Raw genomic sequence first — 144,179 nt, 5'->3', positions numbered from 1 at the left:
AGTGACAAATCCTAATCTCGAAATACGCCAACCCAACAAGTACCTTTGGAGACACCTGTAGAGCACCTTTATAATCACCCAGTTACGTTGTGACGTTTGGTAGCACACAAAGTGTTCCTCCGGTAAATGGGAGTTGCATAATCTCATAGTCATAGGAACATGTATAAGTCATGAAGAAAGCAATAGCAACATACTAAACGATCGAGTGCTAAGCTAAAGGAATGGGTCAAGTCAATCACATCATTCTCCTAATGATGTGATCCCGTTAATCAAATGACAACTCATGTCTATGGCTAGGAAACATAACCATCTTTGATCAACGAGCTAGTCAAGTAGAGGCATACTAGTGACACTCTGTTTGTCTATGTATTCACACATGTATTATGTTTCCGGTTAATACAATTCTAGCATGAATAATAAACATTTATCATGATATAAGGAAATAAATAATAACTTTATTATTGCCTCTAGGGCATATTTCCTTCAGTCTCCCACTTGCACTAGAGTCAATAATCTAGTTCACATCGCCATGTGATTTAACATCAATAATTCACATCACCATGTGATTAACACCCATAGTTCACATTGTCATGTGACCAACACCCAAAGGGTTTACTAGAGTCAATAATCTAATTCACATAGCTATGTGATTAACACCCAAAGAGTACTAAGGTGTGATCATGTTTTGATTGTGAGATAATTTTAGTCAACGGGTCTGTCACATTCAGATCCATAAGTATTTTGCAAATTTCTATGTCTACAATGCTCTGCACGGAGCTACTCTAGCTAATTGCTCCCACTTTCAATATGTATCTAGACCGAGACTTAGAGTCATCTAGATTAGTGTCAAAACTTGCATCGACGTAACCCTTTACGACGAACCTTTTGTCACTTCCATAATTAAGAAACATATCCTTATTCCACTAAGGATAATTTTGACCGCTGTCTAGTGATCTACTCCTAGATCACTATTGTACTCCCTTGCCAAAATCAGTGTAGGGTATACAATAGATCTGGTACACAGCATGACATACTTTATAGAACCTATGGCCAAGGCATAGGAAATGAATTTCATTCTCTTTCTATCTTCTGCCATGGTCGGGCTTTGAGTCTTACTCAATTTCACACCTTGTAACACAGGCAAGAACTATTTCTTTGACTGTTCCATTTTGAACTACTTCAAAATCTTATTAAGGTATGTACTCATTGAAAAAACTTATCAAGCGTCTTGATCTATCTCTATAGATCTTGATGCTCAATATGTAAGCAGCTTCACCGAGGTCTTTCTTTGAAAAACTCCTTTCAAACACTCCTTTATGCTTTGCAGAATAATTCTACATTATTTCCGATCAACAATATGTCATTCACATATACTTATCAGAAATGTTGTAGTGCTCCCACTCACTTTCTTGTAAATACTGGCTTCACCGCAAGTCTGTATAAAACTATATGCTTGGATCAACTTATCAAAGCGTATATTCCAACTCCGAGAGGCTTGCACCAGTCCATAAATGGATCGCTGGAGCTTGCATATTTTGTTAGCACCTTTAGGATTGACAAAACCTTCTGGTTGCATCATATACAACTCTTCTTTAATAAATCCATTAAGGAATGCAGTTTTGTTTATCCATTTGCCAGATTTCATAAAATGCGGCAATTGCTAACATGATTCGGACAGACTTAAGCATAGATACGAGTGAGAAACTCTCATTGTAGTCAACATCTTAAACTTGTCGAAAACCTTTTGCGACAATTCTAGCTTTGTAGATAGTAACACTACTATCAGCGTCCGTCTTCCTCTTGACGATCCATTTAATCTCAATGGCTCGCCGATCATTGGGCAAGTCAATCAAAGTCCATACTTTGTTCTCATACATGGATCTCATCTCAGATTTCATGGCCTTAAGCCATTTTGCGGAATCTGGGCTCACCATCGCTTCTTCATAGTTCGTAGGTTCGTCATGGTCTAGTAACATAACCTCTAGAACAGGATTACCGCACCACTCTCGTGCGGATCTTAATCTGGTTGACCTATGAGGTTCAGTAATAACTTGATCTGAAGTTTCATGATCATTATCATTAACTTCCTCACTAATTGGTGTAGGTGTCGCAGAAACTGGTTTCTGTGATGATCTACTTTCCAATAAGGGAGCAGGTACAGTTACCTCATCAAGTTCTACTTTCCTCCCACTCACTTCTTTCGAGAGAAACTCCTTCTCTAGAAAGGATCCATTCTTAGCAACGAATGTCTTGCCTTCGGATATGTGATAGAAGGTGTACCCAACTGTCTCCTTTGGGTACCTATGAAGACACATTTCTCCGATTTGGGTTTGAGCTTATCAGGATGAAACTTTTTCACATAAGCATCGCAATCCCAAACTTTAAGAAATGACAACTTTGGTTTCTTGCCAAACCCCAGTTCATATGGTGTCGTCTCAAACAGATTTAGATGGTGCCCCTTTTTTACGTGAATGCAGCTGTCTCTAATGCATAACCCCAAAACTATAGTGGTAAATCGGTAAGAAACATCATAGATTGCACTATATCCAATAAAGTACGGTTATGACGTTCAGACACACCATTATGCTGTGGTGTTCCAGGTGGCACGAATTTGTGAAACTATTCCACTTTGTTTTAATTGAAGACCAAACTCGTAACTCAAATATTTGTCTCCGCGATCAGATCGTAGAAACCTTATTTTCTTGTCACGATGATTTTCCACTTCACTCTGAAATTATTTGAACTTTTCAAATGTTTCAGACTTATGTTTCATCAAGTAGATATACCCATATCTGCTCAAATCATCTGTGAAGGTCAGAAAATAACGATACTTGCAGTGAGCCTTAACACTCATCGGACCGCATACATCAGTATGTATTATTTCCAATAAGTCTGGTTGCTCGCTCCATTGTTCCGGAGAACGGAGTCTTAGTCATCTTGCCCATGAGGCATGGTTCGCAAGCATCAAGTGATTCATAATCAAGTGATTCCAAAATCCCATCAGTATGGAGTTTCTTCATGCGCTTTACACCAATATGACCTAAACGGCAGTGCCACAAATAAGTTGCACTATCATTATTAACTTTGCATCTTTTGGCTTCATTATTATGAATATGTGTATCACTACGATCGAGATCCAACAAACCATTTTATTTGGTGTATGACCATAGAAGGTTTTATTCATGTAAACATAAAAACAATTATTCTCTAATTTAAATGAATAACCGTATTGCAACAAACATGATCAAATCATATTCATGCTCAACGCAAACACCAAATAACACTTATTTAGTTTCAACACTAATCCCGAAAGTATAGGGAGTGTGCGATGATGATCATATCAATCTTGGAATTACTTCCAACACACATCGTCACCTCGCCTTTTACTAGTCTCTGTTTATTCTGCAACTCCCGTTTCGAGTTACTACTCTTAGCAACTGAACCAGTATCAAATGCCGAGGGGTTGCTATAAACACTAGTAAAGTACACATCAATAACATGTTTATCCAATATACCTTTGTTCACTTTGCTATCCTTCTTATCCACCAAATACTTGGGGTAGTTCCACTTCCAGCAACTAGTCCCTTTGCAGTAGAAGCACTTAGTCTCAGGCTTAGGACCAGACTTAGGCTTCTTCACTTGAGCAGCAACTTGCTTGCCGTTCTTCTTGAAGTTCCCCTTCTTCCCTTTGCCCTTTTCTTGAAACTAGTGGTCTTGTCAACCATCAACACTTGATGTTTTTCCTGATTTCTACCTTCGTCGATTTCAACATCACGAAGAGCTCGGGAATTACTTTCGTCATCCCTTGCATACTATAGTTCATCACGAAGTTCTACTAACTTGGTGATGGTGACTAGAGAATTCTGTCAATCACTATTTTATCTGGGAGATTAACTCCCACTTGATTCAAGCGATTGTAGTACTCAGACAATCTGAGCACATGCTCACTGCTTGAGCTATTCTCCTCCATCTTTTAGCTATAGAACTTGTTTGGAGACTTCATATCTCTCAACTCGGGTATTTGCTTGAAATATTAACTTCAACTCCTGGAACATCTCATATGGTCCATGACGTCCAAAACGTCTTTGAAGTCCCGATTCTAAGCCGTTAAGCATGGTGCACTAAACTATCAAGTAGTCATCATATTAAGCTAGCCAAACGTTCATAACGTCTGCATCTGCTCCTGCAATGGGTCTGTCACCTAGCGGTGCATCAAGGGCATAATTCTTCTGTGCAGCAATGAGGATAATCCTCAGATCACGGATCCAATCCGCATCTTTGCTACTAACATCTTTCAACATAATTTTTCTCTAGGAACATATCAAAAATAAACACAGGGAAGCAACAACGCGAGCTATTGATCTACAACATAATTTGCAAAATACTATCAGGACTAAGTTCATGATAAATTCAAGTTCAATTAATCATATTACTTAAGAACTCCCACTTAGATAGACATCCCTCTAATCCTCTAAGTGATCACGTGATCCATATCAACTAAACCATGTCCGATCATCACGTGAGATGGAGTAGTTTCAATGGTGAACATCACTATGTTGATCATATCTACTATATGATTCACGCTCGACCTTTCGGTCTCCGTGTTCCGAGGCCATATCTGCATATGCTAGGCTCGTCAAGTTTAACCTAAGTATTCCGCGTGTGCAACTGTTTTGCACCCGTTGTATTTGAACGTAGAGCCTATCACACCCGATCATCACGTGGTGTCTCAGCACGAAGAACTTTCGCAACGGTGCATACTCAGGGAGAACACTTTTATCTTGAAATTTTAGTGAGAGATCATCTTATAATGCTACCGTCAATCAAAGCAAGATAAGATGCATAAAAGATAAACATCACATGCAATCAATATAAGTGATATGATATGGCCATCATCATCTTGTGCTTGTGATCTCCATCTCCGAACCACTGTCATGATCACCATTGTCACCGGCGCGACACCTTGATCTCCATCGTAGCATCGTTGTCGTCTTGCCAACTATTGCTTTTACGACTATCGCTACAGCTTAGTGATAAAGTAAAACAATTACATGGCGATTGCATTACATACAATAAAGCGACAACCATATGGCTCCTGCCAGTTGCCGATAACTCGGTTACAAAACATGATCATCTCATACAATAAAATATAGCATCATGTCTTGACCATATCACATCACAACATGCCCTGCAAAAACAAGTTAGACGTCCTCTACTTTGTTGTTGCAAGTTTTACGTGGCTGCTACGGGCTTAGCAAGAACCGTTCTTACCTACGCATCAAAACCACAACGATAGCTTGTCAAGTTGGTGCTGTTTTAACCTTCGCAAGGACCGGGCGTAGACACACTCGATTCAACTAAAGTGAGAGAGACAGACACCCGCTAGTCACCTTTAAGCAACGAGTGCTCGCAACGGTGAAACCGGTCTCGCGTAAGCGTACGCGTAATCTTGGTCCGGGCCGCTTCATCTCACAATACCGCTGAACCAAAGTATGACATGCTGGTAAGCAGTATGACTTATATCGCCCGCAACTCACTTGTGTTCTACTCGTGCGTAACATCAACGCATAAAACTAGGCTCGGATGCCACTGTTGGGGAACGTAGTAATTTCAAAAAAATTCCTACGCACACGCAAGATCATGGTGATGCATAGCAACGAGAGGGGAGAGTGTTGTCTACGTACCCTCATAGACCGAAAGCGGAAGCGTTAACACAACGCGGTTGAAGTAGTCGTACGTCTTCACGATCCGACCGATCAAGTATCGAACGCACGGCACCTCCGAGTTCAGCACACGTTCAGCTCGATGACGTCCCTCGAACTCCGATCCAGCCGAGTGTTGAGGGAGAGTTTCGTCAGCAAGACGGCGTGGTGACGATGATGATGTTCTACCGACGCAGGGCTTCGCCTAAGCACCGCTATGATATTATCGAGGTGTAATATGGTGGAGGGGGCACCGCACACGGCTAAAAGATCGTTGATCAATTATGTGTAGAGAGGTGCCCCCCTGCCCCCGTATATAAAGGAGCAAGGGGGAGGCCGCCGGCCAAGGGAGGAGAGGCGCGCCAGGAGGAGTCCTACTCCTACCGGGAGTAGGACTCCCCCCTTTTCCATGTTGGACTAGGAGAGGAAGGGGGAAGAGGTGGAGGGGAGGAAGGAAGGGGGGCGCCGCCCCCCTATCCTTGTCCTATTCGGACTAGGGGGGGAGGGGCGCGCGGCCCTGCCCTGGCCTCCTCTCCTCTCTTCCACCTAGGCCCAATAAGGCCCATTAAGTTACTGGGGGGTTCCGGTAACCTCCCGGTACTCCGGAAAAATCCCGATTTCACCCGGAACACTTCCGATGTCCAAACATAGGCTTCCAATATATCAATCTTTATGTCTCGACCATTTCGAGACTCCTCGTCATGTCCGTGATCACATCCGGGACTCCGAACAACCTTCGGTACATCAAAACATATAAACTCATAATATAACTGTCATCGTAACGTTACGCGTGCGGACCCTATGGGTTCGAGAACTATGTAGACATGACCGAGACTCCTCTCCGGTCAATAACCAATAGCGGAACCTGGATGCTCATATTGGTTCCCACATATTCTACGAAGATCTTTATCGGTCAGACCGCATAACAACATACGTTGTTCCCTTTGTCATCCGTATGTTACTTGCCCGAGATTCGATCGTCGGTATCTCGATACCTAGTTCAATCTTGTTACCGGCAAGTTTCTTTACTCGTTCCGTAATACATCATCCCCCAACTAACTCATTAGTTACAATGCTTGCAAGACTTATAGTGATGTGAATTACTGAGTGGGCCCAGAGATACCTCTCCGACAATCGGAGTGACAAATCCTAATCTCGAAATACGCCAACCCAACAAGTACCTTTGGAGACACCTGTAGAGCACCTTTATAATCACCCAGTTACGTTGTGAAGTTTGGTAGCACACAAAGTGTTCCTCCGGTAAACGGGAGTTGCATAATCTCATAGTCATAGGAACATGTATAAGTCATGAAGAAAGCAATAGCAACATACTAAACGATCGAGTGCTAAGCTAACGGAATGGGTCAAGTCAATCACATCATTCTCCTAATGATGTGATCCCGTTAATCAAATGACAACTCATGTCTATGGCTAGGAAACATAACCATCTTTGATCAACGAGCTAGTCAAGTAGAGGCATACTAGTGACACTCTGTTTGTCTATGTATTCACACATGTATTATGTTTCCGGTTAATACAATTCTAGCATGAATAATAAACATTTATCATGATATAAGGAAATAAATAATAACTTTATTATTGCCTCTAGGGCATATTTCCTTCAGTCTCCCACTTGCACTAGAGTCAATAATCTAGTTCACATCGCCATGTGATTTAACATCAATAATTCACATCACCATGTGATTAACACCCATAGTTCACATTGTCATGTGACCAACACCCAAAGGGTTTACTAGAGTCAATAATCTAATTCACATAGCTATGTGATTAACACCCAAAGAGTACTAAGGTGTGATCATGTTTTGATTGTGAGATAATTTTAGTCAACGGGTCTGTCACATTCAGATCCATAAGTATTTTGCAAATTTCTATGTCTACAATGCTCTGCACGGAGCTACTCTAGCTAATTGCTCCCACTTTCAATATGTATCTAGACCGAGACTTAGAGTCATCTAGATTAGTGACAAAACTTGCATCGACTTAACCCTTTACGACGAACCTTTTGTCACTTCCATAATTAAGAAACATATCCTTATTCCACTAAGGATAATTTTGACCGCTGTCCAGTGATCTACTCCTAGATCACAATTGTAATCCCTTGCCAAAATCAGTGTAGGGTATACAATAGATCTGGTACACAGCATGACATACTTTATAGAACCTATGGCCAAGGCATAGGAAATGACTTTCATTCTCTTTCTATCTTCTGCCATGGTCGGGCTTTGAGTCTTACTCAATTTCACACCTTGTAACACAGGCAAGAACTCTTTCTTTGATTGTTCCATTTTGAACTACTTCAAAATCTTATTAAGGTATGTACTCATTGAAAAAACTTATCAAGCGTCTTGATCTATCTCTATAGATCTTGATGCTCAATATGTAAGCAGCTTCACCGAGGTCTTTCTTTGAAAAACTCCTTTCAAACACTCCTTCATGCTTTGCAGAATAATTCTACATTATTTCCGATCAACAATATGTCATTCACATATACTTATCAGAAATGTTGTAGTGCTCCCACTCACTTTCTTGTAAATACAGGCTTCACCACAAGTCTGTATAAAACTATATGCTTGGATCAACTTATCAAAGCGTATATTCCAACTCCGAGAGGCTTGCACCAGTCCATAAATGGATCGCTGGAGCTTGCATATTTTGTTAGCACCTTTAGGATTGACAAAACCTTCTGGTTGCATCATATACAACTCTTCTTTAATAAATCCATTAAGGAATGCAGTTTTGTTTATCCATTTGCCAGATTTCATAAAATGCGGCAATTGCTAACATGATTCGGACAGACTTAAGCATAGATATGCGTGCGTGCGAGGCGTTGGCTCTAACTGAACCCGAGCGAGGCGTTGGGCTCTAACTGAACCTGAGCGATTGCACTGCAGGCTATGTGTTCCTGAACCCGAGCGATCGATCGATGGCTGTTAACTGAACCCGATCGAGCGATTCCTTCGCTACTGCTGCTAACTGAAGCCGATCGATGCTGCCTCTGGGATGAACAGTAAGCGTTGCGGGGGGGGGGGGGTTTGGATGAACAGTGAGCGGTGGCGTTGCCTCTGGATGAACAGGACCCCGTGGTGTGGTGGAGGGCTGGATGAACAGTAGACGGTGGAGGGGTGCCCGTGGAGGGGTGGTTGAACAGGACCCCGTGGTGTGGAGGGCTGGATGAACAGTAGACGGTGGAGGGGTACCCATGGAGGGGTGGTTGAACAGTAGCCGGTGGAATAGCGCGTGGTGGAGGCTGGATGAACAGGAGCCCGTGGAGGCTGGAGGAGGTCGACGGTAGCCCGTGGAGGCTGGAGGAGGTCGACAGTGGAGATGAACAGTATCCCGTGGAGTCCCGTTTTGCGGTACGCCACACCCCTCCCGATGAACAGGACCCCCGTTTCGACCGTAGGACGTCCGTTTCGTCGGTTTTGCTGTACGCCACACCCCTCTCGATCAACAGGACCCCCGTTTCGACCGTAGGAGGTCCGTTTCGTCCGTTTTGCGGTACGCCACACCCCTCCCGATCAACAGGACCCCCGTTTCGACCGTAGGAGGTCCGTTTCCTCCGTTATGCGGTACGCCACACCCCTCCCGATCAACAGGACCCCCGTTTCGACCGTAGGAGGTACGTTTGCTCCGTTTTGCGGTACGCCACACTCCTCCCGATCAACAGGACCCCTGTTTCGACCATAGGAGGTCCGTTTCCTCCGTTTTATGGTACGCCACACCCCTCCCCATGAACACGACGCATTCCGTTGCCTCCCCATGAACACGACTCATTCCGTTGCCTCCCCATGAACACGACGACGACGCTGTTTCTCCGTTCCGACCCAGCCATGTACACGAGCCCTGGCCGTACGTATGCGCGAGTAGGCGTTCGAGACCCCGCCCGTATGTACACATACGTGGCCGTATTTTATTTCTTGCACCCTGGCCGCTGTACGTACGTGTACATGCTACGTGCGCGCCTCTACTACGACATGTACGCGCCTCTACTACGACATGTGTGCGCCTCTACATCCACCAGTATATATGTACGTACACGTTCACGACCAGAATGACAACGCTACGTACGCTTCGACCAGGTGGGTCCCGACTGTCAGGCACTTCCTTGCCTGCGAAGATGTAGCTGGTGGGTCCCAGCAGTCAGGGGGAAACGTTTTTTCGCGAAATACAGTGGCCCGTCCGGTGGGTCCCAACTGTTAGGTGGAGGAATCATTATTTTTCGCGTAATAAGGAGGCACTTCCTTGCTGCGGCCGTTGACCCAGCTGTCAGCCTCTCCACGTACAGTCCACGTCCGATGGAAGTCGTTCCTTGACCATGTTGACCACGCCGCGCCGAGAGCACCAGGGCGGTGGACGACGGCGAGGCCTAGGAAGGGGACGACGGGGAGGCGGGGAAGACGCGGCAGTGGAAGCCCGTGCGGAGAGGAGTACGAGGGTTCACTGGTTCGGCTGCGGTGTGAGGCTGCCGTTGCCGCAGGGCCTGGCCAGGAGTGGGAATAGTAGGGGGCGGTGAGGCCTCCGCGGCAGCACAGCCGGCCACTGGAGGCAGGAGCATGTGGCACGACCGGCGCTACTTTGGGTGGCTGGAGCAAGAAGACCAGAGGTTGAAGAAGCACTACGGCCGTTGGATCGACATCGTACGGTCACTTGAGCTAGAATCATTCATATTGACTAAAGTTGACAAAGGCCCCCATCCCAGTCAACTTAGTAGGCCCACAAGTCAGCCTCCCACCATGGTGGGTCCCAGCTAGCAGGGGGAGTATTCATTTTTTTGTGCGTAATAAGGAGGCACTTCCTTGCATGCGAAGATATAGCTGGTGGGTCCGAGCTGTCAGCGGCGGTAATGTTTTTTTCACGAAATACAGAGACCCTTTCGGTGGTTCCCTGATGTCAGGTGGAGGAATCATTATTTTGCGCGTAATAAGGAGGCATTTCCTTGCGTGAGGCCGGGGACCCAGCTGTCGGCCTCTCCACGTACAGTCCACTTCAGATGCATGTCGGTCGTTGACCACGTTGACCAGGCCGCGCCGAGAGCACTAGGGCGGTGGACGACGGCGAGGCCTAGGAAGGGAACGACACGGAGGCAGGGAAGACTCGGCAGTTGTTTCCCATGCGGAGGGGAGTACGACTGTACGAGGGTTTACTGGTTCATCTGCCGTCGCCGGAGAATAACAGCAGGTGTGGGTGAGTAGAGGGATGGCTAGGCCAGCGATGGGAGTATGGTGGGGCGGTGAGGCCTGCGCGGCAGCACAGCCGACCGCGGGGAGGAGGGAGCAGGCAGTCCCGCCGGCGCTTGTTTGAGCGGCTGGAGCAGGAAGAGCAGAGATTAAAGAAGCACGACGGTCGTTGGATGGACATCCAACAGTCAGTGCTTGTGCGTCAACCTTTTTTTTAGGAAAGCCTCAAATCTGTGGAAAACAGTATACAGCCCATCTGCCATTATTTCGAATAATTTACAGCCCATTTGCTAATTCTTAAGGTTTTTTTGGAGCCCATATTCTTTTTGTTAGCATTACAGCCCATATTGTGGCCACGGTTAAAAAATTATATGAAATTTTGCATATTTTCGGTGCGGTCCGAACTGTTTTTAATCCCGAAATTTCGACTCACATTCAAACTGATTTTAAAAATAAATGTATATCAATATATAATCCAACAAATTCTCCACACATAAAAATTAATGTAATTTAAAATCTTGAAATGAAAAAAAAAGATATTTGAAACTAATTGCTGGTTTGATGTGTTTTAAAAATGTACAGCCCATTTCTCATTACTGATGGGCCATTTTCTCGGCCAGCCGAATGAAAGCTCTCCTCGTCTTGAAAGGTTTGCAGCCCAATAGGCCTGACAAAGCGACTTACTTGGCAAATCACAAAAAAACTGGGCTGTGGCCGTGGACCCAGCTGTCAGCCTCTCCACGTAGAGTCCACGTCCGATGGAAGTCGTTCCTTGACCACGTTGACCACGCCGCGCCGAGAGCACCAGGGCGGTGGACGACGGTGAGGCCTAGGAAGGGTACGACGTGGAGCCGGGGAAGACACGGCAGTGGATGCACACGTGGAGAGAAGTATGAGGGTTCACTGGTTCGGCTGCGCTGCCGTCGCCGCAGAATAACAGGGGGTGTGGGTGAGTGGAGGGATGGCCTGGCCAGCGGTGGGATTAGTAGGGGGCGGTGAGGCCTCCGCGGCAGCACAGCCGACCACGGGAGGCAGGAGCAGGCGGCACGACCAGTGCTGCTTTGGGCGGCTAGAGCAAGAAGACCAGAGGTTGAAGAAGCACGACGGTCGTTGGATGGACATTGTACGGTCACTGCGGCTAGAATCATTTATATTGACTAAGTTGACAAAGCCCTTGGTACGTCAACTTAGTAGGCCCACAGGTCAGCTTCCGAAACGATGCGCTCCAGATGTCAGGGGAGGAATCATTTTTTGGGCGGGTGAAGCTAGAATGTCCGAGATTGAAGAAGAAGCACGACATCCGTTGGATGGACATCCAACGGCCACTGCTGCTAGAACCGTGTGTTGACTATAAGTTGACAAAGCCTTGCATACGCGTCAACTCTATTTTTTTAGGGGACGCGTCAACTTAGTAAGGCCAGAAGTGTGTGGCAGAGAACTTATAGCCCATTTGAGATTTGTAAGAATGTGTAGCCCATTTTTGAATTCTAATGGAATTTACTACAGCCCATTTACAGTTTGTTAAAAGTACATCCCATTTCAACCAACCGTTCAAAACAGAATTCAATAAAATTTCCCACATTTTGATGGGATCCGAAATATTTTTATCCCGAAATTTCTAGTCAGATTAAATACAATTTCAATATAAATTTATATTACATAAAAATCCAACGAAACATTGCGCTCGCAACAATTAATGAAATTAAAATTTTCAATATCCAAAAATAATATGTTATAAAGTAATCACGTGTTTGGTGCATTTTTTTATAGTTACTGCCCAGTTTTTATAATTACATCCCATTTATTATTTCTTAAAGCCCATTTTCTTGTTAAGCCTAATGCATCCCTCCTAGGAAAGATTTGCAGCCTAGCGGGGCGGAGAATAACAACTTGACCTTGCCTGGGTGTTTAAAAAAAAGTATAGCTGGGCTAGCCATTTTCAGCTTGAAAAATTTAATATCTGGGCTGGATATCAGGCCTGGGCTAGACGGGCCACAGCCCGCCCAGTTAATACCTGGAGCGATGTTTTCGTTGTTGTTCAGAGGAGAAAAATTAATATCTAGGCTAAACATCGAAAAACTCTGCAGTGCTCACACCTCAAAAACACAAATACTGCTCGAGCTGCTTGGTCCCAGCTGTCGGCCGCTTCTTGTGCAATTCTCTCGTTTATTGACTACTACATAGGTTGACAATGGTGTGGGACCGTGATGTCAGGAAACCAGGAGGAAGCAAAATAAATTATAGTTATATATATATATAGTAAGGAGGCACTTGCGTACGTGAGGCTAAGGACCTGGTGGGTCCGCATTGTCATCCTCTCCAAGTAAAGTCATCTCCTCGCCCGCGCACGCTTTCCGCGCGAAACAATCAGCGCCGCCCGCCCCGCTTCCCGGTGCAGGCGATTGCTGCGCCTTTAAACGACACAAGTGCCGTCCGTCCGTCCATCTGCCGCCCACATTAATGATACGCAGTTGCCGAGGCGGCTACTCCGGTGCCACACGTCCGTCCCTCCGCCCGCCCACCATTGCTATATAAACTGCTGCGCCGGCCATAGCCGCAGTCATCCGCATTCGTTCCCTTTCTCCTGTCCACACCACTACTGCCCACCATGGCTTCCTCACGCTCGAGCGCTCTTCAGGATGGGCGGACGACGGACCACAAGGAGATGGCAGCCATTGTTGCCGACCGGCTGGCCGGCAGGCAGCCGGAGGACGACGACGTCCCAATGGAGAACATGGTAGTCGACAATCCGGCACCAACCCCCTCCTCCGCGCCATCCTTGCCGGTGCATTGCACCATGACCATCGGCGAGGCCCGTGCCCAATATATGGACAGGGTGAGGCAGATGCGTGAGGAGCAGTTCCGGGAGGCGCAGGACGACGCCGCCTACAACCACCATCTCCTCCAGGAGCACCTGCAGGCGGAGGAGCAGATCGCCGCAGAGCGGGCGGAGCAGGAGGCGCTGCTCGACTCGTACCACTCTGCCCGCAAGGGCCGCCTCGAGCGCTGGCGGTACCGCATGTGGATGACGGAGGCTGCGGCCGCCTACAAAGAGGCTAGCAAAGAGGGCGATGAAGCGGGCAAGACGCTGTTTGGCGAGACCGAGGACGAGGCAGAGGACAATTCCGGTTCCGACGAGTCCCCGCTCCGCTGGCGTCGACGAGGCCCTGCTCCGTCGAGGCCCCGCGGCGCCAACAACGAGGCAGAGGATACCGACGGCTCCGCCGAGGCCCCGCCCCGCCAACAATGAGGCAGAGGACATCGCCGGCTCAGCCGAGGCCCCACCCTGCCAGCAACGTGGGGGAGGATTTCCACCGCTCTGCTGAGGCGCCGCCCGCTGGTATCAAGACAGAGGACATTGCCGGCTCCGCCGAGGCCCCGCCCCGCTGCCAACGAGGCCGCGCCACACAGAAAACGAGGAAGAGTAGAACACAGTAGGTCACCACCGCTCGGGTCCAGGTAAGGCCACCGCTTCTACCCTCCGGTTGAAGCCAAGCTAGGCGGGTTGACCATTGATGGCCGGTTAGCTTCTTGGCGGCGACGTGGAGTCGGAGAGCTGCGCTGGAGAAGAACGCTGCTTCTACTTAACTGCTGGTGCAATTGGCTGACTGACACGTGGGCCCAACAGGCCACATGTCAGTTACGCAACTGCACCTGCAGTTAAGTCACTGAAGCTTCTGTTCGGCTCAGCGGGACACAGGTGGGTAGCTTCGGTTAATTAATTATACCTCCAGCGCACCCCTTTTTAGTTGAAGAATGTATGAAATGTAATGAAATCCGGCATGTTTATATGAAATCCGACCGTGTATGAATGAATTTATTTCGATTAGTTCGAATTCCTGTATCACTGGCATTGGATGAACATGCAAAACAATACGTACTAGCATTATTCCCAGGGTGATCACCTCGTTTGCAGCAGTTTCACATGTACTCCCTCCGGTCCTTTCTAGTCTGCATACAAGTTTTGTCTGCAGTCAAAGTATCTCTACTTAGACCAATCTTATACAAAAAAGTATGTACTTTCACAATGTGCGAAGTAAAAAGGAACAGAAGGAGTACAAAGAGTTTGAGCAGTTTTTTTGCATTTCTGTACATTGCAATCAAACACACAGGCCTGGCAATTTATAGAGAACATTCAAAACAATCGATGATTATGCATCTCAGCGACTCACATGTCAGAGGCAATATTTACTTCACAACTAAAGAATAAAGGAAAAATTGATCGATGCTGCTGACAGCAAAGGGCGCCCCATTCAAAAATATCAAACGCATGTCTTGCTAAAATCAATGCGCAAAATTTGACAAGGTTGTCCCATTCCAAAATATCAAATGCCTACGATTGTGGAATGGGCAGGGTTTTCCATCAGTTCGGACATTGATATGGCACCTCGGGGTTGGGGTTAGAAGGGGTGTAGCTAGTTCTCTGTCCAACTGGGTAGGGGTACAATCTGCGAGAGTCTGGGTTATGTGTGGTGGATCTGGTCCTTGGGCAAGTACAACCGTGGTTCTATCTGCATCAACTGGTAGCACTATCTTTTCTAAAGACCGTGTTGTTACTCCCTTAGATACTGCCATCACGCTCTCCAATTCAAATGGCTGATAAACAAGAAAAGTAATTGAAAGTATAGACATTGTATGATAGACAGGTGCAATGGATAGTGGGGAATAAAAGAGGGCATGAAATAATTCAATTTTTGTTGTCTAACCAAACAGGATAGCATGACACAATTTCACATATATGATGGCTAACTAAACAGGATAGCATGACACAATTTCACATTATGATGGCTAACTAAAAAAGATGGAAAGACATAGTTCAAAATATGAGACTATGTAAATAGGATGACATGACATAACTATATAATGTGTTTATTAAATAGGTTGGCATGCCATAATTCACATACATTCACGGATAGAATACATATAATTCAAAATATGATGACTGTAAACACTAAACAGGATGAGATGATATAACTATATGATGTCTTTATTAAATGGGTTGCCATGCCATAATTCAGATAGATGATGTGTATGTACTATGTAAACATGATGGCATGATATAATTCAAATATATGATTTATATAGTAAGCAAGTAAGCAGATGGCAATCCATATATGATGTAAAAACTAAGCAATGCAAGACAACATGCATGACATGGGTAATATAACCCTGCCAAGTTTGAGCATAGACCTCACGGGGGGAAATAGTACTGGTCATCAGTCTCTGAATCCTCCTCTGAGGAGCTCTCTGTAACCAGCAAGATGTCTGCTTCAGCAGGTAGCATTGTCTGCTCTGAATACCTTGTTTTCACTCCAGATACTTCCATCACCGCTTCAAATGGCTGATGCACAGGAATAGTAGTTGAATATACAAACGTTGTCGAGAAATGGAACACATAATACAAAAAATGATAGCATGATATAATTCACATACATGATGATTGGCTAAACAGCATGGCATTGCATAATTCACATATATAATGCCTTTGCAACAAGATAGCATTGTATAATTCACATATATAATGTCTTGCAACAAGATGGAAATGCATAATTCACATATATGGTAATTAGACACTGAACAGGTGGCATTCACACAAAGCATGTCTAAACTAATCAAATGACATAGCAATGCGAGACACCATACGCACGATATGAGCAACATAACCCTACCAAGTTAGAGCATACACCTCGGGGGGAATAGGACTGGTCATCTGTCTCTGAATCCTCCTCTAAGGAGCTATCCGTAACCAGCAAGATATGCGCTTCGTCAGATAGCATAGTCTGCTCTGAAGACCTTGTTTTCACTCCAGAATTTGCCATCACCGTGTCAAATGGCTGATGCACACGAAGAGCAGTTGAATGTACTAACAATGTTGACAAATGTAATATGTAATGAAAAAAAGGATGGCCTGATATAATTTACATATAAGATGTTTGGCTAAGCAGGATGGCATTGCAAAATTCACATATATAATGGCTGGCTAAACAAGATGGCGTTGCATAATTCACATAAACGATGAATAAACTAAACAGATGGCATTCGCACAAAGGATGTCTAAACTAAGCAGATGACATATTTGATGTATAAAGTAAGCAATGCAAGACACCATATGCATGATATAACCAACATCAGCATGCCAAGTTAGAGCGAAGACCTCAGGGGGTAAATAGGAGTTGTCTTCTCCTTCTGAATCCCCCTCAGAACAGATATCTTCCTCTCGATTACAATCCGAAATGCGTGGAGGGGGGCTGCCTTTGCGCCTACCATGGAGCGACGTCTGCATGAAATTTTATTGCCACGCAAGGCACGTCTCTTTTGCTCTACATGTTCAGTTCCATTGTTTACAATAACTGTCATGCATAGGAATAAAACATAGTGAGATTATGTAAGGAGTGCATGCAGAAATCCAGAGTGATTGTAGCAACCTGTGGATAGACCCAAAACCAATAATACCAGGCAGATAATGGCTTCAGTTAAAAAATACAGATAATGGCTTCTTTACTGTTTGTTTCCCACCAAACATGAAACTCATAGTAGACACCGGAGATTAACCAGATAGTAGATAGTTACTATTGATAGCGGCCCCGATATGTACCCCACAACCATTTATAAACTCAAGTTTGACCATTAGTTTGGAGCTGACTCAGAGTCTAATCGGTGAACAGGACGATAAAGTAGCATGTAATATTAAGCGATGCATAACGTAAGAAGACACGAAAGAGTGCGACCTCTCTTGCGGACCCGTGTAGTCCTCGAGGTCATCTGCCCGGTTGATGATGGTAATGCAGTTGTCATGGCTACCAGCGGTGGGGAAGAAGATCTGAGGTGGCGAAAGACAGTCTGGAGGCCGGATCCCTGCTGTGCTGGACCCTTCTGTCGTTGGAGCAGCTGAGCTGGGGTGGACGACGGCGCAGCAGGAACGGGACAAACCACACAAGGTTTTCTTTGTCAACTATCTGTAAGGGAAGTAATTCTCTAAGGGCTCGTTTGAATTGGAGGATTTTAACAATGCAGGGATAGGAAATAGACAGGAATAGGATAGGAATGCACGTGCAAAACAGAGAATTTAAAAACACAGGATTTCTGCCAATCTGGGTGTTTGATTCACAACAATTGGAAGATCACAGGATGCAAAGAAGCATGGTGAGATTAAGTCAAACCACAAGAAAATGTACGGTTATAATGCTATTATGCTACTATCTCTTAGTCTTGTGCTTCATGAATAGGAATTTGAAAAGGAGGACAAGTGAAAATTAAAATTCCTACGTTTTTTCTTTCCAAGAGACACTAAAGGAACAAATCCGTGTGCTCAGTGGACAATATATATAACATGTAGAGTAAAAAAGAGATGCAACAAGTGTACAACCTCTTTGGCGAAGCCATGTCGATCTCAGCGTGATTGGGTTGGCCGGTGAGGATGCTCCGGCTGACTTTGCTGTCGGACGAGGGGAAGAAGATCTTAGGCGTCTGGAGATGGCGCCCGAGGTACTGCTCCGCTGTGATGGAGGGTTTCGTCGTTGGAGCAGCTCCGGTGAGTTGTACGACGCCGAGGCTGAATCAGGACAAGAGAGACAACGAACAACGTTAACCTGAGTGGAATTCTAATAGCATCTCCAATACATGACGTAAAATACATAACCACAAAGTGCTAGATGTCAAATACATCAGCCGCTCATCTCTGAACTTAACTATCGAAACTGAACTTAACTGCCAAAACAGAACTTAACTGTCGAAACTGAACTTAACTGTCGAAACTGAATTTTGTTGTCGAAACATAATTTTGCTGTCGAAACTGAATGCACTAGCAAGGTGAGGCTACACGTCGGTCGACTGACTTTTTCATCTCTGGTCAGTCGATTTTGCAGCCGTTGGATACGAAATCAAGGGCCTGCGGTTCATCTTCAACCTCCACCCCCCTGAGCCGCCAGCCACCACCGGCCAAACAGCAGCCCCCCCGCCGCCCGCGGCCGGCGGTGCGCCGCCCCGCCCGCCCCGAAAACACTCCCCACTGCCGGTCCGCCACCGCCCCAGCCATCCCTCTAGCCCCCCCGTGCTGAGCTTTTTCTCCAGCGATCCCCACGCCACCACCCCGCCAACGCCCCGCCACCGCCGGCGACCATCGCCCCCATCCTGAACCCTAAGATACATAGTGGGGTACCTCTCCGACGAGCCCCCCTGCCCGCACCGGTTGGTTCTTCCTTCACCCTGGCGAGCCCCCCCCCCCACACCCCCTGAAAATCGACTGACCCAAAAGTCGATTCAATCGACTGAAGTGTAGCTAAATTGGAGCAGCATCGCAAGCAAGAGCAAGAGCAAGAGCGAGAGCAGCAGCACGAGCAAGAGCAATGGCAAGAGCAGACCAGGCAGGGGACCGAGAGCAAGAGCAGAGCAGCAGCGTGAGCGAGAGCTAAAGCAGCAGCAGCTCCTACTGATGTGGACGTCACCGCTGAGGGAGCGACGCCGTGGAGGAAGTGGCCGGCGACGCCGCCGTGGATGGAGCCGCGCCGTGTCGGCTCGGGACCGAGCGCCGGCAGCACCGTGAGATTGAATCAAGAAGAAAATGCGGCAATTAGTGTACAACCTCTTTGGTGGCGCCGATTAGGGCGCAGCTTCATCCGAGGAAACGGTGATGATGATGCTCTTCCGGTGGTGCAGGTGAAGACGGCGGTGTGGGAATGGAGGTGGCGCGAAAGACGAGGGGAACGTCGGGGCAGCTCCTTGGAGGTGGAGGACGGGGTGGCTGAACCGGCGGGACGATGAGATCGACGACGGATACTCATTCGGTACGATGGATGAGGGACGTTGAGGTGTTGCTATGGACGACGTCGTCTGGGAAGAGGCTCCGGCTGGGTGGCGGACGGAGCAGGGTGTGGGGTTTCGTCGCGGGTTTTCGCGGCCTCGGTGTACAAATGGGTGGGTGGATGGGATGGCAGTGGGGAACCATGGCTTAGAGACGCACTTGTCCAAAATGTGGGGTAAGTTACGAAAGTACCCCCACCGATTTGAGGCGGTTCTTTCGGTTCAGGGGTACCACAGGCATTTCGCATGTCGGAATTTCACAGGAGGTGGGAGTTTTCACGCGCGTTGTAATTTCGGAATAGCAAGGCGCGGGTTGAGATGGAGGGAGTTGTCGGAGCACAACGAGACAAAGATATATCTTAAATATTTCGGGCTAACAAGACGCGGGTTGAAATTTCCGGACAAGCCTAACGTGTACTGTACCAAATCAATGTGCACTACAAATGTCATTCAAAACTTTGAATTCATGTTATGTTCAACTAAATATTTTACTACGTGTATAATGCATGCAACCTACTGCTCAAATGAACGTTTTAGTGCATTCCAAACGTATATACTACTTCTTCAATATGAACTAAATTTGAATTCGTTTCTCTATTTGAATAAGATCTACAGTAATGATTGTTGTGAAGTCAACGCATTTGAATTCGTTTCTCTGTTTTAATAGGATCTACAATCATCAATATTGTCAAGTTAAACCATCGTTTGTGTATTATCTTCACAGCACACCACATGATTAGTCTCGAGTTACATATGAACTATGTGTACTATATGAACTCGAACTAGATTTTTGGAATCCACTTTATTTTGATTTCAAATCACATTACATTTCTAGCTCTAGCTAGATCTTCATAATCTAAACCATGTCTCATATGTATAATGTGTTTATCACATTATGTATGGTGCCCAGCCCCCTACGCCTACAAGTATTTATATGTGAGTTGCAAACACCACACATTACCACAAATTCAAATAAAATGTGAGAATGTTCGATATATAGTATTGTTTAGATTGTTCGATATTTAGTTGTAAGGTGCAAACGCCACACATTATCACAAATTCAAATAAAATGTGAGATTGTTTGATGTATAGTATGGTTTAGATTGTTCGGCATTTACCTGTGAGTTGCAAACGCCATGCATTCTCACATTATGGTATAACATGTGCACATCACGTGTATCACCGCTATATTCATGCATGCAATGTTTAAAACACTATGATCTCCTATTCAAATATATGAATCCGCTTTCATATCAAATTATGATCTTTGTTAATCTCTTACACCCACACAATCCTCTAACCTTTGTAGCTACCACTAACTTTCTCTCGTGCATGCACACGCCCTCCTCGCCCTCCCTCTCCCTCGGCATTCTATCCACCGGGCACATTCATTTTTTTCTTTAGGTCGTTCTCCCAGAGTGTCCACAACTCCTTTCCGACACACACCGATCGATAAACCTCTCCAGCGATGCCTGCCTACAACATACACACACACCTTCAATCTCCTCCTTTATGTGTCCTTGCCTCATGTCTCTCATACGGTCAGACACACGTGTAAACTCTCGCCCCTCTTTTCATCGATCTCACAACCGCACACTCCTCCCCTATCTAGCTAGTAGTTGGGCCTCTCGCACCACCTCCTAGCTCCATTCTCTCTGTCTATCCGTCTCGCTGGGCCTTATTTGCCTCTAACAAATGGACGTACACCGACCGATCTCTCGCTATACATATAGCTAGCTAGGTCCTTATAACTCGTTTTTACCCACACGTCAATCGATCTACCTCATTAGTTGTGTCTCTCCCTTCCTCCGACAAACAACAATTGATCTACCGATCTAGTTAGGTTTGCTTACCAAACACATGGTTCCCCTTCATCATCCATGGATGCGTCCCGACAGATCTATCACGCACAGGCACACACAGAAACACATCCCCACTCTTATTGATAACATTGTAGTTCCACCCTCAGTCTGTCTAGTAGGCCTCTCCCACCATCTTCGAGAAGCAACTCCATCACCCATCCAGCACTCTACCCCTCTCCCTCCCTCTCCCTCCCTCCCTCTCTCCTCTCTCTCTCTGTCCCATCATATTTCCCGTCCTTCAGTTATGTATGGATGTCGACCAATCTCCCTCAAGACATAGCTGGGTCTCTCCTTCTCAACACATATATGAGTCGTTCTACCTCTATAGTTAGGCCTCTGCCTACCCCTCCCCCCCCACACACCGATACATCGAGCGCTCTAGTCATGTCTCCCTGCCACACACAAACTTGACATGTGCCCTCTAACGTTCCGGTAGGCCAGTCGCCCTATATCTTTGACTTGCACACACACACAATTTCGATGGCTCTCTTCATCGATCTCGCACCCACCCACTTGATCCTCTCTTCGACTCTATCGATAGCTATGACCCCTCCCTCTCTTCTCGTGGATTGTCCGACCCTCTATGTATGATATGGATAGGCCTCCATTTCACACACATTGCATGCAAAAATTTGTTTGAGATGTCATCGACACATATTCCCACAAATAATTCACGAAATCAACCCCCACCCCACCCCCACCCCAAAACAAAAAACACTCACGAATGCGGTTTGTATCTCTCACACACACCCACGTAGGTGGGGGACGTGCACGAATAGAAGAGGTGCATGCACGGCGCACGTACTCCCGTCTCTTTCCCAACCACACCCGTGCGGGTACACGGTGGAGCTCATTTCTGTACGAAAAAGGCAGCCCACGTGGTAATTTGGCACGTGTACTGGTTGTCCACTTGGTGGAGGGAGGATCGTCTAGCACGGGTGAACAAACAAATTGCGACTTGACGTGTTATGTTAAAAAAAGAGGCAAACCATGTGGGGCCTACCTTAGAGGCAAGGCTCTATACACTGGAGTACTTTTGATGTGTCCCGTCAACTCGCAGAATGAGGAGAAGCTTGCTTAGTACACCGTCTCCCCCGCCCACGGGCGCGGTGGCTCGCAGGATGAGGTGAAGCTTGCTCCGCCTTACGCCCGCTCCCTCGCCCATGCGCGCGGTGGCTCGCAGGACGAGGATAAAAATTTACTAGTCCCTCCGTTTACTCCTCGTCCCTACTACCTTGGTTATGGAGATTATATCATATTGTTTGGAATATATATGTCCTTTAGTAGATTTCAATATGAACTACTAGTACATACTCCAAACACTGATGTATATAGACATATTTTAGAGTGTAGATTCACTCATTTTGCTCTGTATGTAGCACTCTCCCTCGCCCCTCGACCCTCGCCCACGTGGTGGACGTGCAGCAATTCATTCGGTCTCATATAGCCAGAACGATATATACTGCACTACCATTATTGCTCAACTTCCCGAAGAGGCAAAGAGCCAATCGCAAGGTTAATATTTTGGAGATGCCAAGCGCCAGGTTATAGGAGAACGAGTAGTAGGTGCCGCGTCATTTATAAATAAAGTTTTTTTTCTTCAATGGCACGTATGCAATATGATAGGTTCATATGGAGAGAAAAGGAAACCGCTCCACTATATACATAGTCAGGACGGGCCAGCCTACATGGTTGATTGCTAGGGTTGCTCTCTTCACACTCTCTCGCACAAGACGACTGTGGCCACATCCCTGACATCCCGACGGATCACGTCCGCTTGGGGAAGGGGTGGATGCTTAGTGTAGATGAGGTGGCCGTCGCCGACGGCGAAAACCCATTGTCGGCATGTCCCGATCAGGGGTCCCAGCCGTTCTCTCTCACAAAGCCGGTGAGGTTGCCTTCGTCCCTTGCTCACTACCGCGACATGGGCAGTTGCCGCCTCCCGCCACCGTCCTCAAGGTTGAGCTACGTCCCTTAGGTACAACTCCCTTTACAGCCGGCTTGCACCACTGCTCCAGCTGCCCACATCACTCCCTGTGGATATTTCTCTACTTCTTTGCCCCGCACATACCTCTACTGGCTTCTACGTACTGTATTTGTGATGAGTTTATGTCTCATCAACTAGTCCCAGTAATCTTATTCTAATCACGCTTCTTCAATTTCTTTGCCACACGGATGCTCATCTCGATTTTGGTGAAACTGCACAAAATGATCCGATGGTCAAAAGGTTGCAAACTTCATTTATTAGGAAGCTCGAACGTTGCCAGCAAATTGAAGCCTGGTCAGGGTTCACGGTTCAAGGGCTAGGGACTGCATGGATCGTTTTTTTCTTTAGCTGCCTCTTTTCCAAAATAAGTGTCAACTTTAGTAGTAGTACAGCTTTGTACTAAAGTTTGCACAAAGTTCACTACTAGGAAAAGGGCTATAGATAATATGGACACTAATGACGCACCACACATGTGGTGCGCCACTACTATATACTAATGGCGCACCATGTGTTGGTACGCCATTAGTGTCCAAATACTAATGGCGCACCACATCCACGGTGCGCCACTACTAACGAATTTTTTTTATTTTTTTTCAAAACTAGTAATGGCGCACCAGGGGATAGTGCGCCATTACTAGTTTAACTAGTAATGTCGCACCACATCCTCGGTGCGCCACTACTAACAATTTTTTTATTTTTTTTTGTCAAAACTAGTAATGGCGCACCAGGGGACAGTGCGCCATTACTAGTTTTAACTAGTAATGGCGCACCACACCCTCGGTGCGCCACTACTAACAATTTTTGGGCAAAGTTAGTAATGGCACACCGTGGGTGTGGTGCGCCATTACTAGTTAAACTAGTAATGGCGCACCACACCCACGGTGCGCCATTACTAACTTTGCCCAAAAATTCCACCGAATGCACCACCCCCCCCCCTGTGGACCGCCTTTTCAGTTTTAGAAAAAATAAAAGAAAATGATGGAAATGTCAAAAAATACAAGAAAATAAGTTCCCCATGTGATATGTGGTCTAGTTGTTGGGAAAATTTACAAATATGAATTTCGACTTTATTTGCAAAATCTCTCTAGAATTTGTAAAATGGGCATAACTTTTGCATACGAACTCGGATTAAAAAGTTTTTTATATGAAAAATCATCTACTCGAAAAGTTACATACAAATTGAACTGGGGGAACCCTGTTGAACATCTTCAAAATTCCCAAAAACCTAACAGAACGAAAGATACGGGGCTTTTAAGATCTAGAGAGGGGAAAAATGAAAAAAAATCAAACTTACTAGTGGCGCACCATTTGCTAGGTGCGCCACTAGTAACAGAAAAAAATTGGTTTCAAAAAACTTTTTTTTCGAATTTTTTTCAAAATTTGTTACGTAATATGACCGGGAAGTTTGAAATATTTTTTCAAAATTTCATCACACTCATGAACATGAACAAAGTCCTAGACATCAACAAGGTTTAATAGGATTGATATGTTAGATATATCAACAAGTGCTTGTTAAGTGAGCTGGTGCTGGGGTTGGATAGAACTCTGAAGTTAATTGTGCTTGGGCTGGAGTAGTGTGAGGATGGGTGACCTTTCGGGAAGTTTGACCACGGAGTGCGATTTGACTTGAGATTAAGCATATTGACCCGAGATTAAGCCATAGTGACCTGAGATTAAGAAAAAAACGAAAAAAATATTTCTGAATTTTTTTTGAAAAAAATGTTAGTAATGGCGCACTTCTATGTGGTGCGCCATTAAGTCAGATAGTAATGGCGCACCGTGTGATGTACTAATGGCGCACTGCCTGGTGCGCCATTAGTATACCAGATACTAATGGCGCACCTGTGGTGCGCCATTAGTAAAAAATTCTAATGGCGTGATGCTAGTGGCGCACCTGTAGTGCGCCATTAGTAGGCAAAACAGGTGCGCCACTAGCAGGACTTTTCCTAGTAGTGGTTGAGACTTATTTTGGAACGGAGGGAGTACATATTTGCTATGATCTGTCAATCATTGAGATGCAATAGCATGCATGTTACTCTCCTTTGTATTTGATGAAATGTTGCAACGGGCAACCTTGGACGCAAGATACATGTAACAGAAGCTGGAAGCTTCATAGCATTGTACAAATTTATCTCGCTGATAAATTACAGTACGTACTATACTAGTACTCCCTCTGTTCCTAAATATGTCTTTGTAGAGATTTCACCATGAACCACATGCGGATGTATATAGATGCATTTTAAGTGTACATTCATTCATTTTGTTCCGTATGTAGTGGAATCTCTACAAAGACTTATCTACTAGTAATAGCTAGCCCCCACTACTAGGAATTCTCTATCCTCTCCTTGAGCCACATCATCAAAATTGATGTAGCCGTTAGATGAAGTAAATCAGTCCATAATAGCGGTCTGATCTAGACGTTGAGAGGCTCCGCACTAAGCCACATGCAAGCATGCAGAAATACCATGGCACATGCATGTGAGTGGCTTTTAAATCACATCAACATGTCTGCATGCAAGCATGCACCGGTAGCATGCATGTAAGTGAGCTTTTAAGTCCCATTAACATGTCAAAAAGAAAAATATAATCCCATTATGCAGTAGGAGTTGGCTGATCTTTTTTCCTTAAGTGGGATGATCTAAATGATGATGGGAGTTTATTTAGTTTGGCTACCACTTTGTCATGCGGTTATAGAGTTTTTTTTAGTTCTATGAAATCGATAATTTTGCGCAGAGAGATATACCGCTGTTCCGCGGAACGCGCGGGGACTCATCTAGTAATATTTAGGAACGGAGGGAGTACTATGTAAAGAGTTAGGCGTCGCACGGTGATAGTGTGAGGTGGGCCACGTAATCACTGAGCCTGTGTGTTTTCACTGCTCTTAGACGCCTCCGCTGTAAGAATGGAGAAAATTGTAATCTAGTAGTAGTACCTCCTTTCGCCGAAAGCGTGGGACATCCAGCAGTCCTACCACCTCAGTAATAAAGACTAATCAGCCGTCAAATCACATAGACCCATCAGTAAGTTGGACGGACGAAGCAACCATCACTCTTGCGCCAGTGAGAGGTCGCGTCCGCTCTGCCCGGGCATGAATGCGGCACCGATTCTTTGGAGCGGCGATGACCGTTTCGGGCGGGAAGCGCGCGCGGGCGATGGAGGGGCTTTGGGCGGGCCAGGCTGGTCAGGAGCGGGCGTGGCAGCTGTCCACATGTCCCTACCGGACATGCCCGGAAATGAGAGGATGCACCGACTCTCGCGGCTAAAATCGTACTACATGCCCAGAAACGAGAGGATGCACCGACTCTCGCGGCTAAAATCGTACTACACTACACAACATCTCTCTGTAGGAGTAGGTCAATCTGTCGCTCTCTCTAACACACACATGTTGTTAAACACACACACACACACGCACCTTGGTCCCGTTGCACCTTCTAACGTGACTTATTACACCTAGACGGAGGGAGTAATAAGTATACGAGATACGGTGGCACACTGACTTAAGTCGAATACAAGTGCCCAAAATTTGTGTGCATGTTATAATAAGGATTCACTTAAAATAGTACGTGAGCGAACAGAGGGATCAATTGGACAGTGTTCCCGAGCAGTAGCGAGATGTGTGAGGTAAGATACACCGCTAGCGCTTTTAATTTTTCTTATTAATTTGTTTGTTTCACCCTCTGACTGGTGGGACCCAACGTACTACGTGGAGAGAGGTAAGGTGACTAAGGCTGCATTATTTCTGCACCACTGTGGATAGTCTTACCACCAAAGCCACATGACACGATTATGATTGAAATCCCAATGACTCCCACACACACAAAAAAACACGGCATGCTTGTCACACGAATGCAGGAATGTATAAAAGGTTATTTCCCTCTCGTTGAACATAACGGGAGGGTTGTGTAGCTGGTTAGCCTGTTCGCACATCAAACTTGAGGTCTTGGGTGGATTCTTTGACTGGTCAAAATGTTTTCTAGGGTTTGCATGCTGCACACTCTCTCTCCAGTATATATATACATGCTGGAGCCTCAGCGCTTGTAGTTGCTCTCTTCACACTCTCTTGCCCTCTCCCGCTGGAGCCTTAGCGCTTGTAGTTGCTCTCTTCACACTCTCTCGCCCTCTCCAGATCTAAACAAGACTTCGTTGGCCTCTCTCTCCCCTCACTGCTGCTCAAAGAGCCGGCAGGATCCGTCCGCCGGGAAGGGAAGGAGGTTTACCGCTGTCGCCGTCGGCGAGGGACTACCGGCGCAGCTGTTCACTTTCCACCCAGCGGTGGCGCGGGAGGGCCTCCGACCCCTTCTTCTTCGCCGCCGTCCCGTCGCCCACCGAACCATGCCCCAAGAACCTTAAGGTATAATTTACTTACTCCACATGCATTGCTCTAGCTGCATGTATACCTTGAATCTAGGACGCGGTTCAAAGAGGACAGGAGTGGGGGAAAGTAGTGGGAATAGTTGTATATTGCATGAATCTAGGACGTAGTTCAAAGAGGAAATGAAGGGGGAAAGTTGTATAGCATGAATCTAGGACTTGGTTCAAAGAGGAAAGGAATGGGGGAAAGTAGTGGGGAAAGTTGTATCGCATAATTCTAGGACGTGGTTCAAAGAGGAAAGGAAGGGGCGAAAGTACTAGTTCAAAAAGGAAAGGAAGGCACAAGGCTGTAGAGTTTGAGCAGGACTAGATTTGCTGCGCTCACATAGGGAAAGGTGTCTAAAGATAACAAAACTGGGACCAACACAAATATGCTCCTTGGTTGTTTGTTCTTTGTTGCAACAGACTATGCATGACCACAGTACATCGGTAGATGCACATGGTGCTGGTGCGTCCACTGTCCCGTGCAACTCATTAGCCGTTGTTAATCTAAGGCCCTTTTTGGTTAAAAACTCCCTAGTCCCTACCTGCTTGGTTCCAGGGACTAAACATGGACTAGAGGTTATTAAATGACATGCTAAAAGACCATGTTACCCCTAGTAATGAACTAATAGAGACAAGGTGCGATGCGTGGCTGGGGCAACTGTTGGAAAAAGTCCCAAAAAGACTCCCTCGGGGTCTTCTTTCTTTAGTCCCAAATGCCCACTTTTAGTCCCTAAAAGTCCCTCCTGTTTGGTTTAGATGGGACTGACACGGAGTTTTTTTAGTCCGTACACCAAAATGTCCCTGTAAACAAACACCCTCTAATAATGGCGCTGGAAAATTGATGCAATGCCACAGTTAAAAGCAAATTACATGTTTAACAAATTTTATTGTTAATATAATCTCTATGTTAATACTAATCAATGCCACCATTTGAGAAATGGTACTGTCTTGCTTTCTTTCCCATTTAGATAAGGTAGATGCTTCTTTTTGTTGGCTTCTGTGTCATCCACCATTATTGACCACTAATTGTTTCCTTTGCACTTCTGTGTAAACAGGGTTATCTACTTCACCTCGTTGCCATTGTGACCTTTTGTTGCACTGCACAAAACACTTTTGTTTTCAGAGTGTTTTGTGCAATTCAACCAAAATGTCACACCGACAATGTTGCTTGATTGCTTGATCTTAGTGGAACTGCACAAGAGGAGATCTTACTTCCTATCCGTTAAGGCGAATTTGGTTCAGATCTTCTTCTTGTGAGTTGTTTGAATTGCGCATCATGAGAGGTCAGTACTAGCCTTCTTTCACATGATTCTGCAGTGTGCTTTCATATGTTGTGCTACTTGTACGTAATGTTGCTTGATTTTAGTGAACTTCAGAAATGGAGACAAGACTTCCAATCTATATGTGCACCGTAATATCCCATTGAGGTAAGATAAGGATATTTCACAACTGCTGGCCTGTATTTTGCCACTTTCATCAGAAAATTAAGTTTAGTACTATACTTGTGCTCCCTAATTGACATGCCAAATCTTACATTGAAGGCGAAGCTTGTCTGTTATTGAACCAAGTGATGAAGGGGAAGAACAAGTGGAAGAAAAACAAAAATCAACTCCCGGTGCTGTAATGAAGCACTGGAACTGTGATGACACAAGTAATAATATAGTTTTGCATCTTAATTTATTGCTATGGCTGGAACGAGCAATTGTTTTGCCACTGATTTGATGCCACTCTTAATGTAATATGTAATTATCTCTACTTGTGCAAACAGGGATCTTCTTTGAAGATACCATATATTTTAGTGCAACTGCACAAGAAGATGTTGGAAACATTAAACTAATCGAGGAGTATATAGTAAGCATGGCCACCACCGTAGATAGCAACAGATGGTTCTGGAGAAGTGCTTCATTTGTATGCTCTACACAATAAGCCTCCTGACAAACGTTGGTACTCGCCCACTGATTTCATCCATATGATTGAGCTTTGTCATCTCTATTGGTGTTGTGCTACTGTTTAGATACTGTCATGAAAAAGTGGTATTGTCCTTGAGAAGTGCTTCATCTGTGTTGTTTTAAATATTTCCTTTCCTTTTTTCGAGCAAACAGGGATGCTAGCATTTAGTAGTCCTCTTGTCTTTGCACAACAGGATCATCTTCCTCTGAAGAAGAATATGGAGTACGTGAGGTGACTAGTTCCGATTATGCCAGGATGAAGAAGCCCTGTCTATCTTCTCATCAGAAGGAGCAGTTGAGGGATGGTTACATTACTCCCCAAAAGACCAAACTAACTTCAGCTCAGAAGGACTGACAAATCTCCATTTTTTTGCTGTGATGCGCGAGTACAATGTTTTTCTAGGATTCTTTCTGGTGTGTTCCATTTTTCTAAAGTGTGCTCTACATGGACCATGTATGTGCCTGTTGAAACTGTCAATTCATAATACAGTTTGCTTTATACTAATCACTTTTTTGTATTTGTGCAAACAGGGGTGCTCAGCTTGATTTCAATGGGAACTGCACAAAATGTTCATGAATACATCGAATCATTCATTTCCACCACAAGAAAGGAGGTGCCGATAAGTTCAAGGCGTTGGAACATATGAGGGCGAAATCATACAAGCTACGCACAAATTTGGTTGAACTGCACAAAAAGAACAGCTGGTTTATTTAGCACGAGGTGCCATGCCAATGTCCGAACTGATGGCAAACCCTGCCCATTCCACAATCGTAGGCATTTGATATTTTCGAATGGGACAACCTTGTCAAATTTTGCTCATTGATTTTAGCAAGACATGCGTTTGATATTTTCGAATGGGACGCCCTTTGCTGTCAGCAGCGTCGATCAATTTTTTCTTTATTCTTTTATTGTGAAGTAAATATTGCCTCTGACATGTGAGTCGCTGAGATGCATAATCATCGATTGTTTTGAATGTTCTCTATGAATTGTCAGGCCTGTGTGTTTGATTGCAATGTACAGAAACGCTAAAAAGCTGCTCAAACTCTTTGTACTCCTTTTGTTCCTTTTTACTTGGCACATTGTGAAAGTAAATACTTTTTTGTATAAGATTGGTCAAAGTAGAGATACTTTGACTGCAGACAAAACATGTATGCAGACTAGAAAGGACTGGAGAGAGTACATGTGAAACTACTGCAAACGAGGTGATCACCCTAGGAATAATGCTAGTACGTATTGTTTTGCATGTTCATCCAATGCCAGTGATACAGGAATTCGAACTAAACAAAATAAGTTCATTCATACATGGTCGGATTTCATATAAACATGCTGGATTTCATTACATTTCATACATTCTTCAACTAAAGAGGGGTGCGCTGGAGGTATAATTAATTAGCCGAAGCTACCCACCTGTGTCCCGCTGAGCCGAACAGAAGCTTCAGTGACTTAACTGCAGGTGCAGTTGCGTAACTGACATGTGGCCTGTTGGGCCCACGTGTCAGTCAGCCAACTGCACCAGCAGTTAAGTAGAAGCAGCGTTCTTCTCCAGCGCAGCTCTCCGACTCCACGTCACCACCAAGAAGCTAACCGGCCGTCAATGGTCAACCCGCCTAGCTTGGCTTCAATCGGAGGGTAGCAGCGGTGGCCTTACTTGGACCCGAGCGGCGGCGACCTACCATGTTCTACTCTTCCTCGTTTTCTGTGTGGCGCGGCCTTGTTGGTAGCGGGGCGGGGCCTCGGCGGAGCCGGCGATGTCCTCTGTCTCGTTGTCGGCGGGCGGCGCCTCAGCGGAGCGGTGGAAATCCTCCCCCACGTTGCCGGCAGGGTGGGGCCTCGGCAGAGCCGGTGATGTCCTCAGCCTCGTTGTTGGCGGGGTGGGGCCTCGGCGGAGCCGGCGGTGTCCTCTCCCTCGTTGTTGGCACTGCGGGGCCTCGGCGGAGCAGGGCCTCGTCGATGCCAGCGGAGCGGGGACTCGTCGGAGCCGGCATTATCCTCTGCCTCGTCCTCGGTTTCACCAAACAGCGCCTCACCCACTTCATCGCCCTCTTTGCTAGCCTCTTTGTAGGCGGCCGCAGCCTCCGTCACCCGCATGCGGTACCGCTAGCGCTCGAGGCGGCTCTTGCGGGCGGAGCGGTACGAGTCGAGCAGCGCCTCCTGCTCCGCCCGCTCCGCGGCGATCTGCTCCTCCGCCTGCAGGTGCTCCTGGAGGAGATGGTGGTTGTAGGCGGCGTCGGCCTGCGCCTCCCAGAACTGCTCCTCACGCATCTGCCTCACCTTGTCCATATATTGGGCACGGGCCTCGCCGATGGTCATGGTGCAATGCACCGGCAAGGATGGCGCGGAGGAGGGGGTTGGCGCCGGATCGTCAACTACCATGTTCTCCATTGGGACGTCGTCGTCCTCCGGCTGCCTGCCGGCCAGCCGGTCGGCAGCAATGGCTGCCATCTCCTTGTGGTCCGTCGTCCGCCCGTCCCGAAGAGCGCTGGAGCGCGAGGAAGCCATGGTGGGCAGTAGTGGTGTGGACAGGAGAAAGGGAACGGATGCGGATGACTGCGGCTATGGCCGGCGCAACAGTTTATATAGCAATGGTGGGCGGGCGGAGGGACGACGTGTGGCGTCGGAGTAGCCGCCTCGGCAACCGCGTATCATTAATGTGGGCGGCAGATGGACGGACGGACGGCACTTGTGTCGTTTGAAGGCGGAGCAATCGCCTGCACCAGGAAGCGGGGCGGGCGGCGCTGACTGTTTCGCGCGGAAAGCGCGCGCGGGCGAGGAGATGGCTTTACTTGGAGAGGATGACAATGGGGACCCACCAGGTCCATAGCCTCACGTACGCAAGTGCCTCCTTATTATATATATAACTATAATTTATTTTGCTTCCTCCTGGTTTCCTGACATCACGGTCCCACACCATTGTCAACCTATGTAGTAGTCAATAAACGAGAGAATTGCACAAGAAGCGGCCGACAGCTGGGACCAAGCAGCTCGAGCAGTATTTGTGTTTTTGAGGTGTGAGCACTGCAGAGTTTTTCGATGTTTAGCCCAGATATTAATTTTTCTCCTCTGAACAACAACGAAAACATCGCTGCAGGTATTAACTGGGCGGGCTGTGGCCCGTCTAGCCCAGCCCAGATATTAATTTTTTCAAGCTGAAAATGGCTAGCCCAGCTATACTTTTTTTTAGAATACCCAGGCAAGGTCAAGTTGTTATTCTCCGCCCCGCTGGGCTGCAAATCTTTCCTAGGAGGGATGCATTAGGCTTAACAAGAAAATGGGCTTTAAGAAATAATAAATGGGATGTAATTATAAAAACTGGGCAGTAACTATAAAAAAATGCACCAAACACGTGATTACTTTATAAAATATTATTTTTGGATATTGAAAATTTTAATTTCATTAATTGTTGCGAGCGCAATGTTTCGTTGGATTTTTACGTAATATAAATTTATATTGAAATTGTATTTAATCTGACTAGAAATTTCGGGATAAAAATATTTCGGATCCCATCAAAATGTGGGAAATTTTATTGAATTCTGTTTTGAACGGTTGGTTGAAATGGGCTGTACTTTTAACAAACTGTAAATGGGCTGTAGTAAATTCCATTAGAATTCAAAAATGGGCTACACATTCTTACAAATCTCAAATGGGCTATAAGTTCTCTGCCACACACTTCTGGCCTTACTAAGTTGACGCGTCCCCTAAAAAACAGAGTTGACGCGTATGCAAGGCTTTGTCAACTTATAGTCAACACACGGTTCTAGCAGCAGTGGCCGTTGGATGTCCATCCAACGGATGTCGTGCTTCTTCTTCAATCTCGGATATTCTAGCTTCACCCGCCCAAAAAATGATTCCTCCCCCTGACATCTGGGGCGTACCGATTCGGAAGCTGACCTGTGGGCCTACTAAGTTGACGTACCAAGGGCTTTGTCAACTTAGTCAATATAAACGATTCTAGCTGCAGTGACCGTACGATGTCCATCCAACGGCCGTCGTGCTTCTTCAACCTCTGGTCTTCTTGCTCCAGCCGCCCAAAGCAGCGCCGGTCGTGCCGCCTGCTCCTGCCTCCCATGGCCGGTTGTGCGGCCGCGGAGGCCTCACCGCCCCCTACTAATCCCACCGCTGGCCAGGCCATCCCTCCACTCACCCACACCCCCTGTTATTCTGCGGCGACGGCAGCGCAGCCGAACCAGTGAACCCTCGTACTCCTCTCCGCGTGTGCATCCACTGCCGCGTCTTCCCCGGCTCCGTGTCGTCCCCTTCCTAGGCCTCGCCGTCGTCCACCGCCGTGGTGCTCTCCGCGCGGCGTGGTCAACGTGGTCAAGGAACGACTTCCATCGGAAGAGTACTGTACGTGGAGAGGCTGACAGCTGGGTCCACGGCCACATCCCAGTTTTTTGTGATTTGCCAAGTAAGTCGCGTTGTCAGGCATGTCGGGCTGCAAATCTTTCAACACGAGGAGAGCTTTCACTCGGCTGGCCGAGAAAATGGCCCATCAGTAATGAGAAATGGGTTGTACATTTTTAAAACAAATCAAACCGGCAATTAGTTTCAAATATCTTTTTTTTTCATTTCAAGATTTTAAATTACATTAATTTTTATGCGTGGAGAATTTGTTGGATTTTATATTGATATACATTTATTTTTTAAATCAGTATGAATGTGAGTCGAAATTTCGGGATTAAAAACAGTTCGGACCACACCGAAATATGCAAAATTTCGTATAATTTTTTAACCGTGGCCACAATATGGGCTGTAATGCTAACAAAAAGAATAAGGGCTCCAAGAAAACCTTAAGAATTAGCAAATGGGCTGTAAATTATTAGAAATAATGGCAGATGGGTTGTATGCTGTTTTCCACAGATTTGAGGCTTTCCTAAAAAAAGGTTGACGCACAAGCACTGACTGTTGGATGTCCATCCAACGGCCGTCGTGCTTCTTCTATCTCTCCTCTTCCTGCTCCAGCCGCTCAAACAAGCACCGGTGGGACTGCTTGCTCCCTCCTCCCCGCGGCCGGCTGTGCTGCCGCGCAGGCCTCACCGCCCCACCGTACTCCCATCGCTGGCCTAGCCATCCCTCTACTCACCCACACCTGCTGTTATTCTCCGGCGACGGCAGACGAGCCAGTAAACCCTCGTACAGTCGTACTCCCCTCCGCATGGGGAACAATTGTCGAGTCTTCCCTGCCTCCGTGTCATTCCCTTCCTAGGCCTCGCTGTCGTCCACCGCCCTGGTGCTCTCGGCGCGGCCTGGTCAACGTGGTCAACGACCGACATGCATCTGAAGTGGACTGTACGTGGAGAGGCCGACAGCTGGGTCCACGGCCGCACGCAAGGAAATGCCTCCTTATTACGCACAAAATAATGATTCCTCCACCTGACATCAGGGACCCACCGAAAGGGCCTCTGTATTTTGCGAAAAAAACGTTACCGCCGCTGACAGCTCGGACCCACCAGCTATATCTTCGCACGCAAGGAAGTGCCTCCTTATTACGCACAAAAAAAATGAATACTCCCCCTGCTAGCTGGGACCCACCATGGTGGGAGGCTGACTTGTGGGCCTACTAAGTTGACTGGGACAGGGGCCTTTGTCAACTTTAGTCAATATGAACGATTCTAGCTCCAGTGACCGTACGATGTCCATCCAACGGCCGTAGTGCTTCTTCAACCTCTGGTCTTCTTGCTCCAGCCGCCCAAAGCAGCGCCGGTCATGCCACATGCTCCTGCCTCCCGTGGCCGCCTGTGCTGCCGTGGAGGCCTCACCGCCCCCTACTATTCCCACCGCTGGCCAGGCCCTGCAGCGACGACAGCCTCACACCGCAGCCAAACCAGTGAACCCTCGTACTCCTCTCCGCGCGGGCTTCCACTGCCGCGTCTTCCCCGGCTCCCCGTCATCCCCTTCCTTGGCCTCGCCGTCGTCCACCGCCCTGGTGCTCTCGGCGCGGCGTGGTCAACGTGGTCAAGGAACGACTTCCATCAGACGTGGACTGTACGTGGAGAGGCTGACAGCTGGGTCCACAGCCGCAACAAGGAAGTGCCTCCTTATTACACAGAAAATAATGATTCCTCCACCTGACAGCTGGGACCCACCGGACGGGCCACTGTATTTCGCGAAAAAAACGTTTCCCCCTGACTACTGGGACCCACCCGCTACATCTTCGCACGCAAGGAAGTGCGTCCGGGCAAAAAAAAATGATTCGCCCCCCTGACTGCTGGGACCCACCAGCTACATCTTCGCAGGCAAGGAAGTTCCTGACAGTCAGGACGCAGCTGGTCGAAGCGTACGTAGCATTGTCATTCTGGTCGCGAATGTGTACGTACATACTGGTCGATGTAGAGGCGTGCACGTGTCGTAGTAGAGGCACGCACGTAGCATGTACACGTACGTACAGCGGCCAGTGTGCAAGAAAGAAAATACGGCCACGTACGTACATATGGGCAGGGTCTCGAACGCCTACTCGTGCATACGTACGGCCAGGGCTCATGTACATGGCTGGGTCGGAATGGAGAAACAACGTCGTCGTCGTGTTCATGGGGAGCCAACCGGCTGGGTCGGAACGGAATGCGTCGTCGTGTTCATCGGGAGGGCTTGGACGGAACAGCCGATGGAAACGAGGCCTGGCGTACCGCAGAACAGAGGAAACGGCCTTGTGTTCGACCGACCACGTTTGAAACGGGATCCTGTTCATCGGGAGGGGTCTGGCGTACCGCAAAACGGAGGAAACGGACCTCCTGCGATCGAAACGGGGGTCCTGTTGATCGGGAGGCGTGTGGCGTACCGCAAATCGGAGGAAACAGACTTGTGTTGGAGCGCTATGGTCGAAACGGGGGTCCTGTTCATCGGGAGGGGTGTGGCGTACCGCAAAACGGGACTCCACAGGACACTGTTCATCTCCACTGTCGACCCCCTCCCTCCTCCACGGGCTACTGTTCATCCACCGTCGACCTCCTCCAGCCTCCACCTGCGACTGTTCATCCACGGGCTCCTGTTCATCCAGCCTCCACCACGCGCAACTCCACCGGCTACTGTTCAACCAGCCCTCTCCACGGGCTCCTGTTCAACCACCCCTCCACGGGCTACTGTTCATCCAGCCCTCCACGGGGTGGTCCTGTTCATCCTGCCCTCCACGGGGTCCTATTCATCCAGCCCCAACCGGCTCGATCGATCGGGGTCCTGTTCATCCAGAGGCAACACCACGGGGTCCTGTTCATCCACCCCCACCAGGAACTGTTCATCCAACCCCCCCCCAAGCAACGCTCACTGTTCATCCAGAGGCAGCATCGACCGGCTTCAGTTAGCGGCAGTAGCGAAGGAATCGCTCGATCGGGTTCAGTTAACAGCCATCGATCGATCGCTCGGGTTCAGTAACGCGTAGCCTGCAGTGCAATCGCTCGGGTTCAGTTAGAGCCCAACGCCTCGCTCGGATTCAGTTAGAGCCAACGCCTCGCACACACGCGCGTACGCGTACGAGAGAAACGCGCATCGCTCGGCCCCCGACCTCCAACCGTAACCGGGAACTCCCCGAAATTTTCCTCGCCCTCGCTTCTACCACGGTTTTTTCCGTCATGGACGGCCCAAAGAATGTCATGCAGCTGCGTCTCCGGCCCGCCCAGGACGAAAAGCCCATTTTCTGTCATGATTTTTTGTCATAGAAGTAGGAGCCCACCACATCTATGATGATACCGGGTTTTGTCACAATTATCGTCATAGAAGTGTCATATGTATGACAGAAAAAAAATTCGTTCGGCCCAAAATGTCACGGATGTGTCTTTTTTTGTAGTGTCAAATTAGAGCACATCCAGGAAGCCAGCCATGCCTCTTCTCCGAAAGAAGCAGTGGCCTCTGCCACGCGATGGAGTAGGCCCTGTGCCATGCATTATTCCGAGCAACACAGGGAAAATCTAACGTTGACTCCTGTAATGGACGTCCTCGATGGACCCGGGCACCAGTGGTGGCGGCAGGACATTGATTGATGGATTGACCACTTCTTTGACATGCACGAACACTCGATACAGGTACATCCCTAACTTGGTCCGCGGCGGCCTTGGTGGCGACGAATAGTACAACCCCGGTTCCTGCACCGGTATCTCAACACCAATCACCTTCGGTATGGTGGACGGCTTCTTCATCCATGCCATAACCGTCAGAGCCCAGCTGTCTGGAGGAACAAACATACCTACAAGCTCACCTCCAAGGTCATTGATAAGCTCATTCATGGACTCGCTGTTCCAAGCACGTCGAGGCATGCCGTATAAGGTAAGCTTTGTTAAAAACTCAAGCTCAGAGGGCACCGAGCCCCATCCTGGGTGCCACCGATCAAAGATCACCAGCGCGCCATCGCAGAACAAACGCCGGGAAGATTTGAACACCCGACTGTAGTCGAAAGTTGTCCGGAACCTGACGAAGAAATCAGCCGGTGGCGGAGAGACTTCGACGAGCAAGTCACTTATTTGGATGTCGTGCGCAATGCCAAGAGCTTTGACAAGGTCGTCCGGCGAGATGGGAGGTCGGTCGCCGTTGATGATTACCATCAGCACTTTGCCGGCAAACTGGTCGTCAAGCGCCGCCATGCCACAGTTGAGCGACAGCATGCACTGCTCGAAGGCAGGATGGACCTCAGGATCTCCGGCTCGGAGATCCGCGTTGACTGGCGACATGATAGTGCGCTTGAGTACAGAGAGTACAGGAGGGGGATTTGGGGGAACTGGAGTAGGAATCAAGATTCCAGAGGTGGGGGAGGGGCGGTTGATTGGGGATGAAAAGGTAGCATGAATTTCGAACACGCGCCAATATGCTCTCGGCACGCAAGAGCACGAAAACACCGGTGGCACCCACATGTCGGCCAAAGAGTCCCTATTCTTTCTTTTTTGAGAACCCAGCCTTTTTTAGGATCTTTTGAGAGCCCGGACTGAGAGTCATAATTGACCTATTTGGCATTGCGTTACTACTCGGCCCATATTCAACGACACCTCACTGGCGCAAACAAGTGTACATCATCGGAAAGACACTGAGCTCAAATTATAACTTGAAAAAAGGAGATATACTCTGAACACTGGAGAATGGTGATGCCCTCGTTTAGCCCACCAGCAGTTCGAGACAATAAACAGTTTGAAACAACGATATATACAACATTCAAACACTGACTAGTGACTACTACAGACATAAACAGCAAGACATGATAGTTCATAAGAAGTCTTGCTACACCACCAAAATGCACCCATCTGCAGCGCTCAGACTCTCGTGATCCAGACGAGAATGACATTCTAAATAGAGGCAACTATTACATAGTAAGAGTGACATAGACGAGGATGACCAAATGACAAGGAATATGCATAACAAAAGAGAGAACTACCCATCCAGAACAAGCAGCAAAGACAACAAGTCATTCGAAGAGGGATGATCCAACACCATCATAATTTGCAACCCCGGTTCAGCCACCAGTGATCCGGAGACACCAGTACTCCACCCTTTCGATGCAACAGCCCAGTTACCTATCAACCTGAAGGCTTGAACCACATCACTGCCTGTCGGACTCGACACATCCAAGGATCAAAGTTAATCCAGATGCCTTTGTCATTCTCACCTTCTTTTGGCTGCAGGCTGTATCGTTGACAATCAGGGGAGTTTGCTCCCGAACTCCTAGGGCTCACCGAGTAGACACAGTTTTCAATAGCAAACAGAGCCTCTCTGCCATCAAGGTCCTTGCCAACGGTGATCTCCTGGTTAATCAGATAATTGAGTCCGAGAAACACAGAGTATGAATCAAGGTTGTTTACCCGCCTCCAACTCAAAAATCCTGTAGGCCACAACAACCTGGTATCCTGCTCATAGACGTAACATCCACTGTCCGGATACTCACGTATTTCACGGTGCTTGCATACAGTGGGCTTTTTGCAATATAACTTTTCTGGCTCATGTGTCCGAATGATCACCAGTCTTTTGCCGTCCTTTGATCGAGTGAGCAACCAGTTGTGCTTCCCTGTTTTTGGCAAAGGTGGTGTGATTACAAAGGGCAGTAACTGTAGGGACACTGCATCATATCAAAAGTTACAGGCATTATTAATGTAAGTTCAGCATTGTTCAGAGTATGAGTAGGATAATGCAAGAAACAACATTGATATGTCCTTGTTGGAACTGGGAGGAAAATACAGGGAAATGTATACTGGATTCGAAAATATAGAAGTGCCATGCATGGTTATATTCATGTTATCTCACAATCGATTCTTCATAGGAAACTACCATGTCATGCATGTTATGTAATCATGTTCTGTCCTCACAAACAAATTTTTCAAGGAAACTAACAGACCATGCATTGTTATATACTCATGTTCTGTGGGCAAAAATTTTGTGAGCATATTATTCTAGCTATTGATTGCTGAAGGGAGAACATAGGTATGTACACATGGTAAGCATTACAGGATTTCACTACTTCAAAATATGGAGTTCTCCATATGCACATTTACTTCCCTAATGTATGGTTAGATGAAATCAATAGTGTGATGCATGTTTCTATATCATGAAAATGAGGAAACTAACATGGCCATTGATACACACTCATATTTAGTAGTATATAGATTACTATAAAATAAGGAGAATATCAATATCTTCCTAACAGTTTGATTATTCAGAGGTACAAATTGGCTGTAATGACATGGTCACAATCGCATGAATTAAGTCATTCCAAATATAGCTGATTTACGGCGTCTCTAATACATTGCCATAGTTCTACTCAAATTCTGCTTAAACAGGGATATGTCAATCATCACAGAAAGTTCAAACAGTGTCATGGCGTCATCATTAACATCAGACGGAAACAACTTACACGCGTCGTCCCAGCAATACGTGGTGCCATCTTCTTTGTCGATCGCGTAGATGATGCCATTGTGTTCAATAGCATCACAGAAGTGTGTATTAGCTTTGACGATGATCCACTGCAAGCTGAGCTATCTCCAGCTAAAGAAGGCACCGGCGGAAAGATAGGCGAGTCCCTTGTCGAACAACGCAATTAGCTTGAAGTCTGCGTAATCCGCATGTCGTGTGGGCACTTGGCAGATTACAATCTTATTCAAAATAAGGTGCCTCCAACTGACGACGTAATCTAGATGACTTGGACCGCGAAGGTAAAACTCTATATCATCCAACGAAGGAAGGATAATCTCATGGGAGGTCTGGAAGTTCACGAGCACCAACTTTTCCCCGTCTTCTCTGACGGGAGCCATCTAGTGGGAGTTCATGCCGACCCAGTACATACCTGCAAGAAGTTTCGGGCGATGGTGATCGGATCGAAGTCGAGGGAAATGATGTACGGCGACCCACTACATACCTGCAAAGAAGTTTCGGCTAATGGAGGTCGGATTGAAGTCGAGGGGCATCATGTACGCCTCCGTATCATGGTGAGCAAATCTCGCAAGACCAGATAGCAGCACGCAGGGTGTCTTGAAAAGCTTAGGCCTCGCTTCAACGATGGTCGTGTGCATGCCCCTTGAGCATGCAGCCAGCCGTAGGGTGCTCAACATACCCATACACGAACAACAAAGGTCGAGGACGTCACTGGGGAGATTGCTCCAATCGCGGCTCATATGGATGCTGCGCGGTTCGCGTTCGGCCATGGTGGGGTTTTGGGGGGCTTGATTTACGGGGGAGAAGGCTCTCGGTGCTGGAGCGGCTAGCGAAAGAATACTGGTACTGGGGGAGGCGAGCGAGGCGAGGATACGCGGGGGCACAGTGAGATGATGAAGAGTGACCTCAGGATCTCCGGCGAGACAGAGATGGAGATGGAGTGGTGCTAGGGGAGAGGGAGACGAGGCGAGGCATGCTATACAACGGCGGTGATAGTGACTGCACAGTGCACAAGGTGAGGCTGACTTTGGTAACCCGGACACGCTGCCTAGACTGGTGTCACCTCGGGCGCAGGGTCTTGTCACTTCACTGTGAGGACCAGATGAATAATAATATTTTGACCATCAAGTGTACCACAGTTGTACTACTACTACTAGTAGGAGTAATAGGAACATGAGTAGTACTCCCATGCTAGCATGCCTCTGGGTTCACTTCATCCTCCAGGTATGATCCATATTGCGAGCAGAACCAAATTCTCGTGAATGCAGAAGCGCAAAGAAGGACTTCTCTTTTTTGAGGATAACCGCATATTCCTTAACTAGAGAATGTTGTGTCTCCCACGCACGCGCCAATATCCATCTGAACCAGCTACGACACATTTTTTATCTGTTTGCATAGGTCCCACCTGTCAGGAGTGGTGCAGAAATAAAAAGGAATCATAAAATGTCTCGCCACGGTGATTCGAAAGAGTGACCTCAACTAGCCAGTGGCACATGTAGCGCTGGAAGGATGGGCAACTACAGGGACAAGCCCCACTCCTCAGCCAACCCGCGTAGCCTTTTCGTTTAGTCTACCTAGCCATCTAATCAACTGCCTGCAGGCCACTTCTCCCATTTACTTCTCCATCGGGAACTGATTTTCCTCGGCTTCTTCACTACTCCTTGATCTTCATTTGCATCCAAACCACACTGCATTCACATTGTTTTAACCTCTTCACATCCTCCTGGAGTAATTCCGAAGCCCCTATAAACAATCATCTTCTTCAGTTAGACTAGCCATCTAATTCTAATTCTCCAAACCATAGCCCTCCGTTCTAGCGGTTCCAAATGGAAAAAGAGATCGAGATGTTGGTTTTTAGCGTCTAACATGTCCTCGTTGAAGGCTCGTCGAGCATAGTTGCCACAGTCACCGACCACCCAAGGGTTGCACGGAAGTGGATCAACAATGTATCCAACTCCCTCCAAAAGGTGGAGATGAATGTCATCGGTCTCGGCGCAGAGTTCATGGAGCGTGCCACTGGGAAGATCCAACGCGCCGCAGTCCTTCAGTTGTGCCTCGAAGATGATGTTTTGGTGTACCACATCATACACGTGCCCTCCATACCAGGTGAGCTTCACGATTTCTTGTCTCGGGAGGACATATACTTCTGTGGGGCAGCCATCGCAGGGGACAAATAGAAGTTGGACCCATACAACCTTGATTTATAAAGCATCGCTGACGTACAAACCAAAATAAAAATTCCTGTAGAAGATTGTGATAAACCGACACCATCCCTATTTGACGTAAAAAAAATTGTGCTCGGAACAAATCTTCAGAAGGGTAACGAGACGTTGGCATTAAGGTCGTTTGGATGGGAGAATTATCCCTTGACGTACGAGCGAATAAAATATGCTGCCCTCGATGCCCGTGTGAGTTTCGAGATAGCTGCAAGGTCTAGAGAGCTTGTTGCGAAGCCGTCTCCCAGCAGCAGGGCATTATGGATGGATGAACTATTTCCTCTGTTGTAAAAAAATATCCCCTCTCTGTGTATATTGATATACATGGACTATTTCGATGGTGTGCATGTCTTTGGAACAAGTAGTAGCATGGGTCCGCTTGACTATAAGGAATATTTACCGCCTAGCTTTCTCTACTACTCCTTCCAGTGATCGGTATGCAATGCATGTGTCCGTAGACATGACAGCTTGTCCATGGAAGTTTAACTATGGCGACCATCACGTTTCATCCACTACTACTCGCGATTCCCACGACGCCGCTCCAACCCACGGCACCACGTCCCCCGACGTGCGCCTCACCCCTCTCGGTCGCACCGCTCCTCTGCCTTTGTGTGCATGACATGTGGGCCAACTGAAATGCGGCGAGCATCAAGTTTCTACCATAGCCACACGTGATTCCCACGATGCCGCTCGAACCAATGACACCACACGTCCCCCGACCTGCGGCTCACCCCTCTCGGCCCCACTGCCCCTCTGCCTTCGGGAGCATTACATGTGGACCAGCCACCTATCGGGTCCACATGTTATTGACTCAAAGGCAGGTGTCGTAAGGCGCTGAAGCTCAGACCCGAGGGCCCCGAGAGGTAAATGTAACTCCTACGCCAGGCCTTATGGTGCTACCACTGCACGAACTCGTGGCAAACTCGAGATTTGTTTCTTTACTATACATGCACGCAACGATTTAATGGACATTGTAATCTCAGCATGTGATGGGGAGCTCTAAATTTGAATTTCAAACTTATAAAACGAAAAAATTCAAAACAAATAAACTGGGAGAGAGGGAGTATACCATTGGATGTGTCCCATACGAAACAAGTCCCCTGGTTTGTCACCGCGAAAATGCGGTTAGAAAGGAGCACAGCGTCTTCGTACTCGTACGGCAACAAATCGGCCGCAGACAGCATCGTCCACCTTTGACCGCCATGTGCAAGGTTCGTGCTATCTTCTTCAATCTCAGTGTGGTTCCATCGTACCAATTTAGGCAGTGGCCCGTTGGATGACTGATCCCAATGTTGGACAAAGGTTCTACGGGAACGGTGTCACTGTTGTAAATGTTGTGAAAATTCATGTTGGTACCCTCCCATACATATGCAGCCCAATCTCCACAACAGTGGGCAGGGGGAGAATTAGGAAATGGACATGAAAGTAGTCTTTAGAATGCATTTACTACGTGATCAAACTCATCTTACCTGCTCATGGGACAAAATCCGAGTGCCCCTCAACGTCGGCATCTCAAGGGGCGTCAACTTGCAACTATGGCCACGCCGCGCTGGAGAGACCCCCAAGGAAACATCCTCGTGTGTTGCACAGAACATCAAGATGCATTTGTATGTGTAGTTTATCTTGTGAGAGAAAAGGATGAAAGAGGGAAGGCCTTATTTGCAAATGTGGAGAGGGGTGTAGGTTTCTTTTTGCAAAATTGCCACAGTTTTTTCCTATCCATCAGATATAAATCGGACGGCCTATAAAAAAGCAGAGTTGGTGATGATGGTGTGCCTGCCATCCTGCAATATGGGCCGTCCGATCTATATCTAATGGATAGGAAGGAAACTATGACAATTTACCCGCACTCCTCTCCACATTTGCAGATAAGGCCTTCCCTCGTTCATCCTTTTCTCCCACAAGATCTTGATGTTTCGTGCAGCACACGATCATCTTGCTAGTATAAGAGGGGTGTGGGTATTTTTTTGCAAAATTGCCTTAGTTTCCTTCCTATCCGTCAGATATAAATCGGATGGCCTATACTGCAGGATGGCAGGCACACCATCATCAACAACTCTGTTTTTATAAGAGTAGAGTAGAGATAGAGATAGAGAATACTACTACCAATGTGCTGGCCCGTGTGTTGCAATGGATCCAAACTAGTAGAATAATACTTGTTCACGGGCTTGAAATATAAACACTCTAGTTTTGATATACATATATCAGTAAAAGTAAATCATGCTTCACTCAAAATATATTCCTCGGGCTGTTTTGATGGTTTGCAGATAACAGGTTTTAAAAAATTTGGAGCTATTTTTTTACATTTTGTAGCGTGGCACGGCATCCGGTGCACCTAATCGTCTGGAAAAAAAATTTGAGTTTGGGTCGGTGGCACACCCGACGGCAAGATGCCTGTGTGGCCTTATTCTATAACTAGCAAGATGCCCGTGCATTGCAGGGAACATCAAGATGCATTTTTTTACAAAACACATGTTGTGATTGACCCTTGCAGGAGTAATCCCATGTGTAAAAACTAATGATATCTCGAGAATTTTATCGGAAAAATGGTATCTTTGGAACAAGTTTTCTCTACTACTGCTCCTTGCAGTGAGCGGCATGCAATGCATGTGTCAGCAGACATGACAGCTTGTCCATGGAAGTTGAACCACGATGACCATCATGTTTATTGTTTCTACCACTGCCACACCCACACGCGATTCCCACGACGCCACTCCAACCCACGACACGACGTCCCCCGACGTGCGCCTCATCCCTCTCGGCGCCACCGCTCCTCTCCCTTTGTGTGCATGACATGCGGGCTAGCTGAACTGCGGCGACCATCAACTTTCTACCACAACCACACCCGATTAGACGCGGTTTGCCTGCTCCGATCCGTACTCCCGCACCATCGAATTTTCATCCAGCGGCTGTGACACATTTCGTCCCGGGCATCAATCCTCGGCTGGAGTAATTCTGTACTATAGGTATTACCCGCCGGTGTGGCCATCTATGCCTCGTAACGCCTCGACGCCCAGCTGTGGCACCCTCGCCACGGCCACGCCACCACCGGCCGGTTCATCTCGAATGGGTGAGTCGCGAACCATGCCACCACCATGAGAATGACATGTGGGCCAGCCGCATTTAAGGTCCGCATGTCATTGACTCATTGGCCGGTGCACTAAGCCACTGAAGCTTGGTCCCATGGGCCCCGAGAGGAAAATGTAACTCCTGCGGCAGGGCTTGTGGTGCTCCCACAGTACAAGCTCGTGCCAAACCCGGATGAGATTTGATAACCAACTAGTAAGCTACACGTGCATTGCACGCATGAGAGTTGGTAACCAAATCTCTACTCTCTATATGTATATCTATATCTATATCTATACTCTTATAAAAACAGAGTTGGTGATGATGGTGTGCCCGCCATCCTGCAATATGACGGATAGGAAGGAAACTATGGCAATTTTGCAAAAAGATGCCCACACCCCTCTCCACATTTGCAAATAAGGCCTTCTCTTGTTCATCCTTTTCTCCCACAACATAAACTACTCATACAAATGCATCTTGATTTTCCGTGCAACGCATGGGCATCTTGCTAGTTATGAATAAATAACACTCTATCAATGAGCCCCATCAGACACCAAATTTCTTAGTTTCTGTGCTATAGCTAGATCTTCCCTCGTTTTTGTTTTCCAACCCGGCGGCGGGCGGGGTGCGGTTTGCCAATAGTCGGTTTGCTCAACGGCAGTCCCACATGAAAGTGAAAATGCTAGGCAACACGCCTTCCCTAGATATGTGGCATGCCGGACGGGCCGTGGAGTACTCCAGATTCCCGGGCGTGTGGGGGTGCGACGCGAACGCGGCACGCCTTTTCCTTTTACTGGCAACGTGCTCGTGCATTGCGACGGATCCAAAGTGGTAGAATAGTAGTACTTGTTCACAAACTTGAAAGAAATCACTCTTGTTTTGATATACTCCTAATATATTACTTTTCACTCAAAATATATTTCTCAGGCTGTTTTGATGAGGTGAGGGAGGGATGTGGTTGCTTTCAAGATAATAAGTGGTTTTCTGCAAATTAGAGCAGAGAAGTGGGCTATTGTTGCAAAAATTCCACAACTTACCTCACGTTCGTTAGATGCAGATCTAATGGCCAGAAACGACGGATGGCAGACACACCACCATCACCAACTGAGTCTTTTATAGGAGTAGGAGTAGAGGAAAATGTATAAATTTTAACATTTGGTTCTGCTCCTTGGCACGATCGATAGATAGAAATAACGATTGGAAACGCTAGGGCGGGGCTATTTCCGCCAGATAAGCAGGGTACGTAGTAGCTAGGTTGGCGCATCGTCGGTTTGGTCACATGCGGTCCGACATGTTCTTGTCAAGATGCCCCTGCATTGCACGAAGTTGATGGAAAAGGTAAGCACAACTTATAAATTGACGGATGGACTACTAGTTATAGTGATGCATATAATTAAGCAAAGGGATCGCACATGTCGGTATTGACTGGAACGAGAATGCAATAGCACAATAAGAATTAAGGCCACGATGATGCGATCGCAGTGGTGGTTACAGGAGGCAAGAAGAAAGATGCATCCATCAACGTACGACCTCCTCCTCCTCAACTTAGTGCGCCGGCACTACAAAAAAAGACACATCCGTGACATTTTGGGCCGAACGGAAAAAATTCTGTCATACATATGACACTTCTATGACGATAATTGTGACAAAACCCGGTATCATCATAGATGTGGTGGGCTCCTACTTCTATGACAAAAAATCATGACAGAAAATGGGCTTTTCGTCTTGGGTGGGCCGGAGACGCAGCTGCATGACATTCTTTGGGCCGTCCATGACGGAAAAAACCGTGGTAGAAGCGAGGGGGAGGAAAATTTCGGGGAGTTCCCGGTTACGGTGGGAGGTCGGGGGCCGAGCGATGCGCGTTTCTCTCGTACATGTACGCACGTGTGTGCGAGGCGTTGGCTCTAACTGAACCCGAGCGAGGCGTTGGGCTCTAACTGAACACGAGCTGCACTGCAGGCTACGCGTTACTGAACCCGAGCGATCGATCGATGGCTGTTAACTGAACCCGGTCGAGCGATTCCTTTGCTACTGCTGCTAACTGAAGCCAATCGATGCTGCCTCCGGGATGAACAGTGAGTGTTGTGGGGGGGTTTGGATGAACAGTGAGCGGTGGCGTTGCCTCTGGATGAACAGGACCCCGTGGTGTGGTGGAGGGCTGGATGAACAGTAGACGGTGGAGGGTGCCCGTGGAGGGGTGGTTGAACAGGACCCCGTGGTGTGGAGGGCTGGATGAACAGTAGACGGTGGAGGGGTGCCCGTGGAGGGGTGGTTGAACAGGACCCCGTGGTGTGGAGGGCTGGATGAACAGTAGACGGTGGAGGGGTGCCCGTGGAGGGGTGGTTGAACAGTAGCCGGTGGAGTAGCGCGCGGTGGAGGCTGGATGAACAGGAGCCAGTGGAGGCTGGAGGAGGTCGACGGTGGAGATGAACAGTATCCCGTGGAATCCCGTTTTGCGGTACGCCACACCCCTCTCGATGAACAGGACCCCCGTTTCGACCGTCGGAGGTCTGTTTCGTCTGTTTTGCGGTACGCCAGACCCCTCTCGATCAACAGGACCCCCGTTTCGACCATAGGAGGTCCGTTTCCTCCGTTTTGCGGTACACCACACCCCTCCCGATCAACAGGACCCCGTTCCGAACGTAGGAGGTCTGTTTCCTCCGTTGTGCGGTACGCCAGGCCTCGTTTCCATCGCATGTTCCGTCCAAGCCCTCCCGATGAACACGACCACGCATTCCGTTCTGACCCAGCCGGTTGGCTCCCACGCGTTCCGTTGCCTCCCGATGAACATGATGCATTCCGTTGCCTCCCCATGAACATGACGCATTTCGTTGCCTCCCCATGAACACGACGACGGCGCTGTTTCTCCGTTCCGACCCAGCCATGCAAACGAGCCCTGGCCATAGGTATGCGCGAGTAGGTGTTCGAGACCCCGCCCGTATGTATACATACGTGGCCGTATTTTCTTTCTTGCACCCTGGCCGCTGTACGTACGTGTACATGCTACGTGCGCGCCTCTACTACGACACGTACACGCCTCTACTACGACACGTGCGCGCCTCTACATCCACCAGTATATATGTACGTACACGTTCGCGACCAGAATGACAACGCTACGTACGCTTTGACCAGGTGGGTCCCGACTGTCAGGCACTTCCTTGCCTGCGAAGATGTAGCTGGTGGGTTCCAGCAGTCAGGGGGGCGAATCGTTTTTTTTTTTGCCCGGACGCACTTCCTTGTGTGCGAAGATGTAGCTGGTGGGTACCAGCAGTCAAGGGGAAACGTGTTTTTCGTGAAATACAGTGGCCCGTCCGGTGTGTCCCAGCTGTCAGGTGGAGGAATCATTATTTTCCGCATAATAAGGAGGCACTTCCTTGTTGCGGCCGTGGACCAAGCTGTCAGCCTCTCCACGTACAGTCCACGTCCGATGGAAGTCGTTCCTTGACCACGTTGACCACGCTGCGCCGAGAGCACCAGGGCGATGGACGACGACGAGGCCTAGGAAGGGGACGACGGGTAGCCGGGGAAGACGCGGCAGTGGAAGCCCGCGCGGAGAGGAGTACGAGGGTTCACTGGTTCGGCTGCGGTGTGAGGCTGCCGTTGCCGCAGGGCCTGCCTAGCGGTGGGAATAGTAGGGGCGATGAGGCCTCCGCGGCAGCACAGCCGGCCACAGGAGGCAGGAGCATGCGGCACGACAAGCGCTGCTTTGGGCGGCTGGAGCAAGAAGACCAGAGGTTGAAGAAGCACTACGGCCGTTGGATGGACATCGTACGGTCACTGGAGCTAGAATCGTTCATATTGACTAAAGTTGAAAAAGGCCCCCGTCCCAGTCAACTTAGTAGGCCCACAAGTCAGCCTCCCACCATGGTGGGTCCCAGCTAGCAGGGGGAGTATTCATTTTTGTGTGCGTAATAAGGAGGCACTTCCTTGCGTGCGAAGATATAGCTGGTGGGTCCGAGCTGTCAGCGGCGGTAACGTTTTATTCGTGAAATACAGAGGCCCTTTCGGTGGGTCCCTGACGTCAGGTGGAGGAATCATTATTTTGCATGTAATAAGGAGGCATTTCCATGCGTGCGGCCGTGGACCCAGCTGTCGGCCTCTCCACGTACAGTCCACTTCAGATGCATGTCGGTCGTTGACCACGTTGACCAGGCCGCGCCGAGAGCACAAGGGCGGTGGACGACGGCGAGACCTAGGAAGGGAACGACACGGAGGCAGGGAAGACTCGGCAGTTGTTTCCCATGCGGAGGGGAGTACGACTGTACGAGGGTTTACTGGTTCGTCTGCCGTCGCCGGAGAATAACAGCAGGTGTGGGTGAGTAGAGGGATGGCTAGGCCAGCGATGGGAGTATGGTGGTGCGGTGAGGCCTGCGCGGCAGCAGAGCCGGCCGCGGGGAGGAGGGAGCAGGCAGTCCCGCCGGCGCTTGTTTGAGCGGCTGGAGCAGGAAGAGCAGAGATTGAAGAAGCACGACGGTCGTTGGATGGCCATCCAATAGTCACTGCTTGTGCGTCAACCTTTTTTTAGGAAAACCTCAAATCTGTGGAAAACAGCATACAGCCCATCTGCCATTATTTCTAATAATTTACAGCCCATTTGCTAATTATTAAGGTTTATTTTGGAGCCCATATTTTTTTTGTTAGCACTACAGCCCATATTGTGGCCACGGTTAAAAAATTATACGAAATTTTGCATATTTCGGGGCGGTCCGAACTGTTTTTAATCCCGAAATTTTGACTCACATTCAAACTGATTTTAAAAATAAATGTATATCAATATAAAATTCAACAAATTCTCCACGCATAAAAATTAATGTAATTTAAAATCTCAAAATGAAAAAATATATTTGAAACTAATTGCCAGTTTGATGTGTTTTAAAAATGTACAGCCCATTTCTCATTACTGATGGGCCATTTTCTCGGCCAGCCGAATGAAAGCTCTCCTCGTCTTGAAAGATTTGCAGCCCAACAGGCCTGACAAAGTGACTTACTTGGCAAATCACAAAAAAATTGGGCTGTGGCCGTGGACCCAGCTGTCAGTCTCTCCACGTACAGTACTCTTCCGATGGAAGTCGTTCCTTGACCACGTTGACCACGCCGCGCGGAGAGCACCACGGCGGTGGACGACGGCGAGGCCTAGGAAGGGGACGACGGGGAGCCGGGGAAGACGCGGCAGTGGAAGCCCGCGCAGAGAGCAGTACGAGGGTTCTCTGGTTCGGCTGCGGTGTGTGAGGCTGCCGTCGCTGCAGGGCCTGGCCAGCGGTGGGAATAGTAGGGGGCGGTGAGGCCTCCGCGGTAGCACAGCCGGCCACGGGAGGCAGGAGCATGCGGCACGACCGGCGCTGCTTTGGGCGGCTGGAGCAAGAAGACCAGAGGTTGAAGAAGCACTACGGCCGTTGGATGGACATCGTACGGTCACTGGAGCTAGAATCGTTCATATTGACTAAAGTTGACAAACGCCCCCATCCCAGTCAAACACAAGTCAGCCTCCCACCATGGTGGGTCCCAGCTAGCAGGGGGAGTATTCATTTTTTTGTGCGTAATAAGGAGGCACTTCCTTGCGTGCGAAGATGTAGTTGGTGGGTCCGAGCTGTCAGCGGCGGTAATGTTTTTTTCGTGAAATATAGAGGCCCTTTCGGTGGGTCCCTGATGTCAGGTGGAGGAATCATTATTTTGCGCATAATAAGGAGGCATTTCCTTGCGTGCGGCCGTGGACCCAGCTGTCGGCCTCTCCACGTACAGTCTACTTCAGATGCATGTCAGTCGTTGACCATGTTGACCAGGCCGCGCCGAGAGCACTAGGGCGGTGGACGACGGTGAGGCCTAGGAAGGGAACTACATGGAGGCAGGGAAGACTCGGCAATTGTTTCCCACACAGAGGGGAGTACGACTGTACGAGGGTTTACTGGTTCGTCTGCCGTCGCTGGAGAATAACAGCAGGTGTGGGTGAGTAGAGGGATGGCTAGGCCAGCGATGGGAGTACGGTGGGGCGGTGAGGCCTGCGCGGCAGTAGAGCCGGCCGCGGGGAGGAGGGAGCAGGCAGTCCCGCCGGCGTTTGTTTGAGCGGATGCAGCAGGAAGAGCAGAGATTGAAGAAGCACGACGGCCATTGGATGGCCATCCAACAGTCACTGCTTGTGCGTCAACCTTTTTTTAGGAAAGCCTCAAATCTGTGGAAAACAGCATACAGCCAATCTGCCATTATTTCAAATAATTTACAGCCCATTTGCTAATTATTAAGGTTTTTTTGGGGCCCATATTCTTTTTGTTAGCATTACAGCCCATAATGTGGCCACGGTTAAAAAATTATACGAAATTTTGCATATTTCGGTGCGGTCCGAACTGTTTTTAACCCCGAAATTTCGACTCACATTCAAACTGATTTTAAAAATAAATGTATATCAATATAAAATCCATCAAATTCTCCACGCATAAAAATTAATGTAATTAAAAATCTCGAAATGAAAAAAAGGTATTTGAAACTAATTGCCGGTTTCATGTGTTTTAAAAATGTACAACTCATTTCTCATTACTGATGGGCCATTTTCTCAGCCAGCCGAATGAAAGCTCTCCTCGTCTTGAAAGATTTGCAGCCCAACAGGCCTGATAAAGCGACTTACTTGGCAAATCAGAAAAAAAACCGGGCTGTGACCGTGGACCCAGCTGTCAGCCTCTCCACATACAGTACTCTTCCGATGGAAGTCGTTCCTTGACCACGCCGCGCGGAGAGCACCATGGCGGTGGACGACGGCGACGCCTAGGAAGGGGACGACGCGGAGCTGGGGAAGACGCAGCAGTGCAAGCCCGCGCGGAGAGGAGTACGAGGGTTCACTGGTTCGGCTGTGGTGTGAGCCTGCCATCACCGCAGGGCCTGGCCAGCGGTGGGAATAGTAGGGGGCGGTGAGGCCTCCGCGGCAGCACAGCCGACCACGGGAGGCAGGAGCATGCGGCACGACCGGCGCTGCTTTGGGCGGCTGGAGCAAGAAGACCAGAGGTTGAAGAAGCACTATGGCCGTTGGATGGAAATCGTACGGTCACTGGAGCTAGAATCATTCATATTGACTAAAGTTGACAAACGCCCCCGTCCCAGTCAACTTAGTAGGCCCACAAGTCAGCCTTCCACCATGGTGGGTCCCAGCTAGCAGGGGGAGTATTCATTTTTTTTGTGCGTAATAAGGAGGCACTTCCTTGCGTGCGAAGATGTAGTTGGTGGGTCCGAGCTGTCAGCGGCGGTAACTTTTTTTCGCGAAATATAGAGGCCCTTTCGGTGGGTCCCTGATGTCAGGTGGAGGAATCATTATTTTGCGCGTAATAAAGAGGCATTTCCTTTCATGCGGCCGTGGACCCAACTGTCGGCCTCTCCACGTACAATCCACTTCAGATGCATGTCGGTCATTGACCACGTTGACCAGGCCGCGCCGAGAGCACCAGGGCGGTGGACGACGGCGAGGCCTAGGAAGGGAATGACACGGAGGCAGGGAAGACTCGGCAGTTGTTTCCCACGCGGAGGGGAGTACGACTATACGAGGGTTTACTGGTTCGTCTGCCGTCGCCAGAGAATAACAGCAGGTGTGGGTGAGTAGAGGGATGGCTAGGCCATCGATGGGAGTACAATGGGGTGGTGAGGCCTGCGCGGCAGCAGAGCTGGCCGTAGGGAGGAGGGAGCAGGCCTAGACGGGGCAACCCAAAACCACGTCCAACACTTGCCAAAACTTCATCCCTCGTTTTCTCTGTGTTTCGCACACTCGACATTGTGTGGGCATTTTGACTGTGCATCGTATGAAGATGTGCTATGCATGAATGTTGATCAGCATGATCTTAACAATACCTTGGTTAAACATGTAGAAAGAACTACAAAGCAGGATGTACCATTCCTAACAAGTGTTGCAGTTTTGAACTAAGATTCAGTAGTTAATTAATTCTGAGAGTGGCATTGCTTAATTTTACCAGCGGCATTAGATTAACGAAAAGCATAAACAGTTCTAGGGGAGAGTGGGCGCAACAACAGTATGTGCTTCCATCTACTTATAAAGGGGGTGATGCAGAGTTTGTTGTAACAAAGCAACAAGCATCATGTCTCGGTTGATCCCATTTTTGTTCACTACTTAATGGGAAAGACAGCAATACTATAGCTTCAATTCAACATTAATTTAAAACAGTACCAATACAAGTAGCACAACATCTCAAAGCACACTGCACAATCATGTGGATGAAGGCCTGTACTGACCTTTCATGAGACCGACAAAGGTAAAATACGAATCTCGATCTCCTTTTGTGCAGTTCCACCAAAATTAAGCAAAGTCACCGGTGTGACATTCAAGTTGAACTGCACAAAACACTCTTAAAACATAAGTGTTTCGAGTAGCGAAGCAAAATGTCGCAATAGTAACAAGTTGAATCGATAGCCCTGTTTTAACAGAGGCAAAAAAGGAAACAATTACTTGCCGATAAAGGAGGATGAAACAAACTGTGACAGAAAGAAGCATCTAACTTATCTTGGATGGAAAACAAAGTAGGACAGTAGCATTTCTAAAATGGTTGCATTGATTCATATTAACAGAGACATTCTCTTGAAACAACATTCGTTAAAAAATGTAATTTACTTTTAACAGTGGCATTGCTTCAATTTTCCGGCGGCATTCTTAGATTAACAACAGCAAAATAGCTGTATGGGACATGCCAGCACCATGTGCGTCCACACGTATAAATGGGTGATGCAGAGTATGTAGCCAAGCAGCATATATGCGCTGGTCCCATATTTGTTCTCTTTGAACCTTCTTCCTATGTGAGGGCAGCAAATCTAGTGCTGCACAAACTACCCGACCCCCCAGTTTCTTTCCCTTTTCAACAAAGAGATCGGTTCCTTACAGATATGTGTACTGGGTTACCCCCCTTTTCCCTTTTCGACCTACAAAGCGGCTGGATAGCCAGTCTATACTACTTTCCGCCCCTCCTTTCCTCATTGAACCACGTCCTAGATTCTTGCTCCAGCCCACCGCACCCTTCTTTCCTCTTTGAACCAAGACCTAGATTCGACTACAGATCGAAAAAGATCCACATGCAGCTAGAGCAACGACGGTTTCAAAGAAACTTATACCTTAGGGTCGTCGGGATGTGGCAAGGCGTGCAGCGGGAGGCCGGATCTGCCCACACTATGTATGACAGCAAGGAAGAAGGGGTCGGTGGCCCTCCCGCACAGGCGCTGGGTGAAAGAGAACAGCACAGCCGGTAGTGGATTGCCTCCCTCGCCGAAGGCGATAGAGTGAACGCTGCTCCTCCTCCCCTTCCCGGTGCGACGGGATACGGACGCCTCCTTCACCAGCTGTGAGGGGGGGAGAGAGACAAGAGGCCAACGCAGTCTTGTTTAGATCTGGTGAAGAGAGGGTGAGAGACTGTGAATATAGCAAACCCTAGCAAATGAACACTGAGCCTCCAGCGTGTAACATATATGTAGTGCGGCGAGCGTGTGGAGAGTGCAAACCCTAGCGAACCAGCGCTGAGGCTCCCGCTTATATATATACTGCTGCAGTACGGACTGAGCTCCGGTGCCTTCACTGCACCTGCTTTTGGCTGTATGACAGGTGAGCCAGCCACATTTTGGGCCCACCTGTCATAAATCCAAAGGCAGGTGCACTAAGTCAGTGAAGCTGCGTCCATATAGTACTCTCGTGTATACGACTAATATATAGTGGAGTGGTTTTCTTATTCTCTCCATAACAGTCGTTTTAAATTGTGTAAGTACGAAGCGAAACTCTTTATTTAATGTAAAGTGAAGAAAACTAGTACTACTTCCGATGAACTAACGATCCACGCCCACGCGTCCTGGTCGCACTTCCTGTCCTTCACGTGTGGTACACTACCCTCCCTTAAGTGAAGAACCACACATGCGCCAAATTATCGGAAACGTGTGAGAGTGTGTACAAATAAAGAATTTTAATTTCAATCATCGGAAAGGTTTGAGAGTATTACAAAGTTTGACATCAGTCAAATCTAATATGCGGAGTAAATAAAAATGGAGGGCTACTACGTCCATCCGGGTTTTTAGTCCACACCATTTTTTAAATCAAAGTTAATAGGTGGACAAATAAAATTACAGGGGAGCTGGAGACAAAGTTGTGAGAAGGCTTAGAAATCAATACAAAACTTATGCTCTTAGTACCAACGTCGATCCTTCTTCGAGGAAACATTTGGGTCATAGCCAATTGTGTGATAAAATTGCACCAACGTGAAAGACGACTGCGTCTCCAACGCAACCAAGGTGAACTGACGTAGGATATCATCTTTGTGCGTAACAAGCAAAGAGCACTGATGGAAGTCAGGTTGTTTTTCATTGAAAATCGATCAGCTTCACCAGCCGACGCAACCATGAGGCGCAACCATGAGCATCGATAGGTCATCGTGGTGATGCATCATCCATTTGGCATGAAGTTTGGGTGAGGCACCTATGAAGTTCGACAAATCCTCACTGTGGTATGTTTCTTCTCAGTAATCAAGCTCGAGGAAGGAAGAACCACGTGGCAGAGGACAGTGAGGCGGAACAACAATGGCCATCCAATTTTGTGCAGTTCCACTAAAATTGAGGAAGACATGCCTGGGTATGGAGACACGCATCGCTGTTTCCAAAAATATAAAAAAGGGTTAGCAATGACATCTCAATTGTGAATAAGAATTAATGAAAAGTACACCAACAAACAGAAGCATCATAATTATCTTGATGGGAACTAAACCAGGATACCCGAGAAAAAAAGCATTTCTTCATTTAACCAGTGATAGTACTACCACCATATGGACAATGACCGTACAACCACCATGTACTTTTTGTCGAAACAACATGTATACCTCCACCGAGGCATAAATCAGGTCAACTTTTTGAGTGGCATTTCCTCTATAATAGTACTAGTAGGTGATGTTGGACCAGCCGACGAACCCTAGCTACTATGCATGGGGAGCTGGGGAGTAGTCGCATAGAAGAAAACCCGCACGCAGCGACCTGGGGAGCTGGACCAGTACAAGAAGTTATACCTCAGGTGGGCGAGATGTCGTTTAGGCGGGAGGGTGGGATCTGCCCACACGATGGCAGCGAACAAGGGCGCGGAGGATCTTCATCCGTGCCAGCGCCGGCTCCGAGAGGACGGTGCGCATCGGCTTCCTCGGTCGCCGTCGGCGACAGCGTCAACGCTGCACCTCCTCACCTCCCGCAGCGGACGGGATTCGACCGGATCTGTGACCACTGGTGAGGAGAGAGATAGAGTGGACACTGTCATCTTGTTTTTATATGGAGAGGGTGACAGAGCGAGACGCGAGAAACTCTATCAAACAAGAGGCTATAATGGAGTAAAAAATCTCTCCATAGCAGTGGTTTTAAATAGAATACGCGCGTTCCCGGAAAAAAGAAACGAAAACTGGCGGATAATTTATCTAACGTACCAAGAAAGAAAACTCGATCAAAAACACGCCCTCGCTTCCAGGTCGCGAGAGTCGTCGCGCACACGCACATAGACATAGACATGCATATCCGTGTTTACGTAAAATTCCATTTCCATCTCCATCTCCAATCATATTTGTCCAACTGGCACATTATTTACGTTGTTAAATATATACGCAGCAATATTAAAGTACAGCATCTCTTGTTTGCGCACGTCCGGACCGCTGCCACGGCCGGTCCTGACCAACCCGAACCCTCTTCATCAACCGCGCGTGCTTCCCGCCCGAAACGGTCAGTGCCGCATTCATGCCCGGCCAGAGCGGACGCGACCTCTCACTGGCGCCGGCATTGAAGCGGCGCGCCGGCCGAGAGAGCGTCGCCCGCGCCGCTTCCGGGTGCACGCGGCTGCTCCGCGTTCAAAGGTCGCAATAGCCGGCTACAACATGCATGTAAAAAGTTCTCGGGAGTCCGTGCTACAGCTAGCTGTCCTCCCCCAACTCGTCAATCTCTTCCAGTAGTGCTAGTACTCCATGGCGCGATCCATCGACAAGCAGGCGGGAAAGTTATCGTATACTCGGTTTGCGGTGAGTGGCATGCCGAGCGACCGTGTGGGGTCGAGCCGTGGAGGAGGGTGAGACATGAACACGACAGACGTGATTTAAACGTTGGTTTTGCTCGATGGCGCGATCCAACGAAACGAAACGTTGGTTTCTCTCCGTTTCCATTTTTTCTCCGGAAAAACGGAAAATTTCCACTCCATTTTCATTCCTATTCCAAGGTTGCCCCGTTACAACATTCCATCAAATACAAAGGAAAACTAACACGCATGCTGATGCATCTCAATGATTCACAGATCATAGCCAATATTTACTTCACAACTAAAGAAAAAATTTGTGAGTGCGTGTACGGAAGAAAAACTACTGATGGGGTCACTACGACTTAAACCCTAAACCCTAAACATGATTTAATTTCCTGGCCAGGTAGAACCTGTCGAAGGAAAGACAGCTGGCACCCTCGGATCATACGATGCTTTTGTGCAGTTCCACTAAAATCGACCTGAGCATCCCTGATGGCAAAGATATTGAAGAATTGTGATTAGAATAATAGTACTGGCACTAGTTCATGAGACATAAACTCATCACAAGTAGAAGCCGATAGAAGTAGAGAAAGATCGACATGGAGATGGAGCTACGGCAGTGGATCAAGCCGGCTCCAAAAGGAAGATGGACTACCTGGGACGTCGAGCTGTAGCTAGAAGGGCGGTTGGGATGCGGTATCGGCCCATACCGCGGTGACCCCCGATTGGGACGCATCGACTGTGGGTTTTCTCCCTCACCGATGTCGACCGCGTCTACGTAGAACATTGTTCCCTTCCCCCAGCTGCGGGATCAGGCCGTCGTTCTATGCTTGTGAAGAGAGCAACCTAAGCAAGCAGGCTTGTAGCTTAGGCTCCTGCTAGTGTATATATCGTGGTTTTCTTTTTCTCTCCATATCAACCATTTTATATTGCGTACGTGTCATTCAAGAGTGAAATGATGGTTGCTTCTTCCGACTAACTTACTGTTTGATTTGACTGCTCCTTAGTGGCCCCTACACGTACTCCCCCTACGTGTATGCAACAGTCACACGTACACATGGACGCAAAAACGTGCGCGACGCCCTAATGCATGGATGTTCGAGCACACGACGGAACACACACGGTCACGCTCAAGTACTCAACCTAAACGTGCATGCACACACATACTCAGTCAGGGTGAGCTAGTGACCGTATAAACACCGGAAAATATATATTGAGCGCAATGAGCGTATTATGAAGTCCACTGACCGTATTTTTACAAATATACAGTGAAAGACAGTGTATTTATCTCGTTTGAAATTAAGCCATATTAACCGGAGAGGAGGCAGTATGGACTAGCATTACTTTGCTGTGTCCCGTCAACTTGCCGAACGAGGAGAAGGTTGCAGGATGGGAGAAGCTTGCGCGCGGTGGCTCGCAGGACAAGGACAAACTTTTGACTAATGCAAGCTCTCCCTCGCTCAGGCGGTGGACGTGCAACAGTTAATTCGGTGTTAGATTGCCAGAAGCATACACTATACTACTAGTGCTATTATTGTTCGACTTCCCGAATAGGCGAACAGCCAAGCGCAAAGTAAACAGGTCAGCAAACCTTGCGGCGCATCTTCGTGCGAACCGTGCTTGCTGCACTTTGAATGTGGGCGAGAGCTGGCTTGATGAAACACCTCGCTTCCTACTTCTTTTTTTGCGGGGTACCTCGCTTCCTAGTGACTAGTGTCTTGGCTGATCGTCCTAAGAATGCTTATATATGAATAAAGCTCTCTCATTTATCCGCAAAAAAGATTAAGCCATATTAACCGGAAAGGAGGGAGTATGGACTAGCACTACTTTTTGGTGTGTCCCGTCAACTCGCAGAACGAGGAGAAGCTTGCAGGACAAGGTGAAGCCCGCTTACGCCTTTTGACTAATGCAACCTACCCTCGGTGGACATGCATCAGTCCATTCAGTGTCAGATTGTCAGAGGCATACACTATAGTACCCAACATGCGGAGTACCATCATTGTTCGACTTCACGAAGAGGCGAAGAGCCAAGCGCAGTAGTACGAGTAGTACTACTACTAGAACCGCATGGTGGAGCGTCTGTACTCTTATTTTTTATCTCTGATAAAGTACACGTTTATTCCGGAGAAGGGCGGAAAACGGCAGCCCAACATGTAATGAATGATATCGATCAACCAACCATGCTCGAATATATCTTGGCCTCCGTGCGAGCCCATCTGTGTGTTCTCGCTCCTCGTCTCTCTCAAGGAACGGCGGGTTGGCTCTTTGCCGTCAATTGAGATCGGTTTGCTCACACTCCTATCCCACATGTCAGTGATATGCCAAGAGGAGGTGCGTTGACCGACTGGCCATACACGTACTTGGTTTTGCACCTTCATACTACTCCTCCCTCCATCATAGTTTACAGGGCGCGCTTCATTATGATGCATTTCACTCAATGCATTTCCACCACCAGAGAGACTTTAGACGCGTTTGGTTTAATGCTCAATTAATTAGGGCATAGTAACCGCAATCAAGTCCACAATTTTCTCTCCATGTACTGTACTACTACTGAGTGGAGAGTAAGTGCATGCATGTGTGTACCCGGGGTGGAAGCACTGCATGCATGTGTGTACACATTATTCCCTCTAGTAATAGACGCCGTGCTATAACTACCAATGCTATTTTTCAGGCCGATCGCTAGTCGCCTTGGTCCCACAGATTTTTTTTCTTTTTTCTGAAGCGCGCTGTATAAACAGTGACGGATGGAGTAGTATGAGCGGATTCAAAGAAGAGTGTATTGATGGTTGCTTCTTCAGAGCAACTTACAGTGGGAAAGGTGGGGCTTATGATTTGACTGCTCATTACTCACTATTAATGCGGCGCAATGACCGGGCTGAGTCTCCCATGCGGGTGTGCACTACCCCCTCGGTTCTTAAATATACTCCGGAGTATTTGTCTTTCTAGAGATTTCAACGAGTGACTACTCAAATATTTGTCTTTTTAGAGATTTCAAATGGACTGGCACATACGGATGTATATAGACATATTTTAGAGTGTAGATTCACTCATTTTGCTCCGTATGTAGTCACTTGTTGAAATCTCTAGAAAGACGAATAGAATATTTAGGAACGGAGGGAGTACACATACGAAGCAAAATGAGTGAATCTACACTCTAAAATATGCCCGTTTGAAATTTGTAAAAAGACAAATATTTAGGAACGGAGGAGTATAATTTTGTGCATGGGACATGGACCCGGATGATGAAGAGGCTTCCAGCAATGCTATCAAGCTTCCATCATTTGTTTACATAATTGACGTACTATACAAATAATTTTCCAGCGACATGAAATTGTACAATGGTGTGAGCTTTCAGCTTTTGTTTCGCGTGTCTTGCCATCGATGCTCTTTCGGAAACAATAAAAAAACTAACTTCCTTGCTAATGCATGTCAATTATTAGCAGATCAGAGCTAATAATTACATCACAACTGAAGACAGAGTTGTGAGAAGGTGTTAAATTAAAATTGATCCATGCTTTCATTCGCAGCAACGTCCCCCCAGCTCTGTCTAAATCAACAAGGCATGTTGGGAAAAAAAAGTAGCTGTCTGGAGCATGCAACATTCCGATCATTTTGTGCAGTTCCACTAAAATAGAGCTGAGCGTCCCTGTTCCAAAGATATTAAGTGTGATTACGATAATAGAGGACTGCTGATGAAACAATAAACACACAAATAGAAGCCGGTCACCTTTGCAGTCTCTCTTAAGACTAACTAGTTGGAGAAGATTAGGCTCGGAGTTGGATGAGGAGGATAGAGCAAAACCAATCTCCCTTTGTGCAGTCACACTGAAATGTAGAGACGTTGCCCGTGTGACATTTTAGTACAACTGCACAAAACTCTCTTAAGAAAAAAGTGATTTGTGCAGTTCACCAAAAGGTCGCAATAGCAAGGAGTAGAAAGGAAACAATTATTGGCCAATAACAATTAATGACACATGCGACGACAAAAAAGAAGCATATTCCTTGTCCTAAGGGAAGATAACAACACGGTTGTGTTTGTCTAAAACGGTGTGAGGACGAGAATGCAATATGGAAAGTACGCCGGACGAGCTACGTTTTGGGCAAAGAACTATGGAAGATCCACATGCAGCGACGTGGGAAGACGGGCAATGGAGCAAGGCCAGAGGGGATACCTGGAGGTCATCGGGATATAACTAGGTGAGCGGCGGCGGGCGGAATCTGCGAGCAGGTGGCGTAGGCCCTGCCGCGCTAGAGCTTGGTCAGAGAGAATGACGTGTACCGCAGATCGGGACGTGCTACCTCGGCGCCGTCAAATGGAGAAACGATGCACTTCCTCCCTTTCACCCGGCGGACGGGATGCGGCCGGATCAGTGACCAACGGTGAGAGAGAGAGAGGCCACCGCACTCCCTTTCCCCCGGCGGATGGGATGCAGCCGGATCAGTGACCAACGGTGAGAGAGAGAGAGGCCACTGCAGCCTTGTGTGAGATACTCTGAAGAGCGACAAACCAGGCAGGCAGGCTCAATTGTATATAGTGAGCGGACTACTTTTTCTCCATAAAAATCGTTTTATATTCTGTGTACATGCCATTGAGTGCTATAACTTTATTTAAAAATAATGCGGCAACGCGTCAAGTCGAACTTTGTTTCGTGCACGCGTGGTACACGACCTCCCCAGGTAAACAACCGCTACAGGCGTTCAAATTAGCACGTGGGCTGCCATTTCGTAAAGAAATGAGCTCCACCGTGTACCCGCGCGAGTGTGGCTAGGCACGAAGCGTGAGTACGTGCACGGTGCACCTATTCTCTTCTTGTATACGTACACCACCTATGTGGGGTTGTGTGAGAGAGATACAAACCTAGAGAGATATAGTGTGTGGGTTCTTTGAGAGTTTTTGGGGGGGGGGGTCAATCAAAAAATGTAGCGTATGCAATGTGTGTGAAATAGAGTCCTGGATATAACATATATATAGAGGGGGCGATCCACGAGAAGAGAGTGGAGGTATCATCGGCTTGAGGTGTCCATAGAATCGAAGAGAGGGATGATGTGTGTGTGCGCGCGCGATCGATAAAGAGTGCCATCAAATTTGTGTGTGCCCACGTCAAAGATATAGAGTGGCTGGCCTACTGGAACGTGAGATGGGACATGTGCAGTTTGTCTCTGTGGCATGGATACCTACCTGCAGCGCTCGACTATCGGTGTGTGGTGGGGGAAGAGGGAGGCCCAATTAACTATAGAGGTACAATGGCTGGTATATGTGTGGAGGAGGAGAGAGGCCTACCTCATGTATTAAGGAGATCGATCTGCCTCATGTATTATGGGAGGTCGATCGGCATCCATGCATATGTGCAGGAGAGGAATAAGGTTGGGAGAGAGACAGAGCTAGAGTGTTGGAGGGGGTGGTAGTGGAGTTGCTTCTAACAAATGGTGGGATAGGCTTGCTAGACAAACGGAGGGCACGCCCGCAATATCAATAAGAGAGGAGATGGCTGCTTGTTGTCTGTGCACGTGCGAATTGATTTGGTACGTACAAGTACAATATTACTACACGTTAGGCTTATCCCTAAAATTCAACCCGCGTCTTGTTATATCCCGAAAATTCAGATATCATGCTCCCAAAACTGGCGCCTTCACAACCCGCGCCTTGCTATCCCAAAATTACAACGCGCGCGAAAACTCCCTCCAGCTGCCAAATCCCGACACGCGAAATCCCCCTTCTAACCCTGAGCCGAAAAGGCCGCTAGTTCAAATCGGTGGGGGCACTTTTGTAACACACCCTACATTTTGGACAAGCGCGTCCCTAAGTCATGCTTCACCCCCTCCCATCGCTCCCTTTTCGCCATCCGAAATCCCAGGGCGCCATAACCTCTCCGCTCCAGCCGCGAAACCCCACCCTCCTCCATCCGCCACGTCACCGCTGCCCAGCCGGAGCCTCTTCCCCGACGACGACGTCCACCGCAACAGCTCGACGTCCCTCGTCCACCTCCCCAGATGAGGATCTGTTGTCCATCTCGCCGTCCCGCCGGTTCAGCCGCCCCATCCTCAACCTCCAAGGAGCTGCTCCGACGATCGCCTCGTCTATCATGGCTGCTCCATCCCCACAGCACTGCCTTAACCTGCTCCACCGGAACCGCGGCATCCTCACCGACTCCTCGGACGAACCCGAGGCCTACTCGGCGTCACCAAAGAGGTTGTACACTCATCGCATCGCACCTTCTCCCTAACTCGACCTCCCGGTGCCGACGGTGCTCCATCCCGCACCCCCATGGAGCGGCTACCTTGAAGCAGGTGCCGCAGGCGACATCTCCATGGCGGCTCCCCCCCAGTGCGAGGCCCCTTCGGCGGCGGCATCCATACCAGCCGGATCTGCTGCTGCTGCTCCGGCTCTCGCTCGCTCGCTCCCGCTGCTGCTGCTGCTCCGGCTCTCGCTCGATCGCTCGCTCGCCCAGCTGCTGCTGCTGCTCTCCCCCTCGCTCGTGTTGCTCCTCTGCTCCGATTAAGCCACACTTCAGTCAACTGAATCGACTTTTGGGTCAGTCGATTTTCAGGGGTTGGGGGGGGGGGCTCGCCGGATTTAAGGAAGAACCACCTGCAGCGGGGACGGGGGCTCGCCGGAGAGGTACCCCACTATCTATCTTAGGGTTTAGGGTGGGGGCGGGGGGCCTAGAGTGCTGACCGGGGCAGCGGTGGCGAGTTGTTTCGGGGCGGCGAGGCGGCGCTGGGGCCGGCGGTTCGGCCGGTGGTGGCTGGCGGCTCAGGGGGGTGCAGGTTGAAGATGAACTGCAGGCCCTCCCTAAACTACATGTCAAGTGCCTCTCTGCTACCATTGCGTTCAGTTTTGATAGTAGCATTCAGATTCCACAGTAAATTTCAGTTTCGACAGTTAAGTTCAGAGTCAACAGTTTTTACCTCATCTGTTGTAGTCAGGTGGTTTTTGGTGATGTTAATTTTACATCCATTTTACATCATCTATAGGAGATGCTATTAGAATCCCACTTGAGATAGCAATGTCTGTCTTGTGCTGCTTCAGCCTTGACGTCTTACGGATCACCGGAGCTGCTCCAAGGACCGAACGATCCATCTCAACAGAGCAGTGCCCTGGACGCCGTCTACAGATTCCTCTGATCTTCCTCCACACCTCCGACAGCCACCTCTGCATCAACTGCTTCAGCGACCCACCCAATGATGCTGAGGTCGACACGGCTATGGCAAAGAGGTTGTACACTTGTTGCATCACTTATTTTTATACATTCACGTCGATCCATTAGGGCTATTTTGGTTCAACGGAAAAACGTCGATCCACTGGTTGTTACCATCACTCTAAATTTCTGCATGCTCTCCTTACATAATCTCACCATATTTTTTTCGTATGCATGTCAAATATTGTACACAGTCATGCTGAACATGTAGAGAAAAAGATAAGAGTTTTGCGCGGCAATACAATGTCATGCAGACATCGCTCCATGCTGGGTTCAATGGCAAACCCTCCCCACCCCTCTCCAGATTGTAATCCAGGGGAAGATATCTGTTCTGAGGCAGATTCAGACGCTACTGACCACTCCTATTTACCCCCCAAGGTGTTTGCTCTACCTTGGCATGATGATGTTAGTCATATCATGCATATGTTGCCTTGCAGTGCCTACTTTTGACATCATATATGTCATCTGCTTAGTTTAGACATGTTCTGTAATGCCACCTGTTTAGTTTCTATATCATATATGGGAATATGCAGTCTCATGTCTTTTAGCCAGCCATAATATATGTGAAATGTGCAATGCCATCTTGTTTAACCAGGCATCATATATTTGAATGATATCTTGCCCATCCTTTTCTTCATTACATTTCCATTTGTCGACAATGTTTGTACATTAAACTACTCTTCCTGTGAATCAGCCATTTGGGTGGGAGATGGAAAAATCTGGAGTGAAAACAAGGCCTTCAGAGCAGACAGTGCTACTTGTCGAAGCAGATCTCTTGTTGGGTCCCGATAGCTCCTCAGAGATGGATTCAAAGACAGATGACCAGTCCTATTCCCCCACTGAGGTGTATGCTCTAACTTGGCACGGTTATACTACTCATATCATGCATACGGTGTCTTGCATTGCATAGTTTAGACATCATATACACAATATTCAACACCATGTTCTTAGTTCAGACATCATATCGAATGCCCTTTGTTTAGCATATAAATCACATATGTGAATTAAATGATGCGATCCTGATTACTTAGATAACATGTAGGTGAATTATGTCATGCGATCCTGTTTAGTTATTCATCATATCTTTGAATTATGTTATGCTATGCTATCCAGTTTAGATAGACATCATATATGTGAAATTATGTCATGCTATCCGTTTTAGTTAAACAATATACATGTCAACTATTTCATGCCCTCTTTTTTCCACACTATCTATTGCATCTGTCTCTCATACAATGTCTGTACATTCAACTATGTTTCCTGTTTATCAGCCATTTGAATTGGAGCGGGTGATGCCAGTATCTAGCGGACTAAAAACACGGTCTTCAAATAAAACAGTGCTACCTCTTGGTGGAGATAGCACCCCGGTTGTACATGCACAAGAACCATCCCTACCACACATAACCCAAACTCTCGCAGATTGTACCCCTACTGTGATGGACAGACAACCAGCTTCACCCAATCTAACCCCAACCCCAGCCGATAGTAACCCAGTTCCTGTTGACACAGCACCATCTCCACCACAGAGCTCCCAAACAAGAGCAGTTAGTAAGGCAGCTCCAGTGCCCAAAGGGCCAGTACTATCACGGCGAACCCCAACTCCACCAGTTAGTACGCCTATTCCTGTGGAGGAAGCACAACCAGCTAGTCGTAGTTTAGCATCTATCGCATTTGATGTTGTTAAATCGTATGTGCATATCTTCCCATCTTGGAAATATTATACTGAAGATGAAGGAAAATGCCAGTTGCTGGTGTTTGTCCAGGAGTTATGTGTAAGTAATGTTATTCATGGCAATTACTTTGCTTCGTCCCATACATCCTACCTCCATGATGGTTATAATACAGCAAATTTTCCCATTTTTCTCTATAGAGAATGGCCGATTTGGAAACTTAGGATGAGGTAACCTGTGCTAATACCTCTGCTATCTTCAAGAATGCTTGGTGGCAGTATCGGAATTACCTGAAGAAAACATACTTCACCGGCAAAGAAACTCATCAAATTCCCTTACGTTCTCCTGAGACACATTTACTGGACGCTGACTGGGAACGCCTTGTTCTGTACTGGTCCTGAACCAAGAATGTGGTAAGGTCTATGAGCTCATTTTCTATTTTTTAGTATTATATTCTTGCGTCTTACTGTACTCTGTTCATGTAGAACAAGTGCCTAAACCTGAAGAACAAATGTTCTAATTTAAGATTCCGTTGTTATCATAGTTCAAAAAAGTGCTAGGCGTAAATTGTGCGTTTTGGCACCGCCTTGCGCTTTACTGACGAAAGCGCATGCTTATGCGAAGTTATGCACAGATTATGCGTAGTTATGCGCAATGCGTTTTGCCAACGCCTAGAGCCTAGGCACGCTTAAGCGCTCGCTTAGGCGCGCCTTTTTTAACTATGAGTGCTTTGCTCTTGTATCACTGTATTTACTCATACAAACTTATTTTTAAATTGAAGGATCCAATCGAAACTCCAATGGCACAGCAGGTATGTTCATGCATGCTTCTTTGACAGGTTTGCTCTTATCAATAGCTCTATTGATTTCAATTTCAATTGTGTATACAGTTGACTTTCATATCATGCACATTACTAGCATCACAACAGAGCCAATAGTGTTGTTGCACATGTAGACCCGTGGTACCCATCTGAAATCTTGTTGTGCTGTGTAGTTTCCCACGCTTTGTATTCTTTCACTGCTGCTTTGTCTTGAACTGATATGATTTGAACCGTGTCTCTATTTTGATTTGGCAAGACAATGCAGTGACCATGGGACATAGATATATGTTTGTTTGATGCTTTTATTATGTACTAGTACTTGGCAATAGAATACTTGGTAGTTTAATCCTGTCCACCTTACTAATGAACTGGTTCACCGAAATGAGTTTCATATACTAGTACATGCTAAACTTGTTATGTGTCTGCTTGTTTCTTCTTTTAGAATGCTGACAGAATATTGGGGAAGAGTGCCTTATTAAGCAATGGTAAAGGAAGTAATGCAGATAAGGTTCAGGATAGTGACACATCCTTGTTGGTCTCCAACAAAGCTGATAAAACAGCTAAGGAAGACTATCTTGAAGACAGCGGGACAACCCCAAAGTCCTGTCTTGGTTTAGTGTTCGAGTTACTGGCCACTACCGCTTGCACAAGCTATTCAAACTCACTGTCTGAATCAGTTCGGTTTCTTGAGTCTCAACTACAAGCTGAAAGACATCGATCAGTTGTGCTGCAACAAGAAGCGGAAGGACTGCGGAAGTCCCTGGAGCATTCAGATGCATACTTTCTGGTGCAACAGCAAGCGTTGGAGGATTTTAGCGCCAAACAGGACAAAGCTAATCAGCTTGCTAAGCTTATTGCCAGCATGGTGGATACCCAGGATAACGTTTCTTGAGCTCTTCTAAAGTTGTTCCAGTTATGCTCTTGTTTTGCTGCCGCGTTTATTTGCACTGGGGGCCAATTTTGACGGCCAGTGTATGTAATGTGCTGCTTTGTTCCCTATATTTGCACTGGTGGCGAACTTTGATGCCCAGTGGATGTAATATGTGTAATAGCGGTAATAGGCTAGCGTTAATTGCTTGCTTATTTATTTCCTTATTGTCTTGTTTAGTTGTTTGCTTGTAGTCACTGCAGTTCTTTTCTGTTTTTTCTAGTGGCCACAATAGCCTATTTTTGGTAACTAGGCCAAAATAATCGTGGCAACACACGGACTGTTGTAACCATGGGCCTCCTGCAGGCCGTATGATCCATGGGCCTTCGTCCGGCCGTAGGATCCATCGGCCTTCTATACGGGCCTTAGGGTCCATGGGCCTTCTACAGGCTGTAGGGTCCATGGGCCTTCTACGGGCCGTACGATCCACGGGCCTTCTACGGGTCGTACTATCCATGGGCCTCATACGGGCCGTAGGATCCATGGGCCTTCTATGGGGCGTATCATCATTTCGCCAATCATGGGCCGTACTATTCGTGGACCATAACGGGCCGTTAATAGGCCGTATTTGATAAGTCTATGAAAACAGCCCAATGGGTTTTTTTGACATGAAAACGTCCCAACGTATTAACGGTCCGCAAACGGGCCGACTGTAACGACGGGCTGAATTTGGCCCACAAGCAGAAAATGACAATAACGGGCCGTATGTAACCGAATGCTGCAAATGAGCCCAAGAATCAATGGGCCCTGAGAAGGCCGAAAGATAACTTGGGCTGGAAACGGCCTAATGGAATAACGGGCCGTTAATGGGTATAAAGTGATACACTGTTCATTACGGGCCAGTTTCACCACGGGCCGTTAATGGGCCAAGAGTTACAAAAGTCCTCATATGGGCCGAAAGAAGTCATGGGCCACACATGGGCCGGAAGTTAAAACGGGCAGAATCATATTGGACGGCCCAGATGACGCTACTGGGCCTAATTCGGATAGGGCGTAACGGGCCCTGGGTTAGCGGGCTGTAAATGGGCTATATGCGAACAGGCCGTTACCAGGCTTTCCGTGGGCCGGCCCGCCACCTTTTCACCAAGTCAAACGGGCCGGCCTTTTCACAGGAATGGGCCTCTGTTGGGCCGTGCCACGTGTCGCCATATCATAGGCGCCTTCGGTCCAATGAGCGGATGACATCTGTCCCAACGGTGAGCCGACACGTGTTTCCTCCAGCCAATGATGATTTTACACGTGGAAAATCCCCATTGGTCGGGGCTGTTAACGGGTTATCGGATCCAAAACCCGACCCGATAGCTTAACGGTGTTCCGTTATGGTGGATGCCATGTGTTGGCCACCCTTGACGAAAGCACTTCTGTGACGCGCAATTTATCATCATGGAAGTGGACACTTCCGTGATGATAATTTTGGTAATGTCATGGAACACTTCTATGACAGCACGGGTATGACTATCTTGACTTTGTCAGAAATTTGTCATGGATGTACATGCATGACAAAAAACGCGACCTACTGTGACAAACACGTATCATCATGGAAGTGCATTTTTTTGTAGTGCGGGCCACCGACCGGTGGCTAAGGAGCGGCAGCTTTTGTGGCAAGGTCAAGGTGCTTTTCAGCAAAGGCATCCAAGGCTTCCAGCCGGTTGAGGAAGGCCAACGTCGTAGCGTCCTCAATGGCCTTGTAGATACCTATGTACACAATTTGCTCGTACATGTGGATGTGTAGGTCGACGAATTCTTGCAGGGCGAGGTACCTCGCGGCGAGCGCGACCCCCAGGTGGACATTCTTCGTGGCGTCGGTGGGCAGTCGCAAGGCCACCAGTGCTTGAAAGAGGTTCCGGCCATGGAGGCCGATTAGGGTGGCAGGAAATGAGGAGCCCGGGCGCGTGGGCTGGAGGAGTACGGCGATGTCGTCCCCGAGCTTCTTGAGGATGGTGAACTTGTAGGTGGTGGCAATGATCATCTGGTCCAACTGAGAGTCGTAGTTGGCATCGACGGCGGCCATCCACCAGCCGGTCGCGAACACCGTCTGGAGACGATCCTCGGCGCCATGCCGCAGGCCGACGTCGTGGACCATCTGGCGCAGCCGCTTGCCGCTTGCGCGCATCGCCGCCATGGGTCTGGAGTGAGCACTTTTGCGCTTAGTGTAGGTGCTTAGGCAAATTCTTAGGTGCGTACGATGTGGTAGATGCATGGAATGGAGGGGCGCCTTTATATGAGTGCAAACTGCGTTGCATTCACATCGTGCAGCCTCTTTTCCCGGTCCTCCTCCCATTACTTCCCTCATGCATGCACGATGCTAATTGAAGGAGGATGCATCATTGGCCGTTCAGGATTTTGGAAACCGCTACCCCTCCCTTGTCTGCATTAAAGCCGTATCGGGAACTGCGCCGCCCGCTGTCAAATCGAATAGTACTGGGCCGCCCGCTGCACGCCCGGCTGAACACGCCTCCTCGCCTCCATCAAACCCCTTCGTTAAACCCGCATGCAAACCGAGAAACCTACTCCGGCCACACGTTCGTTCATGAGCGGGCTAGAATTAAACGCAACACCGGCCGACCTCCTCCCGTCCGCCCTCAGTTTAAACTAGACCAGATGCCGGCCAAGCTCCTACCGTCCGCCCTCTATTTAAACGACGCCAGACAGACAGCGGGCAAGAATCACACCCCTCCGCCGCTCCCCCATCTCCTCCTTCACCATTTTCTCCACTCTTCCGATGGCTTCCCAGGAGCCGTTCTCCGGCATACTACCCGGCTGGGTGGCCCCCGAGCCCTCCGGATACGGGCGAGGCCGCTCGATGCTTCATCATCCTCGCTTGGCCCGACGAAGCCAGTTGCCACCCCAATCCGGCGCGTGGTTCAGCAACTCACTGCTCCAGTTCAGCTCGATGAGGAGTGGCGAGTTGCTCCATGCCGGCACGGCGGCGAGCACGCCGGTACGGGCGTCATCGCTGCCGCGTTGTACCGCGCCACCAGTGTCTGCGGTGGCCGCGCCTCCCGTGTCTGTGGGCGCGCCTCCCGTGCGTGCGGCTGCGCCTCCCGTGCCTGCAGCAACGCCATGTAGGCAGAGACAGAAGCCCGGTGTGTGGAGGACGAGTCGGTGGCCAGCTTCTCCGTGTCCGCCGCCATCATCGAGGAGAAGTAGAACACGGGAGGCCGCCGCCACTTGGGTCCCATGAAGGCCACCGCTGAGGCAACGACTGCGCATTCAGGTGGTTTCTTTGCTGCTTCGTCTCTTCCAAGGACCTTCGTCGACCCCGCAAGTGTCTGCCGGGCATGAGGAACACAATGGGATCCGCGGGCGGCCATTTAGATTAGGTACTCCCTCTCCTACTGGCGGGAAATATTTGTTCTAAGAATGGATAAATTGGATGTGTATATAACTAAAATAAGTCTAGATATATCCATTTCTGGGACAAGTATTTCCGGACGAAGGGAGTATATTAATTATACCAAGAGAGCCGGATTAGCACCGCTTAGTTCATGTAAATGTAATGAAATCCATCATGTTTATATGAAGATCCGGCTTTTTTACACGAAATCCTGCATGCTTATATGAAAACAGTCCGTGTTTGCACGAATTTCATCTGGTTGGTTAGAGTTGTGAAAATGTATGCCGCTGGCATTTGATGTCGTCCTCCGCGGAAGGAAGCGGGAGGAAATTTGCCGGCTGCCGTTGAAGATGATCATATGCTGGAAATAATAGAGTCACATCCAATCCATTTGAGTTAATTGCGTGTATGATTCTCCCTCTATAAAAAGTTAATTGCATGTACAGTGTACACGTGACTTGCAGGGTGGATACAGCTTCGTACAGAAAGTTAAAAAGAAACAAGTCCATCCTTAATCTTGTATTCTAAGTACTCTGTGTGTTCCACTGTCAGTACAGTAGCGAAAGAAGTATATATTAAATAAGAAATATATAATATAAAAATCTAAAGTTAAAGACAGAATTCGAACTCGGGTCATCGCGTTGCGAGCATCCCGTGCTAACCAGTCCAGCACATTTCTGTTGTAGACCATGCTGGAGATATATCTCCATGTCTACGCTTATACTCCATCCGTTCCTAAATATTTGTCTTTTTCGGATTTCAAATGGAGTACCACATACGGATGTGTATGTAGACATAATTTAGAGTATAGATTCACTCATTTTGCACCGTATGTAGTCACTTGTTGAAATCTCTAAAAAGACAAATATTTAGGAACGGAGGGAGTAGAAAACAGAGATGGTGATGATGGTGTGTGTGCCATCCTGCAATATAGGCCATCGGATTTATATCTAACGGATAGGAAGGAAACTATCGCAATTTTGCAAAAAGATACCCACACCCCTCTCCAAGTTTGAAAATAAGGCCTTCCCTCGTTCATCCTTTTCTCTACTCTTACTAGCAATGTGCCAGTGCGTTGCAACGGATCCAAAATAGAATAATACATGTTCACAAACTTGAAAGAAAAACACTCTAGTTTGGTGTATATATCACTAAAAATATACTCGTATTAGGTTTCACACAAAATATATTCCTTGTGGCTGTTTTGATGAGGTGGGGGAGGGATGTGGTTGGTTTCAAGATACTAAGGGGTTTCTGCAAATTGGAGCAGAGAAGTGGGGTCTTGTTGTAGAAATACCACGACTTACATCATAGTCGTTAGATGCAGATCTGATGGTCAGAAATGACGGATGGCAGACACACCATCATCACCAACTGAGTCTTTTATAGGAGTTAGAGATAAAAAAACAGAGTTGGTGATGATGGTGTGCCTGCCATCCTGCAGTATAGGCCGTCCGATTTATATCTGACGGATAGGAAGGAAACTATGGCAATTTTGCAAAAAGATACCCACACCCCTCTCCACATTTGCAAATAAGGCCTTCCCTCGTTCATCCTTTTCTCTCACAATATAAACTACTCATATAAATGCATCTTGATGTTCCGTGCAACGCATGGGCATCTTGCTAGTCTCTCACAAGATAAACTACTCATACAAATGCATCTTGATGTTCCGTGCAACGCACGGGCATCTAGCTAGTTTCTTTTAAAATAGTTACTGCGATAATTGGGTTGAAGTGATATATTATATGTCTGCCCCGAATTATTTCAGATTCACTAGTAGTAACAAAAAAAGGTTGTCTTGTTAATTAACAAAAAACAGGGTGAAAACTATCACATGAGGCCGGTGAAAACAAGGCACATTGGGTTCAGCGTCATCGTCACTACAGTTGTGCGCGCGCGAGAAGTCTACATATCGAGGGGGCTACGGAGAAAAACACGTAACTCATGTGTTTGAGCGAGGCACGGAGACACAATGTTTGAGAGAGAAACCGATTGACATATTAAGATCAGATCGAGTTGTCACCCTTCTGCTGTCATTGTTGGGGTTCGGGGTGGGGAAGGGGAGGGAGAGAAAGACGTATCGAGAGTGTGCGCGGTAGGCACAGAGGCACAACTAGTGTGTGTGTGTGTGTGTGTGTGTGTGTGTGTTTGAAAGAGGAGTAGATAGATTACTATCAAGATCGAGGTGCCACCCTACTCCTTCGGTGTCGGGTAGTGTGTGTGTGTGTGTGTGTGTTTGAGAGAGAAGCCAGTCGATAGATTAGTATCAAGATTGAGGTGTCACCCTACTCCTTCGGTGTCGGGAAGTGTGTGTGTGTGTGCGTGGGTGGGTGCAGGGGGGTGGCAGTGACACTTACATATCTCTACTCTTATAAAAAACAGAGTTGGTGATGATGGAGTTCCTGCCATCCTGCAATATAGGCCATCCGATTTATATCTGACGGATAGGAAGGAAACTATGGCGATTTTGCAAAAAGATACCCACACCCCTCTCCACATTTGCAAATAAGGCATTCCCTCGTTCATCTTTTTCTCCCACAAGATAAACCCATATCTATATTAAGGGATAGGTAGATAGGATGTGTGCCAGGCGTACTTAAAGCATCACGGAGATAAACAAATGGTGTGCATGCAAGTGACGGAAAAAATGAAGTGATCAATAATGTCTACACGCGTGTGTGTGTGTTAGAGAGAGAGAGAGAGCGAAATCTCAAAACAAAAGGTGCTCTGTTGGAATCCCATTTTATGTATTCATATGGTTCCAGAACTCGAGTTAACCTTAGGCATATGTGTGAGAGACATAATTATCCTTTGAGACATTAGTGGCTGTGGGTCGGCGGAATTAAATGGGTGGGCATGTTCGACAGAGAGAGCGTGTGTGTTTCTGTGTGACAGACTTGTAGGACGGGGTAGAAAGACAAATTCTAACCTTGACGGAGGGAGAGAAATACACAAGTGCGCGTGTGTGATTCCGATGCCCATGGGGAAATGAGATATGTATGCGTGTGAGAGAGATTGCCCAATTCATTCACATATCACTATCTAGCGATCGTGGACGTGCATCGCTTGAACATAAATTAATATCTACTTCGTATCGTGGCCAAAGGTACAATATCGATTCAACACTATAAATATTGGACACTCACATATCACATTTTTTCTATTTAAATAAATCTTTTCAATTGTGCATGCCAAAGTTACAGTGATGTTTCTTCAAACAACCAATGTAGCTATCATGTACATGCACCATTGTTACTCTTGCATTCAAATTCATTAGTCTTGGATGATTTAAGGTTCTATTATGAAGTAATATATGTAATATTCATATATGAATTCAACGGGTACGCAATTTATGAAATGGAGGCTATGTAATCATATGAGGTAACACTTTTAAGTAGAGGACTACAATATCCATTTCTTTTTGTGCGCCTCTACACTAACACGTCAATGCATTATGTTTAAAGTAAATAACCAATGGCACTAAATTATCTATTTACACGAGAATTACATAGGGTGAGCGTTTGATCCCTTTTTGTGAACGCGCCTCTACACCCGTACGATTGGTCGTGCCCGTGTGAACGTCCAAGTTATCGGCGCATCATCCCGAGTTATTGTCTTTTTTCTGGGGTGGACTTCACACCAGTTATTAACTGCTGACGCGTGCCCCATGTACACAGTCTCGCATGACCTTCCCGCTAGCACGGTCCAAAATTAGTTGAAACTGTCTACGAACGATCCCGCGGGCGGCAAAATCTCCCGCCTCCTTCTAAAATTTCCGCCACCTAGTCTTTAGCATGTGAAATTCCCCTTTTGTCCTTGGTGCACGGAGAACAACAGTAACAATACCGCCCTCATCTACATAATAGGTCGGGGCTGCTTGGTAACTTTCGGTTCCCCCCACCACACGGCACCCCCATTTCCTCTCCCCTCCCACAAAAACGACTAACTCCACAGCACCAGAGCATCTTACATCACGTCGTCCGTACTTCATCGGCCTTTCTACCCCTCCCCTCTCGAAACCCTAGACTGCTCATCCACCGGCGTATCAGAGCCCATTCACTGCCAGCGGCGTCCACCTCGCTGGATCTGCTTCTGCGGCCGCATCTACCCCTCTCACCTCCACGAGACACAAGTAGACTGCTCATCCACCACTGTACCATAGCCCATTCAGTGCCGGCCTTGTCCACGGCGCTGGATCTGCTTCGCCGGTACTCTCGTCAACCGCAGCACATCTGCAGCGGCTCATTCGTACTCCCCAACGGAGACGCTTCGTCCACACCCCCTGGAGCCGCCCCATCGACGGCCTCTGATCCTCTTCGCTGACACGTTCCTCAACCCTACCGGAGCCGCTTCGCCGACACCATCGTCAACCCTACCGGAGTAGCTTCGCCTATACCATTCTCAACCCTACCGGGGCCGCTTTGCCAACTCACAAGTCCACGGCCACAGATCCGCTTCGTCACACCCTCATCCAACCTATCGGAGCAGCTTCTGACGCCCCGTCCATGGCCGCAGATCTGCATCGTCGACACCATCCTTAACCCAACCACCGGAGCGGCTTCATCGACGCCCTCGTCCACGGCCACAGATCCGCTTCGCCCACACCGTAGTCCACCCTACCGGAGCCGCTCCCCAAACACCCTACTCGACGGTTCTAGATCTCCTTACCGGACCCCCACAGCCAGCGCAGCGTCATCACCCTTGACGTTTCTAACCTGATTCCCACCATCTGGCAAGATGCCAACCACGCGCCACGGCCTAGGTACTTGTCACCTTTAAACTCGTCCAGCATCACCTGCCCGATGTACTTCAAATATACTAACAGGTCGCTGTTACCTTTATGCAGCTGGCAAAAATACAAGGACGCTGTTTCTTCTGGATCTAACAGCTTGGCCAACCAAGATCCTGGACTAAGGCATTGCTATGATCTTGTAAGTGCGTCTCTCTCTCTTGTACTGTTGTGTGCCTGCCAGCGTGCTTTGCTAGGATTTTCGACCAATAATCCCTTTGTGCAGACAATGATTTCTACTACTCGCTGCTAAATTAGATATGTAGATGTTATACATGATACTACCTCGTACCTCCATTCCTAAATATAAGTCTTTCTAGAGATTCCACTATAGGCTACATACGGAGCAAAATGAGTGAATCTACACTCCAAAATGCATCTATATACATCTATATGTGGTCCATACTTGAATCTCTACAAAGACATATATTTAGGAACAGAGGTAGTACATTACACAAAATCGTAGGTGGCATGTAGGAATTCCAGTGCACTACATTAGGCTCCCTTAGAGTGCCTGCTAGTCCAGCACTTAGAGTCATGGCTAGTTTATGCTACACACACAATCATTAATAGGTGGTTTGAATATGCGCAAGGGATATGCAATGTATTATCATGTAGAGATGTCTGAAATTAGCCGTGTCAACTTGCAGATAGGGTTACGCAATGAAAAAGTACAAGATGTATGTGCCAATTTCATGGAACGCAAAAAAAAGGAGAGGTGGCGGTGAGCCTATACAGTGAGATATGGTAGGTCCCTCCTCCATTGCAATCATCGTGACATGTTATTTGTATGCCAGTTCTATTGGCCAAGTTTCTTAGGGACAGTTATTACGAGTTATCCTAAGAAAATAAGCACCTGTGAATATAAGTTCCAGGTAATAAGCCAACCAGTTCTTTTCATTGCCTTCCTCTTCAACTTATCTTTGGTATGATCAGTGAAAAGTCTAGATTGCATTATTATTTTTTCATCTTTCTGCCCATATGAAAAATAATTTGACTTGCAAACATCACAAATTGAACCCAGTGCAGTAATTAATATGATAGGAAATAGACCATCACTATTTGTTCAAAATGCAAATACAAAGATACCATCTACTTGGCACAATCTACTTTGGTCAATGTCTTCCATAGAGATCCCATTGCCTAATTTAAACGAACAACGCACGACCCACATTTAAATGAAGAACAATTATTTATTGAAATTCGATGGTCCAAGTGGCTGGTTATTATCATATAGCAGCACCACCTGAAAGCATCATATAGCAGCAGCAGCTCATAGCAACTCATCATACAACAGCAGCAGCAGTGTGCAATTCATCATATACCAGCAGCAGCTCATAGAAATTCATCATATAGCAGCAGCAGGAGCAGCTCATAGCAATTCATCATATAGCAGCAGCAGGAGCAGCTCATAGCAATTCATCATATAGCAGCAACAGGAGCAGCTTATAGCAACTCATCATATAGCAGCAGCAGCTCATAGCAATTCATCATATAGCAGCAGCTCATAGAAATTCATCATATAGCAGCAGCAGGAGAAGCTCATAGCAATGCATCATATAGCAGTAGCAGAAACAGCTCATAGCAATTCATCGTATAGTGGATCAGAATGAAAATTTGGCAAAAAATCAGAGGAGATCCTCACCTTGTTGGATGAGCTCATCCTTCAATAGCACCTCAAGGCCATGGCCTGGGAGGAGGCGAGGGGGGATAAGGTGCCTTCTACTGTAGTGTGGCATCAGCCGTAGTTGTGCGGCGCCAGCCATTGTAGTGCGTTGGAGACCATGAGAATGAGGGGCGGCGCCAGAGGGAGGAGCTGCCGGGGAGATTTGCCCCTACCTGCCGGCCATGTAGCCTAGCTGGATAGAGCATCGTTGAGGACCAGGCCAGATGGGACCAGAGGCGATGGCTCGCTGGAGGAACCCTAGGGCTGCAGGCAGGGGATCGAGGTAGAGGGAAAGCGGAGAGGATATGCAAGCGGGCAGGGCAATGAACGCTTGCGTGTTTGTTTTTACTTGAGGGTCAGGCGTGACGCGGGCGTGAGCAGTTGCATTTTGAGTGTAATATAGGCAGACAACAGAGTCATTTCACTATTCCCCTTCCCTTGAATTTTTAGTGAGCTTCTACCCGAAACACCCCCCTCCAAAGCGAAATAAGTTAAGCCCAAGCCCATAACTCAAAAATGACTTATTTACATCTTTTATGGCTTATTTTGACAATAAGCCCTGTAAAGGCGGAATCGAACTGGCCCTTAACCTGCAATTCAATTGTGCGTGCAATGATGAATCACTCCTGCTTGCTATAGTGTACATTTAGGCATCATCATACATGGCATAACCTAATACATGTGCATTCCATTGTAGAATCTAGACTATCCAATGTTTATGTTAGTTCATACGTTGCAGATGATGTTTAAATGCCCCTTAAATCTGGTCAGTCAAGTGATGGTCTTTAAGCCTCCTTCTTTGCTTCTTTTCTTGATATGTAAGATTTGCTCACACATCTGTTCAATTGTTGTTTGCATCAGCCAGCCATACTAGGACTGTTTGCTTTGATTACTTGTTGTTCTTGACCTAACACTCTAACAAAGCTTGTCAACAATTTAAACACTAAGGGTTGCTGTAGTGGGGCCTTGTCTAACTCATAGGTGACATAAAGGTTTGGCTGTACACTAAAGTAGGCTCTCCAAGAGTACCTGGAGATCCAGTTCGCAGGTATGCCTAGTTTTTACATAGTGCAGACATAGTAAATGCTCATTTCATTGTGTGCAAGTGCAAGAGATGTGGCATGTTTCATTATGTGGTATTGTTTTGGTTATAATCTCATCCTTTTGTGTTGTTCAAAGACTGGAAAGTATGCATATTTATCTTCCAAGGAGACGAGTAACTAGTTTGTGTCACCTTGCAGAGGAGGTGCAATGAAGGTAAGATTGAGGATTTCCAAGTACAAGATGTTAGGAAGGAGCCTTGCAAGAGAAGTAGGAGCTGCACTAAGCCTGTTCAACCAGTTAAGGTAAGTCACTGTATCAAACTCAACAGTTCAATTCCTTGTTTGTTTCGGGCATAGTTAATTGGCTCTTTTCAATTACTTTGTCCTCAGTTAATGAGATGCCCAAACAATGATGCCTGATGTTGGGTACTTGTATAACTATTAGTTGACATAATTAAAGGCCTTACCATTTAATTACTCTGGCGAAGTGTGCCTGAAGCTTTGAAGTCTATTAACCAACTATTATTGCATGAGGCTCACAATCTAGTTTATACTAGGCTAATGATTGCATAGTTTTTCTTGTTGTAGTAGGTTTGTATGAATCCCTCTGCTGTTCATTATGCTCCCTAAGACTTTAATTGAGCTACAGAATGGCCAACTGCTTGCTTACTTATACGCAACATGCTGTCTAAATTTGTAACTTGTCTCTGATTTGGATTGGCCCCAACATCATGCTCCTCTGGTGAGCTAAGAGAGATTTCTGTATGCAGGCTGCACAGACTACCTTTTTTATAATTTTTAAAATATCACCTGCTTATGCTTCATGACGTGTAACATTATTGTTAGTCCTGTTTTGCCATCTACAAAATAGTCTGTCTTGCTTGCTTCACTGTTGTAACTATATTTTTTCCCTAGTCATGTGTACTTACAGAAACATTTCAGGATGAAGTGACATCAACACAAAGATTTGCGAGCAGTGCAGCATGGCTGTTACCGAATGATTATGGATTGGAATTGGAATGTGCTGATGTTCTCGAGCATCAACTAGAGGTGGCAATCAACAAGTTGAGACTGGACATGCAGGTATTAGATGCAGGAATCAAAAAAATGAAACAATACACTGAGGTAACCACGAAGGAATTGGAGATTTTGCAGACTGAAATTTGTGCTATCTGAATCCGGCCAATCCTTTTTTCTGAAGAGATTATAGTTCAAATGGTAAGTTCTGTTGATGCATGTCCATGATGTATGAGCTTTATTTGTCCAGTGTATGTAATTTGCTGTTTGTGTACGCTTTATAATCACTGGTGCCGAACTATAATGCCCAGTGGGTATATTCGGCTGTAATTTCTTTATTGTATAGTATATGTTTTTTAGAGGCGATAGTATAAAGTAGGATAATTCTTGAATATGCTATATCGTTGAAACGGGGGCCAACACGCCCAAACATTTCCTGGACGCCATACAAATGAAAAAACATGTGCAGTCAAAGCGGGCCTTAATTGGGCTGGTCAAAATAATATTAAGTGGATCCCAAATGGGCCCACCGTAACAACGGCTCTTAGCAGGCCGTCAACAGGCCTAAAGCTCGATAGGGCCGTATAAATGGAAATGGCCTGCGGGCCTTTAGCAGGCCGAAATAAATGTCAATTTTGTCTCGGCCCTTTTACTTTACGGGCCAGTAAGAGGCTGAAAGTGTTATGGGCCAGAGGAGGCCTGATACGTCTCCGTCGTATCTGCTTTTCCAAACACTTTTGCCCTTGTTTTGGACTCTAACTTGCATGATTTGAATGGAACTAACCCGGACTGACGCTGTTTTCAGCAGACTTGCCATGGTGTTATTTATGTGCAGAAACAAAAGTTCTCGGAATGACCTGAAACTCCACGAAACTTATTTTTGGAAAATAATAAAAATATTGGAAGGAGAATCCACGTCAGGGGGGCCTCCACCTGTCCACGAGGGTGGGGGCGCGCCTGCCCCCCTGCGCGCGCCCCCTGCCTCGTGGGCCCCCTGACACTCCACCGACCTCAACTCCAACTCCATATATTCGTGTTCGGGGAGAAAAATAATCAGAGAGAAGGATTCATCGCGTTTTACGATACGAAGCCGCCGCCAAGCCCTAAAACCTCTCGGGAGGGCTGATCTGGAGTCCGTTCGGGGCTCCGGAGAGGGGAATCCGTCGCCGTCGTCATCATCAACCATCTTCCATCACCAATTTCATGATGCTCACCGCCGTGCGTGAGTAATTCCATCGTAGGCTTGCTGGACGGTGATGGGTTGGATGAGATTTATCATGTAATCGAGTTAGTTTTGTTAGGGTTTGATCCCTAGTATCCACTATGTTCTGAGATTGATGTTGCTATGACTTTGCTATGCTTAATGCTTGTCACTAGGGCCCAAGTGCCATGATTTCAGATCTGAACCTATTATGATTTCATGAATATATGTGAGTTCTTGATCCTATCTTGGAAGTCTATAGTCACCTACTATGTGTTATGATCCGGCAACCCCGAAGTGACAATAATCGAGACCACTCCCGGTGATGACCATTGTTTGAGGAGTTCATGCATTCACTATGTGTTAATGCTTTGGTCCGGTACTCTATTAAAAGGAGGCCTTAATATCCCTTAGTTTCCATTAGGACCCCGCTGCCACGGTAGGGTAGGACAAAAGATGTCATGGAAGTTCTTTTCCATAAGCACGTATGACTATATTCGGAATACATGCCTACATTACATTGATGAATTGGAGCTAGTTCTGTGTCACCCTATGTTGTGACTGTTACATGATGAACCACATCCGGCATAATTCTCCATCACCGATCCAATGCCTACGAGCTTTTCACATATTGTTCTTCGCTTATTTACTTTTTCGTTGCTACTGTTACAATCACTACAAAACCCAAAAATATTACTTTTGCTACTGTTACCGTTACTTCCATATTACTTTGCTACTAAATACTTTGATGCAGATATTAAGTTATCCAGGTGTGGTTGAATTGACAACTCAACTGCTAATACTTGAGAATATTCTTTGGCTCCCCTTGTGTCGAATCAACAAATTTGGGTTGAATACTCTACCCTCGAAAACTGTTGCGATCCCCTATACTTGTGGGTTATCAAGACTATTTTCTGGCGCCGTTGCCGGGGAGCATAGCTCTATTCTTTGAGTCACTTGGGATTTATATCTGTCGGTCACTATGAAGAACTTGAAAGACGCGAAAACAAAAATTTATCCCTCAACTACGAGGGGAGGTAAGGAACTGCCATCTAGCTATGCACTTGATTCACCCTCTGTTTTGAGTAAGTTTGCGAGACCTAAACCTGCTTCTGCTATTAATTTTGATATGTCACATGTTATTGATGATGCCACTTCTGCTATGCATGATACTTATGATGAAACTACTTCTATGCTTGATACTACTGTGCCACTTGGTGAATTTCTTGATCAACAACTTGCTAGGGCTAGAGAGAATGAAATTATTGAAACTAATAATATTGACGATAGTGATGATGAAGACTCTCCCCCTAATAAATTTGAATTGCCTGGTGTGCCCGAGGGTTAGCTAGAGCCATTCTTGCTTGCAATAATAGAAGTGATCTTAAGAAGTTACTAGCTAAATGGAAGCAGCAATCTCTTAATGCAAGAATGAAACCTGACCCTGCATTTGCTACTTCACCTATCTTTGTTACTGATAAGGATTATGAATTCTCTGTTGATCCTGATATAATTACTTTGGTTGAATCTGATCCTTTTTATGGCTATGAATCTGAAACTGTTGTGGCACATCTTACTAAATTAAATGATATAGCCACCCTATTCACTAATGATGAGAGAGCTCGTTACTTTTATATCCTTAAAATATTTCCATTCTCATTAAAGGGTGATGCTAAGGCATGGTTTAATTCTCTTGATCCTGGTTGTGTGCGTAGTCCCCAGGATATGATTTATTACTTCTCTGCTAAATATTTCCCTGCTCATAAGAAACAAGCTGCTTTAAGGGATATATATAATTTTGTGCAAATTGAAGGAGTCTCCCACAAGCTTGGGGGAGGCTTCTCCAATTACTTAATGCTTTGCCTGATCATCCTCTTAAGAAAAATGAAATACTTGATATCTTTTAAAATGGACTAACCGATGCTTCCAGAGATTACCTGGATAGTTGTGTTGGTTCTGTTTTCAGGGAAAGAACACCGGATGAAGCTGAAATTTTATTGAATAATATGTTGACAAATGAAAATAATTGGACACTTCCTGAGCCTATTCCTAAACCAACTCCGAAGAAGAGGGGTGTTCTATTTCTCAGTCCTGAAGATATGCAAGAGGCAAAGAAATCTATGAAAGAAAAAGGTATTAAAGCTGAAGATGTTAAGAATTTACCTCCTATTGAAGAAATACATGGTCTTAATTTACCGCCTGTTGAAGAAACATATGATCTTAACTCGTCACCTATTGAAGAAGTACACAGTATTGATAACCCGACACAGGTAGTAAAGGTAAATTCTCTCTATATATTTGATGAAGGTGATATTCCTCACTATAAATCTGCTAGACAATGCTTAGAAGAGTTTGATAACTTTATTATCAAACAAGAAAACTTCAATGCTTATTTTGGTAGACAATTGAAATACAATTCCGATATGCTTGAACACTTGGGTGATTATATGTCTAGAGTTAAGGGTGAACTTAAACTCATTAGTAAACATGCTTCTATGGTTACAACTCAAGTACAACAACTACTCAAAGCTCAGAATGATTTGCTCAAAGAATAGAATAGTAACAATAATGATTATGATGTTAGAGTGGCTACTAGAACTGGTAAAATGACTCAGGAACCTCTGTATCTTGAAGGCCATCCTAAGAGAATTGAGCAAGATTCTCAGAGAAATAATATAGATGCACCTAGTCCTTCTAAAAAGAAGAAAAAGAAAAATGATAGGACTTTGCATGCTTCTAGTGAACCTATTGCTGAACCACCTGAGAATCCCAATGATATTTCAATTTCTGATGCTGAAACACAATCTGGTAATGAACATGAACCGGGTGATAATGTTAATGATGATGTTCATGTTGATGCTCAACCTAGCAATGACAATGATGTAGAAATTGAACATGCTGTTGATCTTGATAACCCACAATCAAAGAATCAATGTTGTGTTAAGAGAGACTTTGTTGCTAGGAAGCACGATAAGGAAAGAGAACCTTGGGTTCAGAAACCCATGCCTTTTCCTCCCAAACCATCCAAGAAAAAGGATGATGAGGATTTTGAGCGCTTTGCTGAAATGATTACACCTATCTTCTTGCGTATGCGTTTGACTTATATGCTCAAAATGAATCCTTATGCTAAGTATATGAAAGAAATTGTTACTAATAAAAGAAAGATACCAGAAGCTGAAATTTCCACCATGCTTGCTAATTATACCTTTAAGGGTGGAATACCTAAGAAATTAGGAGATCCAGGAGTACCAACTATACCATGCTCCATTAAAAGAAACTATGTTAAAACTGCTTTATGTGACCTTGGAGCCGGTGTTAGTGTTATGCCTTTCTCTTTATATCGTAGACTTGATTTGAATAAGTTGACACCTACTGAAATATCTTTGCAAATGGCTGATAAATCAACTGCTATACCTGTCCGTATTTGTGAGGATGTGCCTGTTGTGGTTGCAAACGTTACTATTTTAATGGACTTTGTTATTCTTGATATTCCCGAGGATGATAGTATGTCTATTATTCTTGGAAGACCATTTTTGAATACTGCAGGGGCTGTTATTGATTGCAACAAAGGCAATATCACTTTTCATGTTAATGGTAATGAGCATACTGTTGGGGAACGTAGTAATTTCAAAAATTTCCTACGCACACGCAAGATCATGGCGATGCATAGCAACGAGAGGGGAGAGTGTTGTCCACATACCCTCGTAGACCGAAAGCAGAAGCGTTAACACAAAGCGGTTGATGTAGTCGTACGTCTTTACGATCCGACCGATCAAGTACCGAACGCACGGCACCTCCGAGTTTAGCACACGTTCAGCTCGATGACGTCCCTCGAACTCCGATCCAGCCGAGTGTTGAGGGAGAGTTTCGTCAGCATGACGGCATGGTGATGATGATGATGTTCTACCGACGCAGGGCTTCGCCTAAGCTCTGCAACGATATTATCAGGTGTAATATGGTGGAGGGGGGCACCGCACACGGCTAAAAGATCGTTGATCAATTGTGTGTCAAGAGGTGCCCCCCTGCCCCCGTATATAAAGGTGCAAGGGGGAGGCCGTCGGCCTAGGAGGTAGAGGCGCGCCAGGAGGAGTCCTACTCCTACCGGGAGTAGGACTCCCCCCTTTCCATGTTGGACTAGGAGTGGAAGGGGGAAGAGGCGGAGGGGAGGAAGGAAGGGGGCGCCGCCCCCCCTCTCCTTGTCCTATTCGGACTGGGGGGGAAGGGGGCGCGGCCCTGCCCTAGCCTCCTCTCCTCTCATCCACCTAGGCCCAATAAAGCCCATTAAGTTACCGGGGGGTTCCGGTAACCTCCCGGTACTCCGGAAAAATCCCGATTTCACCCGGAACACTTCCGATGTCCAAACATAGGCTTCCAATATATCAATCTTTATGTCTGTACCATTTTGACACTCCTCGTCATGTCCGTGATCCCATCCGGGACTCCGAACAACCTTCGGTACATCAAAACATATAAACTCATAATATAACTGTCATCGTAACTTTAAGCGTGCGGACCCTACGGGTTCGAGAACTATGTAGACATGACCGAGACACCTCTCCGGTCAATAACCAATAGCGGAACCTGGATGCTCATATTGGTTCCCACATATTCTACGAAGATCTTTATCGGTCAGACCGCATAATAACATACGTTGTTCCCTTTGTCATCGGTATGTTACTTGCCCGAGATTCGATCGTCGGTATCTCGATACCTAGTTCAATCTCGTTACCGGCAAGTCTCTTTACTCGTTACGTATTACATCATCCCGCAACTAACTCATTAGTTACAATGCTTGCAAGGCTTTATAGTGTTGTGCATTACCAAGTCAACTCTGCATCTTTTGGCTTCGACATTATGAATATGTGTGTCACTACTATCGAGAATCATTAAAAATAGACCACTCTTCAAGGGTGCATGACCATAAAAGATATTATTCATATAAATAGAACAACCATTATTCTCTGATTTAAATGAATAACCGTCTCGCATTAAACAAGATCCAGATATAATGTTCATGCTCAACGCTGGCACCAAATAACAATTATTTAGGTCTAAAACTAATCCCGAAGGTAGATGTAGAGGTAGCGTGCCGACCGTGATCACATCGACTTTGGAACCATTTCCCACGCGCATTGTCACCTCGTCCTTAGCCAATCTTCGCTTAATCCTTAGCAAAGGAATGCAGATTTCACAAAAGAACCAAGCACATCAAAAGACGCTTCAATTCCATCCGGGATTTAGTCCAGGTGGGAGACATAGAAATTTGCAAGATACATACGGATCTGAATGTTGCAGACCCGTTGACTAAGCCTCTTCCACGAGCAAAACATGATCAGCACCAAGACTCGATGGGTGTAAGAATCATTACCGTGTAATCTAGATTATTGACTCTAGTGCAAGTGGGAGACTGAAGAAATATGCCCTAGAGGCAATAATAAAGTATTATTTATTTCCTTATATCATAATAAATGTTTATTATTCATGCTAGAATTGTATTAACCGGAAACATAATACATGTGTGAATACATAGACAAACAGAGTGTCACTAGTATGCCTCTACTTGACTAGCTCGTTAATCAAAGATGGTTATGTTTCCTAGCCATAGACATGAGTTGTCATTTGATTAACGGGATCACTTCATTAGGAGAATGACGTGATTGACTTGACCCATTCCGTTAGCTTAGCACCCGATCGTTTAGTATGTTGCTATTGCTTTCTTCATGACTTATACATGTTCCTATGACTATGAGATTATGCAACTCCCGTTTACCGGAGGAACACTTTGTGTGCTACTAAACGTCACACCGTAACTGGGTGATTATAAAGGTGCTCTACAGGTGTCTCCAAAGGTACTTGTTGGGTTGGTGTATTTCGAGATTAGGATTTGTCACTCCGATTGTCGGAGAGGTATCTTTGGGCCCACTCGGTAATGCACATCACTATAAAGCCTTGCAAGCATTGTAACTAATGAGTTAGTTGCAGGATGATGTATTACGGAACGAGTAAAGAGACTTGCCGGTAACGAGATTGAACTAGGTATCGAGATACCGACGATCGAATCTCGGGCAAGTAACATACCGATGACAAAGGGAACAACGTATGTTGTTATGCGGTCTGACCGATAAAGATCTTCGTAGAATATGTGGGAACCAATATGAGCAACCAGGTTCCGCTATTGGTTATTGACGGAGAGGTGTCTCGGTCATGTCTACATAGTTCTCGAACCCGTAGGGTCCGCACGCTTAAAGTTACGATGACAGTTATATTATGAGTTTATATGTTTTGATGTACCGAAGGTTGTTCGGAGTCCCGGATGAGATCACGGACATGACGAGGAGTCTCGAAATGGTCGAGATATAAAGATTGATATATTGGAAGCCTATGTTTGGACATCGGAAGTGTTCCGGGTGAAATCGGGATTTTTCCGGAGTACCGGGAGGTTACCGGAACCCCCCGGTAACTTAATGGGCCTTATTGTGGAAGGGGGAAGAGGTGGAGGGGAGGAAGGAAGGGGGGCGCCGCCCCCGTCTCCTTGTCCTATTCGGACTGGGGGAAGGGGGGCGCGGCCCTGCCCTAGCCTCCTCTCCTCTCTTCCACCTAGGCCCAATAAGGCCCATTAAGTTACCGGGGGGTTCCGGTAACCTCCCGGTACTCCGGAAAAATCCCGATTTCGCCCGGAACACTTCCGATGTCCAAACATAGGCTTCCAATATATCAATCTTTATGTCTCAACCATTTCGAGACTCCTCGTCATGTCCGTGATCTCATCTGGGACTCCGAACAACCTTCGGTACATCAAAACATATAAACTCATAATATAACTATCATCGTAACTTTAAGCGTGCGGACCCTACGGGTTCGAGAACTATGTAGACATGACCGAGACACCTCTCCGGTCAATAACCAATAGCGGAACCTGGATGCTCATATTGGTTCCCAGATATTCTACGAAGATCTTTATCGGTCAGACCGCATAACAACATACGTTGTTCCCTTTGTCATCGGTATGTTACTTGCCCAAGATTCGATCGTCGGTATCTCGATACCTAGTTCAATCTCGTTACCGTCAAGTCTCTTTACTCGTTCCGTAATACATCATCCCGCAACTAACTCATTATTTACAATGCTTGCAAGGCTTTATAGTGATGTGCATTACCGAGTGGGCCCAGAGATACCTCTCCGACAATCGGAGTGACAAATCCTAATCTCGAAATACGCCAACCCAACAAGTACCTTTGGAGACACCTGTAGAGTACCTTTATAATCACCCAGTTACGTTGTGACATTTGGTAGCACACAAAGTGTTCCTCCGGTAAACGGGAGTTGCATAATCTCATAGTCATAGGAACATGTATAAGTCATGAAGAAAGCAATAGCAACATACTAAACGATCGGGTCCTAAGCTAACGGAATGGGTCAAGTCAATCACGTCATTCTCCTAATGAAGTGATCCCATTAGTCAAATGACAACTCATGTCTATGGCTAGGAAACATAACCATCTTTGATTAACGAGCTAATCAAGTAGAGGCATACTAGTGACACTCTGTTTGTCTATGTATTCACACATGTATTATGTTTCCGGTTAATACAATTCTAGCATGAATAATAAACATTTATTATGATATAAGGAAATAAATAATACTTTATTATTGCCTCTAGGGCATATTTCCTTCAGTCTCCCACTTGCACTAGAGTCAATAATCTAGATTACACAGTAATGATTCTTACACCCATGGAGTCTTGGTGCTGATCATGTTTTGCTCGTGGAAGATGCTTAGTCAACGGGTCTGCAACATTCAGATCTGTATGTATCTTGCAAATTTCTATGTCTCCCACCTGGACTAAATCCCGGATGGAATTGAAGCGTCTTTTGATGTGCTTGGTTCTTTTGTGAAATCTGGATTCCTTAGCTAAGGCAATTGCACCAGTATTGTCACAAAAGATTTTCATTGGTCCCGATGCACTAGGTATGACACCTAGATCGGATATGAACTCCTTCATCCAGACTCCTTCATTTGCTGCTTCCGAAGCAGCTATGTACTCCGCTTCACACGTAGATCCCGCCACGACACTTTGCTTAGAACTGCACCAACTGACAGCTCCACCGTTCAATGTAAATACGTATCCGGTTTGCGATTTAGAATCGTCCGGATCAGTGTCAAAGCTTGCATCAACGTAACCATTTACGATGAGCTCTTTGTCACCTCCATAAATGAGAAACATATCCTTAGTCCTTTTCAGGTATTTCAGGATGTTCTTGACCGCTGTCCAGTGATCCACTCCTGGATTACTTTGGTACCTCCCTGCTAAACTTATAGCAAGGCACACATCAGGTCTGGTACACAGCATTGCATGCATGATAGAGCCTATGGCTGAAGCATAGGGAACATCTTTCATCTTCTCTCTATCTTCTGCAGTGGTCGGGCATTGAGTCTTACTCAATCTCACACCTTGTAGTACAGGCAAGAACCCTTTCTTTGCTTGATCCATTTTGAACTTCTTCAAAACTTTTTCAAGGTATGTGCTTTGTGAAAGTCCAATTAAGCGTCTTGATCTATCTCTATAGATCTTTAATGCCTACCCATATCTGTTCAAATCATCTGTGAAGGTGAGAAAATAATGATATCCGCCATGAGCCTCAATATTCATCGGACCACATACATCTGTATGTATGATTTCCAATAAATCTGTTGCTCTCTCCATAGTTCCGGAGAACGGTGTTTTAGTCATCTTGCCCATGAGGCACGGTTCGCAAGTACCAAGTGATTCATAATCAAGTGATTCCAAAAGTCCATCAGTATGGAGTTTCTTCATGCGCTTTACACCGATATGACCTAAATGGCAGTGCCACAAATAAGTTACACTATCATTATCAACTCTGCATCTTTTGGCTTTGACATTATGAATATGTGTGTCACTACTATCGAGATTCATTAAAATAGACCACTCTTCAAGGGTGCATGACCATAAAAGATATTATTCATATAAATAGAATAACCATTATTCTCTGATTTAAATGAATAACCGTCTCGCATTAAACAAGATCCAGATATAATGTTCATGCTCAACGCTGGCACCAAATAACAATTATTTAGGTCTTAAACTAATCCCGAAGGTAGATGTAGAGGTAGCATGCCGACCGCGATCACATCGACTTTGGAACCATTTCCCACGCGCATCGTCACCTCGTCCTTAGCCAATCTTCGCTTAATCCGTAGCCCCTGTTTCGAGTTGCAAATATTAGCAACAGAACCAGTATCAAATACCCAGGTGCTACTGCGAGCATTGGTAAGGTACACATCAATAACATGTATATCACATATACCTTTGTTAACGTTGCCATCCTTCTTATCCGCCAAATACCTGGGGCAGTTCCGCTTCTAGTGACCAGTCTGCTTGCAGTAGAAGCACTCAGTTTCAGGCTTAGGTCCAGACTTGGGTTTCTTCTCCTGAACAGCAACTTGCTTGCTGTTCTTCTTGAAGTTCCCCTTCTTCTTCCCTTTGCCCTTTTTCTTGAAACTAGTGGTCTTACTGACCATCAACACTTGATGCTCCTTTTTAATTTCTACCTCCGTTGCCTTTAGCATTGCGAAGAGCTCGGTAATTGTCTTATTCATCCCTTGCATGTTATAGTTCATCACAAAGTTCTTGTAGCTTGGTGGCAGTGATTGAAGAATTCTTTCAATGACGCTATCATCCGGAAGATTAACTCCCAGTTGAATCAAGTGATTATTATACCCAGACATTTTGAGTATATGTTCACTGACAGAACTATTCTCTTCCATCTTGCAGCTGTAGAACTTATTGGAGACTTCATATCTCTCAATCCGGGCATTTGCTTGAAATATTAACTTCAACTCCTGGAACATCTCATATGCTCCATGACGTTCAAAACGTCGTTGAAGACCCGGTTCTAAGCCGTAAAGCATGGCACACTGAACTATCGAGTAGTCATCAGCTTTGCTGTGCCAGACGTTCATAACTTCTGGTGTTGCTCTTGCAGGAGGCCTGGCACCTAGCGGTGCTTCCAGGACGTAATTCTTCTGTGCAGCAATGAGGATAATCCTCAAGTTACGGACCCAGTCCGTGTAATTGCTACCATCATCTTTCAACTTTGCTTTCTCAAGGAACACATTAAAATTCAACGGAACAACAGCACGGGCCATTTATCTACAATCAACATAGACAAGCAAGATACTATCAGGTACTAAGTTCATGATAAATTCAAGTTCAATTAATCATATTACTTAAGAACTCCCACTTAGATAGACATCCCTCTAATCATCTAAGTGATTACGTGATCCAAATCAACTAAACCATGTCCGATCATCACGTGAGATGGAGTAGTTTCAATGGTGAACATCACTATGTTGATCATATCTACTATATGATTCATGCTCGACCTTTCGGTCTCCGTGTTCCGAGGCCATATCTGCATATTCTAGGCTCGTCAAGTTTAACCTGAGTATTTCGCGTGTGCAACTGTTTTGCACCCGTTGTATTTGAACGTAGAGCCTATCACACCCAATCATCACATGGTGTCTCAGCACGAAGAACTTTCGCAACGGTGCATACTCAGGGAGAACACTTTTATCTTGAAATTTTAGTGAGAGATCATCTTATAATGCTACCGTCAATCAAAGCAAGATAAGATGCATAAAAGATAAACATCACATGCAATCAATATCAGTGATATGATATGGCCATCATCATCTTGTGCTTGTGATCTCCATCTCGGAAGCACCGTCATGATCACCATCGTCACCGGCTTGACACCTTGATCTCCATCGTAGCATCGTTGTCGTCTCGCCAACTATTGCTTTTACGACTATCGCTACCGCTTAGTGATAAAGTAAAACAATTACATGGCGATTGCATTGCATACAATAAAGCGACAACCATATGGCTCCTGCCAGTTGCCGATAACTCGGTTACAAAACATGATCATCTCATACAATAAAATATAGCATCATGTCTTGACCATATCACATCACAACATGCCCTGCAAAAACAAGTTAGACGTCCTCTACTTTGTTGTTGCAAGTTTTACGTGGCTGCTACGGGCTTAGCAAGAACTGTTCTTACCTACACATCAAAACCACAACGATAGTTTGTCAAGTTGGTGCTGTTTTAACCTTCGCAAGGACCGGGCGTAGCCATACTCGGTTCAACTAAAGTGAGAGAGACAGACACCCGCCAGTCACCTTTAAGCAACGAGTGCTCGCAATGGTGAAACCAGTCTCGTGTAAGCGTACGCGTAATGTCGGTCCGGGCCGCTTCATCTCACAATACCGCTGAACCAAAGTATGACATGCTGGTAAGCAGTATGACTTATATCGCCCACAACTCACTTGTGTTCTACTCGTGCATAGCATCAACGCATAAAACCAGGCTCTGATACCACTGTTAGGGAACGTAGTAATTTCCAAAAATTTCTACGCACACGCAAGATCATGGTGATGCATAGCAATGAGAGGGGAGAGTGTTGTCCACGTACCCTCGTAGACCGAAAGCGGAAGCGTTAACAGAACGCGGTTGATGTAGTCGTACGTCTTCACGATCCGACCGATCAACTACCGAACACACGGCACCTCCGAGTTCAGCACACGTTCAGCTCGATGACGTCCCTCGAACTCCGATCCAGCCGAGTGTTGAGGGAGAGTTTCGTCAGCACGACGGCGTGGTGACGATGATGATGTTCTACCGACGCAGGGCTTCGCCTAAGCTCCGCAACGATGTTATCGAGGTGTAATATGGTGGAGGGGGGCACCGCACATGGCTAAAAGATCGTTGATCAATTGTGTGTCTAGAGGTGCCCCCATGTCCCCGTATATAAAGGTGCAAGGGGGAGGCCGCCGGCCTAGGAGGTAGAGGCGCGCTAGGAGGAGTCCTACTGCACCAACTGACAGCTCCACCGTTCAATGTAAATACGTATCCGGTTTGCGATTTAGAATCGTCCGGATCAGTGTCAAAGCTTGCATCAACGTAACCATTTACGATGAGCTCTTTGTCACCTCCATAAACGAGAAACATATGCTTAGTTCTTTTCAGGTATTTCAGGATGTTCTTGACCGCTGTCCAGTGATCCACTCCTGGATTACTTTGGTACCTCCCTGCTAAACTTATAGCAAGGCACACATCAGGTCTGGTACACAGCATTGCATACATGATAGAGCCTATGGCTGAAGCATAGGGAACATATTTCATCTTCTCTCTATCTTCTGCATTGGTCGGGCATTGAGTCTTACTCAATCTCACACCTTGTAGTACAGGCAAGAACCCTTTCTTTGCTTGATCCATTTTGAACTTCTTCAAAACTTTGTCAAGGTATGTGCTTTGTGAAAGTCCAATTAAGCGTCTTGATCTATCTCTATAGATCTTAATGCCTAATATATATGCAGCTTCACCGAGGTCTTTCATTGAAAAACTCTTATTCAAGTATCCCTTTATGCTATCCAGAAATTATATATCATTTCCAATCAGCAATATGTCATCCACATATAATATCAGAAATGCTACTGAGCTCCCACTCACTTTCTTGTAAATACATGCTTCTCCAAAAGTCTGTATAAAACCAAATGCTTTGATCACACTATCAAAGCGTTTATTCCAACTCCGAGAGGCTTGCACCAGTCCATAAATGGATCGCTGGAGCTTGCACACTTTGTTAGCTCTCTTTGGATCGACAAAACCTTCTGGTTGCATCATATACAACTCTTCTTCCAGAAATCCATTCAGGAATGCAGTTTTGACATCCATTTGCCAAATTTCATAATCATAAAATGCGGCAATTGCTAACATGATTCGGACAGACTTATGCATCGCTACAGGTGAGAAGGTCTCATCGTAGTCAATCCCTTGAACTTGTCGAAAACCTTTCGCAACAAGTCGAGCCTTATAGACAGTAACATTACCGTCAGCGTCAGTCTTCTTCTTAAAGATCCATTTATTTTCAATGGCTTGCCGACCATCGGGCAAGTCAACCAAAGTCCATACTTTGTTCTCATACATGGATCCCATCTCGGATTTCATGGCCTCAAGCCATTTTGCGGAATCTGGGCTCACCATCCCTTCTTCATAGTTTGTAGGTTCGTCATGGTCTAGTAACATAACCTCCAGAACAGGATTACCATACCACTCTGGTGCAGATATTGATCTGGTTGATCTACGAGGTTCAGTAATAACTTGATCTGAAGTTTCATGATCATTATCATTAATTTCCCCACTAATTGGTGTAGGTGTCGCAGAAACTGGTTTCTGTGATGATCTACTTTCCAATAAGGGAGCAGGTACAGTTACGTCATCAAGTTCTACTTTCCTCCCACTCACTTCTTTCGAGAGAAACTCCTTCTCTAGAAAGGATCCATTCTTAGCAACGAATGTCTTGCCTTCGGATCTGTGATAGAAGGTGTACCCAACAGTCTCCTTTGGGTATCCTATGAAGACACATTTCTCCGATTTAGGTTCGAGCTTATCAGGTTGAAGTTTCTTCACATAAGCATCGCAACCCCAAACTTTAAGATACGACAACTTTGGTTTCTTGCCAAACCATAGTTCATAAGGTGTCGTTTCAACGGATTTTGATGGTGCCCTATTTAGAGTGAATGCAGCCGTCTCTAAAGCATAACCCCAAAATGATAGCGGTAAATCAGTAAGAGACATCATAGATCGCACCATATCTAGTAAAGTACGATTACGACGTTCGGACACACCATTACGCTGTGGTGTTCCGGGTGGCGTGAGTTGCGAAACTATTCCGCATTGTTTCAAATGAAGACCAAACTCATAACTCAAATATTCTCCTCCACAATCAGATCGTAGAAATTTTATTTTCTTGTTACGATAATTTTCAACTTCACTCTGAAATTCTTTGAACTTTTCAAATGTTTCAGACTTATGTTTCATTAAGTAGATATACCCATATCTGCTCAAATCATCTGTGAAGGTGAGAAAATAACGATATCCGCCACGAGCCTCAATATTCATCGGACCACATACATCTGTATGTATGATTTCCAATAAATCTGTTGCTCTCTCCATAGTTCCGGAGAACGGTGTTTTAGTCATCTTGCCCATGAGGCACGGTTCGCAAGTACCAAGTGATTCATAATCAAGTGATTCCAAAAGTCCATTATGGAGTTTCTTCATGCGCTTTACACCGATATGACCTAAACGGCAGTGCCACAAATAAGTTGCACTGTCGTTATCAACTCTGCATCTTTTGGCTTCGACATTATGAATATGTGTGTCACTACTATCGAGATTCATTAAAAATAGACCACTCTTCAAGTGTGCATGACCATAAAAGATATTATTCATATAAATAGAACAACCATTATTCTCTGATTTAAATGAATAACCGTCTCGCATTAAACAAGATCCAGATATAATGTTCATGCTCAACGCTGGCACCAAATAACAATATTTAGGTCTATAACTATTCCCGAAGGTAGATGTAGAGGCAGCGTGCCGACCGCGATCACATCGACTTTGGAACCATTTCCAACGTGCATCGTCACCTCGTCCTTAGCCAATCTTCGTTTAATCCGTAGCCCCTATTTCGAGTTGCAAATATTAGCAACAGAACCAGTATCAAATACCCAGGTGCTACTTCGAGGATTAGTAAGGTACACATCAATAACATGTATATCACGTATACCTTTGTTAACCTTGCCATCCTTCTTATCCGCCGAATACTTGGGGTAGTTCCGCTTCCAGTGACCAGTCTGCTTGCAGTAGAAGCACTCTGTTTCAGGCTTAGGTCCAGACTTGCTCAAAGCACCTCTCACAAAACTGCTTTAGGGGATTGTTCCTTGATATGTGACTCCTCCATTGGTCCAATTAGTTTTTGTTCTAGTGCTTTATTCATTGCAAATTTGTGTTGCCTAGGTGACCATGTTGTTGAGCTTGCATGACAAATTTATATGGTTCCAAGTAGTTCTAATGCATGATATAGGCTCTAGGCACTTGTAGGAGTAGTTGCTATCAATTTTGTTGAGCTTGGTTCACTTTTATTTGAAGTTACTAAAAATTTCAGAATTTTTCAGAAAATAATGAAGAGATTTTTGAGGGGCTCATCGAGCCGAAGCTCGAAGGAAAAACAAAGTGAAGAAGCAGAGAGGCCCAAATATAATCTGCCTCGCACCGCGGAGGTTCGGCCGTGTGAGTGGCCTTCCAATGATTTCTTGAGAGCAGCCGAGATTTATGATGATTTTTATGAATTGGCTGAGAATGCAGGCCTCACCGACTTCCTCCGCGACCAACGCGAACAGTATCTCTTACTCACCAATACTTTTGTGCAAAACTTCTACTATTATCCTAAGGAATCACCTCCTTCAGTAGAGTTTCATTTATATGATTTGGTTAAGAAGATGTCACTAGATGAATTTCGCAAGGTTTGCAGAATACCTTTCGAGGGCAGTTTAGAGGAACCACATCGTAAAGATGTGGACGGGTTTATTGACACTATTACTGTAGGGGAAACTAGGAAGGTTTCCGATGCAAGAATCACTAGCATACATTTTCCTGTTTTACGCTACTTTGCAATATTTGCTAGTCGTTGCTTAATTGGTCGCGGAAACTGTGGAAACCTTAGTGCTCCTGATATTATTATTTTGTTCCATGGTTTATTCTGTGATAATACTATTAGTATGGGCGGTATTATTGCCAAACGGTTAAGTCTGAACCGTACAAAGGGTCCCATCTTTGGAGGTATCTATGCTTCACGCCTAGCTGCACATCTTAACATACCCATTAGGCACTATGAAAAAGAAGAAAAATTGCTGCCCACCATTTATTTAGATTATAAGAGTATGGTAGCACATGACTTTATTGTTAAGAATAGGGAAGGGGCGCTTAAATACAAATTGTTCTTTGATAAACATCACCCTGAGACTATTACCTTGCCTGCTCCTTCCTTGTTTGATTTATCTGCAGGTCCGTATCTCGTTCCACTGGCAGCCATTCACGCATACCAGAACCCTACATCAGCCACAGAGCCGGAGCCGGAACCACAATTTGAACCCCCACGATAGTCTAATTACCAGTGGGACCCGGAGGCAATTGCCAACCAGTGGAAATTCGAGGCCTCATCTCAGTACGACCCCAACTACAACTTTGGATATCCGCCAGGCCATCCGTGGCAATAAACCAACTTAGGCCAAAAGCCTAAGCTTGGGGGAGTACGTATTTCTCACCGACATTACATTCATGTTCACACACTCATTGCTAGATGTCGGTGCTCATACTTTTTCACTGTATTATCCATGCTAGTTTATTTTCTTTTTCTTGCTTTCTTCTTGTGTGTTTGATAAACCTTAAGAAAAACCCAAAAAATTAGTTGTAGCTTTTAGTTAGTTTACCTTTCTTGCTGTAGTAGTAATAATTAAAAAGAAAACCCAAAAATATTTCCCTTTCTTCTTTTGCTTGTTGGGAGCTTTCCCGTGTAAATAGTTTTATTTTCTTTTCTTTTCTTTGGGGGTAGATAGGAGAAGACCATAATGAAATTGTTTAAGTGGCTCTTATATGCACTATTGTTGAATTACCCAAGAGCCCATATTGCCTTGTCTTCTCCTGTTTATTGAATGCTTGCAGATTCCAGCTTAGTCCAATGCACGTGCACTCTTATTATTATTCACATCGTTCGATCGTGCAAGTGAAAGGCAATTATGACGATATATGATGGACTGACTGAGATGAGAGAAGCTGGTATGAACTCGACCTCTCTTGTTTTTGTAAATATGATTAGTTCATCATTTTTGATTCAACCTATTATGAATAAACGTGTTTGCAATGACAATTAGAGATCATAGTTGCTCGTGCCATGCTTGATTAGCTATGAGTTATAATGGTTTACCTTGCGTGACAACATGCTATTAAGATGGTTGTGATGTGGTATGATGGGGTGGTATCCTCCTTTGAATGATTTAACTCACTCGACTTGGCACATGTTCACACATGTAGTTGAAACAAATCAACATAGCCTTCACGATATTTATGTTCATGGTGAATTATATCCTACTCATGCTTGCACTCAATGTATATTAATTTTAATGCATGTTCATGACTGTTGTCGCTCTCTAGTTGGTCGCTTCCCCGTCATTTGCTAGCCTTCACTTGTACTAAGCGGGAATACTGCTTGTGCATCCAATCCCTTCAACCCCAAAGTTATTCCATATGAGTCCACTATACCTTCCTATATGCGGTATCTACCTGCCGTTCCAAGTAAATTTGTATGTGCCAAACTCTAAACCTTCAAATGAAATTCTGTTTTGTATGCTCGAATAGCTCATGTATCAACTAGGGCTGTCCGTATCTTCCATGTTAGGCGGGTTATTCTCAAGAGGAGTGGACTCCGCTCCTCACTCATGAGAAAATGGCTGGTCAGCGGGATGCCCAGTCCCATGCTTTATGCAAACTAAATCAAAATAATTGCAAACAAAACTCCCCCTGGGACTTTTTCTAGTTGGAGGCACTCGTTGTTTCGAGCAAGCCATGGATTGATGCTTGTTGGTGGAGGGGGAGTATAAACTTTACCATTCTGTTTGGGAACCGCCTATAATGTGTGTAGCATGGAAGATATCGCCATCTCTTGGTTGTTATGTTGACAATGAAAGTATGTCGCTCGAAATATTATTTATCTCTGCTTTAAAATCGAGCTCTGGCACCTCTACAAATCCCTGCTTCCCTCTACGAAGGGCCTATCTATTTACTTTTATGTTGAGTCATCACCCTCTTATTAAAAGCACTAGCTGGAGAGCGCTGTTGTCATTTGCATCCATTACTATTAATTTATATTGGGTATGACTATGATTGGATCTCTTTTGCCATGAATTACAATGTCTAGTCAGTCCTTGATCTTTAAAGGTGCTCTGCATTTATGTTTTGCGGTCTCAGAAAGGGCTAGCGAGATACCATCCTGTTATATCATATTATGATTGTTTTGAGAAAGTGTTGTCATCCGAGATTTATTATTATTGCTCGCTAGTTGATTATGCCATTGATATGAGTAAACATGAGCCCTAAGAGTTATTGTGAATGTGGTTAGTCATAATCTTTGCTGAAAACTTGAATGCTGGCTTTACATATTTGCAACAACAAGAGCAAACAGAGTTTGTAAAAGTTTTTCTTTATCACTTTAAGTTTATCAACTGAATTGCTTGAGGACAAGCAAAGGTTTAAGCTTGGGGGAGTTGATACATCTCCATCGTATCTGCTTTTCCAAACACTTTTGCCCTTGTTTTGGACTCTAACTTGCATGATTTGAATGGAACTAACCCGGACTGACGCTCTTTTCAGCAGAATTGCCATGGTGTTATTTATGTGCAGAAACAAAAGTTCTCGGAATGACCTGAAACTCCACGGAACTTATTTTTGGAAAATAATAAAAATATTGGAAGAAGAATCCACGTCAGGAGGGCCTCCACCTGTTCACGAGGGTGGGGGCGCGCCTGCCCCCCTGGGCGCGCCCCCTTGCCTCGTGGGCCCCCTGACGCTCCACCGACCTCAACTCCAACTCCATATATTCATGTTCGGGGAGAAAAAATCAGAGAGAAGGATTCATCGCGTTTTACGATACGGAGCCGCCGCCAAGCCCTAAAACCTCTCGGGAGGGCTGATCTGGAGTCCGTTCGGGGCTCCGGAGAGGGGAATCCGTCGCCGTCGTCATCATCAACCATCCTCCATCACCAATTTCATGATGCTCACCGCCGTGCGTGAGTAATTCCATCGTAGGCTTGCTGGACGGTGATGGGTTGGATGAGATTTATCATGTAATTGAGTTAGTTTTGTTAGGGTTTGATCCCTAGTATCCACTATGTTCTGAGATTGATGTTGCTATGACTTTGCTATGCTTAATGCTTGTCACTAGGGCCCGAGTGCCATGATTTCAGATCTGAACCTATTATGTTTTCATGAATATATATGAGTTCTTGATCCTATCTTGCAAGTCTATAGTCACCTACTATGTGTTATGATCCGGCAACCCCGAAGTGACAATAATCGGGACCACTCCCGGTGATGACCGTAGTTTGAGGAGTTCATGCATTCACTATGTGTTAATGCTTTGGTCCGGTACTCTATTAAAAGGAGGCCTTAATATCCCTTAGTTTCCATTAGGACCCCGCTGCCACGGGAGGGTAGGACAAAAGATGTCATGCAAGTTCTTTTCCATAAGCATGTATGACTATATTCGGAATACATGCCTACATTACATTCATGAATTGGAGCTAGTTCTGTGTCACCCTATGTTATGACTGTTACATGATGAACCACATCCGGCATAATTCTCCATCACCGATCCAATGCCTACGAGCTTTTCACATATTGTTCTTCACTTATTTACTTTTCCGTTGCTACTGTTACAATCACTACAAAACCCAAAAATATTACTTTTGCTACTGTTACCGTTACTTCCATATTACTTTGCTACTAAATACTTTGCTGCAGATATTAAGTTATCCAGGTGTGGTTGAATTGACAACTCAACTGCTAATACTTGAGACTATTCTTTGGCTCCCCTTGTGTCGAATCAACAAATTTGGGTTGAATACTCTACCCTCGAAAACTGTTGCGATCCCCTATACTTGTGGGTTATCAAGGCCCAATTTGCAAACTAGGATTTTAACAGGCCGAAAGTCGCATTGGGCTGAAATGATGCCCTGCAGGACGTGGGCCCCTAATGGACCTAAAGTCAAAGGCCCAACTGTTGTGCGGGCCCTTAACAGGCCAAGAGACAAAATGGGCTAAGAGTTGGCCCATTTACCGAATGGGCCGGGGACAGGCCTAAAGTCACAGCGGGCTAGAATTGTCCCAACTGCAGAATGGGCCGAGAAAAGGCTGAAAGACGTTCCGGGCCATTAACAGGCTGGAACTGATGATGGGCTGCTAACAGGCCGAAAGAAGCTCGGGCCACAATTGGGCCTAAAAACGTAGCGGGCCGTTAACGGGCTTAAACTGACGATGGGCTGGAAATTGTCGAATCTAGAATGGGCCTTTGATGGGCCGATTCTGTGTAACTTGTATGGGTCGTACTTGTAAATGGGCCTGACTCAAGTAGGCTGCTAATGGGTCGGCCTGCTTATTTGACAGGCCCAGCCTTTTCACCGGAATGGGCCTGTGTTGGGCCGTGCCACGTGTCGACGTATCATAGGCGCCTCCTTTCCAATGAGTGGATGACATCTGTCCCAGCAGTGAGCCAACACGTGTTTCCTCCGGCCAATGAGAATTTTACACATGGAAAAGCCCCATTGGTCTGGTCTGTTAATGGGTTATCGGATCCAAAACCGGACCCGATAGCTTAACGGCGAGCCGTTACGGTCGATGCCATGTGTCGGTCACCCTTGACGAAAGCACTTCTATGACGCGCGTTTTATCGTCATGGAAGTGGACACTTCCGTGATGATAATTTTCGTAATGTCATGGAACACTTCTATGACAGCACAGGTATGACTATCTTGATTCTGTCATAAAATCGTCATGGATGTACATGCATGACAGAAAACGTGACCTACTGTGACAAACATGTATCATCACGGAAGTGTATTTTTTTTGTAGTCAAGACCGCGCGCCTCGTGCTGCGGTGGCGCGCGAGCGCCAAGATCAGGCTCCACCTCCACGGCGGGCCCCCGTGACCACAGCTGGATGTCGCGCGTTCACTCTAGAGCTGCGCAGTGTCGTTTGGCCAGGGAAGTTCAAGCCCGACCTGCCTCCATGCCACGACGGCACCCCCGACCCCACGGAGTTCCTGCAGCTCTATGAGCTGAGCATCGAGGCGGCCAACGGCGACGAGACGGTTATGGCAAACTTGTTTCCCATGGCCCTCAAAGACGGCGTGCGCTCGTGGCTCTTATACCTCCCCGCTGGATCAATCTCCTCATGGGACGAGATGTGAGAGCGTTTCGTCGCCAACTTCTAGGGCACTCGCAACACTACAAAAAAAGACACATCCGTGACATTTTGGGCCGAACGAAATTTTTTATGTCATGCTTATGACACTTCTATGACGATAATTGTGACAAAACCCGGTATCATCATAGATGTGGTGGGCTCCTACTTCTATGACAAAAAATCATGAAAGAAAATGGGCTTTTCGTCTTGGGCGGGTCGGAGACACAGCTGCATGACATTCTTTGGGCCGTCCATGATGAAAAAAATCGTGGTAGAAGCGAGGGCGAGGAAAATATCGGGAGTTCCCGGTTATGGTGGGTGGTCGGGGCCGAGCGATGCACGGAGGTTTGCGCGTTTCTCTCATACACATACGCCCGTGTGTGCGAGGCGTTGCGCTCTAACTAAACCCGAGCGAGGCGTTGGGCTTTAACTCAACCTGAGCGATTGCACTAGCTACGTTACTGAGCCCGAGCGATCGATCCCTTGCTGCTAACTGAACCCGAGTGATTCCTTCACTACTGCTACTAACTGAAGCCAGTCAATGATGCCTCTTGATGAACAGTGAGCATTGTTGGGGGTTTGGATGAACAGTTCCCGGTGGGGGTTGGATGAACAGGACCCCGTTGTGTTGCCGCTGGATGAACAGGACCCCGATTCATCGAGCCGGTTAGGGGTGGATGAACAGGACCCCGTGGAGGGCTGGATGAACAGGACCCCGTGGACGGCTGGTTGAACAGTAGCCGGTGGAGGGCTGGATGAATAGTAGCCCGTGGAGGGGTGGTTGAACAGGACCCCGTGGAGAGGGCTGGTTGAACTGTAGCTGGTGGAGGAACGGTGGAGGCTGGATGAACAGGAGCCCGTGGATGAACAGTCGCAGGTGGAGGCTGGAGGAGGCCGACGGTGGATGAACAGTAGCACGTGGAGGCTAGAGGAGGTCAACGGTGGAGATGAACAGTATCTCATGGAGTCCCGTTTTGCGGTACGCCACACCCCTCCTGATCAACAGGACCCCGTTTCAACCATAGGAGGTCCAAGAGAAGTTCGTTTCCTCTGTTTTGCGGTACGCCAGACCCCTCCCGATGAACAGGATCCCGTCTCGGCCATGGCCGGTCGAACACAAGGCCGTTTCGTCCGTTTTGCGGTAAGCCAGGCCTCGTTTCGATCAGTTGTTCCGTCCAAGCCGGTTGGCTCCTAATGAACACGATGATGACGTAGTTTCTCCAATCCGACCCAGCCATGTACATGAGCCCTGGCCGTACTTATGTGCGAGTAGGCTTTCGAGACCCTGCCCGTATGTACATACATGGTCGTATTTACTTTCTTGCACCCTGGTTGTACGTACATGTACATGCTACGTGCGCGCCTCTCCTACGACACGTGCCCTTCCTTAGACGGCCACAGTTCATCGCTGCAGCCTGCAGACAGACCGATCGACCAGTATGTACGTACATGTTCGCGACCAGAATGACAACGCTACGTAAGCTTTGACCAGGTGGGTCCCGACTGTAAGGCACTTCCTTGCGTGCGAAGATGTAGCTGGTGGGTCCCAGTAGTCAGGGGGCGAATCATTTTTTTCCTGTAATATGGACGCACTTCCTTGCGTGCGAAGATGTAGCTGGTGGGTCCTAGCAGTCAGGGGGGAAATGTTTGCTTTGCAAAATACGGTGGCCCGTCCAGTGGGTCCCTGCTGTCAGGTGGAGGAATTACTATATTCCGTGTAATAAGGAGGCACTTCCTTGCTGCGGCCGTGGACCCAGTTGTTAGCCTCTTCACGTACAGTACTCTTCCGATGGAAGTCGTTCCTTGACCACATTGACCATGCCGCGCCGAGAGCACCAAGACGGTGGACGATGGCGAGGCCTAGGAAGGGGACGATGCGGAGCCAGGGAAGACGCGATAGTGGATGCCCACGTGGAGAGGAGTACGAGGGTTCACTGGTTTGTCTTCGGTGTGAGGCTGACATCACCACAGGGCCTGGCCAGTGATTGGAGTAGTAGTGGGAGGTGACGCCTCCGCGGCATCACAGCCGGCCACGGGAGGCAGGAGCACGCGGCACGACCGGCGCTGGTTTGGGCCGCTGGAGCAAGAAGACTAGAGGTTGAAGAAGCACGACGGTCGTTGGATGGACATCGTACGGTCACTGTAGCTAGAATCGTTTATATTGACTAAGTTGACAAAGCCCTTGGTACGCGTCAACTTAGTAGGCCCACGGGTCAGTCTCCGAAACGGTGCACCCCATATGTCATGGGGAGGAATCATTTTCTGGGCGGCTGAAGCAAGAATATCCGAGATTGAAGAAGAAGCACAACATCCTTTGGATGGACATCCAATGGCCACTGCTGCTAGAACCGTGTGTTGACTATAAGTTGACAAAGCCTTGCATATGCGTCAACTTAGTTTTTTTTAGGGGACGCGTCAACTTAGTAGTCCCACAAGTGGGTGACAGAGAACATATAGCCCATTTGCGATTTGTAAGAATGTACAACCCATTTTTGAATTCTAATGGAATTTACTACAGCCCATTTACAACTTTTTAAAAGTACAACCCATTTTCTAGCTAGGACAACGATTAATAATTTCAACCAACCGCTCAAAACAGAATTCAATAAAAATTCCCACATTTTGATGGGATCCAAAATATTTTTATCCCGAAATTTCTAGTTAGATTAAATATAATTTCAAAATAAATTTGTATTACGTAAAAATCCAACGAAATATTGCGCTCGCAAAAAGTAATGAAATTAAAATTTTGAAATTCCAAAAATAATATATTTTTTAAACTAATTACGTGTTTGGTGCATTTTTTATAGTTACTGCCCAATTTTTATAACTACATCCCATTTATTATTTCTTAAAGCCCATTTTCTTGTTAAGCCTAATGCATCCCTCCTAGTAAAGATTTGCACCCCAGCGGGGTGGAGAATAACAAGTTGACCCGGATTGTGTACAACTGTCGGCCCAGTTGCATTGCTGATGTTGAAAAAAAGGCCTGTGTAGTAGAGTACAACCTTACATGGCTACTCAACCCACATTCCGCGACGCCAGAAAGGCCCAAACAAGGCTTATGTACAACTTTTTGAAGTCACTGAGCTTAGTTAATAACTTAAGAAAAAAGTTAGAGTATAGTGGAACCTAATTAAAAGCTGTCACGAGCAAAGAAATAATTCAATAGGTCCCACTTGTGCGTGTGTGTGTGTATGTGTGTGTGAGAGAGAGACCCATCAGTCGATGCTCGTAAATACATCTTCCAGCCATATGCATTGTTGATGCTAAGTAAAAACTTATATAGTAGACACAATCATATAGAACATCATAGCACACTGAACTTGCATACAAAAATTTCATGCAGGTGCCACAATTAGGGTGGAAGCAGTGGATCGCTACGGGTAGGGCTATGTTTAAACCAACGAACTCGTACATAAAGGTTCATCGTCTTTATCGATGACGGGGAAATATCTTGAATGCTCTGTGCAAAGAAAACAGACAGACAACACAATATATAAGTTCTGCTAGAACATTAAGTTGACGTACAACCCTTTCTAAAAAAAGTTCAGGTAAAAAAATAGAACAGGTCACAATCAAATGTACTGTCACATCAGTGGTTCACACCTATAGCTTGGATACAACTAGGATCTGACAAGATTCAGTTGTTACCTTAAATTAGAGCACATCCAGGCAGCCAGCCCTGCCTCTTCTCCCAAAGAAGTAGTGGCCTCCACCGCGCGATGGAGTAGGCCCTGTGCCATCCATCGTTCCGAGCAACACGGGGAAAGTCTAACGTTGACTCCTGTAATGGACGTCGTCAACGGACTCGGGCACCAGCGGCGGCGGCAGGACTTCGATTGATGGATTGACCACTTCTTTGACATGCACAAACACTCGATACAGGTACATCCCTAACATGGTCCGCGGCGGCCTTGGTGGCGACGAATACTACAACCCCGGTTCTTGCACCGGTATCTCAACACCAATCACCTTCGGTATGGTGGACGGCTTCTTCATCCATGCCATAACCGTCAGAGCCCAGCTGTCTGGAGGAACAAACATACTTACGAGCTCACCTCCAAGGTCGTTCATAAGCTCATTCATGGACTCCCTGTTCCAAGCACGTCGAGGCATGCCGTGGAAGGTAAGCTTTGTTAAAAAACTGAAGCTCAGAGGGCACCAAGCACCATCCTGGGTGCCACCTATCAAAGCTCACCAGCGCGCCATCGCAGAACAAACGCCGGGAAGATTCTAACACATGACTACAGTCGAAAGTTGTCCGGAACCTGACGAAGAAATCAGCCGGTGGCAGATAGACTTCGACGAGCAAGTCACTTATTTGGATGCCGTGCGCCATGCCAAGAGCTTTGACAAGGTCGTTCGGTGAGACGGGAGGCCGGTCGCCGTTGATGGTTACCATCAGCACTTTCCCAGCAAATTGGTCGTTAAGCACCGCCATGCCACTGTTGAGCAACGGCACGCAATGCCCGAAGGCAGGATGGACCTCAGGATCTCTGGCTCGAAGATCCGCGTTGACCGGCGACATGATAGTGTGCTTGATTACAGTGAGTACAGGAGGGGGATTTGGGGGAACTGGAGTAGGAATCGAGATTCCAGAGGTGGGGGAGGGGCCGGATATTGGGGATGAAAAGGTAGCATGAATTTCGAACATGCGCCAATTTGCTCTCAGCGCGCAAGTGCACGAAAACACCTGTGGCGCCCACATGTCGGTGCGCAAGAGTCCCAATTCTTTCTTTTTTTGAGAGCCCGGCCTTTTTTTCTAGGATCTTTTGAGAGCCTGGCCTGAGAGTTATAATTGACCTGTTTGGCATTACGTTACTACTCGGCCCATATTCAACGACACCTCACTGCCCAAACAAGTGTACACCATTGAAAAGACAGTAAGCTCAAATTATCTATCTATATCTATCTACACTCTTATAAAAAACAGAGTTGGTGATGATGGTTTGCCTGCCATCCTGCAATATAGGCCATCTGATTTATATCTGACGGATAGGAAGGAAACTATGGCAATTTTTCAAAAAGGTACCCACACACCTCTCCATATTTGCAAATAAGGCCTTCCCTCGTTCATCCTTTTCTCTCACAAGATAAACTAGTCATACAAATACATCTTGATGTTCCGTGCAACGCAAGGGCATCTTGCCAGTCTACTACTCTCTTATATCTATCTATCTACTCTTATAAAAAGCAGAGTTGGTGATGATGGTGTGCCTGCCATCCTGCAATATAGGCTGTCCGATCTATATCTTATGGATAGGAAGGAAACTATGACAATTTACCCTCAGTCCTCTCCACATTTGCAGATAAGGCCTTCCCTCATTCATCCTTTTCTCCCACAAGATCTTGATGTTCCGTGCAACGCACAGGCATCTTGCTAGTACTTTTAAAAAGGAGATATACTCTGAACACTGGAGAATGGTGATGCCCTCATTTAGCCCACCAGCAGTTTGAGACAATAAATAGTTTGAAACAATGATATATACAACATTCAAACACGGACTAGTGACTACTACTGACATAAACAACAAGACATGATAGTTCATAAGAAGTCTTGCTACACCACCAAAACGCACCCATCTACAACGCTCAGACTCTCGTAATCTAGACGAGAATGACATTCTAAATAGAGGCAACTATTACATAGTAAGAGTGACATAGACGAGGATGACCAAATGACAAGGAATATGCATAACAAAAGAGAGAATGACCCATCCAGAACAAGCTGCAAAGACAACAAGTCATTCAAAGAGGGATGATCCAACACCATCATAATTTGCAGCCCCGCTTCAGCCACTAGTGATCCGGAGACACCAGTACTCCACCCTTTCGATGCAACAGCCCAATTACCTATCAACCTGAAGGTTTGAACCACATCACAGCCTATCGGACTCGACACATCCAAGGATCAAAGTTAATCCAGATGCCTTTGTCATTCTCACCTTCTTTTGGCTGTAGAGTTTGCTCCCGAACTCGTAGGGCTAGCTGTGTAGACACAGTTTTCCATAGCAAACAGAGCCTCTCTGCCATCAAGGACCTTGCCAACGGTGATCTCCTGGTTAATTGGATAACTGAGTCCGAGAAACAGAGAGTGTGAACCAAGGCTGTTTACCCGCCTCCAACTCAAAAATCCTGAAGGCCCCAACAGGCTGGTATCCTGCTCATAGACATAACAGCCACTGTCCGGATACTCAAGTATTTCACGGTGCTTGTATACAGTGGGGTTTTTGCAATATAACTTTTCTGGCTCATGTGTCCGAATGATCATCAGTCTTTTGCTGTCGTCTGATCGAGAGAGGAACCAGTTGTGTGTCCCTATTTTTGGCAAAGGTGGTGTGAATACAAAGGGAAGTAACTGTAGGGACACTGCATCATATCAAAAAGGACAGACATTGTTAATGTAAGATCGGCATTGTTCACAGTATGAGTAGGATAATGCAAGAAATAGCATTGATATGTCCCTGTTGGAACTGGGAGGAAAATACAGGGAAATGTATACTGGGTTCAAAAATATAGAAGTGCCATGCATGGTTATATTCATGTTATCTCACAGTCGGTTCTTCACAGGAAACTACCATGTCATGCATGTTATGTAATCATGTTCTGCCCTCACAAACAAATTCTTCAAGGAAACTAACAGACCATGCATTGTTATATACTCATGTTCTGTGGGAAAAAAATTTGTGAGCATATTATTCTAGCCATTGATTGCTGAAGGGCGAATATAGGTATGTACACATGGTAATCATTACAGGATTTCTCTACTTCCAAATATAGAGTTCTCCATATGCACATTTACTACCCTAATGTATGGTTAGATGAAACCAACAGTGTGATGCATGTTTCTACATCATGAAAATGAGGAAACTAACATGGCCATTGATACACACTCATATTTAGTAGTAGATAGATTACTATAAAATAAGGAGAATATCCATATCTTCATAACCGTTTGATTATTCAGGGGTACAAATTGGCTGTAATGACATGGTAACAATCGTATGAATTAACTCATTCCAAATATAGCTTATTTACGGCCTCTCTAATACATTGCCATAGTTCTACTCAAATTCTGCTCAAACAGGGATATGCCAATCATCACAAAAAGTTCAAACAGTGTCATGGCGTCATCATTAACATCAGACAGAAACAACTTACACGCGCCATCCCAGCAATACATGGTGCCATCTGCTTTGTCGATCGTGTAGATGATGCCATTGTGTTCAATAGCACCACAGAAGTGTGTATTAGCTTTGACGATGATCCACTGCGAGCTGAGTTGTCTCCAGCTAAAGAAGGCACCGGCGTAAAGATAGGCGAGTCCGTGGTCGAACAAGGCAATTAGCTTGAAGTCCGTGTAATCCGCATGTCGTGTGGGCACTTGGCAGATTACAATCTTCTGCAAAACAAGGTCCATCCAACTAACGTGGTAATCTAGATGACTTGGACCGCAATGGTAGAACTCTATATAATCCAATGGAGGAAGGATAATCTCATGGGGGGTCTGGAAGTTCATGAGCACTAACTTTTACCTGTCTTCTCTGACGGCAGCCATCCAGTGGTAGTTCATGCTGACCTAGTACATACCTGCCAAGAAGTTTCGGGCGATGGTGATCGGATCGAAGTCGAGGGAAATGATGTACGGTGACCCACTACATACCTGCAAAGAAGTTTCGACTAATGGAGATCGGATTGAAGTCGAGGGGCATCTTGTACGCCTCTGTATCATGGTGAGCAAATCTCGCAAGACCAGATAGCAGCAAGCAGGGTGTCTTGAAAAGCTTAGTCCTTGCTTCGATGATGGCCGTGTGCATGTCCCTCGAGCATGCAGCCAGCCGTAGGGCGATCAACATATCCATACATGAACAACAGAGGTCGAGGATGTCACTGGGGAGATTGCTCCAATCACGGCTCATATGGATGCTGCGCGGTTCGCGTTCGGCCATGGTGGAGTTTGGAAGGTGGGGTTTTGGGGGGCTTGATTTACGGGGGAGAAGGCTCTCGGTTTGGAGCGGCTAGCGAGGGAATAGTGGTACTGGGGGAGGCGAGCAAGGCATGGGTACGGGGGGGCACAGTGAGATGATGAAGAGTGACCTCAGGATCTCCGGCGAGACAGAGATGGAGATGGAGTGGTGCTATGGGAGAGGGAGACGAGGCGAGGCATGCTATAAAGCGGCGGTGACCGTGACTGCACAGTGCATAAGGTGAGGCTAACTTTGGTAACCTGGACACGCCGCCTGGACTGGTGTCACCTCGGGCGCAGGGTCTTGTCACTTCACTGTGAGGACCGGATGAATAATATTTTGACCATCAAGTGTACCACAGTTGTACTACAACTACTAGTAGTAGGAGTAGTAGGAACATGAGTAGTACTCCCGTGCTAGCATGCCTCTGGGTTCACTTCATCCTCCAGGTATCATCCATATTGCAAGCAGAACCAAATTCTCGTGCATGCGGGAGCGCGAAGGACTTTTCTTTTTTGAGGATGACCGCATATTCCTTAACTAGAGAATGTTGTGTCTCCCATGCACGCGCCAATATCCATCCGAACCAGCTACGACACATTTTTTATCCATTTGCATAGGTCCCACCTGTCAGGAGGGGTGCAGAAATAAAAAGGAATCATAAAATGTCTCGCCACGGTGATTCGAAAGAGTGACCTCAACTAGCTAGTGGCACATGTAGCGCTAGAAGGATGGGCACGTATAGGGACAGGTACCACTCCTCATTCTACCCTCATAGCCTTTTCGTTTAGTCTACCTAGCCGTCTAATCAATTGCCTGCAGGCCACTTCTCCCATTTACTACTTCTCCATCGGGAACCGATTTTCCTTGGCTTGTTCACTATTCCTTCGTCTTCATTTGCATCCAAACCACACTGCATTCACATTGTTTTAACCTCTTCACATCCTCCTGGAGTAATTCCAAAGCCCCTTTAAATAATCATCTTCTTCAGTTAGACTAGCCATCTAATCATAATTCTCCAAACCATAGCCCTCCGGTCCAACGGTTCCAAATGGCGAAAGAGATCCAGATGCAGGTTTTTAGCGTCCAACATGTCCTCGTCGAAGGCTCGCTGAGCATATTTGCCATAGTCACCGACCACCCAAGGGTTGTTCGGAAGTGGATCAACAATGTATCCAACTCCCTCCAAAAGGTGGAGATGAAGGTCATCGGTCTCGACGCAGAGTACATGGAGCGTGCCACTGGGAAGATCCAACGCGCCGCCATCCTTCAGCTGTGCCTCAAAGATGATGTTTTGATGTACCACATCATACACGTGCCCTCCATACTAGGTGAGCTTCATGATTTCTTGTCTTGGGAATACATATACTTCTGTGGGGCAGCCATCGCAGGGGGTAAACAAAAGTTGGAGCAGTACAACCTTGATTTGAAAAGCATCGCTGACGTACAAACCAAAATGAAAATCCCTGTAGAAGATTGTGATAAACCGACACCATCCCTATTCGACGTAGCAAATTTTGTGCTCGGAACAAATCTTCAGAAGGGTGATGAGACGTTGGCATTAAGGTCGTCTAGATGGGAGAATTATCCCTTGACGTACGAGCAGATAAAATATGCTGCCCTCGATGCATGTGTGAGTTTCGAGATAGCTGCAAGGTCCAGAGAGCTTGTTGCGAAGCCGTCTCCCACAGAAAAAGAGAAGAAGAAGAAGAAGAAGAAGAAGAAGAAGAAGAAGAAGCTGCACTAGCAGCAGGGCATTATGGATGGATGAACTATTTCCTCTCTTGTAAAAAAATTATTCCCTCTGTGTGTATATTGATATAGATGGACTATTTCGATTGTGTGCATGTCGTGGTATTCTCACGGGGGGTGCGAGGCGACAGATGCCACAAGGGCTTAGTTTGAGGGTAAGACTGCTGCTGATAGGACCGGGAGGGGGTATGCGAGTAGCACGCGCTAGTTTACCCAGGTTCGGGGCTCTCCGGAGAGATAATACCCCTACTCCTGCATGTCTGAGTATATATATCTGGGGTGTACATCGGGCAGTACAAAGTGCTCCTGGAGCTGTATCTGGGATCAGTGCCACGGGCATCCGACTCTGTATATGTGTATGGCCGGAGTCAGCATGCATGCTCTTGTGGCCAGGCATGGCCGTGGTGGAGTGTGTGGCCGTGGGAGTCCATCCCCTGGATGGATGGATGCGTGCCTTTATATAGGCATGGCTAGCTTACTTCCTAAGCTATGTAGTGGCATGGACAAGTTGGCATGGGGGCATGGTGTGGGTGTCATGCTTGTCTCCTGGGTCACTTCATGAATAGTGCCCAGGGACAAGTGACACTGTACATGATGGAGTCGCGGTATAGCTGTCTCGTCCGTGGTATGGCCGTCTCGTCGGGGTCTTGTCGGTGTCGGGTCGAGCTGTAATTGGCAGCCGGCTGGTTGGCGCAGTCGGCAGCCAGCAGCCGGCCGTGTGGAGCAGTCGGACGGGGAGCCAGCCGGAGCGGCCAGGCAATCGGATTGAGGGGCTTTGCTAGCCTCGATGTCTTGAATTATTGTCTCGCCGTCTTCGGGGTACCCGTGGTCAATTACTCCGTCAGTAGCCTCCAAGCCTCCGGGCAACTTGGCAAAGTTGGGCGGAGTTTTTTGGCGGGTGTTGATGTAGAAAATGTCGATGACGGCCGGCTGCAGGCCGCAGCCGTCGTAGCTTGCTTCGGGCGGGGGGGCGCCAGCGCACCCGCTGGGTGTAGCCTCCGAGCCTCCGGGAAACTTGGAAAAGTTGGGCGGAGGCTTTTCACGGTTGTTGGTGCAGACGATGGCGTCGTGGGTGCCGGGCGCGGACACGAAGTCGCGGGATCCGCCGACTGATGGTGTCGGGCACGGACGCAGGGGACCGCCGACTGATGCTGTTGCTGACAGCCGGCTGCGGGCTGCAGCCGGCACGTCTTGCTTCCAGTGGGGGCATGCCAGCTCACCCACTGGGTGTAGCCTCCGAGCCTCCGAGCGAGGAGGGGGGTTCCCCACAAAAATGATCATGCAAAAGACAAAGTTAGTCCGTGCAGATATATCAAATGTTTGCTTTTAGCACTGCAAGTTTTATGCGGAGGGTGCCGACTTGGTTTCGTCCGAGCCCCCTTCAATCTTTTTCATGTTCCCTCCACTCTTTGGCTTGTGCTCTCGCTTGCCGGACAGCCGCTCTGCGGTCTGTGGCTGAGAGTGGGCCGCGGAGTGAAGTGTATAGTACTCAGACTCTGGGAGCAGATTTGACCGAGCAGATACTCGTAAAAGAAACGATCGGGTCGCCCGAACCGTTTTTTCTTCCCGGACGTTTTTCGCGTGGGTGGCCTCCAGCGTTCACTCTTGCTAGCCGGACAGCCGCTCTGCGGTCTGTGACTAAGAGTGGGCCTTTGGTACCACGCACGCTACTAAGCCGTGTGCGGGAACTAACGTCTCAGGCCCAGCGGCCAGCCTCCGGGCCAACTCTGGCTGGCGCCGGGGCAAACAGTGGTGCAACTGTAATAAAAATGGAGGTGGTCCCCGAGCGTCGCTCGAGGTTATCCGTGTTTGCGTGGTGCAAAAATAAGCGGGTGAGGAGCTCACATTGTTTTTGGCACAGTTGAGGCGAAGTTTGCCGAAGACAGCCGACGCGGCTCGGCACTTGCGGAGCACGCCGGCGCACCCGCTGGGTAGGGCCTTCGATCCTCCGGGTGCTCGAAGTGGGGCCCGGCCAATCAGGCCTGACCGTCCAGACGGCGGAGCGGGACGCGGCCGAGTCGGTGTGGCGCAGCCGGCCAGGCGGCGAGGCGGGTAGGCAGGCCGGGTCGCGTGCAGCCGTCCGAGTGACGAAGCAGGCGGGCGGACAGACGGGCATTTTTTCTTCTCTTTTCTCTTCGTCCGCCGGCTGCTGGCAGCCGGACGGACACGTTTCTTTTTTCTCAGCACCCGACCACTTTCTTAGCCGGACGCGGTGCTCTTTTTTTTCTCCAGCCGGCTGTAGCAGTCGGACTCTCTTTTACACGAACAGCCGGCTGGATGCTTTTCTCTTCTCTGTTTCTTTTCTTTCTCGGGCAGCCGGCCTCTCTCTCTTTTTTTTGACGACCGGCCTGAGAACCCAGCCTTTTGACTTTTCTTTTAGCCAGCGTGGGCAGCCAGGCTCTTTCTTTTTCTTCCTTGTCCCAGTCGGCCTCTCGGACAGTCGGCTTGCAAGGAGTGGAGCGAGGGGAAGCCGGCAGCCGGCCAGGCCGGCCGGGTGGCGGGCGGAGCCGGCCGTCCGGGTGCCGGGACTTGGACGACTTGGCGCGGTGCGAACGGCGGTCGGCGTGCCTAAGACAGCGAGCGCGCGGGAGGCGGGCGGCCCGGCGCGGAGGCGGAGCAGCCGGCCAGGCGCAGGCGGCGCAGTGGAGACTGAGGCGCGGGCCGGCCGGGTGCGGGCAGAAGCCAGAGCGTGAGGATGCGCGCAGCATGGAGCAGGGAGGTGGGCCGGCCGAAAGCGGACGCGCGAGGCGCATGGCGCGGGAGCCGGCAGGGAGCCACCACCGCCCAGAGGATACGGCGCGAGCCGCTCGTCGCACGGCGCGGGAGCCGGCCCGGAGCCACGGCCAGCTCGAGGAGACGGAGCGCGGCGCAGGAGCCGGGGGGCCGCAGCAACACGGGCGCGCAGACGCGCGTTGTGGAGCCGTCTGCGAGTGGGAGGCCGCAGGCGGAGGAGCCGGCAGGGGCGCGGGCCGGTGCCGGCCGGGGCGGGAGAAGGCACAGCGTGGCCGGCGCGCCCGCGGAGCCGGATGGTCGAGGGAGCTGGACCCGCCTAGGCACGAGGCAGCGCCACGCACGGGGCAGCTCGGCAGCGGCCGGCGGGTTGGTGCTGCAGAGGTCGGCGCGCGGGGGCGGAGCCGGCGAGATGGGGATCGAGTAGAGAAACCATCAGCATCCATGTGCGCTCGTGAGGAAGAGAAAGCAGCAGGGGAGGAATGAGGGAGCTAAAGCATTGAGCTATGGCCCGGAGCGGAGTGGAGGCGAGCTAGTACGTACGTACGTAGTTCCCGGCAAGCTAGCTGAAGAATCCATCAAGCTGCCAGGCTGTGTGCTTGCTTGCTAGCTTTGCATATGCGTGCAACTGCAGGAGAGGCGGGCGGCAGCCAGGAGCTCGGAGCAGAGGATGGACGCGACGCTCGGAGCAAAGGACGGCCGGAGCTGCGGGCACACAGCGGAGGTGCCGGGCCGGAGCTGGGCGATGCGGGAGCAGCGGCCGTAGCTGTGGAGGCTCAGGAGCGAGCGCTGGTTTGCTAGTGCACAACCATTGTCTGGCTTGTGTACAGGTCGTGTCCGACCTGCATCTGAGAAGTGTATGGGTTGTGTATGGGCAGCGACAAATAGCAGCTGCTGCAGATGGCGGCGAAGCCGGAGGAAGAAGAGCGATGCGGGCGGCGCGCGGATGGATGCGGCCGACCAAAGCGAGGTGGCGTGGCGCACACGGACGGACGGCCGGCGGTGCAGCGGTGGTGAAGAAGGCGAGGCCAACGGCGAGGACGCGCCGCCCCTCACAGCCATTCCGGGGGCATGTCGATGTCGAGCCCCCGACCGCTATCGGAGAGACGGCACGACGCCGCGGCGGTGAAGACGAAAATGGTCCCGCCCGGACTGCGAAACCAGCAGCAGCGTGGTAGCATAGTAGTAGTACCACCCCACGGTGGGCGGCAACTGTCGTGGTATTCTCACGGGGGGTGCGAGGCGACAGATGCCACAAGGGCCTAGTGTGAGGGTAAGACTGCTGCTGATAGGACCGGGAGCGGGTATGCGAGTAGCACGCGCTAGTTTACCCAGGTTCGGGGCTCTCCGGAGAGATAATACCCCTACTCCTGCATGTCTGAGTATATATATCTGGGGTGTACATCGGGCAGTACAAAGTGCCCTTGGAGTTGTATCTAGGATCAGTGCCACGGGCATCCGACTCTGTATATGTGTATGGCCAGAGTCAGCATGCATGCTCTTGTGGCCAGGCAGGGCCGTGGTGGAGTGTGTGTCCGTGGGAGTCCATCCCCTGGATGGATGGATGCGTGCCTTTATATAGGCATGGCTAGCTTACTTCCTAAGCTATGTAGTGGCATGGACAAGTGGGCATGGGGGCATGGTGTGGGTGTCATGCTTGTCTCCTGGGTCACTTCATGAATAGTGCCCAGGGACAAGTGACACTGTACATGATGGCGTCGCGGTACAGATGTCTCGTCCGCGGTATGGCCGTCTCGTCAGGGTCTTGTCGGTGTCGGGTCTAGCTGCAGTCGGCAGCCGGCTGGTTGCCGCAGTCGGCAGCCGGCAGCCGGCTGTGTGGAGCAGTCGGACGGGGAGCCGGCCGGACCGGCCAGGCAGTCGGACTGAGGGGCTTTGCTAGCCCCGATGTCTTGAATTATTGTCTCGCCGTCTTCGGGGTACCCGTGGTCAATTACTCCGTCAGTGCATGTCTTTGAAACAAGTAGTAGCGTGGGTCCGCTTGACTATAAGGAACTATTTATCCCCCTGGCTTTCTCTACTACTAATCCTTCTAGTGATCGGTATGCAATGCATGTGTCCATAGACATGACAACTTGTCCATGGAAGTTCAACTACGGTGACCATCACGTTTCATCCACTGCCACCCGCGATTCCCACAACACCGCTCCAACCCACGGCACCACGTCCCCCTACGTGCGCCTCACCCCTCTCGGCGCACCGCCCCTCTGCCTTTGTGTGCTTGACATGTGGGCCACCTAAAATGTGGCGAGCATCAAGTTTCTACCACAGCCACACGCGATTCCCACGACGCCGCTCGAACCCATGACACCACACGTCCCCCGACCTGCGGCTCACCCCTCTCGGCCCCACTGCCCCTCTGCCTTCGGGAGCATTACATGTGGACCGGCCACCTATCGGGTCCACATGTTATTGACTCAAAGGCAGGTGTAGTAAGGCGTTGAAGCTCAGTCCCGAGGGCCCCAAGAGGGAAATGTAAATCCTGTGCCAGGCCTTGTGGTGCTACCGCTGCATGAACTCATGCCAAACTCGAGATTTGTTTCTTTACTATACATGCACGCAACGATTTAATGGACATTGTAATCTCAACATGTGATGGGGATCTCTAAATTTGAATTTGCAACTTATAAAATGAAAAAATTCAAAACAAATAAACTGGGAGAGAGGGAGTATACCGTAGGATGTGTCCCATATGAAACAAGTCCCCTGGTTTGTCACCGCGAAGATGCGGTTAGAAAGGAGCACAGCGTCTTCGTACTCGTACGGCAACAAATCGGCCACAGACAGCATGGTCCACCTTTAACCGCCATGTGCAAGGTTCATGCTATCTTCTTCAATCTCACCGTGGTTCCATCGTACCAATTCAGGCGGTGGCCCGTTGCATGGCTGATCCCAATGTTGGACAAAGGTTCTACGGAACGGTGTCACCATTGTAAATGTTGTGCAAATTGATGTTTGTACCCTCCCGTACATATGCAAGACAATCTCCACTCGCACCGAGCCTAACCTGTGAAACAGTGGGCAGGGGGAGAATTAGGAAATGGACACGGAAGTAGACTTCAGAATGCATTTACTACATGATCAAACTCATCTTACCTGCTCATCGGACAAAATCCGAGTGCCCCTCAACGTCGGCATCTGAAGGGGCGTCAACTTGCAACTACGGCCACGCCGCGCTGGAGAGACCCCCCGGAAACATCCTCGTGCGTTGCACGGAACATCAAGATGCATTTGTATGAGTAGTTTATCTTGTGAGAGAAAAGGAGGAACGAGGGAAGGCCTTATTCAAAGGAGTCATCGTTGCTGCTGGAGGAGCCGCTGGCAAGGCCAGGAGTGGCCGCACCACACGGATTGCTCCCCCCAGGACAGCACTCCAGGCGCCGGCCTCCCTCATCGAAGACCTTGAAGAACAATGTGGAGGCACCATCGTACTCAAATTGGATGGCGAGGGCCCCTTCTGGACGGCAGGCGCGGGCGACCTCGCCCCATCCTCGGGTCATGAAGATATCGCCCGGGGAGACGACCTCGACCTCCACTCCCGTGGCCAGGCTACAGCACCCAGCATGCTGCAGCCATAGCTCGAGCGGCCCCCTCGGCGAAGAACCTTGGGAATCGGATCCACGTTCACGGCGGCATTGCCGCCAACACAACGAACTCACGCGAGCCACCCTCGGCGTGAGTTCGCGGGCCGGCTGGCCACGCAGCCACGGCCTGTCCACCACGATCCTGAACCGCATGGCGTTGGGCGTTGCCACCCTATGCGCGGGCATATAAGGGGAGCGGCAAGCAAGGAGGAGGCCGCTCGGACCAAGGTCGCGCCACCTCCCGCCCTGCGCCAGCGTCGCGAGGGCGGCTGAACCTCTTCTTCGACGGGAGTGGCTCAGGCTCCTCCCGAGGGGGTTTTCCCTTCTCCGTCGCAGAAAACCTCCTGATCGGCGCCATGGCTGCTACAGCAAGACGGCGCGACAAGAAAGAAGGAGAAGGAGCGAACGGCGAGAAGATGGAGATGAGCGAGGGGGGCTCCGCCCCTTCCCTCATTTATAGCCGGAGTAAAAGTTCAACTATCCCTGGGTGGTTTTGGTAATTCCTAACAACATATAGCTCATTGAGCTAATGCTACTTCAAGATAAATATTTCAGGAAAGCTCAATGATTGGCATAGCATGGATTAGGAATGTGGACCCCTCAAAATGGTAAGGACACAAGATTGGCTCAAGCTCTAAAGTTCAAGACTCTACATTTTACTTTTAGTGATCCAAGGTCACATTGAGTCCATAGGAAAAGCCAATACTACTAAAAGGGATGAGGTGTTGCTTAATGGGTTTCTTGCTCAAAATGCTTAGTGATATGCTCCAAAGCCCTCAACCACTTTCTCATATCCACATATGTCCCAAACCAAAAGTCAAACTCGGCCCCACCGAAACTTTCTATCCGGCGCCACCGAGTTTAGTTGACATAGCCACTGCCACAAAACCCTAGTCACTTCGGTCTTACCGATAGGGATCTCGGTCTCACCGAGATGGGATTGCAAACTCTCTGTTTCCCTTCGTAACGTTTTGGTCTAACCGAGATGAGAGATCGGTCCCACCGAGTGTGCAATGCAAACTCTCTGTTCCCTTTCGTAATGTTTCGGTCTCACCGAGATGAGCGAATCGGTCCCACCGAGTTTGCCTGACCAACTCTCTGTTAGCTTATTACCAAAATTGGTCTCACCGAGACTACGTTATGCCCTAACCCTAATGATATCGGTCCTGCCAAGTTGACATGTTGGTCCCACCGAAAAGCCTAACGGTCACATTATGAACTGAATCAGTCTCACCGGGTTTTCTGAATCGGTCCCACCGAGTTTGGTGATTTGTGTGTAATGGTTAGTTTTTGTGTGGAGGCTATATATACCCCTCCACCCACTCTTTATTCGTGGAGAGAGCCATCAGAACATGCCTACACTTCCAACATACGGTTTCTGAGAGAGAACCACCTACAGTTGTGTTGAGGTCAAGATATCCGATTCCAACCACATAAATCTTGATCTCTAGCCTTCCCCAAGTTGCTTTCCACTCAAATCATCTTTCTAGCAAATCCAATCCTATGAGAGAGAGTTGAGTGTTTGGGAGACTATCATTTGAAGCACAAGACCAAGGAGTTCATCATCAACACACCATCTATTACCTTTTGGAGAGTGGTGTCTCCTAGATTGGTTACGTGTCACTTGGGAGCCTCCGTCAAGATTGTGGAGTTGAACCAAGGAGTTTGTACGGGCAAGGAGATCTCCTACTTCGTGAAGATCTACCCTAGTGAGGCAAGTCCTTCGTGGGCGATGGCCATGGTGGGATAGACAAGGTTGCTTCTTCATGGACCCTTCGTGGGTGGAGCCCTCCATGGACTCGCACAACCGTTACCCTTCGTGGGTTGAAGTCTCCATCAACGTGGATGTACGATAGCACCACCTATCGGAACCACGGATAAAAAATCTTCGTGTCTACATTGCGTTTGCTCCCTCAAACTCCTCCCTTTACCTTCTTTACATTCCGCTGCTATACTCTCAGAATTGCATGTGTAGGTTGATTGCTTGACTTGTGCAAAGTTGCTAAAATCTGCCAAGACTTAAAATTGGGAAAAAGTCTAGATTTTTATTTGGTCAAGTAGTCTAATCACCCCCCCTCTAGACATACTTTTGATCCTACAAGTGGTATCACAGCTACGGTCTCTATTTGCCTTGATTTCCATAGCTTTTGGTGATCATAGCCTTGGTTTCACAACCTAGGAGAGTATGGCGTCTAGCAAGGGAAATTACCACCGTAGAGGTCCTTACTTTGATGGTACTAATTTTGCTAGTTGGAAGCATAAGATGAAAATGCATATTCTTGGACATAACCCCGCCGTCTGGGCTATTGTGTGTATTGTCTTGCAAGGTGAATTCTTTGATGGGAGAGAACCGAACCGTGAAGCTACCGCGGAAGAGTTGATGATGCAATACAATGCTCAAGCTTGTGATATTCTCTTCAACGGATTGTGCCTCGAAGAATTCAACAAAATCAGTCGTCTTGAGAATGCAAAGGAAATTTGGGATACTTTGATTGATATGCACGAAGGTACCGACTCGTCAAGGAATCCAAATTGGATGTGCTTCAAAGTCAACTTGACAAGTTCAAAATGAAGGATGGTGAAGGTGTCGCTGAAATGTACTCTAGGCTTGCTCTCATCACAAATGAGATTGCCGGCTTAGGAAGCGAAGAGATGACCGACAGATTCATCATCAAGAAGATCCTAAGAGCCTTGGATGGAAAATATGACACCGTGTGCACATTGATCCAAATGATGCCCAATTACAAAGATCTCAAGCCTACGGAAGTCATTGGAAGAACTGTTGCTCATGAGATGTCACTCAAGGATAAGGAAGAGCTTCACAACAAGTCAAGTGCTGCTTACAAAGCCTCATGTGACGCTCCCACATCATCAAGTGAGAAACAAACCTTCAATGAAGAATTGAGCCTAATGGTGAAGAATTTCAACAAGTTCTACAAGAGTAGAAGCAAGGAAAGAAGTTCCAAGTCAAGGTCCTACAATGACAAAAGATCTTCAAGTTGTGAGCATAATTGCTACAATTGTGGAAGACCCGGACACTACTCCAATGAGTGTACAGCTCCCTACAAAAGAAGAGAAGATTCTCCCAGAAGAAGAAGTAGAAGAAAAGAATCACCACCAAGAGAGAGAAGGAGTAGAGATGATCGTTATGAACGAAGAACCTCTCAGAGAAGGAAGGATTCAGAAAGGAAGGACAAACCATCAAGGAGCTACACAAAGCAAAGACATCAAGCTCATGTTGGTGAATGGGTATCCGGCTCCGACTCCGACCATCACTCCGAAAGAAGTTATCACTCCGACTCCAAATATACTCAAGATGAAGGTGTTGCCAGTCTAGCACTTGTGTCAACCAACTCCTATGACATATTTGAATCACCAAATGAAGGAATTGGAAGATGCTTCATGGCTAAAGGCCCAAAGGATCACACCCCGAGTATGTTGATTTCAATAGTGATGAAGATGATTTGCTAGGAGATGATGATTTACTTGTTGACAACTCTAGTTATGAAAACTATGATAAACTTGCTATTAATCATGCTAATCAAGATAAAACGAATGACGATGATAACAATGAGATTGAGCGTCTAACTAAAGAACTAAACACTCTTAAGTTAGCTCATGAAACTACCTTGGAAGATCATCGAGAACTTTTAAAGACTCATGAGAAGCTACGCTTTGAAAAGCTCAACCTTGAGCAAGAGCATGAATTCTTAAAAGCAATCAATGATGATCTTCGCAAGAAAAGTTCTTCTTACATTCCCAAGCGTTTACTCTTGTCTACTTACATGCCACAAGTTAAATCTAGCAACAAGAACAAGAAAGATTCTTCTTCTAGTAGTGACAACAATCATGCTAAATCAAATGTTGTTGCTTCTAGTAGTTCTCTTGACTCCACAAATGATTCTCTTAGCCAAGTTACACTTGAGCAAGAAAATAGCTTATTGAAGGTAATTATAGAGAAAGGTGTTTACAAGAGCCTTGCCGGAAGTAAGCAATTTGAGGAAATTGTACGCAAGCAAGGAAGGCACCGGAAGAATCAAGGTGTTGGTTTTGAACGAAAGTTCAATGCCAATGGAGTTGAGTGGGAAGAAGATCAATACCCCAAGACGAAGTTTGTTCCTCAACAAGAGAAGTATGATCCTACTTCCTTCCAAGGGACACAAGCTCGAGATGATCTTCGACCACAAGACCACAAGCAAAAAGGCAAGGATAAGCTTCAAGAGGAGATTGATGCATTTGAAGAAGCTCCCAAGGCCTTGGTCAAGTGGGTTCCCAAGACTACATCAAGTTCTACTTCATCAAGTACAACTACAACCCCAAGGATTCCCATCAAGATGATGTGGATCCCGAAGAAGAAGAACTAGAGAGTTCTTGAGGGTGACTCCGCCAACATATTTCACTCATATCATTTTGGCAAGGACAAGTGCAAACAACTTTCACTTCATGCACTAGTTCAAGGAGTCACAAACCCTCTTGTTGGTAAGACAAGGGACAAGCTAACCAAATGCTTTCATGGACATCATCTATGTGTACATCACTCTATGTCTATGGATATCCTTGTTTGTTCCTCGTGGGACTAAACCGTGTAGGTATTGAAAGTGCAACTCACTCCAATGGATTGCTCCAAACGATCTACATCAACATTGAGCATCCACATCTTCAACACCTACATGAAGTCATCATCGACAAAACCCAAGGTTAGTTCATCCCTCTTAGGGGGGATATCACATCTAGGGGGAGCTTTACTCTAATCAACTGAGCTAAAGCAGCTCTAATGGTGTGAGCACAACAATGCTTTATGTGAAAGTGGTAACCCCACTTATTCTTAAACGATAAGTATGACCTATGATCAAATGTTCTCATTTGACTCCTAAGTCAATATACTCATATATAGATGACCTAGTCATCGCCAATTGCTTGATAGGTGCTAGATTGATTGTGCATGCTTTGTCACATATTTCATTTGCCATTTTATTGTGTGAGCATGTTGGTTCCATATTTTACTCATTCGAGGACATCCATTTGTTGTTTTGATTGTTTGGCTTTTTCTCTTTTGCCAAATGGATGGACAAGAATGCCTAAGAACTCCCTCTAGCTATCTATGATGTTCTCCTCTCAAAGTCTATTCATGCTACATCACAAAGTTTTATCAAGTCAGATTCGAACCACTCTGTGTGAAGAGCACTCGGAGTCCCAGATTCATCATGGAGTTAAACTTCCAAAACCTCTTTGTGCATTTCCGTATGACCGAGTCATCCACTTCGGTCACACCGAGTTCACTAAGTTGATCTAGGTTTTCAATCTCGGTGCAACCGATTTGAACTTTTTGGTCACACCGAGTTGCAGTAACCGCTTGCGATTCTGCATCTCGGTGACACCGAGTTGTTCCACTTGGTCACACCGACAGGGTCGAGATATATATAACCACGGGTGAGATTTTGGAAATTTCTTCAAACTCCTCGGCCCGCGCGTGTGTCCTGCTCTGCCTCCTCGGGTCTTCGGATCATCTCCTCGCCGACAGCGACCTCCCGCAGTTGGTTTCCATCGCCGTCAACAGAAATATGCTCCGCTGTTGTCGCCATAGAGAACTCCCGCCATACTAGGGTATGGGTTCGACTTTATGTGCTACTTCCTTAACTCTGATTCATAGCACATTGATTTGCCATGATCTTTACCACGTATGCAAAGGATCTATCCACAGATAACATCCTTTAGGTTAGATTTGATTTGAAAATTTAGGATTAGGTCTCCGCCAAACTCATCTCGGACCGACCGAGTTGTAGAAATCGGTCCCACCGATTTGGCTTATGCCATTGCACATGCGCTTTTCGGTTTGACCGAAAACTGCAAATCGGTGTGACCGAGTTCAATCCTCTGTGAAACCCTAGCAATCTCGATGCCACCAAACTGTGACTCGGTCTGACCGAGTTCACTAGTTTAGGCTCCAAAAGTTGCTTCGGTATCACCGAGTTTAACAAATCGGTAGCTCCGAAATGCTTTCTGTGGAGAACTAAAACTAAGTTTTTGAGTCATCTGTTTTGCAAAACCTCTGCACTTTTTGATGCTCATCTACTCTACCTCATCTACATCTATTCACAGGGTCTGCTGTTAGTGTGATTGCCAAGATGTCTGACCAGAGTGACAGTCAGAACAGATCTGAAGAGCAAGTGCATATGAGTGAGGGCTCTAGTCCCTCTAGCAGCTATGATGAGGGCAGCAGGAGTACACCTAGCAATCTGCCCAAGGCAGCCACCAGAACAAGGAAGAAGAGAACCTCAGACTCTGAGGATGAGGACTATGTGGCTGTTGAGGATGAGGCCACCTCAAAGAAGAAAGTCTTGAAGAAGGAGTATGGCACAACTGCTGCAACAAAACCAGGCTTGAACAAGAAGGCACCTGCCAGAAGAATCCCAATGTCAAATCCAAGGAAAGTTGCAATAGGAGAGACAATGAAATTCACCATAGAATCTGATGATGGTGAAGCAGCAGGAGATGACAAGAAAAAGAACAGGGCAAGAACCACAACTGCAAAAGTTCTTGGAAAATCAACTATGGTAAGAGATTCAGAAGAGGAAGAGGAAGAGGATGCTGCACCAGCACCCAAAGCTCAAAAGCTTATGGGAGATGCTATCAAGTCAGGGGCTGCAACATCTAAGCCCAAGACTGCTCCCAAAGCAACAGCTCAAGCTCAGAAGCCTCCAAAACCTAAGAGAAGCACCAGAAACATTCCTGCAGAAGAGAAGAACAAGGCCCCAGTGCCTGAGATTGAAGAAGAGGATGATGAGTCTCTTGTTTTGAGAAAACTGAAACCCAAGATTCCAGACCATAATGATGCTCATCCAGTGGCTGAGGACATGCACATCAGAAAAGGTGCTGGACTGAGATTGTGGAACAGTCTGATCCCTATGCTGTGAGGAGGAGGACTGCAGTTGATTACAGGTTCCATACAAAAGAACAGCAAGACTTCTATGAGACCATTCTTCTTGACAAGAAGCCAATTGTGTGTGACATGAAATGGGTTGACTGGGAGTACATCAAGGAGAAAGAAGACCACTTCCCAGGAGTACATGGCAGCTTCAAAGCATGTGGAGTTAACAAATTTGTTGCTCAGAAGCTCACCAAGTGGAATGATGAGCTAATCATGCAGTTTTACTCCACAGCTCACTTCTATCCAGATGGGAGGATAGTTTGGATGTCTAAAGGTACTAGGTACCAATCCACTGTTGAAGAATGGGCCAAGCTGATAAAGGCCCCAGAAGATCATGAGGATGACTTGGATGTGTATGCCAAGAAGAAGCAAGACCACAACTCCATGGCACACATGTACAGAGAGATCCCTGATAAAGCTTTGGAGACTCACAAGCTTGGATCTATACATTACTTGTTGTCTGGTCTGCCTACCATCAACGCCATCTTGAGGCATACTTTGCTACCCAAGTCTGGAGATCACAAAATGATTAGAGGACACTTAATTAACTTGCTGCACATTTTTTATGTCCCTCAAAAGTTTAAGGTCATGAGTCTGATTGTAGAGACAATCAAAAGGACAGCTGCTGACCAAAAGAGAAGTTGCGGGTATGCTCCACATATTCAGGAGCTCATCAACTCCAAGATGGGCAAAGGAACATACTTGTTGGACAAGGAGCATCTACCCCTATATCCTGAATTTGAAGACAACACAGTTGTGATGAATGAGAATGAACCCTCATCAGTGCAAGCACAAGAGAAGAGAGCTAAAGCTAAGGAAGAGAAAGCTGCCAAGATGCCAAGTGTTGAGGAAGCATCTCAAGTTTTCCTAAAGAGCAAGCAAGATCAGCTGGCTTATCTGATCCAATCTACTTTGAGGATTGAGAAGGGCTTGGCCACCCTGACTCAGAATCAGGAGAGCTTGGAGAGGATCATAGAGACAAAATTTTATGATCTTGATCTGAAGGTTACTGAAATACAAACAGCAGTTGAGCAGCTCCAAAAGGAAGCAGTAGAGAGGAAATGGAAGGCAACTACTGATGCTTTTCAACGAGTGCCTAGAGGTCAGAGGTCTGCTGCAGTGCTAGTACCAGATATTAGAGCTACAGCGTCAGCACTAGTAGCCACAGCTTTAGTGCCACCTCCAGCAGCCACTCCACCAGCTCCAGCTACATCAACTGATGCCTTCTTCCTTAGAGTTCTCTCTACACCACCTCCCGAAGACCAAGCCTGAGAGACGCATAGCACTATGCATTTTTGAACTTTTTGGTAACTTGTTGCCAAAGGGGGAGAAATATGTATAGATCATAGGCTTTGAGAGAGAGTGTTTTGCCTCTTTGTCTCTCTTGCTTTTGGTTGAACTTTTTGTGTGCTTGGTTTATACTCTATATGTGTGTGAGAGATACTTGTTTGATCATGTGTTTGATCATATGCTACTTTAATGCTTGCTTGGATGACATTATATCTTATATCCCTATATGATCATTCACTTTGCTTGGTGATGAGTGCATGCTTTTAATTTATATCATTTTGAGTGCTCCACCAAGATGTATGTGACATGGAAGAGTGACCCATGATCCTAATCGATTGTGTATTTGCATTCAAACGCAAATCTTAAATAATGCACAAATTTAGGGGGAGCTCTTGCTTATCACATACTTCTCAAAGGGACGATGTATTTAAATCTTATGATCATTTGTCGAAGCTTTGATCTATATGTTGTCATCAATTACCAAAAAGGGGGAGATTGAAAGTGCAACTATCCCTGGGTGGTTTTGGTAATTCCTAACAACATATAGCTCATTGAGCTAATGCTACTTCAAGATAAATATTTTAGGAAAGCTCAATGATTGGCATGGCATGGATTAGGAATGTGGACCCCTCAAAATGCTAAGGACAAAAGATTGGCTCAAGCTCTACAGTTCAAGACTCTACATTTTACTTTTAGTGATCCAAGATCACATTGTGTCCATAGGAAAAGCCAATACTATTAAAAGGGGATGAGGTGTTGCTTAATGGGTTTCTTGCTCAAAATGCTTAGTGATATGCTCCAAAGCCCTCAACCACTTTCTCATATCCACATATGTCCCAAACCAAAAGTCAAACTCGGCCCCACCGAAACTTTCTATCCGGCGCCACCGAGTTCAGTTGACATAGACACTGCCACAAAACCCTAGTCACTTCGGTCTTACCGATAGGGATCTCGGTCTCACCGAGATGGTATTGCAAACTCTCTGTTTCCCTTCGTAACGTTTCGGTCTAACCTAGATGAGCGATCGGTCCCACCGAGTGTGCAATGCAAACTCTCTGTTTCCCTTTCGTAGCGTTTCGGTCTCACAGAGATGAGCGAATCGGTTCCACCGAGTTTGCCTGACCAACTCTCTGTTAGATTATTACCAAAATCGGTCTCACCGAGATTACGTTATGCCCTAACCCTAATGAAATCGGTCCTACCGGTTTGACATGTCGGTCACACCGAAAAGCCTAACGGTCACATTATGAAGTGAATCGGTCTGACCGAGTTTTCTGAATCGGTCCCACCGAGTTTGGTGATTTGTGTGTAACAGTTAGTTTTTGTGTGGAGGCTATATATACCCCTCCACCCACTCTTTATTCGTGGAGAGAGCCATCAGAACATGCCTACACTTCCAACATACAGTTTCTAAGAGAGAACCACCTACACTTGTGTTGAGGACAAGATATTCCATTCCAACCACATAAATCTTGATCTCTAGCCTTCCCCTAGTTGCTTTCCACTCAAATCATCTTTCCACCAAATCCAATCCTATGAGAGAGAGTTGAGTGTTGGGGAGACTACCATTTGAAGCACAAGAGCAAGGAGTTCATCATCAACACACCATCTATTACCTTTTGAAGAGTGGTGTCTCCTAGATTGGTTAGGTGTCACTTGGGAGCCTCCGTCAAGATTGTGGAGTGGAACCAAGGAGTTTGTACGGGCAAGGAGATCTCCTACTTCGTGAAGATCTACCCTAGTGAGGCAAGTCCTTCGTGGGCGATGGCCATGGTGGGATAGACAAGGTTGCTTCTTCGTGGATCCTTCGTGGGTGGAGCCCTCCGTGGACTTGCGCAACCGTTACCCTTCGTGGGTTGAAGTCTCCATCAACGTGGATGTACGATAGCACCACCTATCGGAACCACGGATAAAAAATATCCGTGTCTACATTGCGTTTGCTCCCTCAAACTCCTCCCTTTACCTTCATGTGCAATTTTTTTACATTCCGCTGCTATACTCTTAGAACTGCATGTGTAGGTTGATTGCTTGACTTGTGCAAAGTTGCTAAAATCTGCCAAGACTTAAAATTGGGAAAAGGCTAGATTTTTATTTGGTCAAGTAGTCTAATCACCCCGCTCTAGACATACTTTCGATCCTACAAGGAGGAAGGCCAACCGTCGGCCTCCACGATCCCACGCAATGATAGTTTTTCTGTGCATGCAGCAGAGTCCCGTCAAGTCGGGAGTGGTTGCCCAGGCCGCGTGGGGAAGCGGAGACGCCCATGTCCCATCAATCGCCACGTGTCTACCAAGGCCGCAGGCGGTTAGGGCCCGCGTCGCTCCACACTTTGCCCTTTGGCTTCGCCTCGAAGCCAAGTCCGAGTGTGCCTTGGGCCCGGGGGCTACTGTCAGCGTTCTGGGAACAGGGGTACCCAAACTTGCCTACCTGCGGCCCACAGCGTGACTTCATCGACGGTCCGGTATGGCTCAGCTTCAGCATCAACAACTCAAGACCCTTGCGAGGGGCCAAGCCTCACGAGGCGGACGACACCAAGACCTCGATGAAGAGCGGCCTCCTCAGGCTGGCTCCTGAGGAGCGGATATTTCTATGCGAGACTCACCTCGCGAGGTTCAGATGACGTGGGCCATGACGACCAAGGCCAGGCAGGCGCCAGCAGGCGCAGTGTACCAGTTTCCTCTTTGGTGCTAAAGAGGCAAGCGCAGGTGCAGAGTCCCGAGGAATCAGCCAAAGGCTTCTATTCCGGTGCAACAAGACCAAGACCGGCAGGACGGAGGTCATCGCCAAGCCCACCACGGCGTCACGACCAGAGGCTTTTGTAGGCAAAGACTACTTTTGTTAGGATAGCATGTACTAGTTGTCTCCCTTCGAATTTGGCCGTTGTGGGATCCGTTCCCACCATACATTTGGGAAGAGGACCAAGGCCACTATAAATAGGACCTAGCCACCACCATAGAGGGGGGGTCATTCATTCCACCCTCACACTCACCAGCTCACCCGAGCCCAAGAACACGCCTCCTCCTGAGGTTGTTCTCCCACTGTTCATCCTCAGCCCCTCGAGGCCAATCCACCACAAAAGCAGGAGTAGGGTTTTACGCCGCAAGGTGGCCCGAACCTGGGTAGACTGTTGTGTCTCGTTTCCTTCCTGTTCATCGAGCTAGGCCATGAGAATAGCGAGTAGGCAGACTTGGGAGGACGAGTTCTTCGCAAGCACCCCAAAGTTCGAACCTCTCAAGGGTCTAGGAACCCAAAATCCGACAGCTGCCCCTGCTGTCACTGGGAAAGGACACCGCAAGATTGAACCCAAAGCTAAGCACTTCTCCCATTGCAAGAAAAACCAAGCTAGTTGGCCAAACCAAACCGATAGTTCGAAGAGAATTACAAAGATATCAAATCATGCATAAAAGAATTCAGAGAAGATTCAAATAATATTCATAGATAAGTTGATCATAAATCCACAATTCATCGGATCTCGGTAAACACACCGCAAAAAAGTATTACATCGAATAGATCTCCAAGAACATCGAGGAGAACATGGTATTGAGAATCAAAGAGAGAGAAGAAGCCATCTAGCTACTAGCTATGGACACGTAGGTCTATGGTAAACTACTCACGCTTCATCGGAAGGGCAATAGAGTTGATGTAGAAGCCCCCCGTGATCGAATCCCCCTCCGGCAGGGTGCCGGAAAAGGTCCCTATATGGGATCTCATGGGTACAGAAGGTTGCGGTGGTGGAAAAGTGTTTTCGTGGATGCTTCTGGTGGTTTGGGGATATATGGGAATATATAGGCGAAAGAATTAGGTCAGGAGAGGCACGAGGGGCCCACAAGGGTGGGGCGCGCCCTACCCCCCTAGGCGCGCCCTCCGTCCTTGTCGCCACCTCGTGGATCCTCCGACTTCATCTCCAAGTCTCCTGGTTGTCTTCTAGTCCAAGAAAAATCATCGATAAAGTTTCATTCCGTTTGGGCTCCGTTTGGTATTCCTTTTCTGCGAAACTCAAAACAGCGGAAAAAACAGGAATTGGCACTGGGCTCTAGGTTAATAGGTTAGTCCCAAAAATAATATAAAATAGCATATTAATGCATATAAAACATCCAAAATAGATAATATAATAGCATGGAACAATCAAAAATTATAGATACGTTGAAGACCTATCACCCATCACTGCTCGCCGTGTCGCCCAGACCGGCGCTAGCTCGACGAGACGCAGGCTATTTCTTCTCTCCCCCCTTTGCCTTCCCTCCCACCATCCGCTCCAAGCCTCTTTGTTTTTGATGCCTTGCCCGCGACCACCTTGCCCACTCCTGTAGAGACCCTGTGCACTGCTCACGTTGTGGCTGCTCCGGCCACCATAGCTTTGAGTGCTCGTCTAACTTTCCGCTAGCCCTCCAACGCCTCTGCCTACTTGCCCACCGCCCAGCCATGGCCTCTCCACCCCATGTTGCTGCGAGCGACCCTGCTACTCCTGTGCTTTCAATCGGCACTCGCCGCATCGTCCTCAACGAGCCACTCGCTGTTGTGCCACGCTCGATGCAGCAGGTCTCTTCTGACGGAGAATCTGCCCCACTGTCCCAGCCTGCGTCCCCGCGTCCTGCCATTGCTGCTGATGGGGAGGTGCCGGATGACGCGGCCTCCATTGTCCGTGGCCCAAGGCGCTCTGCATCCTCTCTATCGTCTTCAGCCTTGTCGCCTGGCCGTGCCCATTCCACCTACCCGGACATCTTCGTCCCTTCCGGTCTTCTCCACGACGCCGGACGCTTTTACTTCGCGCACCTCGACACCATCGTCCTCGAGCCCTACGACTTCATCCGCTTGTCGGTGGAGCACTTCGCCAACAACCCGACGTTCCACTACACTGCGGTGACTGGGTGCTCGGCTCTCCTCGTCTTCGACTCCCATGCCGACCGGGAGGCTGCCATGGCCCACTTCCCAGCCAAGTTCGCTGGTGTCGAGGTCACCCTTCTCTATCCCGAAGAGACAGACAACCGCGCCACCAACCGCTACGACCGCTTGGTGGAGATCGAGGCAAAGAACTACCAGCTTGAGCTGTGGCATCCCCAGGGGGTAAACTTTGTGTTTGGCCACTTTGGGGTGCTTTGTTGCGTTTACCAGAGCTGCTTCAATGCCGGCGATTTCACGGTGGTGCATGCCTTCTTCCGTGTGGAGGCAGACTACGTCGTCCCCGCCGACTGCATTCTCCGCCTCCTCCCAACCATATCGTCGACGTCACTCTGCGGAAGGTCAAAACCTGGGCCACAACAATGACGACGGCAACCACAACGATGGTGCCCCTCACAACGGTCCCTCTCGACGGTGACGACGGCAACCACAACGATGGTGCCCCTCACGTTCATGGTGCGTGGAGATGGAACTGTGGCCACTCCGGCCCATGCCCTAGCCCCCACGCCTCCAACTTCATGCCGCCGCCTTCGCCACACAATAGCTCACCTGCTCCAAGCCTGCACGATGACGCGCCTCATGCTTGCGGCCTCCACATCTTTGGTGTTGATGCCGCCAACGCCATTGTGCTCTCCGACGACAGCGACGGCTATGCTATAGCTGAAAACCACCTCGACACCTGGTCTTCTTCTGTGGAGGTCTCTAACCACCTCTCTTCCTTGGCTATCTCCGACGCTGAGCCCTCCATCGAGTCTGGTAATGCCATGGCTGAAACCTGCTTTCCATCTTCTTCCTTTGTTTCTGAAGTTTCTGATAGTGTCTCTGCTGCTCCAGTCCTACCTTCGGTTTCGCTCGGTGACGTCCCTCACGAGGCAACCTTGCGTCGGATCCATGGCACTGAGAAGCAGGCCACTGACGCAGAAAAGCTTCATCGCAGCCGCTACCTTGTAGAGAAGGAAGGGAAAACCTTCGTTGACATGACACCAAAGCCATCCGCGCTAAAGCCCGGTGCTTCGACCTGTAGCTGGCCTCCTCTTCAATTGTTGATGCCCTCGAGGTCTCGGGCCTCACCAATGTGCCGGAGGAGCCAGTTCACAACGCCGTTGCTCTTGCCAAGATCACAGCCCTTTGCGGTGCTTGTTGGGGAACGTAGTAATTTCAAAAATTTCCCTACGCACACGCAAGATCATGGTGATGCATAGCAACGAGAGGGGAGAGTGTTGTCCATGTACCCTCGTAGACCGAAAGCGGAAGCGTTATGACAACGCGGTTGATGTAGTTGTACGTCTTCACGATCCGACCGATCCAAGTACCGAACGTACGGCACCTCCGAGTTCAGCACACATTCAACTCGATGACGTCCCATGAACTCCGATCCAGCAAAGCTTCACGGGAGAGTTCCGTCAGCACGACGGCGTGATGACAGTGATGATGTTGCTACCGACGCAGGGCTTCGCCTAAGCACCGCTACGATATGACCGAGGTGGATTATGGTGGAGGGGGCACCGCACACGGCTAAGAGATCAATGATCAATTGTTGTGTCTATGGGGTGCCCCCTGGCCACGTATATAAAGGAGTGGAGGAGGGGGAGGGCCGGCCTGGCTATGGCGCGCTCTGGAGGAGTCCTACTCCCACCGGGAGTAGGATTCCCCCCCCCCTTCCATGTAGTAGGAGTAGGAGAGAAGGAAAGGGAAAAGAGAAGAGAAGGAAGGAGGGGGCGCCGCCCCTCCCCCTAGTCAAATTCGGACTAGGCCTTGGGGGGGCGTGCAGCCTCCCATCTCTCTTTGCCCTAAAGCCCAATAAGGCCCATATACTCACCGGCGAATTCCCATAACTCTCCGGTACTCCGAAAAATATCCGAATCACTCGGAACCTTTCCGATGTCCGAATATAGTCGTCCAATATATCGATCTTTACGTCTCGACCATTTCGAGACTCCTCGTCATGTCCCCAATCTCATCCGGGACTCCGAACTACCTTCGGTACATCAAAACACATAAACTCATTGTGACGCCCGGATAATTAGGCTACAGTAATCCCACGTTAACGATGCCACGTCACTTCGGTTATTGTTGCTAATCTCGCGTTAGATCGAAACCGATTCAAATTCAAAATTCAAAATCAAGCAAACAATAAAAGTTTTCAAATATTAAAACTAAAATGTTCGAAGTGAACCAAATATTGCATAGGTAATTGTGGTGGAGAAACCAAACTTTGATAAAGTGTTTAAAGGCTCTAAAATAAATAAAACAATAGCTTAAACAATTAAATAAATGCCTTTCTTAATTTATAGAATATTAAACTATTTTAATTAGGTGTGGACTTTTTGTGGCAGTGGTAAAACTAGTCACACTAATTTAGGTGATTTTGTATATATATCGTAAAACAAAATTAAATGAGCATAAGGATAAAACAGTACAGCAAAGTTACTAAAATGAAAAGAAAACAAAAAAATAAATAAAGGAAGACAACTCCCCCCCCCCGACTGGGCCTTGGCCCAGTTGACCGTGTGGCCGAGACGGCCTGCCGGCCCATCCCGCGCCCGTGTCCTACTAGCCCAACTGCCACCTACCTAACCCACCACTCCCCGCTGACCTAGCCGCTACCCACACATCCCCTCCCCTCGTCCCCCCCACGTTCTCTCTCTCCCACTCCCGATCCAATCGGGATCGGGATCGATCCCGCCCGGCGCTACCCATCACCGCCGCCTGAAGCCACCTCGCGGCGCCCATCCCCGGCGCCGCCCCACCCGGTCACCGCCTCCTCTACACCTCGGCAGCCCCGAGCCGGCCCCGACGCCCGTCCGCACCGCCCCATCTCCTCCGCCCCTGATCTGGAACTCGGGCTCGGCCCTGACGCCACTGCCGCGCGGAGCTCGCCGTCGTCTGCCCCGTCCTCTCCCTCGCCGGATTGCCTCCTCCACGCCGCCGTCGTCCTCGTCTACCTCCCCGAGCCCCGCTGCCCTGGACCCTACCCCCCGCGGTGAGACCCCGGCCTCTCCTTCCCCGCGCGCGCTCGAATCCCACTGCCCCGCCTGGCGCCCTCGACGTGTCCGCCTCCCGCAGCTCCGCTGCTGCCTTGCTCTGCGGCGCCGCCGCTCGCCTGCGCCGCCGCGCTCATCGTTGACCGCGGCTCCCGCACCGCCCCGACGCCACTGCTCGCCGAATTGCCCCGCGGTGGTCCGGCCGCACCCTCCACGGCTCCGACGTCCTCCTCCGGCGACCGCCCGCTTCGCTACGGCCCTGCCCCGCTGTGGCCTCGCCGGCGCCCACCCGCGCACACCGGTCGTCGCCCGGTGGCCTCGCCCCGCCGCGCCTCCTGCGGGCAAGCGCCCGCCCAGGCGCCATTCGCCCGTTGCCCGTTTGCCCATGCACGCTATGGCCCCAAGGGCCTATGACAGCTGGGCCCCGCCCCCTAAACGTTTTATATAAAAAAGAGAATAAAATAAATAAATAAATAATAATTAAAATAATTAATTAATTAATTAAGTTAACTAATCCTATTTAATTAATCGAATTAACTAGTTAGTTTAATTAAATAGTAATTAGATTAGTTAAATCCTAATTAGACTAAACAGTCAATGACGAGCGGGACCCACATGTCTGTTGACCCAGTCAACAGACGGTTGACTGATGACATCATGCTGACATCACGCTGACATCATAATTACATTTTATAATTAATTTAAATTCTGTTAATTACTGGAAATGAATTAAATCTTTAAAAATTAATATTAAATAATCCGTATCTCGGATGAAGAAACTTTGTACATGAAAGTTGCCCAGAACGACGAGACGAATCCGGATATGCAGCCCGTTCATTCGCCACACATCCCTAGCATAGCAAACTAGCAACTTTCCCCCTCCGGTTCATCTGTCCGAAAACGCGAAACACCAGGAATACTTTCCCGGATGTTTTCCCCCCTTCGCCGGTATCACCTACTACCGCGTTAGGGCATACCTAGCACCGCGTATTGCCTCGTTATGTTTTGTGATGCTTTGTTTGCTCCGTATTTACTGTTTCTTCCCCCCTCTTCTCTCCGGTAGACTACGAGACTGACGCCACTGCTGGTGCCCCGATCGACTACGGTGTTGACGACCCCTCTTTGTCTGAGCAACCAGGCAAGCCCCCCCTTGATCACCAGATATCGCCTATTCCTTCTCTCTATTGCTTGCATTAGAGTAGTGTAGCATGTTACTGCTTTCGGTTAATCCTATTTCTGATGCATAGCCTGTCATTGTTACTACAGTTGTTACCCTTACCTGCTATCCTACTGCTTAGTATAGGATGCTAGTGTTCCATAAGTGGCCCTACACTCTTGTCCGTCTGCCATGCTATACTACTGGGCCGCGATCACTTTGGGAGGTGATCACGGGTATATACTATATACTTTATATACATGACACATGTGGTGACTAAAGTCGGGTCAGCTCGTTGAGTACCCGCAAGTGATTCTGATGAGGGGGCTGAAAGGACAGGTGGCTCCATCCCGGTAGAGGTGGGCCAGGGTTCCTGACGGCCCCCGACTATTACTTTGTGGCGGAGCGATAGGGCAGGTTGAGACCACCTAGGAGAGAGGTGGGCCAGGCCCTGGTCGGCGTTCGCGGATACTTTACACGCTTAACGAGATCTTGGTATTTGATCTGAGTCTGGCCATTTGGTCTATACGCACTAACCAACTACGCGGGAACAGTTATGGGCACTCGACGTCGTGGTATCAGCCGAAGCCTTCGTGACGTCAGCGACTGAGTGGCACGCGCCGGATTGGACTGGAACGCCTGCTAGGCTAGGTGTGCTTCCGGCCACGTTCGCAACGTGCAGGTGTGCAATGGGCGATGGGCCCAGACCCCTGCGCCATAGGATTTAGACCGGCGTGCTGACCTCTTTGTTGTGCCTAGGTGGGGCTGCGACGTGTTGATCTTCCGAGGCCGGGCATGACCCAGAAAAGTGTGTCCGGCCAAATGGGATCGAGCGTGTTGGGTTATGTGGTGCACCCCTACAGGGAAGTTTATCTATTCGAATAGCCGTGTCCCTCGGTAAAAGGACGACGCGGAGTTGTACCTTGACCTTATGACAACTAGAACCGGATACTTAATAAAACACACCCTTCCAAGTGCCAGATACAACCCAGTGATCGCTCTCTAACAGGGCGACGAGGAGGGGATCGCCGGGTAGGATTATGCTATGCGATGCTACTTGGTGAACTTACCATCTACTCTCTTCTACATGCTGCAAGATGGAGGTGGCCAGAAGCGTAGTCTTCGACAGGATTAGCTATCCCCCTCTTATTCTGGCATTCTGCAGTTCAGTCCACCGATATGGCCCTTTACACATATACCCATGCACATGTAGTGTAGCTCCTTGCTTGCGAGTACTTTGGATGAGTACTCACGGTTGCTTTCTCCCTCCTTTTCCCCTTTCCTTTCTACCTACTTGTCGCAACCAGATGCTGGAGCCTAGGAGCCAGAAGCCACTGTTGACGACGACTCCTACCACACCGGAAGTGCCTACTACTACGTGCAGCCCGCTGACGACGACCAAGAGTAGTTAGGAGGAACCTAGGCAAGAGGCCTGCGCCTCTTTCGATCTGTATCCCAGTTTGTGCTAGCCTTCTTAAGGCAAACTTGTTTAACTTATGTCTGTACTCAGATATTGTTGCTTCCGCTGACTCGTCTATGATCGAGCACTTGTATTCGAGCCTTCAAGGCCCCTGGCTTGTATTATGATGCTTGTATGACTTATTTATGTTGTAGAGTTGTGTTGTGATATCTTCCCGTGAGTCCCTGATCTTGATCGTACACATTTGCATGCATGATTAGTGTACGGTCAAATCGGGGGCGTCACAAGTTGGTATCAAAGCCGACTACCTGTAGGAATCCCCCTTCCCAACTCCTTGGCCAAAGTTGAGTCTAGTCGTTGCAAAACTTTTACTAACATGGTTGTGCGGCTTACGGGCCCACGTCGCCATTGGGTGGTAGTAGGATCTTTTATTCCTCGACCTTTACTCTGGGACTCTGAACTCTCTCCTATTCGGGTTAAATGATTTTGCTAAAAAGACTAACTGTAGGTTCTCGTAAATACTTTCTCCCGGAGAGCCCCTTCCGGCCAGATGATCGCCTGCTGCACCAGAAGATTCTGAAGACACTCTCTGATGCTTTCCCGAGACCCTTGTGCCCTTCGCCATTGCGATCCCTACCACCGATAAATCTTTATGGATAACTACATACTTTTGTCGTTCATACCTTCATCCCCAGTTGCCCTTGTTATTGCAAGGTGCCCTCAAATACTCTCCGATGTTCCAAGCATCCATTATGCTTACTACCCCGCAGTTCCTTGCCGCATGAATACCCCTACGAATAATTCTTCACCCTTATCGATGAACTGTTCATTACTAGTTAATCATATGATCCACAAGGTACATTGATATACTATCCGGTCTTCCGGTAATTTCCTGCCAGCTATTGCTGTGAAAATACTTGTCTGCTTGCATTATGGTTGCGTTCCATATGTCAATATTCATTAGTATCCCTTGTCATCATCATTTTCATCCTTTGATTTGATATGTGGTGAATGCTCGCAATCCTTAGTCGAAATCCTAGAATTCATCCTTCCAGATCAGACGTCATTTTAAACATGAACTGGTTCTCGACCAACCGAATAGCCGTCGGTTGTACCCGTAAGTTTACTCAACTTATCCATCCTCAATCAGAGCGTTTTCTTCTGATCTCTTGATTTGGAAATCGCAATTCCTTTGCATTTGAGATTTGAATTAGTTAGTTATTCCCATAATTTGATGCCTTTGCATTCTTTCTTCCTCTGATTGAGTACCGATACTCACATCAGCTTTGTGGTGGATCGCCCGATCCATTGTTGGATTTTTATCCGACAGTGTCCTTCATATTCAAACACCTTGAGAAGTTCTTCCCTCATACATAATGCCTTCGGTAAATTGTATCCTCTCCTTTTGTCAACCATGCTCTACTATCGAGCTTGTGTTATTTACTATTGAAGCTTGTGGTATATGTTCCCAATATGACCCTAAGGGTTGAACCTATGTCTTTCCAGATCCGGGTAAACCCGAGAGCTATCACGAGTCATACTCTTCTGGAGTTTTGCTAGATAAAATTTAAACATTACAACTTCTTCGAAAAATGAGAAGTGAATGAAAGGGTATGCATTGGAGAAGTGGGAGTCGACCTTGAACTTTGTGTTCATGCCCATGGACACGATGTAGATCCTATCATAGAAGCTTCTTGTAATAATAACTATTTCCTTGATATGATATCGTCTAGTATCTATGTATTGATCCTTTTGCAATCGTGGTTCCGACCATGTTCTCCTTTAAATACCATTTCTCGTGCAAGTTTAAGCACTTGTCCTCTATAGAGCAATACCCCCGTCCAACCTCTACTTTGGTCTGTCGTCGAGTATTACCCCCCTGGTATCTCGAGAATGCCAAGGAACTACTTAACTTCTTATGAGTTCTTCATCAACTAATATTCTTGCCGATTCCATTTTTCCAACGGGTTCTGAGTTGTTAGAACCCCTCAAGGACACCGATAAGTGAATCAATTCCGCACTCCGATTCAATAACTCTAAGTAATTTTTGTTGCTTACGAGTTTAATAATCCTTCAAGTCATTCCTAGCCTGCTCGGCTATGTCATTATCGTGCCGATTTTAACTGTGCTACCTGGACCTTCCCGGAGCACAAATTTTGATGGTGAGCTAATCTTATAATCGATCTTCCTTGTTATATCGTTTGTCCTTGAACAACAAGCTTGCTTTCGAGTTTGTGTCGTACCCATGATTCCAATAACCTTTTTGCTTCATCATTCCGTTGACTTGATGTCATCGCCGATCAGTTACATCTTCTCGAAACCTCTTGACAAATGTGTCAGGATCATCATCAGCATTCTGTGGTCTTCCAAGATATCTATCGAATTCTTGATGAGAAATACCATCCTTTCCCCTCGATGATTGGTATTAACATTGACAACATTCTTGCATTCCCTCCAACACAAAACTTGTTCTTGTTTTGTGTTATACCTTGAGTTCCTTGTTATCCGAATTATGTTATGTTCTACCTTGAAGTATTGTTGTCTTTTATGTCAAGGATGTTGTGAGGATTGCTCCACCTCTTAAGAATTCTTGGTGTAATGATACTTCTCACAAGCATCATTCTTTCTTGATCCGTATTGCCTAACCGGGAATATCGACAAGTGAACGATGCTGCTTGGACTCCGTAATTCAAGCAACCCTGTTGCATTGAAGTTAATGGTCGGCCGTTCATTCTTAGACTATTGATTATTGGATCACCATTCTGACATTGGTCGTGCAACCCAGCCCATATTTCGGGTGCCCCTTTCAACCAATGTTTAATTGTGTATGTTTTCCTCGAGCATACATCATTATATCGTTTGATCTGATAGGTGTTACCACCTGGTTCACATCATTGTGGAAATCCATCCTTTGGAAATCTCGATGATTTGTCGCTGAGTCCATCAGCCACCTCCTCATCCTCTCCTTGGTTTACTAATGAACTTTTGTTTCAGAACTCGCTTTCGTAATTCATTTCCCGAGAATCTTATGATGTCTTCTTGTTAATTCGTGTCGCACCTTTTTATCTCAGGATCCTGAGTCTGAGGTATCCTGACACCAATCAGATCTGAATCTCGGTCAGATATGATGGTTGGAACATATTTCCAAGAGTTATAACATTGGTCTTTATATGACCCGGTAAGGTGATGTCATGCCTAGCACACCTGGCCGGAGGACCTATTGTTATAGTTTCCTTTTTGGCAAGGTTAGTCATTCTTCCGTGAGGAAATTGTAAGACTTATTCTATAAGTTGTTCCTGATGGATCCTTTTTGTTTCCAAAGTCTGGTCTTCACCTGTTGACCATGTCAATGCTATCTCGAAGCATGTCTATGGTACTCCGATTTTCAACAGGAACATTTGAAGCCCAATGCTAAATGTTTCCTGCTCAATTATCCAAACACCGTTGTATGGGTAATGTCATGAACTTTCTCTCCCTTACCTAAAGGGTTTTCTACATTATATCTTGTCAACAGATATCATGCCTTGCTTGTCCTTGGGAAGGATATACCCCTGAAATATGTGTTTAAACACATTTTTCCTTTCCATTGTTCTGTTTAATCTGATAATCATATTTCCTTTGTTTTGTTTAACCTTTCTTGTAATCTGATTTAACTAAGTAGTGATAATTCCCTGCTTAGGTAAACACCTCGGTGTACTAATCTGTCAATAAGACCCTGTTACTATTGCTGATGACATTCCGGTAGCCACCGATGGACGAGAACCTTGCCTATTGGTCCGCCTCGTGCAACGAGCAGGAAAATGGTTCTCTTCGTCCCTCGCCCTTGGTACCAATGTTGTTGCCATCATAACTGGCAGGCTATCCTCTGACATGCCTTGCTATCATGACCGTGCAAGATGCCAACCCCCCTTTCTACTTTCAACCCACATGGTGGGCCCATAACCCACAGGTCCCAGGATAATACAAATCGTCACCGAACGTTAAGCGTGCGGACCCTACGGGTTCGAGAACTATGTAGACATGACCGAGACACGTCTCCGGTCAATAACCACTAGCGGAACCTAGATGCTCATATTGGCTCCTACATATTCTACGAAGATCTTTATCGGTCAAACTGCATAACAACATACGTTGTTCCCTTTGTCATCGGTATGTTACTTCCCGAGATTCGATCGTCGGTATCATCATACCTAGTTCAATCTCGTTACCAGCAAGTCTCTTTACTCGTTCCGTAATGCATCATCCCGCAACTAACTCATTAGTTACAATGCTTGCAAGGCTTATAGTGATGTGCATTACCGAGAGGGCCCAGAGATACCTCTCCGACAATTGGAGTGACAAATCATAATCTTGATCTATGCCAACTCAACAAGTACCATCGGAGACACCTGTAGAGCACCTTTATAATCACCCAGTTATGTTGTGACGTTTGGTAGCACACAAAGTGTTCCTCATCAAGTTCTACTTTCCTCCCACTCACATCTTTCGAGAGAAACTCCTTCTCTAGAAAGGATCCATTCTTAGCAACGAATGTCTTGCCTTCAGATCTGTGATAGAAGGTGTACCCAACTGTCTCCTTTGGGTATCCTATGAAGACACATTTCTCCAATTTAGGTTTGAGCTTATCAAGATGAAACTTTTTCACATAAGCATCGCAACCCCAAACTTTAAGAAACGACAACTTTGGTTTCTTGCCAAACCACAGTTCATATGTTTTCATCTCAACGGATTTAGATGGTGCCCTATTTAACGTGAATGCAGCTGTCTCTAATGCATAACCCCAAAACGATAGTGGTAAATCGGTAAGAGACATCATAGATTGCACCATATCTAATAAAGTACGGTTACGATGTTCGGACACACCATTACGCTGTGGTGTTCCAGGTGGCGTGAGTTGCGAAACTATTCCGATTTGTTTTAAATGAAGACAAAACGCGTAACTCAAATATTCTTCTCCACGATCAGATCGTAGAAACTTTATTTTCTTGTTCCGATGATTTTCCACTTCACTCTGAAATTATATGAACTTTTCAAATGTTTCAGACTTATGTTTCATCAAGTAGATATACCCATATCTGCTCAAATCATCTGTGAAGGTCAGAAAATAATGATACCCGCCGCGAGCCTCAACACTCATCGGATTGCATACATCAGTATGTATTATTTCCAATAAGTCAGTTGCTCACTCCATTGTTCCGGAGAACGGCGTCTTAGTCATCTTGCCCATAAGACATGGTTCGCAAGCATTAAGTGATTCCAAAATCCCATCAGCATGGAGTTTCTTCATGCGCTTTACACCAATATGACCTAAACGGTAGTGCCACAAATAAGTTGCATTACAATTATTAACTTTGCATCTTTTGGCTTCAATATTATGAATATGTGTATCACTACGATCGAGATCCTACAAACCATTTTCATTGGGTGTATGACCATAGAAGGTTTTATTCATGTAAACAGAACACCAATTATTCTCTAACTTAAATGAATAATAGTATTGCAATAAACATGATCAAATCATATTCATGCTCAACGCAAACACCAAATAACACTTATTAAGGTTCAACACTAATCCCGAAAGTTCAGGGAGTGTGCGATGATGATCATATCAATCTTGGAACTACTTCCAACACACATCGTCACCTTGCCCTTAACTAGTTTCTGTTCATTCTGCAACTCCCGTTTCGAGTTACTAATCTTAGCAACTGAACTAGTATCAAATACTGAGGGCTTGCTATAAACACTAGTAAAGTACACATCAATAACATGTATATCAAATATACCTTTGTTCACTTTGCCATCCTTCTTATCCGCCAAATACTTGGGGCAGTTCTGCTTCCAGTGACCAGTCCCTTTGTAGTAGAAGCTCTTAGTCTCAGGGTTAGGTCCAGACTTGGGCTTCTTCACTTGAGCAGCAACTTGCTTGTTGTTCTTCTTGAAGTTCCCCTTCTTCCCTTTGCCCTTTTCTTGAAACTAGTGGTCTTGTCAACCATCAACACTTGATGCTCTTCTTGATTTCTACCTTCGTCGATTTCAGTATCACGAAGAGCTTGGGAATCATTTCCGTTATCCCTTTCATATTATAGTTCATCACGAAGTTCCAGTAACCTGGTGATAGTGACTAGAGAACTCTGTCAATCACTATCTTATCTAGAAGAATAACTCCCACTTGATTCAAGTGATTATAGTACTCAGACATTCTGAGCACATGCTCACTAGCTGAGCAATTCTCCTCCATCTTGTAGGCAAAGTACTTGTCAAAAGTCTCATACCTTTTGACACGGGCATGAGTCTGAAATACTAATTTCAACTCTTGGAACATCTCATATGCTCCGTGGCGTTCAAAACGTCTTTGAAGCCCCGATTCTAAGCCGTAAAGCATGGTGCACTAAACTATCAAGTAGTCATCATATCGAGCTTGCCAAACGTTCATAACGTCTGCATCTGCTCCTGCAATCGGTCTGTCACCTAGCGGTGCATCAAGGACATAATTCTTCTGTGCAGCAATGAGCATAATCCTCATATCACAGATCCAATCCGCATCATTGCTACTAACATCTTTCAACTTAGTTTTCTCTAGGAACATATCAAAATAAAACAGGGGAGCTAAACGCGAGCTATTGATCTATAACATAGATATGCTAATACTACCAGGACTAAGTTCATGATAAATTAAAGTTCAATTAAGCATATTACTTAAGAACTCCCACTTAGATAGACATCCCTCTAATCATCTAAGTGATCACGTGATCCATATCAACTAAACCATGTCCGATCATCACGTGAGACGGAGTAGTTTTCAATGGTGAACATCACTATGTTGATCATATCTACTATATGATTCACGCTCGACCTTTCGGTCTCAGTGTTCTGAGGCCATATCTGCATATGTTAGGCTCGTCAAGTTTAACCCGAGTATTT

The sequence above is a fragment of the Triticum aestivum genome, chromosome 2D, assembly GCF_018294505.1.
Source record: "Triticum aestivum cultivar Chinese Spring chromosome 2D, IWGSC CS RefSeq v2.1, whole genome shotgun sequence".
In the NCBI taxonomy this organism is placed as follows: domain Eukaryota; kingdom Viridiplantae; phylum Streptophyta; class Magnoliopsida; order Poales; family Poaceae; genus Triticum; species Triticum aestivum.
This window is presented reverse-complemented; position numbering follows the sequence as displayed.